At 39.4% G+C, this 130532-nt stretch overlaps 3 protein-coding genes and 1 pseudogene across 3 annotated transcripts in view; all 4 read left to right on the forward strand.

Annotated features, from left to right (window-relative positions):
- Positions 1-27391: 27391 nt before the first annotated feature.
- Positions 27392-28502, forward strand: LOC125922387 (voltage-dependent anion-selective channel protein 1-like; annotated as a pseudogene).
- A 30165-nt stretch (positions 28503-58667) lies between these two features.
- LOC125922921 (60S ribosomal protein L27a-like) lies at positions 58668-59160 on the forward strand. Its single transcript, XM_049630867.1, has one exon. The coding sequence runs from the start codon at positions 58677-58679 to the stop codon at positions 58989-58991; it is 315 nt and encodes a 104-aa protein (XP_049486824.1). The 5' UTR covers positions 58668-58676; the 3' UTR covers positions 58992-59160.
- Positions 59161-59982: 822 nt separating this feature from the next.
- HERC6 (HECT and RLD domain containing E3 ubiquitin protein ligase family member 6) lies at positions 59983-121696 on the forward strand. Its single transcript, XM_049630863.1, has 23 exons — positions 59983-60371; positions 63030-63189; positions 64975-65051; positions 68136-68363; positions 69703-69797; positions 71513-71640; positions 78969-79105; positions 79769-79836; positions 88393-88514; positions 89320-89379; positions 92524-92617; positions 97732-97921; positions 100300-100460; positions 105333-105446; positions 105752-105859; positions 107167-107328; positions 110697-110840; positions 112146-112312; positions 113577-113643; positions 114497-114567; positions 116890-117073; positions 117164-117266; positions 120640-121696. Exons 1-23 carry the CDS (start codon positions 60173-60175, stop codon positions 120861-120863), a joined length of 3063 nt encoding a protein of 1020 aa, XP_049486820.1. The 5' UTR covers positions 59983-60172; the 3' UTR covers positions 120864-121696.
- Positions 121697-125689: 3993 nt separating this feature from the next.
- HERC5 (HECT and RLD domain containing E3 ubiquitin protein ligase 5) overlaps positions 125690-130532 on the forward strand; it is a 46744-nt gene continuing 41901 nt past the window's right edge. The window contains exons 1-3 of the mRNA XM_049630862.1: positions 125690-126076; positions 128048-128168; positions 128852-128928. Coding sequence (XP_049486819.1) covers positions 125794-126076; positions 128048-128168; positions 128852-128928 — 481 coding nt within the window. The 5' untranslated portion in view covers positions 125690-125793. The remainder of the gene's footprint in view (positions 126077-128047; positions 128169-128851; positions 128929-130532) is intronic.

Consider the following 130532-nt stretch of genomic DNA (forward strand, 5'->3'; position numbering starts at 1 on the left):
AATTAGACCCAAGATGGGTCATGAGGCTTTGGGTAAGTGGGTGGCAAGGGGGCTTATAAAATATCAAGTGAGGACAGATGAGTCTTGAGTAAGCCTTTTGAGATTTGGGCTAATGAACCACCAACGTGGAACTGTTAAAAGGTAAACTGATACATATTAAGCATTTTAAGAGTTTATTTGAGCAAAAATCAATTGGAATTGTGGAGCTCCGGACAAGAAGTGGTTAGGAGTGTTCCAACAATAAGAGCTAGAGACAAGATTTTATAGATAAGAGAGGAAAGCAAAGCAAGAAAATTATTTGGCTCTAGCTTAAGCAACTACTTTACTTGGGGGAGTTTAATTTGCTCTTTGTGATTGGTTGTCCTTAGGTTTTTATTTCTTAACCTTCAGGCAGTACAGACTTAAGTTTTGATTTGCTAGAGTTGCTAAGGAATTAAAACCACCTCAATCAGAAAAACAAAACAAAACAACTTTTTTTTCCTTGTAATTTATCTTTTGCCAGTTTAATTTTTAGGTCCCCAGCCAGAGAACCTAGGACAGTAAAGGGAAAACACTATTCTTCTCCTACTTCAGAATCAGCAATTTTTCAGGTAAGTATCTGTATGCTACTTTTGGCCTCATGCCTAAAAGGGGCCAGGAGTACTGGGATGTATTTTTCCACAGTGCAGCCTGTTCAATCCAGAATTGCTAGCCCAGATGTCCCTTCTCTGTATCACCGGAATGATATCCAAAACACTGACATAAAGAATTTTTAAGTTTTGTCTTTGGACCCAACTAAAACTTGCAGCAATGATTTTATTTTGGAATAAAATATAACTGTTGCTTTTTTTTCCCCATGTGTAATTTATCTCCACAGATATGGAATAAGTAAGCTTCATCTAGTACCAGTTGTATCGAGGGGTGCCTGGGTGGCTCAGTCAGTTAAGCGTCCAACTTTGGCTCAGGTCATGATCTTGTGTTTCATGACTGATCTTGTGTTTCGTGAGTTCGAGCCCCAGGTCCAGCTCTGTGCTAACAGCTCAGAGCCTGGAGCCTGCTTTGAATTCTGGGTCTCCCTCCCTCTCTGCCCCTTCCCTGCTCACACTCTTTCTCTCTCTCTCAAAAATAAATAAACATTTAAAAATTTTTAAATAAAATTAAAATTAAAAATAGTACCAGTGGTATAGAGATTTGAATTATCTTTCTATTTCCACCCCTGACTTTTCTATTGACCTTATTTAAGTATTTAATTTCACTATGCATCTTTCTTATAAAGGGCTGTTATGAGGAAAAGTATATTTTATAAATGTAGGAAAGCTTATAAACAAAATTGTACTTTATTATTTCAATCACAAAAGCTCAGAATCAAGGAAATGAAATCTGGTAGTCATTAGCACCATTTGCCAAGTATTTCCTGCTCTCCACCACCTAGGCAGCTTCTGGCCCCTAAGTAGGTGATGCTATGGGAAGCTGGGGTACCTGTGACTAGTCCAGGTCAATGAATATTTAAGTGGAGGTGATCTTAGTGGATTTAAGTGGAGTGTTCTTAGTTGGAACATTTGATATGCTTCTGCAAGACCCTCCAGGGCCACTTCTGTCTGTCTTTGCCACCAACACTGTTCTAGATCATGTCTGCTCCTTCAAGCTGGATCCCTGAGTGACTATGAAGAGCATAATTCTGCTCCATGATGGCCAAAGAGCATGAGCGTGAAACAAACCTTCATCATTTTAAGCCACTGATATTATTGTTACTGCATCTGGAGCTAATTGAACGTATCAGCCTATCCCAACTGATACAGATAGCAGCTCTGATTTAAAATCATTTGGTTCTGTTTTTCTTGGGCAATTTTTAGTGTTAAGCTTTTCAATAACTATTTGTGAAATTCCTGCTGTACATCAAGTACTATGTATGTTAGGTTTATACCAAGGACTGAACAATGTGAACATGATCTCTCCTCTTATGAAAATTGGGAGGAAGGAGAGTAGACAGTACACATGCACCTAAGTATAATGAATGCTACAATTAGAAAGTATGTCGTTTTCTAAATATTATCCTAGGACTCTTGTGGCTCACATTCTCCTTTCTGTCTCTGTCTCTCTTTTAAGTTAGGAATTATTCAGTTGCTGAATGTTATACAAGTCTACCTAGAAAGAATAAGAAAGAAAAAACAAATTTCTGACTCCTGAGAGGTGTTTTGGAATCAAAGAAAATGTACCTTGCTTAGGTCTGGAGCCTGGACTCCAACATTGCTTTTGACTAGTGTGTGGCCTCAGATAAGTAGCTAACTTCACTGTGCCTCTGTTTAATCAGATATAAAATAACACTAAATATAACCTTTCCTGGCCAATTTACATAATTGCTGCACGAATTAAATTAGGTAGACAATGTAAGTGTCCCATAAAAATAAACACTGTTATTACTCTGAAGATTTTACAGTGCATTGGAGGAGTCTATAAACAGCTAGGCTAAATAATAATAATAATAATAATAATAATGAAAACACTTGGTCCACCTATTAAGCAACATATAAACAAAGTAATATGACACCCTTCTAGCTGTGGGAAATGGTACAGAATAACACAGTGAAAATTATAACTTCAAGAATCTAAAACTCAGTGTTTACTGGTAAGTAACATCTGCTAATGTACTGTTATTCAGATATGTCTGAAACAGGCCAAAAATCCCCTTGTAATCTTCATAAAGAATATTCAATACATTTCTTGTCAGTGGCATGGACTGAATGTGAAAATAACCAGCTTTATACAAGTGGATAAACAGAAAAATGCACGCAGTATTAAGAAAAACTGCCATTGTCTTCAAAATCTGTAATCAGAAGTGTGTATGCCTATAACCTATAGAAATGGTATCTAATTTTCTAAGCTCATTCCTCTTTTCTGAGTCTCATTTAGATTAAAGTTCAGAATCTCAAGGTAACATTGTAATAGATGATGAAAGGCACACTTGTCACTGGTTGTCAGGCAACCAAAAGCATGAGTTATTGGCATGAACAAACACACCTCCTTACTTGCTACAGAGTGGGTGTAGGTGCTGACCTGCTCTTCTATTGGTCAGTTTCTCTACCAATAGCAGAAAGGAAAGTATTCTTTTTTCAGCTCATTAGCATACCCTGGGAAAGTACCCAACTGTGTTTCTTTCTCTGGCAGTGTTAAATATAGACTTTAAAACCAGGGTTAGCATTACCACTTAAAAAGTTACTTTGGCTTTGGGTGATCTAGATTTTATATACAAAGACCCTCCAGAAGAAGTTTTTAAAACTCAAATAAACTAAGAGCATATAATGGTTATGCTATAGAAAGAAAGCAAAAGACATTTGTTTTCTTGAAGATGCTTTAATATAAAGAAAATAGGAATTGACACTCCAGCTCCCAGATTGAAACCAGGAAAGCTCTCCCCAGGTCACAAAGAAAAACAAAAATGGGGTTCCCTATCCCTACCTTTGCATAGACTAGGGAACAGTCAGGAAGATGGGACCTGGGAAGAGAGCAGAGTTACAGCACAGGAATAAAAGGAAGGGGATCAAGAGAGGGACATCAGCCTGCTCACATGAGGGACTACCATATGACTGAAAATGTGACTCAATGAAAACAGTAAGGAAACAGATGCTTAATGCTCTTTGGTGATAAACTGTAGATAACAGCATAATGCAAGGTTACATAATATTTTCTACCTGTTCTCTCTTTCCCTGACTGCTCCCTCCTCCTAACTAATCCTACACCATTGATATGTATTTTTATCTAATTGCCGTTTTCACAAAGCTTCAGTAGCTCCCCATTGCCAGTAGGGGGAAAAATCCTGAGCTTCTAAGGCTGGTATTTAGGCTTTCCTTCCTCAAACGTATGACCCACTAATTCCCTAAGTGGACCCTTAGTCCACCCAAACACATCATTTTCTAAACCTGCCATGAACAATCTTGCCTCCTTGCTTCCTTGCCTTTTTTATTTAAAGGGCAAACCTTTTCTCCTCCTAGTTTTCTTAAATCTTCAGAACTGGGAGGATTAAAGTGAAGATTTGCCATGTGATTATTGATTGCTGTGCTCTTATTGAAGGACCAGTATAGAGTATCACTTCCTGCTACAAACAAAAATAATAACTGCTAACTGTATTAGGGCTCTCCAAAGAAACAGAACCAATAAGGTGCATGTGTGTGCTATGTATGTGTGTGTATGTGGTGTGTGTGGGGAGGGAGAGAGAGAGAGAGAGAGAGAGAGAGAGAGAGAGAGAGAGATTGAGATTTAAGAAACTGGCTCACCATATGAGGGCTGGCAAGTCCAAATCTGAAGGGAGGGAGCAGACCATGGATATATTTGAAGGAAAAGTATTCAAGGCAGAAGAAAAGGCAAGTACAGAGGTCCTGCAGCAGAGTGCAGAGACCCAGGGAAGAAATAATCTTGTAGCACAAGTCCCAGGGCAGTCTGGAGGCAGAATTCCTGCTTCCTTAGGTGATGTCAGTCTTTTTTTTCTTAAGACCTTTAACTGATTGGATGAGGCCCACCCACCTTATGGAGAAGAATCTGCTTTACTCAGTCTACCAATTAAATGTTAATCCCATCTATAAGTACCTCTGCAGAGACATCTAGACAGATGTTTGGTCAAATATCTGGGTACCCTGGCCAAGCCAAACTGACATAAAATTAACCATCACACTAATACGTATAAATGTTTATTCTGTCCAGGCACTGTTTTAAATATTTTACATGTATTAACTCACTTAATCTTAACAACCCCATGAGGTAGGGTTACTATTATCATCCCCATTTTACAGATGAGGCACAGAGAGATTAAATAACTTGCCTGAGATCATATAGCTTATAAATGACAGTGCTGGAACTTGAATCCTGGCAACATAGTTCCAAAGTGTGTTCGGGGTTTTTTTTGTTTTTTTTTTTTTAAATCTTTATTTATTTTTGAGAGAGAAAGAAACAGAGTGCGAGCAGGGGAGGGACAGAAAGACAGGGAGACACAGAATCCAAAGCAGGCTCCAGGCTCTGAGTGATCAGCATAGAGCCAGTGTGGGGCTCAAACCCAGAAATGTGAGTTCGTGACCTGAACCAAAGTCAGACACTTAACCCACTGAGCCACCCAGGCACCGGAACAGCTTGTTCTTAACTACTGTGGGATTTTCCTGTCAAGGAAAAGAAAGTGAAAGCTGAACTCATTGATGCCTTATCTGTTCTTCCCACTTCCCACTCCCCATAGACATCTTTGTTTCTCTACCATTAACATCTATCTGTTAGATGTCAACTTTTTCCAGGACACTTAGGTATGTCCACACAACAGCCCTTTGATGTAAGTAATATTGTCCCTACTTTACAGATAAGTAAAATTTGAGGCACTGAGAGGCAAGTGGCTTGCCCTAGGTCACACAATATTGAGTGGAATAGCTGGGATTTGAACCCTCAGTCTTCAAATCATATCACCTTCCCACACTGTCTGTTTATAGTTCATCGATATGTTAAATATGTTCCTACTCATCTCTGTTTTGAAATCTTTAAATTATTTTATCAAAAATTGGCTTTGCAGATTACTCAACACAAATTAGTTTTCTGTTTTGACATGCTCCACAAGTGAAATACACTGTACCTATGAACATAAATTTCTGACTACTTCATGCACTAGGAAAGAACATAGATTACAGCTAAAGTAAATGGAAAGAAAAGGGAATAAAAGCATTTTCTGTTCACCAGGTACAGATTATATAGTATCATCCACTGGGGGCCTTCTGTGTTTAGAGAAAGTACAAGGGGAGAACACATCACTTTGAGGGACCAAAGTGGGAGAAAATGAGCAGTTAAAGCAGAATATAAATTGAATCTGAGGGAGGAATTTACCTAAGACTAGCCAGCTGGCACGGGCTTTGACTGGGAAGGAAAACAGAAAACAGAAATCATCCATTTTGCAGTGTTGGCTTGCTTCCCTGGAATTAGGTAAATTTACTTTCCATCTGCTTTTAAGCAACTGATGTAGAAAGTTCTATTCCAAAAGGAGGTTGATTTCCTAACAGGGCCCATGAGAAGGCAGAGCAACCTGCAGGTTTACTGTAGATAAGGATCATCATAGAGTGGTGTTGCCAACCGAGGACCTTTCGCCTTTGTGTTTTTTTATTTGTTTGTTTGTTTTTTTAAAGTAGGCTTCCCTGGGAGCCTGGGTGGCTCAGTCGGTAAAGCAAGCATAAAGTGTCCGACTTGGGCTCAAGTCATGATCTCATGGTTTCTGAGTTCAAGCCCTGCATCTGGCTCTGTGCTGACAGCTTGGAGCCCGGAGCCTGCTTCAGATTTTGTGTCTCCCTCTCTCTTTGCCTCTCCCCCGCTCATGCTCTGTCTCTGTCTCTGTCTCTCTGTCTCTCTCTCTCTCTCTTACTCAAAAATAAATAAACATTAAACTTAAACATTAAAAAAACCTTATAAAGTAGGCTTCATGCCCAGCATGGAGCCCATCGTGGGGCTCAAGAGTTCAAGACTTGGGGGCACCCAGGTGGCTCAATTAGTTAAGCATCTGACTCTTGATTTCAGCTCAGATCATGATCTTATGGTTCATGGGATCAAGCCCTGTATGGGAGATGTGTCTTGGGGTTCTCTACCTGTCTCTCTGCCCCTCCCCTGCTTGTTTTCTCTCTCTGTCTCTCTTTCTCTCTCTCTCATCTCCAAATAAATAAATAAACTTAAAAGAGAGAGAGAGAGATCAAGACCTGAATGCTTAACCAACTGAGCCACCTCAGTTGGATAGCTTTGGAAGGAAAAGGCCCAGAAATCTTTTTGCCTGACTGGAAGTCAATGTGATCAGGATTTTAGAGCTGAGAGGTATCATTGAATTTATTTCCTCCTCGTCCTCTCCCCTTCATTTTTCAGAGAATTAAATGCAAACTCTGAGAGGTGATAGGAGTATTCTCAAACTCACAGAGCTACTATAACTACAGACTGGAAGTAATTATAGGCCAAATTTCCAGCATCCCTGTCAAGTACTAATTGAATCTCTTCATATCATATGCAATCATAACTCCTATGAACAGGCAACAAAGTCAGAGATTCTAGCAAGGACATGCCAATCGGCAGAAAAGTTTTGCAAAATTAGATGTGTTTCTTCTGCAATACCTGTAGGAAAGACACCAAGACTATACGTAGGATTAACTCTGGGCAATTTTGTGAAGGAAGCGAAATGTAAATTCAGTGACCTCATACTTGCCTCTTCTGAGAGGCTGTGTAATATAGTGGTGGAGAGTAAGACTCTGGAGATACCCAGCCTGTTTGAATTCTGGTTCTACCATTTATGAACTGTGACTTTAGGCTAGTTTCTTAACCTTCCTACGCTTAGTTTCCTCATGTGTAAATGGAGATGGTAGTATTTCTCAAATCATTCTTTCTGGGGGAATTAAATAAACTAACATGTGCAAAGTCTCTAGAGTCATTCTTGACTTAAAATTTTTTTTTAATGCTTATTTATTTTCGAGTGAAAGAGAGAGACAGAGCATGAGCAAGAGGGCAGAGAGAGAGGGAGACAGAATCTGAACCAGGCTCCAGGCTCTGAGCTGTCAAAACAGAGCCTGACACAGGGCTCAAACTCATAAACCATAGATCATAACCTGAGCCAAATTTGGACGCTTAACCGACTGAGCCACCCAGGCATCCCCATTCTTGGCTTTAGATAACCTAGTAAATGTCAGGAATTTGTATTATTCCCTGCCATTGCCTAAAACACCTTATCTCATTCTGGGCTTGCTTGTCTCTGGCATTGTCCCCTGCTCACAGAATGTCTCTGTTCTTCCTCCTCTTCTCCTTTAAAACTCTCTCTCCTTATTTGTTCAATAAATGGCTGTTCACTCACTCAAATAATACTTATGTAGTGCATCCCCCTACGTACCAGAAACTTCGGAGAGCTGAAGATACAGCAGTGAATGAAACAGACAAAATTTCTGTCCTCATGGAACATACACTCTAGAAAAAGGAACAGAAGAGAAAAGTAATATATTCTTTGCTTTCTGTAACAATGAATGGTCTGTAGAAAAAATAATAATGAATAATGGGATAGAGCAGGGAAAATGTGCTATTTCAGATGCAAAAGCCAGGGAAAACCCTCTTAGAGCCAGAGGTACTTGGGAGCAGAAACCACAATAGAAGGGAGGGAACAGACCCTGCATGTATTTGAAGAAAAAGTATTCCAGGTAGAGGAATGGACAAGAACAAAGACCTTGCAGCAGAGTGACAGGGAAGCCAACATGACAGGCACATAGTTAATGAATGAAATTAAGCAGGAATGAGGCTGGAGAAAGGCTGGAATCTGTAAGGCATTATACCCCAAGATAAGAAATTTGGATGTTATTCTCATAAATGAGAAGACCCAAGGAGAGAGAGCAGAGGAGTGTCAGGAATGTGTTTGTGATTGAAAGGGATACTCATGTTGCTGTGCAGAGAATAAACTGAAGGGGCATCAGGAGTAGCAACAAAGAAACTAGGTAGAAAATTCTTGAGGTGGAGCTGAAGAAGAATCAAGAGTTTCACCTTGGGGATGTTAAATTTCTGACACCCAGTAAACATACAATGAAGATTTTGCTTAGGCACTTAAATGTATTACCTGTTGTTCTAGGGAGCTGTCGAGTTGAGAGACACAAATTTTGGAGTCATCGGTCTGTGCATGGAACTGAAAGCCGTCAGGATGAGATCACCTAAGGAGTAAGTAAAGATGGAGAAGAGAGGAGCTGGAGGCCAAAGCATGTGATTTTGCAGAATGTAGAAGTTGGAAAAAGAAAGATGATTGAGCAAGGAGACTAAGAAGGAATAGCAATGAGAGGCACCTGGGTGGCTCAGTCAGTTAAGAGTCGGTCTCTTGATCTTTTCTGAGGTCATGATCTCACAGTTTGGGAGCCCAACACCCATGTTGGGCTCTGCGCTGGCAGTACAGAGCCTGCTTGAGATTCTCTCTCTCTCTTTCTTTCTCTTTCTGCCCCTCTCCCACTTGCACATGTGCGCTCTCTCTCTCTCAAAAAAATAAATAAATAAAATAAAATAAAATAAACAATAAATAAACTCAAAAAAAAATTTTTTAAAAAAGGAGTAGCAGTGAAGTTGGAGGGAAACCAATAGAAAGCAAGAGAAAGGCAATAAAGAAAATTTCAAGAAGGGAGATGTAAGCAACTCTTTCAAATGTAGTTAGTGATTAAATGAGATGAGGCCTTTGGTATGCAACAATAGATAAATAATAGATATGCCTAAGCCCAAAGTCAAGAGACAGAAGTACACTCTGCATCACATAAGTATGTGCATGACTGTAGTGTATATTACCTGAATTTAACTGTAGGTTAACTTTAAACTATTAAATGTAAGTTGCTCTTTCGTTGTTGGTGGCTTCAGACATTTTACATCTGTTTCCTAGTTGCCAACCAATTCTATCTTTATGATAGCTTATCTCCAATTCTTCTCTTCCTGGACTCACATGCTGTTGCACTACCAAGGGCAGAGCCTATTTCTTGACCCTTGAATCTGGGCTGGCCTGTGACTGCTTTGACCAATAAAATACAGGGAAGCAACAGTCTCAATTCCCAGGCCTTTAGAAGACTGGCAGCTTGTACGTCCTGCCTCTTGGAAGTCTGCCATCAGGTAAAGAAGTACATTAATCAGAGACTACTCTGCTGCCAGAAAACAGGTTTTTGGTATATCTTGCAGATAACAGATCACTTTCATATGTTTTCTAGAGTTCATATGTCTGCATTTTCAATTTTTTTAAGATAGTAGATGCAAGATTTTGTTTATCCTTTCATCAGTTGATGGACGTTTAGGTTGTTTCCACTTTGGGGCTATTATAAAGAATGCCGCTACGAACGTTCGTGTGCAAGTTTTTATGTGGATTCGTGTTTTCATTATTTTGAATATACACCTACAAGTAAAAGTGCCAGGCTATATTGTATGGTAGCTACTGCACATCTTTGAGTCTCTTTCCCTAAGATAATTTTTTTTTTTTTTTTTTTGACATCTGAATCTGTGACACAAAATTTAGAGGACCAGACTTCCCTGGAAAATACAAGTCATCCATCTATTCAGAACACTGCATGTTGGGGGACCGCAAACATAGAATTCCACGATTGGAAAGCTCATACCTATCATAGAAAGCATAAAAACAAAAAACAAAACAAAACAAAAACCAGAAAGGAAGCTAGGAATAGAAAATGTGGGTCCAGGGGAGCCTGGGTGGCTCAGTCGATTAAGCCTCCAACTTCGACTCAGGTCATGATCTCAGTGTTCGTGAGTTAGAGCCCTGCATCGGGCTCTGGGCTGACAGCTCAGAGCCTGGAGCCTGCTTCAGATTCTGTCTCCCTCTGTCTCTGCCCCTCCCCCACCTCTTAAAAATAAAGTAAAACATAAAAAAAATTAAAAAAAAAAGAAAATGTGGGTCCACCTCTCTGGAAGCAGAAAAGAAAATAGAAGTGAAAATTACCTAAATACTTCGGTTCTCACTTTGCGGCATGGTTTCTGTTGCTTTCCTCAGCAGCTCTTCTGGCCTGTTACACCCCTCGGTGTTCGCTATTCTTGACTCTCTTGACTCTGCTTCACACATCGTGTGGCACAGAACAGTGGGGCTGATGTAAAAATCTCAGATCTACTGAAGCCTTTTAAGTGTTGGTGCAGAAAGAGCTCAACCTGATTAGCTCTAGGGGAATGCTTTTAATAATTCTAAATTCCTAGGGCAGGTAACCACAGGCTTTCCCCTCCAGGGTTTCTTTATCTTACCACTGGTCTCCTTGATCTTTTCTTAAAGCCTTTTTTCTCAACTCCCTTCATTTCCTTCACATTTATCTTCACTTGTTCCATCTTCTGCCCCAATAGAAACTGAAGGAAGGACTAATGCTGACAGCTGTAGCAGGAGACGTCTGGACTTTTGTGTCACTTTCTATCTTCTGACGTATCTTTTAGATATGAACTTACCTCAGTTCAGTTATATTGAGCAAATGTTTGTGGAGCAACTCCTGTGCCGGACACTTGCTACAGTGGAGCCTGAAGACACTGAAATGAATAGTTTCTGCTTCTAGTATTTCACAATTTTGGCAGTCTCCATTCCATTCATTTATGTTGTGACTCTAGCTGCTTAAAGTTTCTCTATACGCTTAGAATAGCTTGCACAGAGATAGTAGTTACAGGTGTGGGAAGTAAACTGAATTGATAATCAACCTGGAATCTGTTTTCTTCCTTCCACCCCTCTTCCATCCAATCTGTGTCTGATACAATAAGAATTATATATTTGGTCTTTGCCCCCAGCTCCTGACACAGAGTTCCTAAATCCCTTGGAGCTTCCTGAGTGGTAAGAGTCACTTCCTTTGTCTAGTGGAATGACTCTTGGTGGGCCTCTAGATAGATAGCGTCAGGCCAAGACTTGATTTGAGGATTGGAACTTTCAATGAAACTCCCAACCTCCAAGAGGGGGAGAGAGGCTGGGGATTGAGGTAATCACCAATAGCCAATTATCTAATCAATCATGCCTAGATAATGAAGACTCCATAAAAACCCAAAATGTTGGAGTTTGGAGAGTTTCCAGGTTTTGAACACATGGAGATTCAAGAAGAGTGATATACTCCATTAGGGATTGGAAGCCCTATGCTCTTTCTTCATACTTTGCCCGGTGGATCTCTCTTCCATCTGGCTGTTCCTAAGTTATATCCTATTATAATAAACCAGTGATCTAGTAAGTAAAATGTTTCTCTGAGTTCTGTGAGCTGCCCTAGCAAATTAACTGAGCTTGAGGAACGGGTCACTGGAACCTCCCATCTATAGCTGATTAGTCAGAAGTACAGGTGACAAGCTAAAGTAGGGGCAGACTTGTTGGACTGAGTCCTTAACCTGTGGGGTCTGTGCTAACTCTGGGTGGCTTGTGTCAGAATTGAACTGACTGGTAGGACACCTACTTGGTGTCCAGAGAGTTGGAGAATTAGTTGGAATGGGGGAAAAAAACCCACACATTTGGTGTCAGAGTGTTGTGAGAAAAGACTCACAGATTACCTCAGAAATGTGTGACTAGTGATAGCAGCTATTACATTTGTAACATTGAGACTAAGCTAATAGGAAATTAGCCCCCCCAAAATATCTTAAATCACATATCTCATAAGAAACTTGTAGTCAATGTATATAAAGAATTCTTGTAATTCAATTATTTTATTATTAAAATTACTATTACTTACTAATTATTAATAATTTTTAAATAATTCTTGTTATGAAATATTATAAACATTATAGACATTCCCCCAAAGAAAATATACAAACCACCCATGAAAATCTATCATGAAAAGATGCCCATCAGCATTAGTCATGAGGAAAACTCAAATCAAAACCACCATAAGATACCACTTCACACCCATGAGGATGACTGTAACAAACAAAATGGACAATAACAAGTGTAGACAAGAATGTGGAGAAATTGGAACCTTAGTACATTGCTGGCAAGAATATAAAATTGTGCAGCCACTGTGGAAAACAGTTTGACAGTTGCTCAAAATATTAAACATAGAGTTACCCTCCTTAGCAGTTCTTAGGTATATACCCAAGGGAAATTAAAATAGATCCATACAAAAACATGTACATGAATGTACATAGTAGCATTCTTTATAACAGTCAAAAAGTGGGAACAACCCCAAATCCGTCAACTGGTGAATAGGTAAAGAAAATGTGGTACAGTCATACAATGAAGTATTATTCAGCAAAAAAAAAAAAAAAAAAAAAAGGAATGAAGTACTGAAGGGCTACTACATGGATGAACCTCAAAAACAATTCTTAGTAAAGAATCCAGTCTCAAAAGACCACATGTTGTGTGATTCCATTTATATGAAATATCCAGAATAGGCAAATCTGCAGAGACAGAAGGTAGATTCATGGTTTCCTAGGGCTGTGGGGAAATTTGGGGGGTAAAGGGGAATACATGCAAGTGGGTGCAGTGTTTCTTTCTGAGGTGATAAAAATGTTCTACAATTGATTGTGGTGATGGTTGCACAACCATGTGAATATGCTAAAAACCATTGAATTGTGGACTTTATATGGGTGAATTATATGGTATGTAAATTATATTTCCATAAAGCTGCTTAGAAAATTATATTTGGGGTGCCTGGGTGGGTCAGTTGGTTGAGATCAGTTGGTTGACTCTTGATTTCAGCTTAGGTTACAATCCCAGGGTCATGGGATCGAGACCCAAGTCAGGCTTTGCACTGACAGCACGGAGCCTACATGGAATTCTCTCTCTCTCTTTCTCTCTTTCTCTCTCTCCTTTTGCTCTCCCCCTCTTGCTCTCTCTCTCTCTCTCTCTCTCTCTCTCTCTCTCTAAGCAAATAAACAAACAAAAAAGATATTGGCCTAACCCAGGGAACAGAACAAGGTGTGCAAGAGGAACCTGAAACAAGGTCAACCTGACCCTTCTCAGCATATCAATTTCACTATGGGCTAGTCAGTTATATAAACATGAATCAGTAGTAATCGGAGAGATGCAAGCTAAAACATTCACAAAGGTATCAGTTTACACCTCTCAGACTCACAAAAAAATCAGAAATTTGGATCTTGCCAAGGTTGGAGAGGTGGGGGAAAGGGAACATACTGTTCTCCACTGTTGGTGGGCATCTACCTGGTGCAGTCATTCTGGGGAGTGATCTGGCATAATTTAGTCTAATGAAAATGTATTCTGTGACACAGCAATTCTGCTCCTAGTAAATATCCCAAAGAAATTTTCACATGGGTCCATATGGGATCATGGACAGGCTGTTTCCTCTGTCATAGCCAAAGATGGAAGGGAATTAAGTCTACATCTTAGGTGCATCTCACAGGTGCTCATCCCTGTGAGAGCAGACAGGTAAAATGTGATCCACACACTGGAGTCTAAAGCCTCTGTGAGTAGCATCAGGTTAGATGTAGGCACAGCTTCATTGACAATTCTTAAATACACAGAGCTGAGTGGAAAAATATAAACACCAGAAGGAGATATATGATGCAATACTGTTTCCATAAATTAAAAAATTTGCACACGGGGCACCTGGGTGGCTCAGTCAGTTAAGTAACTGACTCTTAATTTTGGCTCAGGTCATGATCTCACAGTTGGTGAGATTGTGCCTCTGTGCTGACAGGGCAGAGCCTACTTGGGATTCTCTCTATCCCTCCATCTCTCTCTCTCCCTCTCCCTCTCTCTCTCTCTCTCTCTCCCTCTCCCCACCGCTTTGCACCCTCTCTCTCTGCCCTCCCACACTCCCACACTTGCGTGCTCTCTCTCTCAAAATAAATAAATAAACAAAAAAGTGCACACAGAAAACAATATATTTTGCAATAGTACATTTAAAAAGATAGCCCACTCAAATAAAAGTAGCAATTAGTTCTGTGCCTGCAGTCTCTTCCTCCTAGAAGTTCTAAAAGGTTACAATTTATTGAGCTAGAAATGATTTTTAAATATCCAGAGTAAGACTGTAGGAGAGATTCCTGCCTTGTATACATTTTATCAGATGACCTAAAGCTACATAGGCCCAAACAACTCTTTCCATAGGATAACAGAGGTTGCAACATTATGGCCACATCCTGAGATGATCTAGTTCCTTTACTATTTTAAGGATCAGTAGTCAGGGGAGATTTCTCCAAGACAGGATTCATACTTTGGTTCTCTGAAATTGAAAATGTTTGGTTTTGCTCTGAACTGAGGTTGAACCATCGATTCCACAAGTGCAGCAATGTACCATAGCTCAGTTTCCTTAAAACGAATGTTTTAAGGAACATTCACCTTGCTCACCCCACACCCCCAGTTTTTGCATCTTTCTGCCAGTGGCTCCTAGCATTCCCTCACAGACCTTGTCTGCCTAATGTTAAAGTGGACTAAGCCAGGTTTCATGCCAGACAAATTTGGTTTCATCTCCTGGCTATTCATCATTTATAGCCGATTGTTCTTGACTAAGTCATTTAACTTCTCAGAGCTGTTTTCCCACATGAATTAGGGAAATAATAAAACAAGTCAGCGATCTTTTCTAAGTATTTTCTATGCAACTACAAACATCCATGTTACAGCTCAAATCGTATCCTAGTTATTATGTATATTCTTCTGTTAATTTTCTTTTTACCCAAATTATATTATGCATAGCTTTCAATGTCAATATAGATAAATAATAGATGTCAGGCATGTGTGGGGGCAGGAAATCTCTACTTCATACTCAATTTTGTGGTACACAGAAATCTGCTCCAAAAATAATCTATCTTTTAAAAAAAGTGAAAGTTAGGGGCACCTGGGTGGCTCAGTCGGTTGAGCAGCTGACTTCAGCTGGGGTCATGACCTCGCAGTCTGTGAGTTTGAGCCCCGCATTGGGCTCTGTGCTGACAGCTCAGAGCCTGGAGCCTGCTTCGGATTCTGTATCTTCCCCTCTCTCTGCCCCTCCCCTGTTCACACTGTCTCTCTCTCTCAAAAATAAATAAACATTAAAAAAATATGTTTTAAATAAATAAATAAATAAACAAATAAAAGTTGATTCAACAATATGATGAATAAAATACATGTTTTTTTTCGGGGCGCCTGGGTGGCTCAGTCAGTTACGCGTCTGACTTCAGCTCAGGTCATGATCCCACAATTTGTGAGTTCGAGCCCCATGTCATAGGGCTCTGTGCTGACAGCTTGGAGCCTGGGGCCTGCTTCAGATTCTGTCTCTCCCTCTCTCTGCTCCTTCCCCACTCATGCGTGCTCTCTCTCTCTCTCTCTCTCTTTCTCTCTCAAATAAATAAAATGTTTTTTAAGAATTAAAATACATTTTTTTTTAAAGTTTATTTATTGGGGCGCCTGGGTGGCTCAGTCGGTTAAGCGGCCGACTTCGGCTCAGGTCATGATCTCGCGGTCCGTGAGTTTGAGCCCCACGTCGGGCTCTCCGCTCACAGCTCAGAGCCTGGAACCTGTTTCAGATTCTGTGTCTCCCTCTCTCTGCCCCTCCCCCGTTCATGCTCTGTCTCTCTGTCTCAAAAATAAATAAACGTTAAAAAAAAAATTTAAAAAATAAAGTTTATTTATTGATTTTGAGAGAGAGAAAGAGAGAGCAAGTGGAGAAGGGGCAGAGAGAGGGAAAGACAGAATCCCAAGCAGACTCTGCAAGGGACAGCCTGATGTGGGGCTCAAACTCACAAAAGGTAAGATCATGACCTGAGCCAAAGTCAGATCCTTAATCCACTGAGTCACCCAGGTGCCTCTGAAATACGTGTTAAAGAGTTTCACAATATAATCATTGTTATTGACTCTAAGATTGTACTATGTTACAACATATTGTTTTCGTATTTAAATAGTACACTCAGTGAGAGAAATTATCTTAATATGAACATTTAATAAATAATTTAAAAAATCCATTTTATTTTATTGATTCTTTTTTAGTAATCTGCACACACAACATGGGGCTTGAACTCATGACGCCATTGAGAGTTGCATGCTCTTCTGATTGTGCCAGCCAGGTGCCCCTAATAAATAATTTTAAATTAATAAACAATAGCTACCCATGTCCGTATGTCCTTTAAAAAATAGACATTAGGGGCACCTGGGTGGCTCAGTCGGTTAAGCATCCGACTTCGGCTCAGGTCATGATCTCACAGTCCGTGAGTTCGAGCCCCGCGTTGGGCTCTGTGCTGACAGCTCAGAGCCTGGAGCCTGTTTCAGATTCTGTGTCTCCCTCTCTCTGACCCTCCCCCGTTCATGCTCTTTCTCTATCTCAAAAATAAATAAAAATTAAAAAAAAAAATTAAAAAAAATAGACATTACTTTTGAGAGTACTTTTAGGTTCACAACAAAATTGCATGTAATATACAAAGAGTTCTAGCGTATATCATGCCCACCTCACACCTCACACATGAACGAGTCTTCCCCACTACCAACATCTCCCATTAAAGTGGCATGTTTGTGGGGCGCCTGGGTGGCTCACTCAGTTAAGTGTCTGACTTCAGCTCAGGTCATGATCTCACAGCTTGTGAGTTCGAGTACCGCATCGGGCTCTGTACAAATACATATTTCTTTTTTTTAGTATATTTGACACACAATGTTACATTCATTTCAGGCATACAACAGAGTGACTTTTCAAGTTTATACATTATGCTATGCTCACAGCACTATTACAACATCATTGACTATATTCCTTATGCTGTGCCTTTGATTACCATGACTTACTCATTCCATAAATGGAAGCCTGTACCTCCAACTGCCCTTCACCCATTCTGCCCATCTCCCCACCCCCTCCCCTCTGGCAACCATCAGCTTCTTCTCTGTATTTATAGGTCTGGTTCTGCTTTCTGTTTTTGTTTATTCATTTGTTTTTTTAAAATTCCACACAAGTGAAGTCATATGGTATTTTTCTTTTCTAACTTATTTCGCATAGTATAATACCCTCTAGGTTCATCCATGTTGTCTCAAATGACACAATCTCATTCTTTTTTATAGCTATGTCACATTCCATTATATATATGTGTATATATATATATATATATATATATGCATCATACACACACACACACACACACACACACACACACACCATATCTTCCTTACACATTTGTCTATTGATGGATACTTTGGTTGTTTCCATATCTTGGCTATTGTAAATAGTTCTGCAATAAACATGGGGGTGCATATATCTATTTGTTTTCTTTGGGTACATGCCCAGTAGTAGAATTGTAGAATTACTGGATCATTTACAAAAATGTCTATTCAAGTCCTCTGCTCATTTTTAACTGGTTTGGGTTTTTTGGTATTGACTTGTGTAACTATATATATATATATATGTATATATATATATATACACACACACACACACATATGTGTATATATATATATGTATATATATACACATATATATATATATAATTTATTGTGAAATTGGCTAACATACAGTGTGTAAAGTGTGCTATTGGTTTTTGGGGTAGATTCCCATGGTTCATCGCTTATACAGCACCCAGTACTCATCCCAATAAGTGCCCTCCTCAATGCCTATCACCCATTTTCTCTTCTACCCGTCCCCCACCCAGTTTGTTCTCTGTATTTAAGAGTCTTTTATGGTTTGCCTCCCTCCTTCTTTGTTTGTAACTATTTTTCCCCCTTCTCTTCCCCTGGTCTTCTGTTAAATTTCTCAAGATCCACATAAGTGAAAACATATGATATCTGTTTTTCTCTGACTGACTTATTTCACTTAGCATAATATCTTCTAGTTCCATCCACGTTGCTGCAGTTTTTATATATTTGGGGTATAACTCCTTATCAGATATATCATTTACAAATATCTTTTCGCATTTAGTAGGTTGTCTTTTTGCTTTTTGAGAGTTTCCTTCGCTGTGCAAAAGTTTTTTATTTTGATGTAATCCCAATAGTTTATTTTTGCTTTTGTTTCCCTTGACTTACTTAGGAGACATCTAGAAAAATGTTATAACTGATGTCAAAGAAATTACTGCCTGTGTTCTCTTCTAGGATTTTTATGGTTTCAGGTCTCACATTCAGGATTTAATCCACTTTGAGTTTATTTTTGTGTATGGTGTTAGAAAATAGTCCAGTTTAATTCTTCTGCATGTAGCTATTCAGTTTTCCCAGCACCATTTATTGAAACGACTATCTTCTCTCCCATTCTATATTCTTGCCTCCTTTTCCATAGATTAATTGACATATAAGCATGGGTTTATATCTGGGCTCTTTATTCTGTTCCATTGATCTATGTGTTTAATTTGCTTTGATACTGCTTTGATTACTACTTTGTATTTTATTTTGTAGTATATACTTTGTAGTATATGTTGCAATCTAGAATTATGATACCTCCAGCTTTTTCTTTCTCAAGATTGTGTTGGCTATTCTGGATCTTTTGTGGTTCCATGCATATTTTAGTATTCTTTGTTCTAGTTTTGTAAAAAATGATGTTGGTATTTTGATAAGGTTTGCACTGAATCTGTAGATTTCTTTGGGTAGTAATAAATATATACTTTTTCATAGCTGCATGGAGTACCATGTTATGGATTTTCCATGAATACTTTAAACAACTGTTTGAAAATAAAGTTCATTTTCAGTTTTTTCCCATTGTATACCATACAGATGATACAATATTTGTTAAAACTCTTGCTATTTTAACTTACCCATCAACATGAAAATAAGACCAACATGAAAATAAGACTGATGCATAGAAAAATCAACAGAGGAATGAAGAGGCAAATTATCGAAGATGAAACATAAATGGCCAGTATGAAATGAGAATTGCTCAACCTCATTAATAATCAAAGAAATGGGAATTAGAACAAGACACAAGAGACACAAATTGGTGAAGATGAAAAAGATTGATAATATCAGGACTGTAAACTGGGGGTGGGAGGGTTAATTATTACATCCTTGTAGGAGAGCAATTTAGCAATATGTTGCAACAGTCAAAATGAACAAGTCTTTTTGATTATTTTGAATTTTTAAAATCTGTGATAATAATATTGTTACATTAAGTGGTCCTTATCTTTTAGAGATAAATATCAAAATATTATGAATGAAATTTTCTGATTACTTGGATTACTTCAAAATAGTCTCGTTAGGGGATGGGGCAGCCTTGTGAGACTGAACTCTTAACCTGTGAGGTCTGTGCTAACTCCAAGTGGTTAGTGTCAAAATTGAGTTAAATTGTAGGGCACTCATTTGGTGTCAGAAGTGTTATGAGAGGGGTGCTTGGCTGGCCCAGTTTGTGGAGCATAGGACTCTGGATTTCAGGGTGGTAAGTTTGAGCCCCATGTGGGGTGTAGAGATTACTTAAAAAAAAGAAGAAATGTCTGAAAACAGTTCAGGCTGGATGATGGGTACATTGAAATTCATTTTACTATTTTCTTTCCTTCTATGTTTTAAAAAACTTTTCCAAAAGGAAAAAGTTTAGAAAAAAGAAAAAAAGGTGTGCTTAAATCTTTTTTTAAGATTTTTTAAAAAATGTTTATTTATCTGATTGAGAGGGGAACAGGGGATCTGTGCTGACAGAACAGAGCCTGATGCAGGGCTTGGACTCACAAACCACAGGATCATGACCTGAGCTGAAATCGGACCCTTAACCGACTGAACCACCCAGACACCCCTGGTGTGGTTAAATCTTAACATAGCATTTATTTTTGAGAAAATTTATGCTAAGGAAATGATAAAAACTAGTGGGAAAAGGATGTAGCTTCAAAAATATTCAATATAACTTTCTAATGGAAACCTCAGTCTGGGTATTGAACTTTTTTTTTTTTTTTTTTTTTTTTTTTTATCTGAGCCAAGAACTACTTTGACAGTATCCTGAAAGATGAGCAAACTAGTAACTCTAGCTCAGGAGAAGAAATGCATTTCACCCAATCACTTTCTGGTAAATGATATCTAGCAAATGACATTGAGCTTAGCTGTCTAATAAGCTAAAACTCAAGTGGTTGCTAAAGAAAGATAGCGTTCAGAGTGAAAACCATAAACAAACAATTTCATACAACAAAATTATGGACGTAAGTACAGAAAAGTGGCTCAGTTTTGCTGTGTGAGTATACTCAGTGGTCTTCATGTCCACTGTGACTGCTACTCAGTCCTGAATCTTCTCTTTATGATGCACAGTTGAAGTTCTTAGTGAATTGGTTGCAAATAGCTCCCAAAGCTATTGCTCCTGTAGGCCTTTAATGGGTCAGGAAAATATTCAGATTTTTAGACAATGTGTAATGTACATATATGCTTTAGGAAAGCTTGCAATAAGGGCACATGTCTTAGTGATTTGGGGACAGAACATAAATAAATAGCTTTTATCTGTAAGATTTCAATGAAGATATAATGAATAATGCATAGAAGTTAGTGAGGGTTAACTGTGCTGATATATTACTTACTGTCTTGGTCAGAGTTCTCTAGAGAAACCCTTTATATATGTATAAAGAGATTTATTATGAGGCATTGGCTCATGTAATTGGAGTCTGAGAAGTCCCACAAATCTGCCTTCTTCAAGCTAGACACTTTGGAAAGCCAGGGATATAGTTCGAAGGCCTGAGAGCCGCAAGACGCAATGGTATAGATTCCAGCCCTATGGTATAGGCTCTCAGGTCTGAGAGCCTGAGAACCAGGAGTGCTGAGGGCAGGAGAGGATTGTTGTCTCAGCTCAAGTAGGAAAGCCTTCCTCTGCCTTTTGGTTCTATTCAGGCCTCAACAGATTGGATGATGCCCACCCACACCGGCAAGAGTCACCAATTCAAAAGCTAATCTCTTCAAGAAACACTATCACACAAACACCCAGAAGTAATGTTTCACCAGCTATCTGAGTATCCCACAACCCAATCAAATTGACATCTAAATTAACAATCACAATTAGTTATCTATTGCTACACAGAAAATTACTCCAAAACTCTGTTGTGAAGAACAGTAAACATTTATTGGTGCACATAATTCTGAGAGTCAGGAATTTGGGAGCAGCTTTGCTGGGCAGTTCTGTTTGGGGTCTCTCATGAGGTTGCAGTCAAGATGTCGGCCAGAGTTGCAGTCATATGATGACTTGACTGGGGCGAGAGGTCCTCTTCTGAGAAGCTTGTCTCTCGTGGCTGGTAAGTGGTTGCTATAGGAGGCTTCAGCTCCACAACACATGTACTGTGTAAGAATCCTCATGACCTGAGAGCTAGTATCCTCCAGAATAAGTGATCCAAGGCAGAAGGCAGAAGCCTCGATGTGAACCAGCTTTAGAAGTCACCCTCCATCATTTCTGCAGCCGGAATATCAAGAGCTATCAATAGCAAGAACTATTGGAGGCTACTTTGGAGGCTGGCTACCACAGATAATGACAGAATGAATGTAAAAAGAGTGCCAATGGGGGTGACTTGGTGGCTCAGTTGGTTAAACATCCAGCTCTTGATCTCAGCTCAGGTCTTGCTCTCAGGGTCATGAGTTCAAGCCCTGCATTGGGCTCCACTCCCAGAGTGGAGCCAACAACAACAACAAAAAAGGGGGCCACTGAAAGGCATTTTATTCTACTCCTCTATTTGCAGTTTAATTTCAATATTCTTGCCTTTATATCTTCTGTTTGTCCCTCCAAATCTACTCTTCACCATTCCCTGTCCCAGGAGGCTCACCTGTATGAACCACACCAAAGGTTGTGGTCCTCTGGCTTCATAGGAAGGAAGAGAACAGGACCATTAACTATCTTTGTTCCTTTCCTCAGACTCTGTCTCTTGCCCAAATGTGAGAGTTCATTTGGCGACCCTTGCATTCCTTTCAATAATCACTCCCTCCTCTCATCCCTTCAGGCCTAGGGGTCTTAACTGCCCTGCTGCTACTGACCCCAGGTTAAGTCATTGTCTTGGGGTTATGCTACACCCTACAACTTTGTGGACAGTTCACTTGCAAAAAAAAAAAAAAAATTCTTTCCTCAGATGATCTAACTTGAGTGAAACCCAGTTTTCTGTTGAGATTCTGACTGATACAGTACGAAAGAAGCAAATGGCAAATTTATGTACAGCTCTTACACCCAGATAGCCTCCAAAAACAGTGTCTCTGATATTTGGGGTTATTTCTGCTGCTTCTTAGAATTTTGCTTCCTTTCTTCCTCCTTCCTTCTCCAGCTCACATCCAATATTCACTTGACCTTTCATTTGCCTGGTGGCTCAGATTGGTCTTCAATAGTCAGTCTCAGAGGGTTTAAAGAAAAAAGAAGGTAAGATTCCTATCTAGAGTAGGATGCCCCTAGCCCTACTGCTGTTTACTTACTACCTTCCACGCTTTGGGTAAGCCCAGGAAAATCTGTGATTGGGTATTCTCTACGACTTGGACACCTCGGTGATTTTAAGGTTGGTATTCATGTGCTGGGATGGTGGGGCAGAAAAAATAGAAAGAGCCTGGCTCTCTGATGACTGTGGAGCCTCAACACAAGCACTGCCTACCTCCAGACTTCTTTGATGCACAAGAGAAATGAACTTCTCTCCTGAATAAGCCACTATCATTTCAGGTTTTTTGTTACAGGCAGGTGAACTTAATGCAAATCAATAGGATGTCCTTCAGATGAGATATCTTGGGTAGAAAATATCTGGCTACTCCAGTCACTGCAGCAAATCCACAGAACGGTTACACTCAATCTGCACATGCACCTTTTTAAAAGTCCTCCATAGGGGGGCGCCTGGGTGGCGCAGTCGGTTAAGCGTCCGACTTCAGCCAGGTCACGATCTCGCGGTCCGTGAGTTCGAGCCCCGCGTCAGGCTCTGGGCTGATGGCTCGGAGCCTGGAGCCTGTTTCCGATTCTGTGTCTCCCTCTCTCTCTGCCCCTGCCCCGTTCATGCTCTGTCTCTCTCTGTCCCAAAAATAACGTTGAAAAAAAAAAAATTAAAAAAAAGTCCTCCATAGGACTGTATGTGTCAGGGACAGGCAAAGCTGTAAGACTTCATTCTGTCCTCCAGTGGCTTATAGAGGAGAGAGACTCTAGTCAGAACACAAGATGGTGGTAATAAAAGAAAAGTAGGCAAGTCCATTTTGGAATTTATAGAAGAAAAGTAAAGTGGTAAAACCTCAGACTGAGAGCAATCCTGGGGGTTATACCACCAGAGTTTCAGAGCCCAGAGCACCTCATCTCCAACCTAAGACCATCAAGTCCCTGCTTCTTCTTTTCTTTAACTACAGCCTGCTCCAGGCTGTACTCAAAGCACCCAGTACTGCTTCTGGGAATTCCTGATACCACTGCCCAGCAATAGAGACCTTGAGAGAGAACAAGTCCTGAGGTGGGGACCAGTAAATGGAATCAAAGGGATGTAAGTGTGGAGATGGAGAGAAGATGTGGCCCTGGTTCTGTATTTTAAATAGATGGATGCATTTCTCATAAAAAACATTCCTGCCCTTGTTTGCCAGGCTTTCTTGGTTACACTGCAGGTTGGAAAGATATGTCTGACCAAAGAACTACCTACCATAATTTCTAACATCACTTTGAAGAGAAATGCATTCCAGTTATAAACAACCAATTAACAAAATCTTTCTTAAAACATAACCATTCATTCATTCAGTAACTATTCCTTAAGAGCCTACTAGTTGCAAGTACTGTTCTAGGTGCCAGTAGTAATGCAGCAGTGAAGAAAATAAAGTGAAATCCTTCCTGTTAAGAAACATTCTTGTGGCGCCTAGCTGACTCAGTCAGTAAAGCATGCAATTCTCAATCTCAGGGTTATAAGTTCAGGCCCCATGTTGGGCATGAAGCCTACTTAAAAAAAAATTCTTTAAAACTTGTAAATAAAGCAAAAACAAGGGTGGCAGTTCCTTTTAATATCATGGGAGGGCATTGTTTATCAGGATCACCCAAGGATGATTTAATATCCTAGGGGGAATACACTTTGTTCAAATCACTGTTCTGATTAAAGGTCTCAGTCTTAGTGAAGTTACATGTTCCCCCCACCCCCCCCGCCCATAAAGATGCAAATAGTTTCTGTCCAGTATAAAAGACAAACACAAAGGTTACAATTAATTGCCTTGAAGAACATTAACCAGTTTTGTATCTAACCTAGCAATTTTACTCTAACATTTCTTTATTAAATTGGAGCCAACGTTACCAATTTTCTGGGTCCCTACTAATTACTTATTTGAACAAAATCTTTGGTATGTGTTCATTATATATTTGTATGACAACCATTTTTTTTAACTTTTTGAAAAATTATACTTCAATAATCTTTTCATGGAGTTTATAATGCAGTTACATAGCTTCTCTCTTTGCTCTTTTCCCTCTCGTTTGGAGTTCAAACTAGTGGGCTACCATGTCATAATGCTTCCTATTCAATTTTTTCTTTCCTTAGGCTTTTTTGGATAGCAAATGGAGGAGACTAGAATATGTCACCCTCAAATATTCCTCTTTGACATAAAAATTGTTTCAAGCTTAAGGCAATGAAGAAGCAGCAAACTCTTCTCTCTACTTGCCCTCTTTCTGCCTATAGGAAATTCTCCTGTAGGAAATTCTCCTTTTTCTGCAAACAGGTGTATCAGCTCAAGAGCAATAAAAAAGAAATCTGCAAACAAACCTTACTCCATTAGCTTCCTCCCACATATTTACCTTCCCTCAGTTTGCCACCTTGGAAGCCTGGAATGACTTTCCTCTGTCCTGTTGTTTCTCTATAAATTTACTGTTCTTTGTCGAAGATACTACACAAGCAAGAGTTCTAAGCCACTACTTTGAGTTACTCTTCAAGTTTCTCCTGTGTGATGTGCACTGCACACATTAAATTGTTTGCTTTTCTCTCATTAATTTGTCTTTTTGTAAAAAGCCCAGCTAAAAACCTAAGATGGGAAGACATAAAATTTTGCCTCCCCTACATAAAGAAACAGATCACTTTCTGAATGTTTGTGACTCCAGGGCACCTGGGTGGCTCAGTTGAGCATCCAACTCTGGTTTCCACCTCAGATCATGATCCCAAGGTCGTGGGATTAAGCCCTGCCTCAAGCTCTGCACTGAGGGTGGAGCTGCTTGGGATTCTCTCTCTCTCTCCCTCTGCTCCTCTCCCCTGCTTATACTATCTCTCTCTCTCTCTCTCTCTCTCTCTCTCTCTCTCTCTCTCTGTCAAAAATAAATAAATAATTAATTTAAAAAATAATGTTTGTGTCTCCACTCCCCTAATTCATATGCTGAAACTCTAATCATAATGTGATGGTATCTGGAGTTGGGGCCTTTGGGAGGTAATTAAGTCATGAGGGTGGAACCTTCATGATAAGATTAATGCCCACATAAGAAGAGGCCAGAAGAGCTGGCTCTCTTCTTCTACCATGTAAGGATACAAAAAGTCAGGAATCTGCAGCCTGGAAGAGGACCTTCACCAGAGCCCAAACCTGCTGGCACCCTGATCTCATATTTCCAGCCTCCAAAACTGTGAGAAATGTATCTCTATTGTTGATACATCACCCAGTCTATGGTAATTTGTTATAGCAGCCTGAACTAAAACATCCCCCTTACAAGTTTCATTTTGACTCTGTCTTTGCAAAGCAGATGGCAAACAATTATTGAAGCCACCATCATCTAGTCTGGTTGCAAGTAAGCATGCAAGTGTTTAAGGTTTGATTTTTATAGATCAAGCAGAGGACCAAAAAAGGTGGTTTCAGCAGCAGGTAATGAATCCATTGGCTACAAAAGAAAAAACAGCCTTTCCTGGCTCTCAGTGTATTATTAAATCACTCCTTTTATATGACATCCCTTTCCCCCCCTCACTGTCTTTAGAGAGAACACTGTAACTGAGGTGGGCAAAGTCAAAGTTCTTATGAGGGTGAAATGAAAGATTCAGAAACTCCAGGTGCACTTTGTCATGCAGCCCAGTAGTGAGGACCTGAGATGACTTAGCAATATCTTTGTACTTTGTGCCAAATGCACCCATATTTACCTTTTGTGGGTTTTTTTTTTTTTTAACTCTCTTCTCTTTTGTTCTCTTTTTTATCATCATTTTTTTTAAGTTTATTAATTTTTTCTGAGAGAGACAGAGATAGTGACAGTGGGAGAGAGGCAGAGAGAGAAAGAGACAGAGAATCCCAAGCAGGCTCTGGACTGTCAGTACAGAGCCTGGAGCCCAATGTTTAAGACACTGTGAGATCATGACCTGAGCCAAAACCAGGAGTTGGGTGCTCAAGCGACTGAGCCACCCAGGTGGCCCTTATCATTATATTTTAAATGTTTATTTATTTTTGTGAGGGTGGGAGGGGCAGAGAGAGGGAGACAGATGATCTGAAGCAGGCTCTGTGAGCCTGATTCTCTTCTTTATTATTTTGATATTTATTTAAGAAATCTTTATTGAGTGCTTATTCTATATGAACCATTGTGGCAGTTAGGAATTAAATGGTAAGTCAAACCATAATCCCTACTTCTCACAGAGTTTACAGTGATTCTCCATGAATAATATGACAACAATAACTAATACACATAAAATGATTATTATATGCTAGGCATTCTTCTAAGAACTTTAAATTTATTGTTTAATTCACACAACTAGAAAGGTATTGTCATCACCATTTTATAGATGAGGAAACCAAGGCACAGAAAGTAAGAAATTTGCCCAAAGTCACATGGCTACAGTGGTTGAGCTTGTATCCTTCTTGCCACCCTTTTATTGTCTTTACTAATGCAGATGTCACCTGAGGTGTTATACTAATTCATTTATCTATTAATTCATCCACTCTTCACCCTGTTATTAAGCATCTTTGATGATTTAGGAATGTGGCCATGGTTTCCAGCAAACAAGGAGTTAGGAAGTCCTTGTCATGGAGTCAATCACAGTTTCCTGAGAGGGAAAGGCCCATAAACACATAATTCCAGCACAACCTGTTAGGTACAAAGCAGGGCTATGTACCAAGTGAAACGTAAACAAAGAAGCAGGAGTGACTAACTTTTGTCCGGGGTTGTTGAGAAAGACTTCACAGAGCAGAGAAATTTTTATTAGTGTCTTAAAGGCTAAATAGCAACTCATTAAAGACTAATAGGGAGATCAATCCAGAGAAAGGAAAGAACACAAGGAGAAGCCTGGAGTCATGCCAGGGCCAGGTGTGTGGGTGATGATGGTGCAGGTGGGTGAGGAGCAAGACTTAAGGATCAGAAGTCGAGTTAGGGTTGGCACTGCAGTCCCAGAGACAGCCACCACCCATCCTGACGCCACTGACCCTGAGCCAGAGATGGCTGTGCCTCCCACGTGTGCTCATTTTGGCAAATCTGCGAGAGATGTCTTCACCAAGGGCTAGGAATTTGGCTTAATAAAACCTGATTTGAAAACAAAACCTGAAAAAGGACTGCAATGTGCCAGCTTAGGTTCAGCCAACACTGAGACCAACCACTAAAGTCAGCATCAGCCTAGAAACCCAGTATAGATGTATCAAGCACGGTCTGACGACCTTGGAGAAATACAACACAGACAACACTCTAGGCATGGAGATATTTGTGGAAGACCAGCTTGCATGTGTACTGAAGCTGACCTTTGATTCATCCTCTCACCAAGCACAGGGTGGGAAGGTGGGAGGAGGATGCTAAAATCAAGACAGGGTGTAAGCAGGAGGCATCAACCTGGATGTGGATTTCCCCATGGCGGGGCCTTCAGACCGGGTCACTCAGGTGCCACATCAAAACGACTGGCTCGCTGGCTCCCAGATGAATTCTGAGACCACAAAGTCTGGAGGGACCCTCTTGCTGGAGGGACCACAGCAACTCTGTGGTTGGCTACAAGACTGATGAATTGCAGCTTTACACTAATGTAAATGACAGGATGGAGGCTAGTGACTCCTTTTATCAGAAGGTGAACAAGAAATTGGAGACCAATGTTAATCTGGCCTGGACAGCAGGAACTAGTAACGCTGACTTCGCAATAGCAGCCAAGTATCAGATGGACCCTGATGCCTATTTCTCCACCACAGTGAACAGCTCCAGCCTGATAGGTTTAGAACACATTCAGACCGTAAAGCTAGCTGTCAGACTGACTGTGTCAGAGTGATGCTGTCAGCTCTGCTGGATGGCAAGAATGTCACTGCTGGTGGCCACAAGCTTGGTCTATGACTGGAAGGCAAGCATAATCAAAGGCTATACAATCATTTCATTTTAAACTATTTTACAGCATAGCTACCCTCAGAATTTAGTGTACCTTTTAATGTTTGTCTGGAATGCAATAATGCTAAACATCATGTTGAACCTCCATATTAAATGATTCCACTTTAAGGTGTTACTCTTTCAGAGGTACAGAAGAAACCCAATTCCAAACAAGATCCTTTCAGCTGTGGACTTGGGGGGAACTTGGTGGCCTCTAGAAATGTCAGGGCTTTTTTTTTTTTTTTTTTTATCTAGAAACAGCTGCTAGTGGAAGTTGATAATTACAAACTGTCATTAAGTAAATGAATGAAATTGTGACTTCCTGAGAAGTGAACCTTAGTTTCCTACCCCATGAAGGAGAGGCTTGTTGTTTGATGGTGTGTACAAACTCATCTGAAAGAGACTTTTTTAGGCAGATTTTCATGACCTGTTTCCACCCCAGTCCATCACCTCTTTTACACCAAAAATAGTCTGCAATGCATGGTAGCTGAGTTTTTTGTTTTGTGAGTGTGTGTGTGTGTGTGTGTGTGTGCACTCGAACGCCGTTTTGAGATAGAGGTGGATGAAGCCAGTAATTCAGGACTTTATCTCCTTTCATGTTGTGTTTTTTTGCCCTTGCACCAGATGAAACAGCTTCTAAGAGTTCTAGCTGCAAGCAGAGAAGAGTCTCTGTGACTGTAATCACATGGTGACATCATTCAGAATCTAAATTGGACTTCTGTTATATTCTTGCCACTCGGTTTATTTTTTAGCAGTTTAACCGGTGATTTTAGAGTCTTCCATTTTGGGTAGAATAAGATCCTCCTTTAAAATGCTATAATTAACATAACTTACAGTGAAACTTGAACAAAATATTAGAACCTCAAAAAAAAAAAGAAATTGAGTTGGAAACAAAGAGTGATTATTGACGATACTCAAAGGGGTTTAAACTGGGGATTAATACATACAGATCTGTATTGTAGAGATTCTTTGGCACCATTTTGAAGAAGATTAATGCTAGAAGATCCCAAGGAAAGTTAGAACAAATTGGTAGCTATTGCAGCCATCTAAACATTATTTCAGTTATGGAAGAGTATTAATTCAGAATTAATTCAATTTCTTCACACAACCCCCATAAAGTAGGTGTGACCATATGCCATTTTACAGATGAAGAACTCAGTGAATAGAGAGTTGCCAAATGGTATACAGCCAGTAAGTGGAGTCATGTTTCACACCCAGGCAATCTGTGTCTGCATTTTTAGAGCCTTCGGGAATAGGGGTGGAGTGCTGTACTGGAGGTGGGGTTAGGGGATACAGCCCATTACCAGGGCAAACTTTCTTACAAATCCCCTTTAAATATCTTTCTCTCTTCCTAGAGTTTACACTCACTCTGGCTGCTAATCTCTCTGCTCTAAGGGCTATTGCTGTCACACTGCTTTTCTTGAGAACTTCTTCCTTCTCCTGCCTGGCTGTTTATATTCCACTTAGCTCTGAGAATGTGACCCCCCTACCCCCCTTGGCCTAAGCACCCTCCTAGGCTAAGTGAAATCTCCAGATTTGACCTTTTTTTTCTGAAGAGAATCAAACCCTGCTTTCAATTCTGGAGAAAGTGGATAGGAGGAGAAGTCTAGGAACTTGAAGGCATTAAGATGTTGGATTTGATTTCAGGTTTGTTTATTTTTGTGGTATCTCAGAGATATTCAAGTAGAGATGAGAAAAGAAGAGAGAAGCCAGAGGTTTGAATTTTTTCTTTTGAAAATACTTATTAATTATTTGTTTGCAGACACTTAACAGGAGTTTTCAAATACCATCTCCCTGGCCATTACCTCTAGTATTTTGGAAGGCAGCCTTTGTACACAGCTAGATATTTTTTCTAAATAACTTCGAAAAGGAAACTAAACCAGTGAGTCAGTGGCCAAGTTCTAACAGTCTATTATTTTTAATATAGGATTTTTTCTGAAGATAGTTTATAATACATGTTCTGAAATTTGCAATTTCCTCAAGTTTAAAGACCCACATAGGGACAGATGTCATAATATTTGTACAAAAAATTTGATAAATACATGTAGGTAAAGGTTGTATTTTTTTATTTTTAATGTTCCCAATAAAGAAAAGTTGCATGTTTACTAAAGAGAATATAGAATACAGAAGTTAAAAAATGTATCATACTGTCATATATAGCTTTATGAACATTTGTGCATATTCTCTTCCATATTACTTCCTTCTTTTTCTTTCTTTTTGATTACTGCATTTCTTTTATTTTATAATTTCAGTGTTTCTAGTGTTCCACTTCAAACATAGCCATTTCTTCCTCATAGTATATAAATTGCTACTTAAAAAATATGTATCTGTCGGAGCACCTGGCTGGCTCAGTCAGGGGAACATGTGACTCTTGATGTCAGGATGGTAGGTTCAAGCCCCATGTTGGGTGTAGAGATCACTTAAAAGTAAAATCTTGGGGGGGCCTAGGTGGCTCACTCAGTTGGGTGTTTGACTCGGTTTCAGTTCAGGTCATGATTTCATGGTATGTGGGTTTCGAGCACCTGCATTGGGCTCTGTGCTGATAGTGTGGAGCCTGCTTGGGATTCTCTTTCTCCCCTTTATCTCTTTACCCCTCCCCTGCTCCCGCACATGCATGTGCTCTCTCTTTCTCAAAATAAATAAACATAAATAAATAAATAAATTATTTTAATATATATATATATATGGGTACCTGGATGGCTCAGTCAGTTAAGTGTCCAACTCTTGGTTTCGGCCCAGGTCATGATCTCATGCTTCATTGGTTCAAACCCCTGTGTTGGGCTCTGCACTGACAGCCTGCCTGGGATACTCTCTCTCTCCCTCTCTCTTTTCCCTTCCCACGCCCATGCTCTCTTTCTCTCTTTAAAAATAAATAAATACACTTTTAAAAATTAAATAAAAAATATATATGCTTTAAAAATTGTAAAGGTAATACATTCTCATTACTTTTTAGGAAGTCATGCGATACAAAAGTATATAAAGTCAAAAACATAAGTCACCCTGCCTTTTCCCAGACCTATTTCCTGAGGAGGTACCTCAAATGATGTTTTGATTAAATACTCAAGCTTTTACAAAAGTAATTCTTGGGGTTAATTTTTCCCCTCATATCTGTAATCTAAGTTAGTAAAAATATATTTTCTCTAAAGTGTTGTTATTGATTTCTTTTCTAACTTTTTTCAGATTACTTTTTTGTGCTATGTTTTAAATAATTATGTATGATGAAATGTTGCTAAAACACTGGAATGTCAGTTCACCTTGCTGTGAATGAGTTGGAGGAAGATTTTATACCAAGGATATTGTTGGATTATAGTCATTCTTTGAATAGAGGCTAATTATGGCTTAGATTCTCTTCTTTCTTCACCTTTCTGAAAAATAAATGTTTTATTATGGGATAATTTTAGATCTACAGAAAGATACAAAGATAGTACAGATGATTCCTATATACACTTCACCCAGTTTTCCCTAATGTTACTATCTTTTATAACCATGTTACATTTGCCAAAACTAAGAAATTAACACTGGAACAACACTATTAACTACAGACTCCATTTGGATTTTATTAGTTTTTCCATTAATATCCTTTTTCTATTCCAGGAACCAATTCAGGATACCTCACTGCATTTAATTACTTCATCTTTTTAATCCCATTGTTTCATTGTTCTCCAAGAAAGCTTGTGGGAAGAGAAAAAGGGGTTAGAGATAGCACATAGTGACACATTTGAGATCATCTTAGCAAAATGAAGCTATAATCATTGGGGTTTTGAGATTCTTGGTGGATGTTATTTTACTTAGTTATCCTGCCTTCTTCAGGCAGAAGTATTTGAGCTGTACCAAATGTCATGCATGAGCGGAAATCTTCATGGCATAATTTGAGAGATGATGTCAGACATGACTCCATTCTCAAAAATATCTCCTACCCCACCAACCTTCGCATGGAAATTACAGCAACAGGGATTTGATTACCACTCTGGACCACAGATACCTCTATATCTTTATTAAAAGTGCAAATCCTCTGGGGCGCCTGGTTGGCTCAATCAGTGGAGCGTGTGACTCTTGATCTCAGGGTTGTGAGTTCCAGCCCCCCACTGGATATAGAGATTACTTAAAGAAAAAAAAATCTTTTAAAAAAAGTGTATATCATCTTCACATTAATTTATCAGGTCAGTTTCTTTGGTGGGTTGTCGGGTAAACTGATATAAGTGAACAAGCTTGGGTAGGTATGTAAAGGAGATGCTCGAAGACTGGTTTGGCCACATAGGGAACAACGCAGAACACATTCGAGTTATGGTGTCAAAGGAAATCAGAGTATACTTGTGGGCACTGAGAGCCTAGCGGTGTGTATATAGGGGTAGTTGGAAGGCAGGAAACTTGGAGAGAAGGAAAAGTGAAACTTTAGAGGAGAAAATAAATTTCCTCCTGATGTGTGAGATGTGATAGGAAAAGACAAATCCAGCCTTCTTCATACCTTTCCTGCAGCTGAATCGGTACTATGCAGAACGTAATACAGGGAACACCTGTATTAGAAATCACCTGCTTTAAAACAATGGTGATTCTCAGACCCCAGTACCAAAAATTCATTTAGTAAGTCTGGAAGAGGGCCCAGAATCTGCATTTTAAACAAGTTCGCCCAGGGATCTTATGCATACTAAAGCTTGAGAGCTAAGTTCTAGGCAATTTCTCTTAAAGGGTAAGGACTATATCCGGCTTATTTTATTAGAATCTTTTTTAGCACCTAGTGCTCAATACTCAGTAAACCTTGAATTGAACAGCTCAAGTGACTGCATACCAGAAATGTGAATGTGTTTTCTCTTAATCTCCATGGATTTGGACAACTGGTTTTTTGAGTCTTTGCTTTTGTATGGCCAGTGTCTAGTCCTACTTCAGCTAAAAAGCATCTTAATCCTTTTCTTTGTTTCCCTGAAGAAACTACTTCCCTCCAAGCATTACATTATGTAGTTTAGATAGAGTTAAATCTAATCCCCAGTTCCAGAAGTGGGAATGTTATCCAGGCCAGCCTTCAAAGTATAAGGAATTCTCCTGGCCACAATGATTTGCTCAGAGGTGTGCATACAACTGAAGCTGAGACGGGGAGTCAATCCTAGCACTATAGTAAACTCTTTCTTCTGGGATTGTTAAACTGTAATCATATAGCTTGAAGTCAACACAGAGCTAGCTGCCTGAGAATGAAGCCACCAAAGAAGAAAATAGAGCCAGGGATGCCTGGGTGGCTCATTCGGTTAAGCCTCTCTTGATTTTGACTCAGGTCATGATCTCACAATTAGTGAGATTGAGCCCTGCATGGGGCTCCCTTGCTGACAGCATGGAGCCTGCTTGGGATTCTCTCTCTCTCCTCTCTCTTTGCCCCTCCACCACTCATGCTCACTCTCTCTCTCTCTCCCAAAATAAATACACTTTTAAAAAGAAAAAAAGAAAAAAAGAAAAAAAGAAAAGAAAATGGAACCTAAAGATTGATGAGAAAGACAGTATGCTGAAGACATCATTTGAGTGCCTTGATCAAGCCTTGCCTGAAGTTTACAACTTGAACTTCCAGGTACTGGGTCAATTAATCCTCTTTCTAATTTAAACTAAATTGAATTGGCTTTCTCTTGCTTACAGCAGGAGTCCTGACACATAGCTTTTATATTGCCCTCCACCACTTGACATCGTGAATGAACAACTTTGAGTCTTGGGCTTTCCCTAACACTCTGCCAATGCTAAATATAATAAATATAATTTCACAACATGGCTCAGGCCTGTCAGACTTCTGTATTTCATTTGCATGGGTGTGATTTATTTATTTACCTTTTGCATTGGTGTGATTTAAATCCCATCAGAGCAGCCTTTATATAGTTCTGAGCATGAAATGAGTGCTCTATCAAGTTAGATGGGGATATTCTAGATGTCATCTTTCCCGGAAAATTTCCCTGACTCCCACACTTCTGTATATTCTAGGTTAAGAAGATCTCTTTTAGTTTCTATGCTTACCCTTATTCCAGCCCCCTTTTTTCTGTTGTAATTGTTTCTTACCTGCTTTCCCAAGTGGAGTTCCTCTTGTCTTTTTTTTTTTTTTTTTTTTTTTTTTTTTGTAATCTCCAACACCCAGCCCAGTGCTTTTGCACAGAGTAGGTACTTGACATACAAGTATTGAATGAATGGATGAATAATGAATGATGACAATTACACAAATCAGGGGAAACTTATTCCTTTCCCCATACTTTCACTAAGAAAGCTGCAGCAAATCAGTAACTACATTTAAGGCTTCTGCTTATCGATCTTTTTGCCTTATCTTCCATTCTATGACACATGCGGAGAAGGACATTGATCAATTATTCAAAAGCTGGCCACCAGGTGTGAAGGGTTGAAAATATAGAAAATAAAGAACAATTGAAGAGGCCTGAAGTTATCTCGGGAAAGGAAGATTTGGAGTAGAAAACAAAACTGTCTTCAAATACTTGAAGTGGGTGGGAACCAGGGCAATAATCAGGCCAATAAATTCTGAATGAAGTTCTTCTACAGTAAAGAATTCTAACGATCAGGCTTCAGGACTTCCTTGAGCTTCCCATTCCTGAGGGTAATCCTGTAGAGCCTAAATATCATTTGGTGGAGAATCTATAGAACAGTAGACAGTGGGGGGGGGGGGGTGTCAGGAATTCAAATACCTGCCTTTACAAAGGTCTCCTGCCACCCAGAGAACATTACGTTTTAGAATCTTTTTTAAGAATTCTAAGAATATTAAGGGCACCAGCATGGCTCACTCAGTTGAGCGTCTGAATTCAGCTCAGGTCATGATCTCACGATTTGTGAGTTAGAGCCCCACATCTGGCTGGCTGCTGTCAGCACAGAGGTAGCTTGGGATTCTCTGTCCCCCTCTCTCTCTGTCCCTCCGCAATACATGCACTCCCTCCCCAAAATAAATAAAAACTTAAAAAATAAATGAACTCTAAGAATCTTGGAATCTCTTAAGACTCTTTTTTAATGTATATATAATTCCACTAAACTTTTGCTTCTTGTATAATGAAACATTTGCAGATGAAGAATTGTATCTTCCTTCTGTTCCAGTGCTACACTGATGGACAAAGCGTTTTTTGTAGCCCAAATGCATGGCTTTGCATTTGGTTAGAAATGGGCTCAGAAGCATGGGATTATCCTACATATGTCCTGCATTCTAGTCAACCCCAATCTTAGGACTTTATCAGTGTAAACTTTGGTCAAGTATGTGTGCATGTTTGTGTGTGTTTTTGGATAATTTTTGCTAATCATCCTAGGTGGTGACTGATTAATTAAGGATGCAAGCTCTCCTGTAAGAACCAAAGGCTTGGAAAAGGGTAGTTATAGACCACCAGCATCAGGATCTCTCAGGATGTTTCAAGAATGCATATTCCTAGGTTCTACCCAGGCTTACTAAATGAGATTCTTTGGGGGTTAGGCCCAGGAATCTGCATTATAACAAGTATAGGGGAGGAAAATGAATTTCCCCCTACCCTTCTGAGTTCTTAGCTGAGATCACTGTAATAAAAGATGGATTGACAAGAGAAGACCAAACAGGAGGTTGTTAACATGCATATTTCACATATACCCTGGGGAGATTCTAGGGAAAAAGGAATAACTCACAGAGGTAGCTTTAGAATTTAGACTTACATACCATTTTAATAGGGAAAGGGAGAGGGAGATGCAGACCTTAGAGGAGAGAGCAAATTATTTTTAGCAAAGATGAGTGGGCCTTTAGAAGATGGAAAGTAGGATACTTTATGACCAAGTATGTCTGGGTGTGCTATCAAATTTAATCTATCCTCTCCTGTGAGCAGAGTCAATTCTTCCTGGGTGATGAAACTTCCAGGAAGTAGATTTATAACAACTGAACCCCTTTTGGAGGTGCTGTCTTTAGACAGATAAGGGGAGTGGAGAAAAAGTCTTTCCATACATCTCCCTGCATTTGCTGTTTTCAAGTGCTTACAGCCCAAAAGAATCAACATGCCAAAGTGGCATAATTTGTGGTGACCTGTCCCAAATTCCTACAGACATATTTTGGGGTGGCATATTGTTACCCTTCACAAGCAACCCCAGGTACTAACTGTGAATGCTGAAGTTTGAGGCGCATGACTTTAGGAGGTAGCGGGACAGTGAGAGGAACTTCTTTCTCCTGAAGACGAAAGTTCTCTTTTTGGGTAAAACTACTCTGTTCTCAAATGTCAAATGACAGACTGTCCATTAGGGAATAGGTCAATTGAATTTTTTCATTGCTAATTCTCAGAAAATATATGACTTTAATTAAAATTATAGATACCCAATTATATTTTAACTATTCATGGGGTTAAAAGATATTTAAAATTATATAATCATACAGTTTCATACATGTTAAATAATGCCTTTGGTTTAAAAAGAAATCAGGGACCACACATCATACAAAAGGTAATTATGTAAAGGTGTGGAAGTATTATCTGACCTTATTTTGCTATATATGTATATATATATATATATATATATAGTATATATATCAAAGCATATTGCATATATTTTGCAATATATATAATATATATATATTATATATATATATATCAAAGCATCATATTGTACACCTTAAACTTACATAGGTTATATGTCAATAATATCTCAATAAAGCTGGGGGAAAAATCAGAAGAAAAAATCAGCCTTGACCTATTTAGAGTCTTCAAATAATATTATTAATTAATATTTTCTTTTTTTAATGTTTATTTATTTTTGAGAGAGAGAGTACATGCTTGGGGTCGGAGGGGGAGGGGCAAAGGGAGAGGGAGACAGAGAATCTGAAGCGGGCTCTGCATAGGACAGCAGAGAGTCCTATGCAGGTCTTGAACTCACAGTCCACAAGATCATGACCTGAGCCAAAGTTGGACGCTTAACCAACTGAGCCACCCAGGCTCCCCACATTAATTAATATTTTCAAACATTTGTATGATAATCATGAAGAATGAGAAGTATGGGAAAGTAAATGATTTGCTTTATAAGCTCATGATAAAAAAAAGTCTTATACCTACACTGGAAACCAGGCCAAAGGTACAGTGGAAAAGATATATTACTTCTCATTTTATGCAGACACATTGCATCTCCAAATGGGCTCTATTCCAGGTCATAGAAAATAAGTTATGCTAGGAGCATCTGGCTTGTTCTGGCTTCAGTGGAGCATGAGACTCTTGATCTCTGGATTGTGAGTTTGAGCCCCATGTTGGGTGTAGAGATTTCTTAAAAATCATTTAAAAATCTTTCAAAAAAATAAAAGAAAAGAAGTTATGCTGTACTCAAAAACAATTCCTGAAATTTACATTTTGTTTGATTTGAGACATACCTATTCACCTGGAAATATCTCCAGGTAAGTAGCCTTTGGAAAAGATTGCTACCCATAAACTGAGACATCAGATATACACTCTCTAGTAATGAATACAAAATTTAAAATGAACACCAAAAGCCTTCTGGAACTTTAAATGAAAAGACAACTTTTATTAACCACAGTGACATTCTTGAGACCTAGCATTTTAAAGAAGCTCAGAATAGCTAATCCACCTGAATCTCAGGATTATGTTTCAAAAACTCTCATGTTCTGAGGCGCCTGGATGGCTTAGTTGGTTAAATGTCCAACTCTTGATTTTGGCTCAGGTCATGATCTCACAGTTCCTGGGATCGAGTCTTGCACTGGGCTTCATGCTGACAACATGGAGCCTGCTTGGGATTCTCTCTCCCTCTCTCTCTGCCCCTCCCCCACAGGTTCTCTCTCTCTCTCTCTCTCTGTCACTCAAAATAAATAAATAAACTTTTTTTTAAAAAAGAAGATTTGATAAATAGGAATGCTATAAAACCTTCTGTCTTTAGAATTAAAAATCAGGAATGTCATGCTGTATTGTGTTGATAAAATATAAGAGGTAAATATAGAATTACATTCAACTTCATTTCTCCAGTGTACTTTAGATAATGTGTTGTGATTTACAATTTTAAAAATTCTTTTACTGAGGTATAATGTTTGTGTGTATATGTATATACACACTTACATATGTATATATGTATATATACATATATAAGTGAGCATATATTACATTAATCATAAATATGCAATTCAATGATTTTTTTATTAAATATACACTCAGGTAACCTCCATCCAGATCAAGATATAAAAAAGTTTCAGCTCTCCAAAAAGTATAACTTTTATTGCATTTTAAAATGATATATATAAATTATAATTCAAATAAATGAAATATATTTAACTATTTGACATGTGTTAAAAAGAAAACATAGTCCCCAGTGGCATGACTTAGGTTAAGGTCCCAAGTCAGTAAACCAAAACTTAATACCTAACCTAACTACAGTTTCAACCCCCTAGAAATGTAACCTTCAGCCAGTCAACATGGGAATTTCCGGGTCAGCGCTAGGACATTTACTGACAAACCCCACTCCTTTCCCCTTAGGAGGGCGACCTTGCCTAAAACAATGGATTTTTTTCTGTAGCCCTTTATAGCTCCCTTCTACTTGGTAGATGGGATGCTACCTGATTCATGAATCTACTAATAAAGTCAATTAGATCTTTATAACTTACTAGGTTGATTTTTTGTTATTTAACACGTTAAAATATATAAATGAATGTATCATACATTACTAAAAACTTGAAAAATTAAAAGAAGAAAATAACCATCCATCGTTTTACTACCTTAATGAAACTACTTTGATTTCTGATCATTTCATTTGTTAGAAAGAAAACTGGAGGCCCAAAATGGCACCACTTAGGTTAAAGTCCCGAGTCAGTGAACCAGGATTTAATACCTAACCTAACTGCAGTCTCAACCCGCTAGGAATGTAACCTTTATTAACCAGTCAGCATAGAATTTCCTGGTCAATACTAAGACATGTGCTGATATACCCTTTATCCTCCCCTTAGAGGGCAACCTTGCCTAAACAATGCGTTACTTGCTAATAAATTGCTTTCTGTGTGTGTGTGTGTGTGTGTGTGTGCCCTCTCTCTGCCTTTAAAAACATTTCTCTTGTTTAGCTCAGCGGAGCTCCCCTCTACTTGCCCGATGAAATGCTGCCCAACTCATGAATTATTTAATAAACCTGGTAGATCTACAAATTTACTCAGTGGAATTTCGTTTTTTAATAGATTCAAGTCTTTTTTCACATATTTTCAAAACATTATGACCGGAATGTATATAAAATTTCAAATCCCACTTTTTTTTTTAACCTGACATCATGTCATATGCATTTTCCATGGTGCTTCATAATTCTTTGTAATTATTTGCTTCCACATAATATTGCATTGAACATACTATAATTTTCTTAACCATTCCCCCAGCTGTTAGGAATAAAGTTTGTTCCAGCGTTTGCTCTTTGCTGTGATAAATATTTTTGTGTATACAGGTTTTTCAGTTTCCTAAAGGCTTTTCAATTATCCATTCTACTAAAAAGAAAGAAAACACATGTCTTTCTATTAGTACCTGTGCCAAGACATTAACTTTACTTGACTTTCTATTATTCAAAAATGTAGGCTTATAGTACACAAGTCTGAAAGGAACCTTGGAAGTAACTCAGTTCTGCCTAATTTCCAAAAAAGTTCTATAAGATAGTAACTTTAGTATGATCTTTAGTATGATCACTTCCACTGGTTTTAGAATTGCTATCACCATAGTTCATATAGGGTCATAAAAGTAATGTGTAACTTTTTTTTAAGTAGGCTCCACAACCAACGTGGGGCTTGAACTTGACGAGGTTTTGGGGTAATGGTGGGGGTCTGGAGCTGATAAACAACAAAGAACAACAAAGACAAACAAAGAATTCTTGAAGACGTCTTTTGTGCAAAACCGTGATTTTATTAAAGCATGGGGACAGGACCCGTGGGCAGAAAGAGCAGCACTGGGGTTGTGAGGAGTGACTGGTTATATACTGTGGAGTTGGGGGAAATAAAGGCGAAAGGGAGGCCTCCAGAAGGACTTTGATATGCTAAAGAGGACTCCTAAAATACCTGAGGCCTTGCTATTGTCAAGCTAAGGTTGTTTTCGCTCTAGTAAGGGATTAATTAACATTATGACCATAAAGCATTCCTAAAGAAATGTTATACTGTGTATTTGACTCAAGTATTTGTCAGTTGGGCTGCAGGTTATAAGGAAATTTCATTTTACCTGCCGTTTCCCTCTTGCCTTTGTTACCCATATCACTATGGAGGGGTGATGTTGGGGCTCCAGGAAACTGAATCTACAGGTTTCTGGAGATTAGGCTATTGATAGGATTGCCTTTTTCTTGTAATTTACGAAGATGTTTGTAAACTGATGGAGACCCATGTCCTGTATGACTGTGATTTGTATCAGTTAACCATTTGTTTTCTTTCCTTTCCTTCGTCTTCGGGCATCCAGGAGTGCCTGAGGAATATCACACACATTCTACCTGGTGTGTGTGTGCGTGTGTGTGTGTGTGTGTGTGTGCGCGCGCGCGCGTGTGCATGCGTGCGTGCATGCGCTGGCTTGCACTTCATCCTCAGGCCGCCCCTTACTACCTCAACAAACTCAAGACCCGGAGATCAAGAGTCACATGTTCTACAGATTGAGCCAGCCAGGCACCCCATTATGTATAACTTTTTGAGCCAGCCTCTCCAGCGTCCTTATATGAAACCATTGCCATCACCCTACCCCCACTCTAGAACCTTCTATCTACTGATTTGAGTTCATTTGCCACTCTTCCTGTTTGTGCTCACTCTCTTCTGTTTCTCCCATCAGATCCTCCCCACCCTCTCCACTCTGCTGCCTGCCCACCTGAATGGACTAGTCAGTGCTTAGGTGAGGGGCGCCAACAAGGAGGAAGGAGAGGTAAGGGAGAATATTTACTCCCTTGTTTGCCTCCCTGCAGGGTCACTTAAAGTTGGTTGCACCTTTCCCTTGGAAGATCACAGTTCCTCTCAAAGTGATCCTCTCCACAAAACTTTTTTGAATTACTCTTTCTGGGTTTTGTGACCAATACTTCCCTGTGTCCCTTTGGGCCTAGGGATCATTGCCCCAGGAACCTACCCTGTCCTGGTTGCTTTCCTCTACACTTCTTCCCACACTTTTGAAAATGGTCCATTTGATCAACCTACTTGGCCTTTTTTAATGTCATTGTGCCACCTGTTTCCTGCTGGATGTCTGACTCACTCTGTATACATTCAACAAATGCAACCCAGACAGTCACAAAACTGAAGTTGTAACTACTTGCTTTCTTGATTCTGATAGTTAAATGGTTCAGAAAATACTGGCACGGCTCACCCTGCTTGCCTCTAGTATTCAACACTGCGTTGCTCAGATACTTCACAATCCCCATCAGAATGAGAAAGAAACTTCACTATTAAACTTCAGTGAAAAAGTTCATCTTCAATGGCTTATGAACTGAAGGAGTTATGTACTGCTTTCTTTTAAGGTTCAGATTTTTATCTCATGAAAACTCTCATGTTAGATATATCTGTGCCAGAGCAATTAAAAAAATTTTTTTGAATGTTCATGTATTTTTCAGAGAGAGACAGAGCGTGAGCCAGGGAGGGGCAGAGAGAGAGGGAGACACAGAATCTGAAGCAGGCTCCAGGCTCTGAGCTGTCAGCACAGACCCTGACACAGGGCTCAAAGCCACGAACCATGAGGTCATGACCTGAGCTGAAGTCCTCAAGTAACCAACTGAACCACCCAGGCAGCCCTGTGCCAGAGCTATTTTAATAATAGGATGGGGGTGCCTGGCTGGCTCAGTTGGTAGAGTGTGTAACTCTTGATCTCGGGGTTGTGAGTTCAAGTCCCGTGTTGGGTGTAGAGATTATTTAAAAATAAAGCCTTTTTAAAAAATTCTCTATTAAAAAATAACAATAGCATGAATAAACGGTATAAGAGCTTAGATATGTATTTTCCCTTGGTGGATGCTCAATACCTAGCAGTCTATGGATGAAATAAGAGCTCTGGGAATTAAAACTTTTTTAAAATAAAGAGTCAACCTCTCAGAGTGCTCACATTATTCCATATCTATAAGACAAACTCATGTAGAAACTGAAATAATTCTTCCAAGCCTTTGGGAGCATTATTTGGCAAGTTACTGTCTGGCGTGTTTAGTCTGACTTTTCATAGAGAAAATGCTTTTTGAATATTAAGGAGGTCCTGAAGGGATTAAGGCAGAATTGTTAGGTTAATTATTTCCTTGTAGAAGGAATGTTTCAAACTTAATAAATGGAAAAAGCGAAGATGGCTCAAGGGTTAACTCAAGCCATTATATCATTTTCTTGATAAGCTTCTTCTTCTGACTTTCAGTTGGACTTATTTTGCTTTTACAGAGGAGAGGGTGTGGATCAGGAAGTTTAAAAAAAAAAAAAAAAAAAGACATGAAGGGCTGCACCAAGGCCAAGAAAAGCTTGGGCTTCCTCACCACATATTGAGCAATCGTCTCTCTCTTCTCATTCTTCAGTCCCTTACTGGTCTCATCCATTCTGTGTCTGCAGTTACCACTATCACAGATGAGTCCCTAATTCAGTCTCTAGCACAGACCTATCTGAGCTCCAGACCCACACATACAACTATCTTCTTGACTTTGCCAAGTGGAGTATCTCAAAATACCTGGAATTTGTGATCTTCTTTCCTATGCCCAGGTTTGCTCCCCTTCCTGTGCTCTCTGCATCTTAAAACGACACCATCCTCCATTCAGTTACACCAGCCAGACACCTAGGGGTTCACCCTGGACACGTCCCCTCCTAACTCCTCATCCACTTTTTCTCCAAAATATACCTCAAACACATCCACTCTGTCCTTCTCCGGGGCCAACTCCCCAGTCCTGGGGCCATCACCTCTTGCTCTTGTCCAGAGAACAGCGGTCACCTCCTAACTGGTTTGTCTGTCTACTCTTCCAGTCCTTTCAACTAGTTCTCATGCTACACCTCAAATGACTGTTTTGAAATGCAAATATGTTTGTTAATACACACACACACACACACACACACACACACAGTGCTTTCCTTCTTCAATAACACTTCAGTAAATTCCTTTTTCCTTTAGTATAAAAATCAACAATTTTAACATGGCTTATGAATTTCTGCATGTTTTGGTCCTGTCCTACTTCTTCAAACCAATCTTATTTCCACTCTACCATCTACTAACTGAATAACCTTGAATAATAATTACTTAATTTCTGTGTGTTCCAGTTTCTTCATCTGTACAAAATAGGAATAAAGATAGTATCTACCTCCTAGGATTGTTGTGAGAATCAGTGTAAAGTGCTTAGAACTTAATAGGTACTCAACAAATGTTAGTTCTGAATAGCATGTCTTAGCTTCTTCCATCTCACTGATGGTCTTTCCTCAAAGGTGTCATACTTCCTTCTACCACAGTACCTTTGCACAATGTGTTCACTGTTTGGAGCACTGATCTTTCCCATTGTCACCTGGCATCATTTCCTCTAGGAAGCTTTATGATCTCATTAACCTGATAAGTCTTTCTATTACATGGTATTACAGCAACATATACCTTTCCTTAATAGCACTTACTATATTTTTACATTTATTTCAGTGATCATATGACTAATGCCTCCTTCTCCCCCTCTCTCTCTCCTGAAGTCCATGAAGGCAGGGTGGGGCTGGTAGGATCGGTTTTTCCCTCTTAATGCTGTATCCTCAGGCCTCTAGCATCTTACCTGACACTGGACAGGCATTCGATAAACATAAGTTGAATGAATGAAAATGAATTTCATTGTACACTGACAAGAGCTCCAAGGCCATGGGGCTTTAACATGGTCTGCAGCTTCCTTTCCCCTTGAATAGACAGCAGCACTTGTGTCAATGAGTTAGAATGGGTGTTTCTCGGGGAAGCTCTACTTGACCATGGACTCCCTATTTTCTCCAGGACAATGACAGTTATCCCTTTCTCTGTGCATAGGTCATCCCTAAGAGGACTACTCTCTACTAGACATATGGTTCCAAAACCACGCCTCTTAATGAGGCCAAGCCTAAAAGTACAAAACAGTAACATCCCCTTAAAGAATTTTCACAGGAGAGTTTAGCTATTAAAGTTCACTCTTAACCAGGACATGTCAGACGAATTGTTTCCTGGCATCTTTGATTTTCTTCTTCTCAGGCCCGGTTCTGGTTTGGTGTATGTTAACTTGCTTCTTTCTAGTGCTACACAAGGGTGAAATAATAATAATAGCTCATATCTACTGGGTGCTGTTGTTTGCTATTGCAGGCATCACACCAGGCATTCCCTATACAGCTGACCCTTGAACATCACAGGTTTGAACTGTGCAGGTCCACTTATATATTGTGTATATATATATATATATATATATATGAATACAGTACAGTACTGTAAATGTATCTTCCTTATGATTTTCTTAATATTTTCTTTTCTCTAGCTTATGCTATTTTAAGACTACGATATATAATACATGTAACATACAAATATGTGTTAATCAACTACGTCATCGGTAAGGCTTCCAGTCAACCGTTGGCTATTAGGAGTTAAGTTTTAGGAGAGTCAAAAGTTTTACGTGGATCTCCGACTATGACGGGGATCAGTGTATGGTTTGTGCGCAGGCGTGCAAGCGTACCTGGCTGTGGGGGGCCCAAACAGACCAGGTTCAGCCACTCACTGGGGACAAAATTCAAAGGCAGAGAGAACTGGGTGGTGAAACAAGAAAGGAATTTACTTCAGTGAGGCCAACACTGGGAAGACAGCAGACCAGCATCTCAAAGACTGTCTCCAAAGTGCCGAAAATACTTCCAGGTTTATATAAGGAAAATGTGGGGCAAAGGTGGGTGGGTTTGTACAGGTGGGCAGTGAAGGCCAAATCAATCATCGTCTTGGAGTCAATCACAGGTGGGGGCTTGCTGGCTCAGGGCAATTTTTATTGCTCGAGGGAGTTATTTTGGTTCTCATCAGGGGATGCTTTGCCCTCAGGGTCTTCCGCCTGGGCCAAGAGACAAGCTGGAAAGAAGAACCCAACTAGCAAGTCTGAGTTCAAATGGAGCAGCTGAAGTCTTCTTTCAAGTGCCCCTAACCCCTGCATTGTTCAAGGGTCACCCATATATTTTATTTCACTAATTCTTAATTAGAGGGAAAAAAATCCTCTCAGGTAAATGCTATTATCTTCATTTTACAGTTGAGAACATGGAGGTTCAAACAGATGAAGAAACTTACCTAGTATTATAGGGCCAGTGGAACCAGAATTTGAATCCTGGTAGTCTTATGCCACAGCCCTTTATGTGTTGAACCACATTGCCTTAGGCACAGCTAGTAATCCTAACTCATTAGTTCCTCATCCAGTTGGGTAAGCTACAAAGACTACTCACATTGTCCCATTGTCCTCATAAACCTCCAAACATGTTGTGAACATGGACATCATTCATCTTGGGATCAGACAGCAAAGTTACTCAGATTCAAAACAAAGCACATCTTGATCTGTGATTGGTATATCATGAGTGCTCACACAATGTAGGTGCTCAATAAATATTTATTGAGTGACTAAATGGATTACAGCAGTTACACCTTCATATACCCTTTAATTGGGTTATGAATATTTTCCCACACAATTTCTCCATAATTCAGGGTTCTCTTCAAATACAGAGTGAAGGATTTCCTTCTTAGTTCATTCTTTGTGGTCCAGACAACCTGATCCTAAATGCACGACCCTGAAAACCATCCATTTATCCATTGTAACTACTTGTCAACCAAGTTACAGGGTGTCTTGCCTTCACCTTAATGGAGAATGGACTTATTTTTCTCTGATGACCATGCAGCCTGGCATCTCTTCTGTCTTCTCTCCTTTCATAGTCAGGCCTGTTCAATATTTCTTTCTATGATGCTCCACACAGGCAGGCGAGTTTCACTTGTTACTCTTCCTGTAATTGTTACCTGTCACTCTTACACCCAGCAAGCCTTTCTCTCCCAAGCCCAACCTACATTGTACTATAACAGGTACCTTGCCTTCAATTCCAAACTGACTGATTTTTAGAAACCATTTCATTCTGAAGTAAACTCTGTCATTGTAATCAAAAGTAGTCCTTTTCTCTTTTATGAAAAAAAAAAAAACCCATTTGGAGTGCCTAGGTGCCTCAGTTGGTTAAGTGTCCGACTTTGGCTCAGGTTATGATCTCACAACTTGTGGGTTCAAGCCCTGCATGGGGCTCTGTGTTGACAGCTGGGAGCCTGGAGCCTGCTTCGGATTTTGTGTCTCCTTCTCTCTCTGCACCACCCCCATGCCCACCCCACGCTCTGTCTCTCTCTGTCTCTCAAAAAAATAAATAAATGTTAAAAATTTTAAGACATATTCATTGCATACAATTTTTAAATTCCACATAAACCCCCCAAAATAACTACTACACTCACTAGATGACATTTAAAGAGCCTGTACTAAAAAAATTTTAAAAAAATGAGTCTGTACTATATGTTAATTGCTAAAATAACAAAATTACATTGCTATTCCAATTTTACAGATGAGGAAATTTCACCAGGGTCTGAAAAGACTTCCTTAAGATGCTTAACTGGTATTTGTGAGTCTGGATTTACACCCAGATCTATCCACTTGTAAAGCCAGCAATCTCTACCACTGACAACATCTTTTTAAAGGCCAATTCTGTTGTATAAGCTGTACCAAAAGACTTAGCAGTGTCGTCCCTACTATTGGATTTTTTGTTAGTTTCCAACCTTTTAATAATATTTAGAAATGGCAGTTTGGTAACATCTGACTGGCTCAGTCAGTAGAGCATGACTCTTGATCTCAGGATTGTAAATTTGAGCACCATGTTGGGTATAGAGATTACTTAAAAAAAATAAACTCAAAAAAAAAAGAGATGGCAGTTTGATAAACATTATAGTTAAATCTTTTCTTTGAAGTAAAAATAGCATTATCTTTCCTCTAGAATACATAAGTAATTTATTCTTATTATAAACAATCAAAGAACACATGAAATCATAAGGGAAAAGAAAACACCATCTGAAATTCTACCATCCTGTAATAACCACCATTAACATTTTGCTGATCACAATTTTGTATCTTTTTTATGTGCACCATGTATAATTTTACATAAGTGGGATCTTATGTCTTTCCCTCTTTTCTTTACTCCCTAACTCCTACTCTCACAAATCCTTTTTTTAAATTTTTTTTAAACATTTATTTATTTTTTAGAGAGAGAGAGAGAGAAAAAAAACACCAGTGGGGGAGGGACAGAGAGGGAGACACAAAATCCCAAGCAGGCTCCAGGCTCTGAACTGTCAGCACAGAGCCTGCCATGGGGCTCAAACCCATGAACCCTGAAGATCATGACCTGAGGCTAAGTCGGACACTTAACTGACTGAGCCACCCAGGCACACACACCACCACCCCAATCCTTTGTAGGGATCAAACTCACAAACTGTGAGATCATGACCTGATCCAAGTTCAAGAGTCAGACACTTAACCAACCGTGCTACCCAGGCACTCCTGCACTCTCACAAATCCTATTCATAGAAATAGATGGGATGTTCATTATTTATTTTATGAAAATGAGATTGTTTATTATACTAAAAGAAGGAAAAGAGAAATCACTTATTTCCAATGTGCTCTCTTAGCTTAAAAGTAAATCATGAGGGGTGCCTGGGTGGCTTAGTCAGTTAATTGTCTGACTCTTGATTTTGGTTCAGGCCATGATCTCATGGTTCCTTGAGTCTGAGCCCCTCATCAGGCTCTGTGCTGACTGCGTGGAACCTGCTTGGGATTCTCTCTCTCCCTCTCTCTCTGCCCCTCCCCAGCTCATGCTGGCTCTCTCTCTCTCTCTCTCTCTGTCGTTCAAAATACATATAAATAAATAAATCATGAAAATTCTTCCAAGACTACTAGTATAGATCTAACTCACTCTTTTTGATGACTCCCTAATATTCCATTGGCTATGCTACAGTTTATTCAATCACTCTCCTATTAAAGGAAATTTCATTTAGTTTTCTTTCTTTCTCCTGCCAATCCAAGAAAGTTTTTAAAAAAATCCATATATAAATATCCTTACTTACAAATATGCCCTTACTTCTATGGAATAGATGCCCTGAGGTTACTTGTGTGACTGCTAAACCTAGGCCAGGGACTGGCAAACAAACTATGACCCATGAGTCAAATCTGGTCTGCCCCTTCCCCTCCATTTTTGCATGGCCTGTGAACTCAGAATGGATTATATATTTTTTAATAGCTGAAAAAAATAAAGAATAATATTTTGTGACACACAAAAATTATCTGAAATTCCAGTTTAAATGTATAAACAAGGTTTTACTGGACCTCAGTCATACTCATTTATTTATACATCGCTTGTGCTACTTTCGTGATACCATGTCAGAGTTGAATAATCGTGACAAGAACATATGGACTGCATGGTTAAGCGTCCAACTCTTGATCTCGGCTCAGGCAGTAATCTCATGGTTCGTGGGACTGAGCCCTGCGTCAGGCTCTGCACTATCAGCGCAAGGCCTGCTTGAGATGCTCTCTCTCCATCTCTCTCTGTTCTTGCTTTGCGTGCACGCTCTCTCTCAAAATAAATACATAAAAATTCAAAAAAAGAATATATGGACTGCAAATCCCAAAATATTTATGTTATCTGGCTCTATATCTGGCCCTTCGGTATACAAAAGCTTACTGACCCCTGACCTAAGCAATTGATATACTTCTCTTATTGTTATTAGGTGGACAGGGTAATTATTTTAAAATACATTTATTTTATGGTATGAGATAGAAAAATCAATCGCTAAGGAATTTGGGGGAGGATCTAAAGCCATATTTGAATTGTACATATAGTGATTATTCCCTCCATATAAAAACTATTTTGATATTCAGATTTCAGTAATTACCAGCATAGGTATAATATCTGGGGTGATGGGAAGATACATTCTCTGGACAGGTTGCAGTTAGGATATAGGACCTCTCTTTCTTTAACTGTCAAGTTCAGCTTATTCCTTCCTTCTTCGTGACTGTCCTACCCACAGTACCTTTTAGCTGTCTAGGCATGGCCAGGCAACCAGCTGTTACTTTATACACCTGCTAAAATAAGCAGGGACTCACTGTGAGAAGCAGCAATTGAAAAGTATAAGTGAGGAAGCCAAATGACTTATGACTAATTCTTGGCAGAAACAGCAAGAGGGTAACAGATTACAGATAGATCACCTCGGCCTGAAACAGAAAAGTGTGCGTGATAATGGAGTCAAGGAAAGTGCCAACAGAAAACAAAAAAACAAAAAACAACAATAAAAAACCCTACCCTATCTTTATAGATAAACACAGAGAAATAACTGATTTCCCTTTTCTGTAGAAGTGTTCCTAGAATTGGCTGTTGTGATTAAAGCTGCCCTTGAAAAGGGGAAGCAATTAATTTAGGATTTTACAGGGAGTTAGGAATTCCAAGAGGCAGGAAAATGAGCATATAGGAAGACCAGTCAACAGGTCACAGGGGGCAATGTGAAAATTTTCACACTTCAGACTGTCATTTTTGCTGAAGTAGGAAGCGTATTTGTTCACTGTTAGAACTAATGCCCGAGACCTTAAAAGAGAATAATTCCTCCTTTTCCCTTTGTCACCATGCATTCTATTGGATCTGCTGTTAGTCCTCAAGTATTGATGGGGGGCTGGTTCTCTAGATGAAAACTAGAGATGAGGATGCTGGGCATTCCATGGTGGCAAAGCAGATAGAAATCCTGCCTTCACAGAACATGCAATTGGGCAATAAAAGACAAACCATAAACTCAGTAAATCAGTACATTCTAGACTAGAGGTTGATAGATACAATGGAAAAAATAAAACAGGGAGGGAGTGGGATGGAGAACTAGGTCTAATCTTAAAAATCGTGGTCAGGAGAGGCCTCTGGGAGGTGAGACATGAGCCCTGTGCATGTGGGGGATAAGGACTCCAGGGAGGAGAAACCGAGAGAGCAAGTGTTCTGAGGTGAAGCATTCCTGGCTTTGCGAAGGCACTGTAAGGAATCCAGCTGGTTAATGGGAAGGAAACCAGGAGGAGAGTACTTAGGAATGAGGTTGTAGAGCTGAGGGACTTGTGGCTGAATTGCACAGCCTACATGCTCTTTGGCTTTTACTTTGGGTGAAATGAGTGAAAATTTCCCCGTAAAAATGGAGACCTCAGATCTAAGATCTGAAATCCACTCCTAAGTCTCCATATCTTCTGCCACCTTGTTTTGTCCCTCATCATCCATCCTCACTGCCTCCAGATTACCTCTGTAACACCGGGGCCACCACCAGGGGGCAGTGAGTGAGGCACTTGCCTTCCATGCAAAAGTTAAAGGCAGCGCCAAAAATCTCCATAGTTACTGATTTTCCTTATGTTTCAGTCTCTGAAATGGCACAGTAAAACACTGGTATTGATCCTTGCTTCTTTTAAATTTTGATATTTTGTTCATCATGGCTTTTGGGCGTTAGTGTTGATTTTTAGAAATACTGAATTAAATGTTAGTTGATTAGATTTTTGGCATTCTTTCTCTTAAATATTGTGTCCAAGGTGTGTGCCTCACTCACCTCACCCTAGTCCCTGCTCCTATGCTGTCTCTTCTCCCTGTTTCTCCAGCGTCAGTCTAAACCAAGCGTCTGTAAACAGCTTCTGTAAAGGCCAGATAGCAAATATTTTAGGCTTTTCAGGCAATATAGTTGCTGTGACACTCTGCCATTGGAGCAGAAAAGCAGCCACAGGTAATGAGCAAACAAGTGTGTTCCAGTATGTTGGAGGTTATGGAGAAGACATGTTGCTACCTAATATCGTCTCCTTCTTCCTTGGTGACAGGAAGGTAACAACCCCTTTGGGGTTGTAAGGTGCTGCTAAAAATTACATTTTACAGCATCTCATGCTACTACTACAGCCAGGTGAAGTTTTGGTAAATCAGATGCATGCAGAAATGTGGTATGGGACTTGGGGAAGCAACCTCATTCCTCCTTTTAAGTTGCTTAGAATACAGCTGTGACAGCTACAACCCCGGCAGTCATCTTGGAACGTGAAGTGTAAATTCGGTTCTCTAATGAAGCAGATAGAAGGTGCATGAGTTTCTGGAAAATAATGGAGCTGTCAGATGAGCTCCTGACTGCATACCTATGGGGCGGGGAGGAGAGCCAGAGGAAGAGAGAGCTAATCCCAAGCAGGCTCCATGCCCATTGGGGAGCCCAAGGCAGGGCTTGATCCCACAACACTGGGATCATGACCTGAGCCAAAATCAAGAGTCAGTCGCTCAACTGACTGAGCCACCCAAGCACCCCTTACCTCAGCGCTTTTTATGTGTGAGAGAAATAAACTTGTATTTAAACCATTACTCTGTATTTAAACTATTATTATTTGACAGCTTTTTTATATTCAGATGAAAATAATCCTAATTTACAGGTAAAGCTGCACTAGTTCACACAGGTTAACAAATTAAGTGAAACAGTGTTTCATATACAAATTTCAGGCAGCCCTCAATTTATTATTGGCTAACATGTTTTGAAGCCCCTGGCTTGAGTGGTAACCATTTCTAGGATTCAGAGGCACTTTTCCTCTTTCTTCCCAGTTCAGGACTATATTCTGGTGTTCTGAGATTGTTAACATTACAATGCAATGTGTTATGACAATTACAGTAATAATATAACATGTGAGTACAGCATTTTGTTTTTTTTTTTCTAAGTAATTTAAATACTAATATCTTCCAATGAGCATGGGAAAGAAAATCATTAAAATCCTTGTAAATAATTGTAAGACTACCTATAGAGAAGAGATGTCAACCATAAGTCAGCCAGCCATGAAAAATGGTTGCTACCATTAAAAAATAAAGAGGGGCGCCTGGGTAGCTCAGAGGGTTAAGTGGCCGACTTCAGCTCAGGTCATGATCTCAACAGTCTATGAGTTTGAGCCCCGCGTTGGGCTCTGTGCTGACAGCTTGGAGACTGGAGCCTGCTTCAGATTCTGTGTCTCCCTCTCTCTCTGCCCCTCTCCCATTCGCGCTCTCTCTGTCTTTCAAAAATGAATAAATGTTAAAAAAATTTTGTTTTAAGAAAAAATAAAGAGATCAAGTTGACTAATACTGCCATCTAGAGTTAGAAGTCAAAACTACCATTTCTTATCTATAAGCAGACAGGGTTGCCTGGGTGGCTCAGTCAGTTAAGCCTCTGACTCTTGACTTCAGCCCAGGTAATGATCTCATGGTTCAGTTCGTGAGTTCAAGCCCTGCATCAGGCTCCATGCTGGCAGTACAGAGCCTGCTTGGAATTCTCTCTCTTTGCCCCTCTCCACTCATGCACAAGCTCTCTCTCTCAAAATAAATAAATAAACTTAAAAAAAAAAAAACTGTGTAAGGTTGAAACATCAGGGTTTGTGGAGGTCGGTTTTTTTATTTTGGGTTTTTTTTTTTTAAGTTTTTATTTAAATTCCAGTTAGTTAACATAGTGTAATACTATTTTCACGTGTATAATATAATGATTCAACAATTCTATACAACACCCAGTGCTCATCACAAGTGGACATCTTTAACCCTCATCACCTATTTCACCCATTCCTCATGCCCACCTCCCCTTTGGTAACCATCAATTTGTTGTCTATAGTTAAGAGCCTATTTCTTGGTTTGCCTCTCTCTTTATCTCTCATTTTCCCTTTATTTTGTTTCTTAAATTCCATACATAAGTGAAATCATATGGTATTTGTCTTTCTCTTATTTCACTTAGCGTAATACTCTCTAGCTCCATCCATGTCATTGCAAATGGCAAGATTTCATTCTTTTTTATGGCTGAGAAATATTCCCTTGCATATATATACACATCTTCCTTATTCATTTCATCAGGCAATGGACACTTAGGCTGTTTCCATACTTTGGCTACTGTAGATAATGCTGTGAACATAGGGGTGCGTGTGTCCCTTTGAATTAGTATTTTTGTATTCTTTGGGGAAATACCTAGCAGGGAAATTGCTGGGTTATAAGGTAGTTCTATTTTTAACTTTTTGAGGAAACTCCATAGTGTTGTGCACGGTGCCTGCACCAGTTTGCATTCCCACCAAGAGTGTAAGAGGGTTTCCCTTTCTCCACCTCTTCACCAACACCTGTTATTTCTTGTCTTGTTCATGTGAGCCATTCTGATAGGTAAGTCAGTTTTTTCTCCCACTGACTTGTACCAGCTGTCCTAATTGTCTTGTCCACTTGACATCTGCCAGGGAGCTACCTGTCAGTAACTGGGGTGGCAGCTGGAGTGTAATCACAAACGGAGCTGATGTATAGAATGGGTTAGATTTTCCATTTGTCCAGTCTAAGGGCTGTCCTAGCTAAGCAGCACAGAGGATGGACACTGGACTCAGAAGCATCAAGGTTAAAGCAGAAATGAGCCTAGGAAGAGGATGGCAGAGGAAAGCAATGGAATTGCAGTGACCCTTCTCAGGTGTCCTTCTTTCTGATCCTCAGGGATTGACGTCAGGGCTGTTTTCACCCCTCCTGACTGGTTTATTGTCTTTCCTCAGTCCCGTTTGCTTGTAAGGACCTTTTGAAGGTTCATTCTCTCATTCTCTTTGTAACATCCTTCTCACCTCACTTTGAGTAAGTGCTGTTTGGTAGAAAGGCAGTGGAGAAAGGAAGTATGATTTGAATCTGGGGTCTCCCATTTTTCTTACTATTTATCTTGGGCAAATCACTAAAATTTCCTGAGGCTTGGGTTATTATCTGTATGCAAGGACATATATGGACCTTATGGGGCGGTTGCAAAACTTACATGGGTATATCTACTGTGAGGGAAACTGGCATGTGGTAGGTAGTTAGGGAATGCTATTTTCTTTTGCTTCTCTCAATTCTCCTGTCTTCCAGAAATCGCTGTTAGGAAAAAAGAAAAATAGGTTATTGGTAGGAAAGGTTAGGTATAAATTATCTTCAAAGATTGATTTTAAACATATGATGACAGTCAATTTATATTGTTTTTCTGTTTTTTCACCTGGGTGTTCTCTCAGAAAGGGAAGCTCATTAGACACAATGATATGGTGGAAAGAAAAATCTTGGGCTATTCCACTCACTTATCTGTAATTTGAAACAAATCACTTTCACATCTCTGAGCCTAAATTCTTCATCTGTGACATAGGAACAGTGTTCCTTCCCATGCCTACCCACTCTGTGCTTCTGAGGACACATGAGGTAAAACAGCTGGAAGGATTTTGCAAAATGTAAATACTAATGTGAGTGACAATTATTATGTTTTGTGTACTCAGTAAAGATGAAATCTATTAACCACGGATTTTACTTAATTCAGCTGATAGTCACTGAGTGCCTTTTAAGTGCCAGGCACTATATTTCACATATATTATATAACAGACACTTTGCTAGGCTTTGGTGAGGCTACAAAGATGTTAAGGTCTTTCACAGAGTTGGTTGGGCAAAGATGGAATAATATAACCATATGGAGCGAAATTAATTTCAAGTTGGGGAGTGTGTGTATACTAAGGGCATCATTTGTTGTAGGAGCCTAGAAAGAGGAGTAACTGATATTATGGAGTCCAAGAAAGACTCCATAGAAAAGGCCTATCAGATGCACATATTTTCAAAAATTTTCCCCATAAGGGGGGAAAAGGAAATTCTAGACAGAAGATATATTATGAACAAAGGCATGGAATTGGAAAAAAGAAAGTAGGCAATTGGAAAAGGCAGGCTGTTCATTGTGAAAATAGTCCCTGTGTATGGGTGGGTATATGAGGGTGTGATGCCTGTAACTGTTGGTGAGATGCAGCTGGAAAGGTCAGTCACAAGCAGATTACACAGGGCCGTAAATTATACACAAAGGATTTTGTACTTATTTTTCTGTAGCAATAGGCCTATTTAAAAAGCTAAGTAATATGATCAGACCTGTGTTTTCTGCATATAACTCTTAGGAGAATATATAAGATCAATTAGAGATGCCAGATATTAGAGATACAGACATGTGAGAGATCATTGCAAAAGAGCTGAGGAAGGGTAGGAGTGGTGGAGGTAGAAAATGGGTAGAAAATGAAATGTTGCTGATCTGAGCCCACATCCATCCTTCAGCAACTAATTGGTTCAGGAAGGATTTTGCAGTGGGGAGGGAATATGAGATGAATCGGGAGTTGTCTAGGTGGAATGGTTGTGAGGATGTGCCATCAACCTGAGGGGGGCACAAGAGGCGAGATCAGAGACCTTGAAGAGTGTGTTATAGTGGAAATTAAATAGGCTTTCTAGCCAAATTGACCAATGTTAATATCCTGTCACTCACATGCCAAAGTTACCAAAACATTGAGCCTGATTCCTTACCCACAAATGAGAATAATAATATCTATTTTACATGATTGATACACAATACGGAAAATACTTGTTGCTTATCTCCTTAGCGTCCATTCCCCACTTCTTCCAGCAACATGCCCAGCTTTCATTTTGGAATCTGCCTACTCCTCACTCTCAGACCAACTGCTTGGGTGAGGTTCCACCCCCATGTGGCCAACAAATCTGCCAAGTGACTGACTGACTCGATCTCCTGGCAGCCTTGATTGGCTCAGGGGGAGACATGTGAGAGCATCACACCTAAACACCACATTCTCCAAGGCTGTGAAGCAGAGAGTTGGATATAAAGATTAGAGTTGTCGGGAGGGAGAGAACTATAGTTACCATGTCTGGTCTGCTGTTAGTGTCTGATCAAGGATGTAGAAGTGGCTGCTTTTCAGTACAAAACCGAAACATGGAAATAAGAGAAGGCAGAGAATGGAGAGTAGATCCTGGGAGGCTCTAGGTGTCATTGAAATTAAAAGGCTGTTTGTCACCCAAGTATCTCATGATCTATTTCAGGGCATAAGAATATCTTTTATTACACACAAGGCAATTCAGCTAGGGTTTGATGCCTACTAAGATGACAATTTAACCTCAAAAATTACTCCTACCTCTATATTATTAATGTTTTTGTTTGTTATTTTGTAGCAAGGAGGGAGTTTGGAAGTTCTTTGGAAAAATAAATGTGGTGTATGGTTAAAAATAAATAAATAAATAAAGATTAGAGTTGTCAAAACTCTCTTGCTATCTCAAAGGAGCCGGAAGACAAAGTCCTCATAGCAGGAGATAGGGTGAAGAGGTACAGAGAAATGGAATCATTAGGACATTAAGCACTTGTTTTCTTTTTAGGATCTTATTTTTAAGTAATCTTACACCCAGTGTGGGGCTTGAACTCACAACCCCGAGATCAAAAGTCACATGCCAGCCAGTTTCCCTGACATTAAGTCCTTGTTGACAGTCTTTCCTGAAATCAGCCATGCTGATTGGACTTTTCAGTATGTGAATGTCAGAAAACTCTAAGTTAGGCAATCTGTGCAATAACAAGTACCTTCCAAAAACTCAGGGACTTACAACAATGAACACTGATTTTTCACTTATGCTACAAAGATTACCTGTAACTCTGCTAGGTTATGGTTTCTAATCTGGGACCCAGGATGATGAAGCTAATCTCGATCTGGAAAATCAACAGTTGTAATAGAGGGAAAAGAGAGTAGGTAAATAATTGTTGGCCCTTAAACCATCTGCCCAGAAGACACTCCATGCTTGCATGTCATTGGCCAGAACACATTCACATGCTCAAGCTTGATGCCATAGGGCAGAGAGGCAAATCAAATATTTTTGAATAAGCATAATGCAATCTACAGTAAATTTCTTTTGCTTCAATGAGCTTAGGTCATATTTTCTGTCACTTGCAACCAAAAGATTCTTAACTGAGAAAAACTGATGAAAGAACTAAAGTAGGTATTTTACATAAAATAGCCAACACATAGAGCGCCTGAGTGGCTCAGTCAGTTAAGCGTTTGACTCTTGATTTGGGCTCAGGACATGATCTCACCATTGGTGAATTTGTGCCCTGTGTCGGGCTCTGCGCTGACAGTGTGGAGCCTGCTTGGGATTCTCTCTTCCTTTCTCTGTGCCCTTCCCCTGCTCACTCTATCTCTCAAAATAAATAAATAAACTTTAAAAATAAATAAACAAATAAAATAGCCAACACATGGTAAATATTCAATAAATGGAGCTACCATTTTCAAGTGCATGAGCACAGATGAACTGAGAGTTATCTAGTTATCTCTTTCTCAAGCAATAGTATGATCGGTTTAAGTTGCATTGTATTTACTTATCTCACTAACTTTTATTGAGTTCTTTTTATGTGGCAGACACTGTGCTAGGTGATGGGGACACAATACATTTACATGTTAGCTCTCCAGATGATTGTTTTTTTAAGAAATACATTCAGGGTAGGTGCCTGGGTGGCTCAATAACTTCAGCTCAGGTGATAATCTCACGGTTCATGCATTCAAGTCCCAAGTCAGGTTCCTCACTGACAGCTTGGAGCCTGCCTGGGATTCTCTCTCCCTCACTCTCTAACTCCTCCACCGCCACCACCGCCCCCCTTCCCTGCTTGTACATGTATTATGCACTCCCTCTCTCTCACTGTCAAAATAAATACATAAACTTAAAAAAGTAAAAATAAAAATAAAACAGTAATGCCAATGATGGCTAACATTGTCAGAGTCACCAACGACCTCTATTTTGCCAAACCTAAAGATCAATACTCAATCCATATCTTGCTCAACAAGCAATTGTCAAAGATGATCATTCCCTTGTTCGTCACCTGCTTGGTACATGCCACCCTTCCTGGTCTTCCTTCTAGGATCCGTCCTCTGTTATAGGCTAGCCACATTCACCTCCCACTGAGTGATCTCAATCCCCCATCTGGCTTTAAGTATCCTTTCTACACTGAGACTCTCAATTTTATGACTCCACCCTGACTCCTCTGCACAACTCCAAAACAGTTAATCCTATTGCCTCCTTATATATCAAGCATCCCACAGTTAATACCAGACTGGACTCCTGACCCACCAGCCCCAAAGTGAAGCCTCACTCAGGCTTCCCCATGCCAAGAAAGGGAACTACCATTCACCCAGCTGTTCAGGCCAACCTTGGAATAATCCTCATCCCTTTCTTTTTTTCTCTCCTCCTTCTTCCAACCCATCAGCAAATCTGTGGACTCTTTCAAAACATCTTGAATGTGTTCATTTCTTCTCTCCTTCCTTCTAGGGTACTGCCTTAGTCCCAAGGGCATCCTTCCAACCTGGCCTCCTACAGCAGCCTCTCCTAACTGGCTTTTCTGCTTCCATTTTTGTTCTATTATATTCTACATGGCAGTCAGAAGGAATCTTTTAAAACTAAAGTCAGATCATGTCACTTCTCTCTTCAAGACCTTCCAACTGTGCTCTTTCTTCTAGGCTGCTGACATGCCATCCAGACTGAGAAAGACCCGGAAACTTTGGGGCCACGTGAGCCATGGCCACGGCCGCATCGGCAAGCACTGGAAGCACCCAGGAGGCCGGGATAATGCTGGCAGCATGCATCACCACAGGATCAACTTTGACAAATATCATCCAAGTCACTTTGGAAAAGTTGGTGTGAGGCATTACCACTTAAAAAGGAACCAGAGCTTCTATCCAACTGTTAACCTTGATAAACTGTGGACCTTGGTCAGTGAGCAGACACGGGTAAATGCTGCCAAAAACAAGACTGGAGCTGCTCCTATCATTGATGTGGTGTGATCGGGCTACTACAAAGTATTGGGAAAGGGAAAGCTCCCTAAACAGCCTGTCATCGTGAAGGCCAAATTCTTCAGTAGAAGAGCTGAGGAGATTAAAGGCGTGGGGGGAGCCTGTGTCCTGGTAGCCTGAAGTCACATGGAGAGAGGTTCATTAAATACTAACAACTGCTTTTCTTAAAAAAAAAAACCAAAAAACAAAAAAACCTTCCAACTGCTCTCCTTCACCCTCTGCCATTAGATATGAACATGATTCATTCCCTCATGTCCCATGTCCCCTAAGCTCCCTACTCAAATGTCACTTCATCAGAGAAGTGTTCTCTGAAATCTTATCAAAAAATACAAGTTCCCGGGACGCCTGGGTGGCTCAGCTGGTTAAGCTTCTGACTCTTGATTTCGGCTCAGGTCACGATCTCATGGTTGTCACTTCAGGCCCTCCGAATCCCTAGTCAGGCTCCATACTGGCAGTGCAGAACCTGCCTGGGATTCTCTCTCCCCGCCGCCCCTCCCCCACTCATGCAGTCTCTCTCTTTCAAAATAAATAGACCTTAATAAAGAAATAAGTATTTAAAAAATACAACTTCCTTCTGACCCCACTATTACTTTACTGTTATATTTCTTCATGTTGTCACTTGACATTATACTATTTACCTGTTTATAAACAGAATGTTAGTACCATGAGGATTTTGCATTACCAGTGCCAAAAACAGCTTAGGAAATGCTTCAGATGCTTTTATTAAGCATCCTAGGCATTATTCTAACATTATGTATTATCTGTTAAATTACCCTAACATTAGATTTGCTGTATTACTCTCCACATTCTCATTGCCGTGGTAGCTGAGGCACGGATTCCTTAGGCAACTTGCCCAAAATCACACAGCTCATAAATGACTTAGCTAGTATGTAAGTAAATCCAGAAGCTCTTCCTCTGGAGTCCCTCTCTGCTCCTCAGCACTCGAGGGTCACGTTTGATCCACAAAAGCCATTGGCCAGGGTGCTCGATGACTAAGGGTGCCAGGGCGGTGCTGCTCTGGGGTGGGGAGTCGGACTCCCTGATGTTATCAGACTCGGGCTGTTCCTCCTAGCCTCCAGGTGTCCGGCAAATCAGCACACAGCCTGTCACTAACCTTGGCAAGCCGGTCCAGGCTTAACGCACAGCCACTGGAGGCCGGGCGCGGGAGCGGGATGTACCTGTGCTGGGGCGCCAGCTCCAAAGGACCTCTGCGCCGGAGGCCTGCGGCCCGGGGCAGTCCCGAGCTTCGGCAGGCCGCCAGCGGGGAGCGCCACTCGCTGCTGCTGCTGAGCGACGGCGCTGTGCACTCATGCGGGGACAACAGCCGGGGCCAGCTGGGGCGGAGAGGCTTGCAGCGCGAGGAGCAGCCAAGTAAGTGCCCGGGGCAAAGGTGCGGGGCGCGGGGCCAGGCAGGGGATGCTGCTGGGAGTCCCGGGTCCCCTGGGCCTCCAGAGGCGGGGAAACGTTGCTCCACACCTTCGCGCGCAACTTCGTCAGTTTCGTTTTCCAGATGCGCGGTTGTTTTCGGTTTCCAGTTCATCTTCAAAGCGAAACTGACAGCGAAACTAACGGGACCGCGTTCCTTTAAAAAGAGACGTGGTACTTCCCACTAAGCCTTTCCATACTAGTCCTTGCCTGAGCGAATCTATCTGGGCTGATCAGAACGACTTTCCAAACTGGTTTATGGGCGGAACACCTCTAACTCTCAGAACTAGCCCACGGCGTCTTTTTTTTTTTTTTTTTAAATAAAATACATAATAGCATTTTTACCATTACTGATCATTATAACACAGGAAAAGAAATTGCCTATAATTCCTATACCCAAAGACAACTACTAATATTTTGATGCATTTCTTTTTTCACTTTTTTCTATCATACATTTAATTTTATAAAAGCATGTCATTATATAGTTTTGTATACACAGTATTATGCAGCTCTGTAAATTGCGCTCTTATGAAACATATCATGAACATTGCCCTTTTATTATGATTTTTTTTTAATGTTTATTTATTTTGAGAGAGACAGCTCGAGTGGGGGAGGGGAAGAGAGAGAGAGAGAGAGAGGAGAGAGAATCCCAAGCAGAGTCATCAGCACAGAGCCCCACGCGGGGCTCCATCTCACCAACCCTGAGATCATGGGCTGAGCTGAAATCCAGAGTTGGTGGCTCAACTGAGCCACCCAGGTCCCCCTTATTGTGTACTTTTGGAAAATACATTTTAAATTATTGCATAACATTCTAGGCTTTAACAGTGCAATTTAATTATTTTTCTTTGTTAGAAATTAGGTTTTTGTTTTTTTTTTCTCATTAGGGGTTTTTATAAATAATACTATGATTGCCATTATTTGACCATATTTCTGATTACTTACCTAGAATAATCCCAAGTGTTGTGTCTGGGAGGAAAAACTTCTCTACCCTATTAGTTCTTGTTCTGAAGGCCTACGAACTAAGCTGATAAAGACAGATTAACATGAGAAAAAGCATACAATTTTATTAATATTTTATGTGCACAGGAGTTCACAGAAAAGAAGGGAAACTCAAGAAGTGATTAGATTCAGGGACTTATATGCCATTTTAGCAAAGAAAAGGGGTTTTGGACTTTGAAGGATGATCAGTTGTGGGGAAGTGACTAGGAAATGTATGAGAGAGATTAATGAAAGAAAAGGGTTATTTTGGTAAGAGCTGTCTATACAGACTCATCTTAGTGCCAACTCTAATGATAAGAGTTACTCTTCTCTTCCTAGTATGGAAGAGGGGGTACATCTTTACAAGGAAATTTTATGCTCTGCTTTTAGGTGGATGAGGGGAGGGCAGAGAATTCTTCCTGCTTCTCTTGATTTTCAGTTGCCTTCAACTCCAAAAATTGCTCAAGTGGAATATTTTGGGATGGCATATCCCAATCCCTTTTAGGTGGAAATGAGGGGCAACATAATACTTGATGCCAAATTGTTGTCTAGGAATGTGGTACCAGTTTCAGCCTTCATGAGTGTATGAATCTTTGGGACATTTTTTTTATTGCCCCATGGTTTGAAACTAAATAATTGAAAAGGATAAGATCACACAGGTTTAAAAAAAGAAAACTAAAGGCTCCTGGGTGGCTCAGTTAGTTAAGTATCCAACTCTTGATTTCGACACACATCATGATATCACAGTTCGTAAGATCAAGCCCCAAATCAGGACTCTGTGCTGGCATCATGGAGCCTTCTTGGGATTCTCTCTCTCTCCCTGTCTCTCTTCCCCTCCCCTTCTCTCTCTTTCTCTCTTTACCTCAAAATAAATGTGATATATTTAACTCAAAACCTCTAATAATTCAGAAACAAACACTTTGGAAAAAGCTTAGATTGACTGGGGCTTGATGTGGGGCTCCAACCTACAACCCTGAGATCGAGAGTCACAAGCTCTACAGACTGAGCCAGCCAGGTGCTCCTACTGCATTCTTTGTGAGAGGATCTGGCTTCTGCCTCTCACATTCATGAGGCAGGCTCCCTGCCCATTTCCTCCTGAGCAAGGAATTCACTATTCTCACTGTTCAGGGCTAGGAAAGTCAGAAGAGGAGAGTGGAGGCAATCCCATCTTCCCTCTGTCTCCTTTTGTTTTGCTACTATCCTTATAGAGAAATGTTAAGTCAAGCATCGTAGTTCCTACAAGTTCCCTTTCTCCATGAAGCTCATCCTATTCTAGTCTATGCTATGCTATTCTATACTGAAAGCGAGAGAAGGGGTCAGAGGGAGAGAGAATCCCAAGCAGGCTCCATGCTCAGCGCAAAGCCTGACATGGGGCTCAATCTCATGACACTGGGATCATGATCTGAGCCAAAATCAAAAGTCAACTGACTTGAGTCACCGGGGTGCCCCTGAAGCTCATCCTTTTAAATAGTAACCATATTCCCATACAGACAGCGTAATACACATTGAGCTTTTTTCCTTCAAACTTTAGTGTGGATGTCAGGGCATGATTTAAAAGTCCATTGGAAAAGATGAGAAATCTGAGTGATCTTTCTGAGAAGTTTTATTTTGTTTTTGTTCCTGAAGAACCAATTCAGGCATTGGAAACTCTACGTGTTGAACTGGTGAGCTGTGGAAAGGAACACTCCCTTGCTGTCTGTTACAAAGGAAGGGTCTTCGCATGGGGAGCTGGTTCTGAAGGGCAGCTGGGAATTGGAGAATTTAAGGAAATAAATCTTATACCTCAGTAAGTATTTCCATTCATTCATTCATTCATTCATTCAGTATTTTTGAGTTTCATGTGCTAGGCACCATGCAAGATGTCAGGGTACAAAGATACTATGGCAAAGTCCCTAACCTCAATGATTATAGTGTAGTGAGAGAAAAAACTCCTAACCCCAATTATTATTTAATTAGAGTCCTATGAAGAAGGGCAGGGTAAAATGAGAACATGTGACTCCTTGATCTTAATCTCATATATTGGAAATAACCGAGGGGACCCACTTGGTAAATAAATAAATATAAAATAAACATAACCTATAAATAAAAATAAAATATAAAGATTACTTTAAAGTAAAAACATTGAACAGAAGATGCAGAAAGAAATCTTATTGGAAATTCCCTTCTGACTAAAGCAAAGACTCCTTGAAAAAAACAGCTGCCATTCACAGCTTGGAGGGAGTTTCTTATGAATTCAGATGCTGTGAAGACAGACTGCCCAAACAACACAAAAAAAACCCTATGAAACCTTCCATACTCTCCTGCTGAAGCCTTGAAAACCTCCTTTTTGCTATACTGATATATATATATATATATATATATATATATATATATATGGTGATTCCACAAATTTTCCATTACTGGCAGCTCCCATCTGTACATATAAATAAATTTTGTCTTTTCTCCTTTCAGTTATTGTCAGTTGTCAGTTAATTTGCATGCCCCCTATCACTGGATCCAAACCAGAAGAGGAAACTTTTACTTATGGAAAAGTAGTAAGATGATGGGATAAGGGGGAGGAATCATATCCTCATAAACAGCTTCCTAGGACAAATGATATGACAAGCAGTCTGAATTGTACATTCATGAATTACATGTGTAAGAATTTTAAAAAGCATGATTTTTAATACTAGGAGGTTACTTTTCGTTACCTCTTCTGGTTTTGAATTGTATGAGTGCTGTGGCTTTGGAGAACAAGCATTGAACTTTGAATGAAAAGACGAAGGTTTGAGTCTAGTTCTACAACATGATACCTATAACATGATTCCCTAGAGCAAACTAGAACTCTGACCACTACTAGATGCAACCATATGAAATTGCTGGTAGTTACCTTTTTGATCCACAAAAATGGCAATGTAATAGGATTCAACCTAGTGATTTATTTATCAAATAGGGCTTAAATCAGGTGATGTAAATAACAGTGTTCTATAAATTTTAAAGCCCTGTGTCATATGTGCATGAAGAAATTTATTTTTCTTTTAAGGCAATAAATATAGAATAAAAGTTAGTACATTATATACTGCATTAAAAGTCCAATAAAAATCACTTGTGTATTATAACTGTTTAGATTCTGCTCTGTACCTTTATGCTTGTTGATGTCATGTTAAAAACACTTAGAGGGCTTTGGCTTAAAGGTACTACAGAAATGTAAGAAAATAAATTATTTCTAGGGAAAATATGCCCAGGTTGCCAACAATCCTGAAAATGATGAACGCATGAATGTTGAATGTTGGTTTGACAGCAGTTTTAAGCAAGTAATTCTTTATAATTTCTAAAGATTATACACCAATCAGGAAAACCACCATTACTGTGGTGTTTCTGATTATTACCAAACAGCCCTATATATCTGCAGTCATCAAGAGAACTATTCTATTGTAAAAAAACATTAAAGTAGCCCAACTCATAAAAAAAGAAAAGAAAGCTATTTCCCTAAACCAAATGTATTACCTGGGATCATTTTACATATCTGTAGTTCACTTGTTGAGCCACTCTAAAGAAGGATTAATAGATTTTTGTATCATTTTTACTACAGGAAGATAAAAACTCTGACTGGTATAAAAATTATACAAGTTTCCTGTGGAAACTACCACTCTCTGGCATTATCAGAAGGTAAAAATGGCTTTTTGGATCTTCTAAGTATCATTACAAAGTAATTTGTTTTTAATATGAATGATACCTGTTGATTTTTAATGCAGTGGGACTAATTTTAATGCATTTAGAAGTTTTTAACTTTTTAGATTTCATAAGCTCTATTGTTCTTCATTGTTTTTTCAATTGTCTTTGTTCTTATTATACTCTAAATAGTGACTCATTCATATCGATGCTATAAAGGGTCATCTCTGTTCTCATGACCTGATCTGACTCTCTCAGAATTTAGTAGTGGTTTTATTTCCAGAACTTTGCCCTTTGTGCTGAATGGCTGTATACACCGGCAGACTCAAATACACTAAGGCCTATTTGTTTTTTTGACTTAGATCAAAGAAAGAAAAGTCAAAATGTCAATGTGGTGGCTGGGTGGCTCAGTCAGTTAAGAATCTGACTCGACCTCAGCACAGGTCTTGATCTCAGGGTTGTGAGCTCAAGCCCCACGTTGGGCTCTGTGCTGGATTTTACCTACCTAAAAAGAAAAGAAAGAAAAGTTAAGTATCAAAATCATGACTATATTTTTTCTACTAACATCCCCCATCCTTTGCCCATCATCATTCAAAATTTTTCAATGGAGAGTGTTGCAGAGGAAAAACTTTTCTTCCAGCCTCTTAAGTTTAGCACCTGGTAGCCTGCAAATTTATGTGACAAAAGACAGATTAACAAGACAAAAGGCACGAGTTTTATTAATATTTTCATGCATGGAAGTTCACAAAAAAGAAGTGAAACTCAAGAAGTCATTAGACTTGGGGACTTATATACCATTTTAACAAAGGAAAGATTTGGGCTTTGCAGGATGATTAATTGTAGGGAAGTGACTTGGAAATATGTGGAAATAATGGAAGATAAGAGTTATTTTATTAAGGGTTATTTATGAAGACTCATGTTGATGCAGACTTTCCATCTCTGGTGATGAGTCACTGCCCATCCCTGGTGCAGGAAAGGACACCTTCACAAAGGGAAATATATACATTGCTTTTGGGTGGATAAGAGGAGGGGCAGAGAACTTTTCCTGCATAGATTGATTCTCAATTGCCTTCAGCTCAAGATAACCCTTATGCCAAAATGACATATTTTGGGGTGGCATATTCTGATTGCCTTCAAGAGACATTTAACATTTGTATGTCCTTCAGGTGATAACTTATGCATAATTGCAGCTGTGCCACAAGGGCTATGAACAGCCAACGTTTATTTCCTGGTTGCCTTCTGTCGCACCAGCTATTTTGTGAAATGCTTTACATGTATAATCTCATTCAGTCACTTAACAAACACTGAATCTGGGCATTATTTGTATTCTCATTTTAGAAATGAAGAAATTTGGACTCAGACTTTCAGCAATTTGCCTAAGGTCACACACTAACAGATAGTGAGATTTGAACTTAACCATTGGACCACACAGGCCATGAGACCGTACTATAATCCTGTGGCTATTGTATAATTCCTTCCTGCCATTTCCAGCTATTTGATCTAGGGCAAGTTATTTAACTTGACTCTCGATTTTCTCATCTGTAGGAGTGCTGATGTCTACCTTACAGGCTGTTCAGAAGATTCAGTGAAACAAGACATACAATATATCCTGCACAGTCCAAAGCAGATAGTAGGGGTACAATAAATATTAGTCTCTTTTCCTTCCATACTTTTCTTCTTCTTAATTATTTAAATAGTTTGAATTATTTCCTCAGGGTATTGATTTGTCTTTACATTGGTCTGGATTGTGAAGGTTGTGTGAAGCCTGGGTACCCAGTACATTTGCTATGGTGAACTGTGAGTTCTCATAGACCTTAAATGTGGGTTTGACATTCTGCATTGTGCCCTCAGAAATACTTTTCAGTGGTAGAACTAGCTTTAGAAGAGTTTAAAAAAGAAAAAATTAGATGTAATAACATAAACATCTGAGACACCTTGGCAGTTTCCTGGGTAGACAATGAAACATTAGAAGATCTTGACTTTTGACCTCATGTAAATTATCCACCTCTGGTCAAATTCAACATAAAATGTTGTTGGTTGTTTTCTCCCATCCAGTCATTCCACAAATGTTTGTTAAGTGCCTATAATGTTTCCAGCAAAGAGGATATAGCAGTGAACAAACCTAAGACTGTGCTTTCATGGAGTTTATATTATGGGGGTATGTAGGGGAAGTGAGCCTTAAACACATAGACAAATAATTATGTCATATAACAGAGACAAGGGTGTGGGGGAAAAAAATGAGGCCAGGTAAGGGAATGGGAGCAAGTACTCAAGTGGAGGAAAGGGGTCTTTCTCTTTTATAAAGGATGTCACGGAAGCTATTTCTTACAAGGTGAGCAGACACCAAAAGAAGGGGAGGAGGGAGACAAGATGCTAAGGCCATGATCCAAAGGAATGATCCAGATGTAAAGGCCATGAGGTTGTGGCATACTCAACAGGGAACAGCAGGGGCTCTGGAAAGGTATGAGCAAGGGGGAAATGAAGTCTGAGATGTGTCATGGGGAATCCTGGTGACCTGGCGCTTGTGAGCTGTGGTGAGAATTGTCCTTTTATTGAGTGAGACAGAAAATCCCTAAAGGGTTCAGTCTGACTTATTTTTTTAAAAGACCACTCTGGCTACCCTTTGGAGAAAAGACAAACATGGATTCTGGGAGCCCAGTGAGGTGTTATTGTAATCTTCCAGGAGAAAAGTGATGGTGGCTTGGTGGCTAAGGTGGTAACAGTGGGGAGGTGAGAAGTGGTCAGATTCCAGATACATTTTAAAGATAGAGACTTTAGGATTTGCTAGGTAGAAGGGTGTAAAAGAAAGAAAGGAGATGAGCAGGACTCCCAAGATTTCTAGTCTGAGCAACTGAAAGAACACAGTTGCCCTTGACTGGGAGGGAGAAGAGGAGTGGATGTTGTTGGAAGGGACTTTTGAAGGTGTTCTTGACCATCTTCCTTGCCTTTAGTAAGAATACTCTAACCTCTTTTGTCCCTATTTAAGTATTAAAGATCTTTAGAATTAGGGTGGTAGTTTCTACTCGAATTTGGTATTCCAATATTTTTACAATTTTGAATTTCTCTTCTTTATTTTTGTAGATGGCCAAGTGTTTTCATGGGGAAGTAACAGCCATGGGCAGCTGGGCCTGGGGAAAAAGCTCCCCTCCCAAGCCAGCCCACAGAGGGTGAGGTCCCTGGATGGCATCCCCCTGGCTCAGGTGGCTGCAGGCGGGGCCCACAGCTTTGCCCTGTCTCTCTCTGGGACTTCATTTGGCTGGGGAAGCAACAATGCAGGGCAGCTGGCCTTCTTCGGGAGTAATGTTCCAGGTAACAAGATAATCTTGTTCTTGCAGTAAATCATTCTTTCTTTCCAGTTGGAAGACCAGCTCTGCAAAGGGTACTCTCAATGATTAGAGCAGTGATTCCCAGGCTCTGGAGTATATTAGAATCACCTGGGATGCCATCTTAACTTTTGATTGCCACTATAATATATTACCAGAAACTTGTGGCTTGAAACAACATAGATTTCTTATCTTATAGTTCTGGTAGTCAGAAGTCTTATGCAGGTCTCAGTGGGCTAAAAAAAAGTGTCAGCGGCTTTGGGACAACCAGGTGTGGGGTGGGGATGGACCTTGCATTATTTTCTTGCTTTTTTCCCCCTCTAGAGTTCATTTACATTCCTTGACTCATAGCCCCCTTCTTCAAAGCCAGCAATGGCTGGTTAAGTCTTCCTCAAGTCACTCTGACAGTGACTCTCCTACCTCCCTCTTCCTCAGTCAAAGGAGGAATTTGTAATTACATTGGGCCCACACAGATAATCCAGGCTAACCTCCCTATTTTAAGGTCAACAGTTTAGCAACTTTAATTCCATCTGCTTCCTTAACTCCTCTTTGCAGTATAACCTAACATATTCACAGCCTCTGGGGAAAGGACACGGACATCTTCCAAAGCCCCTTATTTTTTCTACTGCAAGAGCATTGAAAAATCCCAGTGCCCACCCCCTCCAAACAAGTTGCAGTGTCCAAGTTAGACCCTATACCAAGTAAATCAGAATGTCTGGGGATGGAAACCAGGCATCGGTCATTGTTAAAGATTCCACAGGTTATTCCAATGTGCAGTCAAGTTTTAGAATCACTGGATTAGAAGATGCTAGCTGGAGAAAAACCAGTTCCTGGCAACCCTTAAACTCACTGTGAAGTCTTCCCCATGAACCCTTTCCTCCTCTGTTCAGTTCTTTACATTCAGCTAACATAGTTGGTGCCTGTTAAGTTCCAGTACTTACATCTCGTTTCATTTAACTCTGCCAACATGAAATAAGTCTTATTTTCTCAATTATTATTGCATATTTGCAGAACACCTACCATGTGACAGAAATGAATATAACATAATGGCAATATTACTGGGAATAAAGGTCTTAAAACTTAGCTTTGTAGGAGAATAGTGTTAGGTGTTATAGAAGATCAAATTTTCCAGAAATAAATGCTAAAGGACTGCTTTTCTTTCTTTTCCAAAGCAGGGCTTTCCCTCTATTTTATAATACTTCTGAGTGTTCATTTTAAAAATTATGTTAACTAATTACAAGATGATAAAAATATTAAAAGATGTAAAAACTCATGGATTCTGAGGCTGTTTCTTAGACTCTAGACATTGTACTTTCTTTCAACAGTGCAAAGCTACAAGCCTCGTTCAGTTAGTGCGCTGAAAACTCTCGGTGTGGTTTATATCAGCTGTGGTCATGAGCACACTGCAGTGCTTACCCAGGTAATCTAAAATGTTTTGCTATTTTTGGCAAATGAGAAATGTTACCACAAGGTATAGGTATTGGCTGTTGTTAAAAGCCATATGCGTATCAGTATCTCAACTATATCCATTCAATGTACAAATATCTAAAGAGGAGAAATTAGCCAAATATAAACCATGAAAGTTTCAAGATCCTCTAACAAAAGCTAACTTCAGCTTTAGGAAATATTTTTAGATACCCGCTGAGTTGGATTAATATAGGAGAGAATCCTTTTAGCAATGATTCATTCATAATGTAGTTCTACAGGTGAAAATTATTATAGAAGAGATGAAGTAATTTTTACAGATTTCAATAACCCAAATTATAGACTAGAACCTACTTTGTTCCATTTCTTGCTTGGCAAAATTATGAGCCTGCTTTGTAAATGTTTGCTTCCTCTTGTTATACTGGCCAAATAGTATATTCCAAGGGGGTGGATTCTCTCCATAGCCATAAGGAATAGACTTGAAAACTATTTGTGTGGTTGAAATGATTATTTAAAAACTAAATACCTAAAATAATTTGTATTACTTGTTTTAACTTTAAAAAAAATTTTTTTAACATTTATTTATTTTTGAGACAGAGAGAGAGAGAGAGCATGAACAGGGGAGGGTCAGAGAAAGAGGGAGACACAGAATCTGAAACAGGCTCCAGGCTCTGAGCTGTCAACACAGAGCCCGATGCAGGGCTCGAACCCACAGACCGCGAGATCATGGCCTGAGCCAAAGTCGGACGCTCAACCAACTGAGCCACCCAGGCTCCCTGTTTTAACTTTTTTAATGTTTATTTTTGAGAGAGAGAGGGAGAGCGTGAGCGAGGGAGGAGCAGAGAGAGACGGGGACAGAGGATCCGAAGCAGGCTCTGTGCTGACAGCAGAGAGCCCGATGTGGGGCTCTAACTCACAAACCATGGGATCACGACCTGAGCCGAAGTCAGACGCTTAACCAACTGAGCCACCCAGGTGCCCCGGTATTATTTGTTTAAAAGCGTGTTTGGATTATATTATTCTTAGTGGACAGGAGAAAGCTAGAGTTGTTTTAATCAAGAGCCATCTTTGGTTGCACCTGTGTGGCTCAGTTGGTTGAGCCTCCAGACTCTTGGTTTCAGCTCAGGTCCCCATCTCTTAGTTTGTGGGATAGAGCCCTACGTCAGGCTCCACGCTGATAGCACGGAGCCTGCTTGGGATTCTCTCTCTCCCCATCTGTCTCTCTGCCCGTCCCCGACTCACACTCATTTTCTCTCTCTCTCTTTCTCAAAATAAATAAACAAAACTTTAAAAAAAAAATCATTTTTTGAGGGGCCCCTGGCTGGCTCAGTCAGAAGAGCATACAACTCTTGATAGTGGGGTTGTGAGTTCGACCCCAAGGTTGGGTGTAGAGATTACTAAAAAAAATAAATACACTTTAAAAAAATCATCTTTTGAGAAAAGATTATTTTCAGAGAAATGTTCAAATAAATAAAGCAACCCTCTATTTTAAATGTGTTATTCTTGAGCCATCCATTGATTCTACAATGAAAGCCAACAGTTTTTCATGTTTAATGAGTTAACTTACATACACTCTTAGAAATAATAAATATAAAACCCTTCATATAGTACTCTCATATAATTCTCTGATGATACTTATCTTTAAGTTTCTAGTTACTTTTTTAAATATGAAATTAGTTTGATTCCTTCTATTCCTTCTTTTTTAAACAGAATGGGAAAGTGTTCACATTTGGAGACAATAGCTGTGGACAGCTGGGACACAGCCCCACTGCTGAGAAGACAGGTCCACAACTCATGGAAGGAATTGAAGGCCTAGTTTCACAGATAGACTGCGGAAGGTAATAGGCTAGTTTTTTGTTTGTTTGTTTTTAGTGTGAGTACAATGTGTTATATTTTATGATTTATAAATGACTCCTCAGCAATGTTTCAAAACTTAAAACACAAAATATGTAACTACTATTTTTCTAGATCATTTTCCTTTCTGAAAATTTACTTCTTTTAAATATAGTTTAAGTTTTCTATTTTTTCTTCTTTATTCCAGACATTTCATTTATTTAATAAGAATTTATTGGAAGTCTACTGTGTATAGACCACCTTATTAGGTGCTGAAGGTTGGCAAGAGGGTTTAAAATAAAAACAGTGGTACTTGCCTACTTGAGTTGATAAAGCAAAATTAAAGTATTCTCACACAAATAGAAGATAATACATATTTACATATGCATTCAGAGTTTTGCATAACCTAATTATGAGGACACTGAATATTATCTACCCAATTTATAAATAACAAAGCTTACATTTATTTAAAAAAATTTTTTTTTAACGTTTTTATTTATTTTTGAGACAGAGAGACAGAGCATGAGCAGGGGAGGGGCAGAGAGAGAGGGAGACACAGAATCCGAAGCAGGTTCCAGGCTCTGATCTGTCAGCACAGAGCCCGACGTGGGGCTTGTACTCACAGACCAAGAGATCATGGCCTGAGCTGAAGTCGGAGGCTCAACCGACTGAGCCACCCAGGAGCCCTACAAAGCTTACATTTAAAACACAAATGACGGAGAACCTGGGTGGCTCAGTTAAGCATCTGACTGGCTCAGGTCATGATCTCTTGGTCCATGTGCTCAACCCCCACATCAAGCTCTGTGCTTGACAGCTCAGGGCCTGGAGCCTGCTTTGGATTCTGTGTCTCCCTCTCGATCTCCCCCTCCTCAACTCACACTCTATCTTTCTCTCTCTCTTAAAAGTAAATAAACATTTAAAAAAATAATAAAACAAATGATAGGGGCATCTGGGTGGCTCAGGTCAAGATCTCACAGTTTGTGAGTTCCAGCCCTGCATCAGGCTCTTGGACTCTCAGCTGTCAGCAAGGTGCCTGCTTCAGATTCTCTGTCCTCTCTCTCTCTCTCCCTCCCCCGCTGGTGTGCATGCACCAACAAGGCTCTCTCTCTCTCAAAAGTAAACCTTAAAAAATAATAAAAATAAAAAAATAAAACACAAATGACAAACCATAGTAAAGACTTATCAATAATATTCTATCTTTAAGGTTACTAAAAAGTTAATATTCGGGGAGGGCTTCTGGGAAGATGGCAGCGTAGGAGGACACTGGGCTCACCACGTCCTGCTGATCAGATTCCACCCACACCTGCCTAAATAACCCAGAAAATCGCCAGAAGACTAGCAGAATGGATTCTCTGGAGCCAAGCCTAGACAAGAGGCCTATGGAAGAGGGTAGGAAGGGCAGAGAGGCCGTGCGCACAACCCAGACAGGCGGGAGGGAGCTGGGGCAGAGGCGCAGCCCATCTGCCAAGTAGAGGCCCTGAGTCTGGCTGGCAAAAGCAGAGGGGCCGGCTGGAGTGTGTTCTGACAGCAAGCGTGACTTAACATCTGGAGGGTTATAAGTTAACAGATCTTCTCGGTGAGCGGGAGGGCTGGAGGACAACGGGAAGGAGAGTTGCTGAGCCCCGGACAACAGAGCGCAGCTTGGCGGGGAACAAAGGTGCTCGCCAGCGCCATCTCCGTTGCCCATCCCCCAGCCGAAACCACAAAGGGAACCAGTTCCTGTCAGGGAACTTGCTTGCACCTCGCAAACACCCAACGCTGTGCTTCTGCGGATCCATCCGACCCATCCCGGCGGGTCTGACTCCCTCCCGGTGCCACAGGGCCCCTCCCGAAGCGGATCTCCGAAGGAAAAGAGAGCTGAGCCTGCCCCTCCCGCCCCTGTGCACCTTGCCGATCCACCCCAGCTAATATGCCAGATCCCCAGCACCACAAGCCTGGCAGTGTGCAAGTAGCCCAGATGGGCCATGCCACCCCACAGTGAATCCTGCCCCTAGGAGAGGGGAAGAGAAGGTACACACCAGTCTGTGGTCCCAGCGGTGGGCTGGGGGCAGACATCAGGTCTGACTGCGGCCCTGCCCACCAAAGCAAGTTATTCCAGACAGCACAGGGGAAGTGCCCTGCAGTTCCCCACCACTCCAGGTACTATCCAAGATGATGAAACGGAAGAATTCCCCTCAAAAAAACGTCCAGGAAATAATGACAGCTAACGAACTGATCAAAAATGATTTAAACAATATAACAGTAAATGAATTTAGAATAATAGTCATAAAATTAATCGCTGGGCTTGAAAACAGTATAAAGGATAGCAGAGAATCTATTGCTACAGAGATCAAGGGACTAAGGAACAGCCAGGAGGAGCTAAAAAATGCTATTAATGAGCTGCAAAATAAAATGGAGATGACCACAGCTCGGATTGAAGAGGCAGATGAGAGAATAGGTGAACTAGAAGATAAAATTATGGAAAAAGAGGAAGCTGAGAAGAAGAGAGATAAAAAAAATCCAGGAGTATGAGGGGAAAATTAGAGAACTAAGTGATGCACTAAAGAGAAATAATCTATGCATAATTGGTATTCCAGAGGAGGAAGAGAGAGGGAAAGGTGCTGAAGGTGTACTTGAAGAAATAATAGCTGAGAACTTCCCGGATCTGGGGAAGGAAAAAGGCATTGAAATCCAAGAGGCACAGAGAACTCCCTTCAGACGTAACTTGAATTGATCTTCTGCATGACATATCATAGTGAAACTGGCAAAATACAAGGATAAAAAGAAAATTCTGAAAGCAGCTAGGTTTAAACGTGCTCTAACATATAAAGGGAGATCGATAAGACTAGTGATGGATCTCTCTACTGAAACTTGGCAGGCCAGAAAGGAATGGCAGGAAATCTTCAATGTGATGAACAGAAAAAAATATGCAGCCGAGAATCCTCTACCCAGCAAATATGTCATTTAGAATAGAAGGAGAGATAAACGTCTTCCCAAACAAAAACTGAAGGAATTTGTCACCACTAAACCAGCCCTACAAGAGATCCTAAGGGGGATCCTGTGAGACAAAGTACCAGAGACATCGCTACAAGCATGAAACCTACAGACATCACAATGACTCAAACCCATATCTTTCTATAATAACACTGAATGTAAATGGACTAAATGCACCAACCAAAAGACATAGGTATCAGAATGGATAAAAAAACAAGACCCATCTATTTGCTGTCTACAAGAGACTCATTTTAGACCTGAGGACACCTTCAGATTGAAAGTGAGGGGATGGAGAACTATTTATCATGCTATTCGAAGTCAAAAGAAAGCTGGAGTAGCCATACTTATATCAGACAAACTAGACTTTAAATTAAAGGCTGTAACAAGAGATAAAGAAGGGCATTATATAATAATTGCAGGGTCTATCCATCAAGAAGAACTAACAATTATAAATGTCTGTGCATCGAATACGGGAGCCCCCAAATATATAAAACAATTACAAACAAAAGCAACCTTATTGACAAGAATGTGGTAACTGCAGGGGACTTTAATACCCCACTTACAACAATGGATAGATCATCTAGACACATGGTCAATAAAGAAACAAAGGCCCTGAATAATACATTGGATCAGATGGACTTGACAGATATATTTAGAACTCTGCATCCCAAAGCAACAGAATATACTTTCTTCTCGAGTGCACATGGAACATTCTCCAAGATAGATCACATACTGGGTCACAAAATAGCCCTTCATAAGTATACAAGAATTGAGATCATACCATGCATACTTTTGGACCACAATGCTATGAAGCTTGAAATCAACCACAGGAAAAAGTCTGGAAAACCTCCAAAAGCATGGAGGTTAAAGACCACCCTACTAAAGAATGAATGGGTCAACCAGGCAATTAGAGCAGAAATTAAAAAATATATGGAAACAAACGAAAATGAAAATACAACAATCCAAATGCTTTGGGATGCAACGAAGGCAGTCCTGAGAGGAAAATACATTGCAGTCCAGGTCTATCTCAAGAAACAAGAAAAATCCCAAATACAAAATCTAACAGCACACCTAAAGGAAATAGAAGCAGAGCAGCAAAGACACCCCCAAACCCAGCAGAAGAAGGGAAATAATAAAGATCAGAGCAGAAATAAACAATATAGAATCTAAAAAAACTATAGAGCAGATCAATGAAACCAAGAGTTGGTTTTTTGAAAAAATAAACAAAATTGATAAACCTCTAGCCAGGCTTCTCAAAAAGAAAAGGAAGATGACCCAAATAGATAAAATCATGAATGAAAATGGAATTACAACCAATCCCTCAGAAATACAAACAATTATCAGGGAATACTATGAAAAATTATATGCCAACAAATTGGACAACTTGGAAGAAATGGACAAATTCCTAAACACCCACACTTTCAAAACTCAAACAGGAGGACATAGAAAGCTTGAACAGACCCATAATCAGCGAAGAAATTGAATCAGTTATCAAAAATCTCCCGACAAATAAGAGTCCTTTACCAGATGGCTTCCCTGGGGAATTCTACCAGACGTTTAAAGCAGAGATAATACCTATCCTTCTCAAGCTATTCCAAAAAATAGCAAGGGAAGGAAAACTTCCAGACTCATTCTATGAAGCCAGTATTACTTTGATTCCTAAACCAGACAGAGACCCAGTAAAAAAAGAGAACTATAGGCCAATATCCATGATGAATATGGATGCAAAAATTCTCAATAAGATACTAGCAAATCGAATTCAACAGCTTATAAAAAAAATTATTCCCATGATCAAGTGGGATTCATTCCTGGGCTGCAGGGCTGGTTCAACATCTGCAAATCAATCAACGTGATACATCACATTAATAAAAGAAAAGATAAGAACTATATGATCCTGTCAATCGATGCAGAAAGGCATTTGACAAAATTCAGCAACCTTTCTTAATAAAAACCCTCGAGAAAGTCGGGATAGAAGGAACATACTTAAAGATCATAAAAGCCATTTATGAAAAGCCCACAGCTAACATCATCCTCAATGAGGAAGAACTGAGAGCTTTTTCCCTGAGATCAGGAACACGACAGGGATGTCCACTCTCACTGCTGTTGTTTAACATAGTGTTGGAAGTTCTAGCATCAGCAATCATACAACAAAAGGAAATGAAAGGCATCAAAATTGGCAAAGATGAAGTCAAGCTTTCACTTTTTGCAGATGACATGATATTATACATGGAAAATCTGATAGACTCCACCAAAAGTCTGCTAGAACTGATACATGAATTCAGCAAAGTTGCAGGATACAAAATCAATGTACAGAAATCAGTTGCATTCTTATACACTAATAATGAAGCAACAGAAAGACAAATAAAGAAACTGATCCCATTCACAATTGCACCAAGAAGCATAAAATACCTAGGAATAAATCTAACCAAAGATGTACAAGATCTGTATGCTGAAAACTATAGAAAGCTTATGAAGGAAATTGAAGAAGATATAAGGAAATGAAAAAACATTCCGTGCTCATGGATTGGAAGAATAAATATTGTTAAAATGTAAATACTACCCAAAGCTATCTACACATTCAATGCAATCCCAATCAAAATTGCACCAGCATTCTTCTCAAAGCTAGAACAAGCAATCCTAAAATTCATATGGAACCACCAAAGGTCCCGAATAGCGAAAGTAATTTTGAAGAAGACCAAAGCAGGAGGCATCACAATCCCAGACTTTAGCCTCTACTACAAAGCTGTCATCATCAAGACAGCATGGTATTGGCACAAAACAGACACATAGACCAATGGAATACAATAAAAACCCCAGAACTAGACCCACAACGTATGGCCAACTCATCTTTGACAAAGCAGGAAAGAATATCCAATGGAAAAAAGACAGTCTCTTTAACAAAGGGTGCTGGGAGAACTGGACAGCAGCATGCAGAAGAATGAAACTAGACCACTTTCTTACACCATTCACAAAAATAAACTCAAAATGGATAAAGGACCTGAATGTGAGACAGGAAACCATCAAAACCCTAGAGGAGAAAGCAGGAAAAGACCTCTCTGACCTCAGCCGTAGCAATCTCTTACTCAACACATCCCCAAAGGCAAGGGAATTAAAAGCAAAATGAACTATTGGGACCTCATGAAGATAAAAAGCTTCTGCACAGCAAAGGAAACAATCAACAAAACTAAAAGGCAACCAACGGAATGGGAAAAGATATTTGCAAATGACATATCGGAAAGGGCTAGTGTCCAAAATTTATAAAGAGCTCACCAAACTCCACACCCAAAAAACAAATAATCCAGTGAAGAAATGGGCAGAAAACATGAATAGACACTTCTCTAAAGAAGACATCCAGATGGTCAAGAGGCACATGAAAAGATGCTCAATGTCGCTCCTCATCAGGGAAATACAAATCAAAACCACACTCAGGTATCACCTCATGCCAGTCAGAGTGGCCAAAATGAACAAATCAGGAGACTATAGATGCTGGCGAGGATGTGGAGAAACAGGAACCCTCTTGCACTGTTGGTGGGAATGCAAATTGGTGCAGCCGCTCTGGAAAACAGTGTGGGGAGGTTCCTCAAAAAGTTAAAAATATACCTACCCTATGACCCAGCAGTAGCACTGCTAGGAATTTACCCAAGGGATACAGGAGTACTGATGCATAGGGGCACTTGTACCCCAATCTTTACAGCAGCACTCTCAACAATAGCCAAATTGTGGAAAAAGCCTAAATGTCCATCAACTGATGAATGGATAAAGAAATTGTGGTTTATATACACAATGGAGTACTACGTGGCAATGAGAAAGAATGAAATATGGCCCTTTGTAGCAACGTGGATGGAACTGGAGAGTGTGATGCTAAGTGAAATAAACCATACAGAGAAAGACAGACACCATATGGTTTCACTCTTATGTGGATCCTGAGAAACTTAACAGAAACCATGGGGGAGGGGAAGGAAAAAAAGAAAAAAGAGGTTAGAGTGGGAGACAGCCAAAGCATAAGAAACTCTTAAAAACTGAGAACAAACTGAAGGTTGATGGGGGGTGGGAGGGAGGAGAGGGGAGGTGATGGGCATTGAAGAGGGCATCTTTTGGGATGAGCACTGGGTGTTGTATGGAAACCAATTTGACAATAAATTTCATATGTTAAAAAAAATAAATGCGTTACTATGCAAAAAAAAAAAAAGTTAATATTCACCTACCATTTGTTTAACCACATCATTTGGTACCCTCTCACCCTAACATTATAATAAGGTATCTGAGTACTTAGTAGATAAACCTGTTATTTTGTGTTAGGAGACATCATCTTTCTCAAAAAGTGAGTACCTTGGTCTTCATTATATTCTCTCTCTTGCAGTTACCATACCCTTGCGTATGTCTACACCACAGGCCAGGTGGTATCTTTTGGTCGCGGACCAAGTTGCAAAAGCTGCTCAAATCATCCGGAGCCTCTGACAGAGAACACTGACGTTACCTGCCTGATTTCTGCTGAGAGTAAAAGTGGTTCCACTAAGTCATGATTTTGTTTTAATTGATGCCACTGGAGGAGAAATATTATTTATCTTCCTTTCACAGGAGTACATAGACCTCTGGTTCTTTTAGTACTGTTACTTTTAATTAAGACAATATGCAGTTTTTGTTATGTAATGATTCTTGGAGTATTTAGTAATTTTTTTCTGAAGATTAAGGTAATACAAAAAAGATCCCAAGTTGATGAATTATCAGAAAGATATACTTTTATATATTTAATCAAACCTCTTCTAGGGGCGCTGGGTTGGCTCAGAGGAGCATGTGACTCTTGATCTCGGTGTTGTGAGTTCAGGCCCACCTTTGGTGTAGAGATTACTTTAAAAAATAAAATCTTAAAAAAAGTACATCTAAAGCACATCACCTTGGTTTCATTAAGCAAGTGCATGAAAAATTAAATTTTAAGCTAAGTGTGTATGCAACATGTAGGCTGATCAAAATAAATCGTTTATGGTGCTTGTTAAAATTCATTTAGAAGAATACTAATTGCCAATAAATAAGTAAATTTAGCTTGGTAACATATCAGGTTTTTTTTTAAGGCTATTTTTTCAAAGTAGTTTTAGGTTTATAACAAAAGATTTATTTTTTACTTCTAAAAACAATAAACATGGATTTATGACTTTCTTTTAGGACTTGTGGATGTTCAAGTCAAGCACATTTTTGCTGGAACACATGCCAATTTTGTGACAACTTACAAGGTATCTATTACGCTTTCTGTTTCTTTTAAAAATCATTGTTTTCCTCTAGATTTCAAACCAGTATTTGAAACATTGTATCATTTGTGTATATTCATATTTTTTACTAAAATAATAAGATCCTCTGTTAGAATGCTTCTTAAAAAATCTGTAATTTTCACTTCCTCATTTGGCTTCCTGAGAGATGAGACCCCAAATCTAAATTCATTGTTTTTACACTGTTTATTATTAAGTAATATTAATGATAATATTAAGAGCAGTGATTAATATTAATTGATTAGTGTTAATTGTAGCCCTCATGCATGAAGGACCAATCAAAATACTCCAAGTCAATCAACACATTTAATCCTCATGTCAATTCCAATTGGTATTATTTCCCCCATTTTATATATGAAAGAACTGAGTCTCAGAGAAGTGGACTCACCCAAAGTTGCACTGCTAAGTGGCAGAGCTGAATCCAGGCAATCCAGCTCCAAAGCTTAAACCACTACCCACCGTACCATAGTACCCTCCCAGTTGGTGACAGAGAGGATTTTATCATATTTCCGGGTGAAATGCTTGTATGGAGGTGGAAGTATACAGATGTACCTCATTATATTGGCACTTTGCTTTAGTGCGTTTTTTTACAAACTGAAGGTTTGTGGCAATGTTATATTGAAGAAGTTTATGGGCACCATTTTTCCAACAGCATTTGCTCACTTCTTGTCTCTATGTCACATTTTGGTAATTCTTGCAATATTTCAAACTTTTCCATTATTACTATATATGTTATGGTGATCTGTGATCAGTGATTTTTGATGTTACTGTTGACATTGTTTGGGGATGCCATGAACCATGCCCCTCTAGGGTGGCAAACTGAAAGGTGTGTGTTCTGGCTGTTTCACCAACTGGCTGTTCCCCTGTCTCTCTCCCTCTCTTTGGGCCTTCCTGTTTATTCTCTGAGACAAAACAATATTGAAATTTGGCCAGTTAATAACCCTACAATAGCTTCTAAATGTTCTGGTGAAAGGAAGAGTCACATGTCATTTTAAATAAATAAGAAGCTAGAAATTATAAACTTAGTGAGGAAGACCCATCGAAAGCTGAGACAGGCTGAAAACCACATCAAACCTAGCTAAGCTGTGAATGCAAAGGAAAAGTTCTTGAAGGAAATAAAAAGTGCTACATCAGTGAAACACAAATGATAAGAAAGTGAAACAGCCTTACTTCTAATATGGAGAAAGTTTTAGTGGTCTGGATAGAAGATCAAACATTCCCTTAATACCAAAGCCTGATCCAAGGCAAGGCCCTAACTCTCCTCAATTTTATGAAGGCTGAGAGAGGTGAGGAAGCTGCAGTACAGAAGTTTGAAACTAGCGGAGTTTGGTTTGTGAGGTTCAAGTAAAGAAGCCATCTCCATAACATCAGAGTGCAAGGTGAAGCAGCAAGTGCTGCAGCAAGTTACCCAGAAGATCTAGTTAAGATGATTAATGAAGGTGGCTACACTAACCAACAGGTTTTCAATGAAGATGAGACAGCTTTCCACTGGAAGAAGATGCCATGTAGGACTTTCATAGCTAGAGAGAAGTCACTGCCTACCTTCAAAGCTTCAAAGGATGCCTGACTATCTTGTTAGGGGCTAATGCAGCTGCTGACTTTAAGTAGAAGCCAGTGTTCATTTACCATCCTGAAAATCCTAGGGCCCTTAAGAATTGTGCTTTATCTAATCTGCTTGTTCTCTATGAATGGAACAACAAAGCCTAGGTGACAGCACCTCTTTATAACATGGTTTATAGAATATTTTAAGGCCATTGCTGAGATCTGCCAAAAAAATAAGTTTTCTTTCAAAATATTATTGCTCATAGATAGTACACCTGGTCATCCAGGAGTTCTGATGGAGATGTACAACCAGAATGATATTGTTTTAATCCCTGTTAACATAACATCCATTCTGTAGTCCATGAATCAAGGAGTCATTTTGACTTTCAAGTCATATTATTTAAGAAATACACTTCATAAGGCTACAGCTGACGGTGCCTGGGTGGCTCAGTCAGTTAAGCATCTGACTTTAGCTCAGGTCATGATCTCACAGTTTGTGAGCTCGAGCCCTGCATCGGGTGAACCTGAGCCCTGCTTTGGGTGAGCCCTGCTTCTCTCTCTCCCTCTCTGCCCCTTGCTCACTTGCGCCCTCTCTCTTAAAGAAAAAAAAAAGGCTACAGCTGTCATTGATAGTAATTCCTCTAATGGATCTGGGCGAAGTCAATTGAAAACCTTCTGGAAAAGATTCACCGTCCTAGATTCTATTAAGAACATTCATGATTCATGGGAAGAGTTTAAGATGTCAACATTAACAGCAGTTTGGAAGAAACTGGTTCCAGCCCTCATGGAGGACTTTGAGGGGTTCAAGACTTCAGTAGTGGAAACAGCAAGAGAACTAGAATCAGAAGTGGAGCCTGAAGATGTGAATGAATTGCTACAATCTCATGATAAAACTATGAATCGATGAGAAGTTGCTTTTTATGGATGAGTAAAGAAAATTGTTTCTTGAGATGGCATCTACTCCTGGTGAAGATGCTGTGAAGATTGTTGAAATGATGACAAAGGATCTATATTTTTACATAAACTGAGTTGATAAAGCAGCAGCAAGGTTTGAGAGGATTGACTTCAATTTTGAAAGAAGCTCTGTAAAATGCTGCCAAACAGCATCATGTGGTACAGAGAAATCGTAAAAGGAAGCACCCATTGATATGGCAAACTTCAGTGTTGTCTTATTTGAGGAAATTGCCACAGCTATCCCCAACCCTGACCACCAACATCAAGGCAAGATTACAACCTTCATCAGAAGAAATATTATGACTCACTGAGAGCTCAAATGATGACTAGCAGTTCTTAGCAATGAAGTATTTTTTAACTTAAGATATATACATTGCTGGGGTGCCTGGGGTGGCTCAATTGGTTAAGTGTCCAACTCTTGGTTTGGGCTCAGGTCATGATCTCACAGTTCATGGGATCGAGCCCTGCACTGGTCTTCGCACTGACAAGCAGAGCCTGCATGGGATTTTCTCTCTCTCCTCTCTCTCTGTCCCTCCCCTGCTTGCAATCTCTCTCTCAAAATAAACTTAAAAAAAAAAGATATATACATTATTTTTTTTTTAGACATGATGCTTTTTCACACTTCATAGACTACAGTATTGTGTAAACATAATTGAAGCCAAAAAATTCATTTGACTCACTTTATTGCAATATTCACTTTATTGTGGTAGAATTGAACCGAACCCTCAGTATCTTTAAGGTATGCTGTATGTAGTTATTTTCCCAATTTGTACTTTTTTTTTTAATTATCAGGAATGTTTTAACCATGACATCCATACAGATTCTTACTATATTCTCTGGGACAGAAAATGGTCAGAGGCAAAGGTTTCTGTGCTGCTGGGTTGGTTGGGTTGTACTTGTCTGTTCTGTTACAGCCATTCAGCCAACCAGCAGCTGCCTGCTGTGTCTCAGGCTCTGGTTTCGGTGCTTGGGATAAAAGTGAATAATACAGGCAAGGTTGCTCTCATTCATGGCATTTGGATTCTACAGGGAAGGGCAGACAATAAATATGTAAATACAAAATAAGTAACATTGTGTTAGAGAGTCATAAGTGCTCTGAAGCAAACAAAGCAGGTCGTGGGAGACTGATGAAGTGGGCTTCTTTAGAAATGTCAGTTAGGGGGGCGCCTGGGTGGCTCAGTCGGTTAAGCATCCGACTTCTGCTCAGGTCATGATCTCACGGTCTGTGAGTTCGAGCCCTGCGTCGGGCTCTGTGCTGACTGCTCAGAGACTGGAGCCTGTTTCAGATTCTGTGTCTCCCTCTTTCTCTGACCCTCCCCCGTTCATTCTGTCTCTCTCTCTCTCAAAAATAAATAAACTTTAGGGGCGCCTGGGTGGCGCAGTCGGTTAAGCGTCCGACTTCAGCCAGGTCACGATCTCGCGGTCCGTGAGTTCGAGCCCCGCGTCGGGCTCTGGGCTGATGGCTCAGAGCCTGGAGCCTGCATCTCCCTCTCTCTCTGCCCTCCCCCGTTCATGCTCTGTCTCTCTCTGTCCCAAAAATAAATAAACGTTGAAAAAAAAAATAAATAAAATAAAATAAATAAAATAAAATAAATAAACTTTAAAAAAAAAAAAGAAAGAAATATCAGTTAGGGAAGACCTCTCAGTGGCTGGGACATTAATTGGATACCTTAGCCATGCTTAGATCCAAAGAAAGAGTGTTCCAGCTAGTGGGAACCACACATAGAGAGACCCTGTGGCAAGTATTTGTTTAACATGTGAGGACAGAGAGAGGGCCCGAAGGGCAGAGCACATAGGAAAGGGTGAAGAGTTATATGGGATGGAGGCAGGTAGGTGAGATGTGGTCAGTGTGAAATGTCCTTGAAGACGAGATCTGGAGCCTTAGTTGGATGTCCTAATCTGGAGCTCAGGGAGCATGTCAGCACTGGAATATAGACATGGTAGTTGTCCAAGTATAGACAGTACTTGAAGCTGAGGCCTGGAGGAAAGCTTATCTTATTAAGAGAGTAAAAATGAGAAGAGAAAGGGGACAGAATCCAGCCATGAGGGAATTCTCCATTTAGAGGTCTGACAATGAGGAGGTGCCAGAAGACAAAGTGAAAAGGGCCAGTTTCTGAGATGGGGGAAAACCAGGAGAGGGTGTGTTATCAAGGCAAGAGAAGGTATTTCCAGAAAGAAGAAGTGGCTAATCCTGTCACATACTGCTGAGAGGTCAAGTAAGATGAGCACAGAGATTATTTTGGAGAATGATCCCATTCAAATGGAGAAAATGATGGTGCATGAGAAAGAATGGATAATTGCAGAAGCAATGTCCCTCAGTAGGAGAGAAGAGGCAGGATTCTGTCCACATAGAATGTAGGGGTATTTATAGAATTAGGGGTATTATAGAATGTAGAAATATTTATTTTATTCTAATAAGGAACAGTGGAGGTGGGGCGGGGGGGGGGGGGAGAGGTAATGATGGAAAGGTGCCTGATGGCTTTAATTTCTTCAGTGACACACAAGGCACGGTCCTCATCTGGGAGTGAGTGGAAGAGAAGAGGAGTGTTAGAGGTTTGGGAATAAAAGGAAGGTGTGCAGTAGTTGTCTCAGAGAGTGAGAAAGCAAATGTTGTGGGAAATTACTAAACAGTATTGGGTGCCCATTTGACATTTGTGGTAGTAGACTTCAAGCGAAATCAGTCAGCACGGTTGTGCAATTTTCCCCAGTGAATGGATTGGATTCGGTTTTGTTTGGATTCAATTTTGGAGTAATCCAGACTTGATTTTAACCACAGATGGAGTTTTACTAGGTAAGTACAATAGGAAAGTGACAGAGTAGGAAGTATTTGCAAGGGACTTATTATAGTGCTGACCATGGGCTCTAAGCTGGGTGAGGATGAGGCGGAGGATGAATAATGACCAAACAATAGGGTCAGTGGATTGGAGATCCTAATGGCCTCAAAGAATGTTCGAGTGGGTTCCACTCTAAAGCAAGTGGAAGTAAGTCTGCTCTGTCTGCTAACAAAACACCATAGACGAGGTGCCTTATGAACAGCAGAAACTTACTTCTCGTAGTTCTGGAGTCTGGGAAGTCCAGGATCAAGGGGCTAGCATACTTGGTGTCTGGTGAGGACCTGCTTCCTTGTTTGTGGAAGGCTATCTTCTTGCTGTGTCCTCACATAGCAGAAGGGGCAAGAGAGCTCTCTGGAGTCTCTTATAAGGGTGCTAGTCCCATTCATGAGAGCTCCATCCTCATGACCCATGCACCTCCCAAAGGCCCCACCTCTTTTTTTTTTTTTTTTTTTTTTTTTTTGAGAGAGAGAGAGAGGGAGCAAGGGAGGGGTAGAGAGAGCCGGAGAGAGAGGATCCTGAGCAGGCTCTGCACTATCAGCACAGAGCCCAACGTGTGGCTTCCTCCCACGAACTGTGAGATAATGACCTGAGCTGAAATCAAGAGTCAGATGCTTGACTGAGCCACCCAGGTGCCCCAAGCCTCCACCTGTTAATGCTGTCACACTGAGGGTTAAAATTTCAACATATGAATTTGGGGGGAACACATTCAGTCCATAACATTCTGTCCTCCCCCCCACCAAAAAAAATTTATGTCCTCTTGCATACAAAATACATGTATTCTGTTCCAGCGGTCCCCAATGTCTTAACTCATTCCAGCATCAAAGAATGTTGGATTGAGAGTTTCACTCTAAAGTAAGAGAATCAGAAAAATGGTGCATGGTAACCAGAAGAGAATGTTTCTAATAGAAATTTTAGAAGGTGAAACAATTATTGATGATTACAAAGCATAGAGTATCACCTGTACCTAGGGCAGTGGTTTTCAACTAGGAATGATTTTGCCCCTGGAAACATCTGGCAATGTTTGGAGACATTTTAGGTTGTAGAAAGGATGCTGGGGTGGCTGCCACCAGCACCTTGTGGGTAGAGGCCAGGGCTGCTGCTAAACATCCTTCAATGCACAAGACCTTCACAACAAAGAATTATCTGACCAAAAATGTCAAAAGCATCCATATGAAACCCTAATCCAGGGTATGGGTGGTTGAAGTTGAGCAGAGGAAAGTGTGGAGATGAGATCAAGAATTGGGAGATCAGGGGTGCCTGGGTGTATCAGTCAGTTGAGCGTCCAACTCTTGATTTCAGCTCAGGTTGTGATTCCAGGATTGTGGGATGGAGCCCTGTGTTAGGCTCCTCACTGAGCATGGAGCCTGCTTGGGAGTCTCTCTCTCTCTCTCTCTCTCTCTCTCTCTCTCTCTCTCATATGAAAAAAGAAAAAATGAAAACATCCAGGTGGGACATAAATCATGTTTATTAGTTCTTCAGTTGCCAAGAACAACAACAGGCACCTCAGTGCCGAGGGAGACAGCAAGGTACTATTGTTCTCAGTGTTGAAAGGGAGTGACAAGGACACTGGGAGATGATTACAGTAGAAGATGTCATGCACTTCAGAGGAGCTGGGATTCTGAAAGAGAGTATGTGTAAGTGCCAATAGGGAGGGAGCACTTCATTGTCCTAAGTTGCCAGTGATGTGGGCAGAAAAAAAGCTTTCTCATGATTGAACTAGAGGGGACACCTAGGACTCAGATCAGGAGGCTGAAGGGAACTTTAGAAGTCATTGTTATACATCTTGTTCAAGAGGTCTTTATTTAAGCATTAAACAAAAATGAAGAGTTTCCTGACTCATGGGGTCCCTGGTTGGCTCAGTCAGTAGAGCATGTGACTCTTGGTCTCGGGGTCTTGAGATCAAGCCCCATGTTGGGCATAGAGCTTACCTAAAAAATAATTAATTAATTAGTTAATTAATTTCCTGACTCATTACAAGTTCAGTGGAGGCAGAGGTATAACATGGAGCAGAGCACTAATGTCTTTGGAAGACTACATTAAAAAGACAGATTTTTCTTTCCAGACAAGTAATTTCTGACGGCTCTGGTTGAGCCATTTGGTTTCAGGTATTGAACTGAACCATAGTTCTCAAAGTGTGGTCCCTATACCACCACGAGCAGCAGCAGCACCTGGGAGTTTGCTAGATACAAATTCTTGAGTTCCACTCCTGAATCAGAAACTGTGGGGATGGGCTCCACAATCTATGCTTTAGCAAGATCACCAGGTAATTCTATTGCATGCTAAAGTTTGAAAACCACTGATCTAAATGGAAAAATCTATGGTTGACTGAACGGGAGAAAGAAACTAGTATTTATTGAATACAATTATAATCCACAGGTTTTGTATACCTAATATTTAATCTTAACAAGAGCAAAGAGAGAGAGAGAGAGAGGATATTATCTCATCCATTTTATTGTGGTAATATATATATATATATATATATATACTTTTCTATTTTAATGATTTTTAAGTATACAATTCAGTGATATTAATTGCATTCACAATATTGTACAAACATCACTACTATGATCTCCAAAACTTTTTTTATCACCCCAAACAGAAACTCTGTAACCATTAAACAATAATAAGTCTCTGTTCTGTGACCCCTCAGCCCTGGGTAATCTCTAATCTACTTTCTCCGAAGTTGCCGATTTCCTATAAGTGGAATCATACAATATTTGTCCTTTTGTATCTGGCTTATTTCACCTAGTATAATGTTTTCAAAGTTTGTCCATGTTTCAGCATGTGTCAGAATCTCCTTCCTTTTTATGGCTGCATATTCTCCTGCATGAATACACGATGTTCATCTGTTGATGCTATTGATGGACACTGGTTGTTTCTATCTTTTTGGTTATTGTGAATATTGCTGCAGTGAACATTGGTGTACAAGTACCTGGTTGAGTCCCTGTTTTCAATTATTTTGTGTTATCCCATTTTTAAATTACAAAACTAAGGCGCAGGCCAAGCAAAGTGGCCACGGCTAGGCACCGGAACAACCAGGCCAGTCTGAAGACCTAACTCCTGTCACCACACCCCACTGTCTGAGAGGGCGGGCCTCCCTACCACCTGTGTCACAGGCTTTACTGTGGTATGTATTACTCAGCATGTGCACATGCTCTGTGTTTTCCTAATCATTTTTCTTTCTTCCTTGAAGGATACTAGTTCCACAAATGTTTCCAGGAAAATCCTGCCAGAAATAAGCCAAATTAACCAGTCCCTGACAGAGAAATGGATGGCAGTGACAAGAGGAAGCAGTGAACATGAAATGGCTACAAGGTAGCTCTGTTTGATAAATTATAAGTCACTTGTAATTGGTTTTGAAGCCATGGTCATTTTATGCTAAATATAAGACAGAGAGGGTTTGGCTTTGCTGTGAAGGCATTTGCATTTTAACCATGATTCTCTTCCACCACCTCATAGTTTGAAGAAGTCATTGATTCATTCATCATTTATTTAACAGAACTATCTTGAGGACATATGGTTTCTCAGGCACCTTGATAGGTGAGAGATGCAGGATGAATCAAAAACACTTTGTGTCTTGCAAAGCCTTCACTAAAGTGGACTCTTTTTTATATCTTCATAGTTTATACTCTGGGACTCCATAAATTTCTGTTTTCAGAAGGGAGGATTTTATTTAAATATATGTGACTTGGTAGAATCAACTATGAAGGGTTTTGGTGAGATTTATCAGCACAAATTATATCCAGAATTTGGAAGACTTGTAAGGGAGCAGTTGTCTACTTATTTATTTTTAAAAAATGTATTTATTTTTGAGAGAGAGAGCAGAAGCAGAGGAGGGGCAGAGAGAGAGAGAGAGAGAGGGAGAGACAAAGAATCTGAAACAGGCTCTGGGCTCTGAGCTGTAAGCACAGAGCCTGACATAGCACTCGAACTCTCGAACTGAGAGATCATAACCTGAGCCAAACTCAGACACTTAACCGACTGAGCCACCCAGGCACCCCGAGGAGTTGTTTTTATTAATAATGATTCCATGTCTTCGGTTAAATAATTGGGCATAAGATAAAAGGAGGCCTGCTTTATAATACGCTATGACTTAACACTTGTGTTATGACTTTTACAGCGAAGTTAGGATGATATTTTCATCTCCTGCTTGTCTGACTGCAAGTTTTTTAAAGAAAAGGTAATTTTTAAATGAGATTTACCTTCATTTGAAACACTGGGGAATCTTTAGCATGAAATGTTTCAAGTCAGTCATTTTAATTTGTAAATTATGTTATCTTTGAACAAAAAGTCCAACATAGAAAACACCATAGGCTGGTATAAAATTCTTCCATTTTGTAAGGTAATTTTCTGCAAGACCACTATAAGTTGTGATTCCTAATTCACATTGTTCACTTCCTCTGCCCTGCCCTCCTCTGTTACCTGATTGGAAGGAATGATGTGCTTTTTTTTCAAGATCTTTGTATCTGTGAGTGATCATTCTAACATTGCTTCAGTACTTAGAGGCCAAGGCAGCACTTGGCAGTTCTTTTTGTGGTGGCATCAGTAGGGAAAATAGATTCTATTTATCTTTAACTAGATTCACTACTACAGAGGAAAATCTAATTTCTCTATTTGGTTTGACACTTGGTCTGATCCAATAGTATAAACAGTTCCTTTGTGAAATGCTCTATATTTGGTCTTATATTTCTTCCCTTCGCTTTATGCTTTCCAACACTGTGCCTGGGAACTGTTAAGAGATGAACTGAGGCATATTAAAATTTTTAAGAGTTTATTTAAGCAAATACTGATTCAAACTGGGAAGCACCAAATTGGAAGTGATTAGAGCACTCCATCAACAGGAGCTAGTGGAAAGACTTATGTAGAGAAGATGCAGAAGCAAAGAAAGGAAATTAATTGATTGGCTATAGCTTAAAACATTTTTTTTTAAGTTTTATTTATTAATTTTTGAGAAAGAGAGAGAGAATGTGCAGGAGAGGCAGAGAGACAGGGAGACTGAGAATCCCAAGCAGGCTCCGTACCAGGAACGCAGAGCCTGATGGGGAGCTCGAAATCACAAACCATGAGATCATGACCTGAGCCAAAATTAAGAGCTGGTTGCTTAACCAACTGAGCCACCCGGGCCCCCTGATTGGCTATAGCTTAAAATGTAGTTGGCTGTTTGTGACTAGTTGTACTTTGGTTTCGATTTTATAACAAGTATTTACAGGCTTAGATTTTGGTTTGCATACGTAGGCCATCATGGTGATAGAGCTACCCCCAGTGTAATGGCCTCCTTGTTTAATTAATTTAACAGTGTTTAAGAGAGAAGGAGGATAAGAGCATGAAGGCTCTTAGGCTGCCCTCTGCCTTCTCTGGAGGCCAGTGCCCTACTGGTGTGTCCGTAGTGGATATAACTCAGTCCAACCCTCCCCCACTAGGTCAGGTCTCATCTCTCCCTGATGAGTAGGCCCCAAGCTGCCTGACTGATTCTGAAAAGTTCTACACATCTTGTACCCCCACCTGGCCAGTAGGTGGCACTCATTTAACTCATGTTGCATGTATTCCTTGCCTCTGTGCAACCCCCCAGTTGTCCCATTGGTTTGTTTTTTGTTTTGTTTTGTTTTGTTTTGTTTTGTTTTGTTTTAGTGACTCATCACTTGCATGTAACACCCAGTGTTCATAATAAATGCCCTCCTTAATACCCATCACCTGTTTAGCCCAATCCCCACCCACCTCCCTCCATCAACCCTGTTTGTCCTCTAACGTTAAGAGTGTCTTATGGTTTGTTTCTGTCTCTCTTTTTTTTTTTCCTTCCCATATGTTCATCTGTTTTATTTTTTAAATTCCAAGTATGAGTGAAATCATATATTTGTTTTTCTCTGACCTCTTATTTCGCTTAGCATAACATACTCTAGCTCTATACACACTTGCACATGGCAAGATTTCATTCCTGTCCCACTGATTCTTAATCCAGCTGCACTCTCAGTCACTCCTCAAGGGGACAGGAGGAACTGTTGAGTCCAACAACTTCTTGTGAGAACCAGAGAAACCCAGGGAAACTGAATGCCGTGGCTTCCCACTTGCAGCCGCAACACACTATCTTTCTAGAGTCCAAAAAAAGCATCTCTGTTCATCCCCACATATCCCAGTCAAAGGTGGAAGAAGACAAATCAGACACTGCTTCCCTCTGCCTTCTCCCTCTCCCATTTGCGTTCTTCTTCTTGCCATCCATCCAGGCAAGAAGTGAGGACAGGGACTCTGCCAAACAGTGTTTTCTCTTTCTCCCCTGCTCTAGCCTCAGGCTAATCCTTACTGCATATAGAATATTTTCTACACTTAGAATATTATCTTACTAAAGTGGAAAAGTATCCTCCCAGGAATGATGAGCCTCGAGGTTTGGTCTTAAGATGCCAAAGACTGCAAAGGACAAAATATTTTAAGGGGAGATTTAAAATACTTTGTTTGAATATTTGCATAAATATTTTAGCCCTGGCATTACTCTTGACCAGTTATTCAGCAAGCATAAAGTATTTCTTGATAGAACATTACAAAAAATTATTTGACAGAATTCAAGTCTCTTCAAATATCACCAACAGAACCCAGGAAAACACCATACCTAAACAAAGATTTGATAGTGTTTCTGAGAGGGAAGGCTAGTTTGGAATTTATCAAGAATTGGCAGTTTGGTTTAGGCCAGGTCTTTCAACATGGGAGGGGAAAGCTGGAGGCTTGATTAGGATTGGGAGAAGATACAGTGATCCAGGGTGGGTGGAAACAGCAAGGCAACAACTTTAGGCAAGAGATTCAGACAATCTTAGAGCATAAACTATCTGTTAATGCTTTCCACTGAAGAGTTAATGGGTCTTTTCAGGAAGTTCCTATAATGAACAATCAAGCCATTTGCCTGGGCTAGTGTCTTTTGAAATAGTGAAGTCATGCTAATGAAACAGTGGAATCCTAAAGTAATGTAAATGTAGATGATGGTAAGGTGTGTTGTGTGTGTTGGGGGCGGGGGTAGTTTCAGATTTTAGTGTACAGGCTGAGTGTGGGGGTAAACGTTTTTGGTTCTCAGATGTAGCCTATGAAATTTTGCCATTATTGCAACCCAAACTTGTAGCTACTCTAGCAATAATAGTAACCTACTCTCTTTTAGGAGAATATAAATTTTATAATTATTTTTGTGTGCCAAAAAAATTCATAATTTTGAAAGGAGACAAATTGTAAGAAAAATGTTTATATATGCTATTTAATAAAATAAAGCAATAAATATGTATGAAGTTTAGAAATATTCTTTTCTATCTGTTTATGTGTTTTGTTTTGTTTACATTTCTTGTATCCAAAGAGAATCTGTAGAAACGATTTCCATTGATGTGGACTTACAAATGGCAAGAGATACCTTCGAGAAGTTGACAAAAACAGAATGGATTTCTTCCATGGTAATAGCCAATATTTACTTGAGAAATAGAACAATAGAATTTCTTTATAGGAACCAATATGAATGCAGTTGAATTTTGTTCGGAGCTGAGTCAGAGAGAATCTGTGATAAGGGAGACGGCTAGTGTTCACAATAAGGTTACTATATTCCAGACACTATATTCCAAGCTGGCATTTACTTTCTTACTGAATGTTTAAATGTCCTGTAAATACAGTACTTTTGTTTTCAACATGAAAAACCAATGCTTGAGAGGTAAATAACCATTAGCAGACATATGAATATAGCACTAGTTTGGGAAGTAAGATAATTTTTACCTGGACTAGGAGAATAGAAATCCTGTTCTTTCTTTTGAGATGAATGTCAAATCCAGTTAAGATGAATCTGCTACCAATTCATCCCTTATCCTATTTGGGTTACATTTTCTTTACCTTTTTGAGGGGTTCCTTATTTATGGAGTTCCTTTTTAAGCTCTATTCTAGTTAGATATTTTATGATTCTGGGTTGTGTTGGAAAATTTTCCCTCTACAAACTCAGGTTCATGTGAGTTCATGACTGAGTAACAAGAGTAATAGACTGATGGGGTGCCTGGGTGGCTCAGTAGGTTGAACGTCTGACTTCAGCTCAAGTCATGATCTCAACGGCTTGTGGGTTTGGGCCCCATGTCGGCCTCTGTGCTGACAGCTCAGAGCCTGGAGCCTGCTTCAGATTCTGTGTCTCCCTCTCTCTCTGCCCCTCCCCCACTTGTGGTCTGTCTCTCTCTTAAAGATAAACATTAAAAATTTAAACAAAAAAAAGAGTAATAGACTGAGTAACAAACAGGATTAATAGACTGAGTAAATATTCCCTGTGTTTGCAGGGAGCATTTAGATGAAGAGGCTCCCTGAACAGCTAGGGATGAGGGCTTATATACCAATTAATAGGGAATAGGGAAAAGGGATTGGGGGAGAAGAGGTTTCTTTGAGAAAACTGGACTTTTCAGGGAGACAAATGGGCTTTAAGAGGGACAAATGGAAGATATGACAGCTTGTGATAATGTTTGTGTGATTTCTCATCCAAGTGCAAGTGGCTGGTCTTTACCTGGCAGTGAAACCTGCCCTCCAAGTTTCTTGGAAGGCCCTGACTTTAGTCAGATAAGGGAAGATCTGAAGTCTTCCTTCTACATCAGCTGTATCCACATGCCTTTGGTTTCAAGTCATCTTGTATATATACCATTTTGGGTCCCCACATTTGGAAGGGAAAGTAGTGTTCTTTAATATATAGTAGATACTTTTTTTTTTTAATATATGAAATTTATTGTCAAATTGGTTTCCATACAACACCCAGTGCTCATCCCAAAAGGTGCCCTCCTCAATACCCATCACCCACCCTCCCCTCCCTCCCACCCCCCATCAACCCTCAGTTTGTTCTCAGTTTTTAACAGTCTCTTATGCTTTGGCTGTCTCCCACTCTAACCTCTTTTTTCTTTTTTTCCTTCCCCTCCCCCATGGGTTTCTGTTAAGTTTCTCAGGATCCACATAAGAGTGAAACCATATGGTATCTGTCTTTCTCTGTATGGCTTATTTCACTTAGCATCACACTCTCCAGTTCCATCCACGTTGCTACAAAAGGCCATATTTCATTTTTTCTCATTGCCACGTAGTATTCCATTGTGTATATAAACCACAATTTCTTTATCCATTCATCAGTTGATGGACATTTAGGCTCTTTCCATAATTTGGCTATTGTTGAGAGTGCTGCTATAAACATTGGGGTACAAGTGCCCCTATGCATCAGTACTCCTGTATCCCTTGGATACATTCCTAGCAGTGCTATTGCTGGGTCATAGGGTAGGTCTATTTTTAATTTTCTGAGGAACCTCCACACTGCTTTCCAGAGCGGCTGCACCAGTTTGCATTCCCACCAACAGTGCAAGAGGGTTCCCGTTTCTCCACATCCTCGCCAGCATCTATAGTCTCCTGATTTGTTCATTTTGGCCACTCTGACTGGCGTGAGGTGATATCTGAGTGTGGTTTTGATTTGTATTTCCCTGATAAGGAGTGACGTTGAACATCTTTTCATGTGCCTGTTGGCCATCCGGATGTCTTCTTTAGAGAAGTGTCTATTCATGTTTTCTGCCCATTTCTTCACTGGATTATTTGTTTTTCGGGTGTGGAGTTTGGTGAGCTCTTTATAGATTTTGGATACTAGCCCTTTGTCCGATATGTCATTTGCAAATATCTTTTCCCATTCTGTTGGTTGCCTTTTAGTTTTGTTGGTTGTTTCCTTTGCTGTGCAGAAGCTTTTTATCTTCATAAGGTCCCAGTAATTCACTTTTGCTTTTAATTCCCTTGCCTTTGGGGATGTGTCGAGTAAGAGATTGCTACGGCTGAGGTCAGAGAGGTCTTTTCCTGCTTTCTCCTCTAGGGTTTTGATGGTTTCCTGTCTCACATTCAGGTCCTTTATCCATTTTGAGTTTATTTTTGTGAATGGTGTGAGAAAGTGGTCTAGTTTCAACCTTCTGCATGTTGCTGTCCAGTTCTCCCAGCACCCTTTGTTAAAGAGACTGTCTTTTTTCCATTGGATGTTCTCTCCTGCTTTGTCAAAGATGAGTTGGCCATACGTTTATGGGTCTAGTTCTAGGATTTCTATTCTATTCCATTGGTCTATGTGTCTGTTTTTGTGCCATATAGTAGATACTTTTATTGTCAAGATGAAGAATAGATGTTATCAAATATATTTTATTATTTTTTAAATGTTTATTTATTTTTGAGAGAGAGACAAGACAGAACACAAGCAGGGGAGGAACAGAGAGAGAGGGAGACAGAATCTGAAGCAGGCTCCAGGTTCTGAGCTGTCAGCACAGGATCCATTGTGGGGTTCGAACTCATGAGCCGTGAGATCATGACCTGAGCCAACGTCGGACACCTAACCAACTGAGCCACCCAGGTGCCCCTAGAATGCATTTAAAAAATAAATTTATTTAGGTTATATGGGAGATAACTTGGGGTGCTATTCCCAGTGTGAGTTCCAAGGAACATTAGTTTCACAGAATGCTCCCTGAAAACAGTAAATCAAAGATTCTATGATGTCATACACCAAAAGAAATCTAGCTGTTTTGGCCCTATTTTTCTCAAAGTTATTTGACTTTGTGTGACATTATTTTCCTATATATGCCTACTAGCATTCCATATAAATCATGTTCTTCTGGACATCTGGAAAAAATAAATTGTAAGAACATTAATGTAATAATATGTAGTACTTTTATTGTTGCAAATATCATCTTAATCCTTCTGACATGTGGAGATAGACACTGTTGTTAAAAGCATCTAAGATCTATTAAATAGAATAAATGATGCTAGCTGTTGTTAACAAACAACTTCCAAATCTCAGTGGCTTAACACAATGAAGACTTCTTTTCACATCGTAGTCCAATGAGGGTTGGAGACAGGAAACACATGCAGAGGAGGAAGAGGAAATGTTTCCCCTCCACCCATCTTAGTTTCATTGGCTGGGACCCTGCAAATTAGACTGAGAAAAGACAGATTAATGGGAGAGAAATAAACAGAAGTTTATTAATATGTGTGTGCATGCTGCATATACACTCAGTGATGAGTAACTAAAGCGTGGTTAGAACTTGGTTATATAGCATCTTAGCAAAAGAACAATAAGCTTCTAAGGGCGCCAAACCTTGAGCTTCTAAGGGCGCCAAAATGCAGGAAGGCAAAGATCTGGGGAAGCTCATGTTAGATAAGGTCTAGATCATAAGGTTTATTTGTGTAGACTCTTTTTCTCTTTTATTTTTAAAAATTTACACCCAAGTTAGCATATAGTGCAATAATGATTTCAGGAGTAGAATTTAGTAATTCATCCCCTGTATATAGCACCCAGTGCTCATCCCCACAAGTGTCCTCCTTACTGCCCCTTGCCCATTTAGCCCATTCCCCACCCAAAACCCCTCTAGCAACCCTCCATTTGTTCCCTGTATTTAAGAGTCTCTTATGTTTTGTCCCTCTGTAGACTCTTTCTCAATGCCTGTTCATCTCTGCTGATAAGGTTCTTGCCCTTCTCCTGGTACAGAAGTTAGCGGCAGGAGGACACCTTTACAGGGGGAATTTATATTGTTTTCAAGTAGATAGAGGGAAGCCAGAGAGCTTGTCCTGTGCCTGCTTTTTCTCACCTGCCTTCAGCTCAAAATAATCCTCATGCCAGAGTGGCATATATTTTTTTTAAGTTTATTCATTTTGAGAGAGAGAGCACAAGTGAAGGATGGGCAGAGAGAGAGAGAGAGAGAGAGAGAGAGAGAATCCCAAGCAGGCTCCGCACCATTAGCACAGAGACTGACATAGGGCTCGATCCCATGAACCATGAAATCATGACCTAAGCCTAGATCAGGAGTCGGACGCTTAACTGACTGAGCCACCCAGGTGCCCCCAGAGTGGCATATCTTTGAGTGTATATTCTGCTACCTTTCCCACCTCTGCATAATTTCACTGAGGAGTGATTTGGGTTCCTTTTTTCTGGAGTTCTAGGCACTGGAGCCATGAAATCCTCCAGTATATCTTTTGTATTCAGTTGGCAGATAAGGAAAGCGAGTATAGAAGGTTACATGAGAGGTTGCAGGGGTCATGCCTAGAAGTGATATACATATTTCATATACACATTTCATTCATATCTCATTAGCCAGAACTCAATCATATGGCCCCATATAACTGCAGGGGAGGCTGGGAAATGCCATCTTCCTGGGAGCCTAGAAGAAAAATGAAACAGTATTGGTGAGGTGAACGTATGCCATTATCTCTGCCATGTTGGATTTTAAGTCATAGATTTGGGTATGGATCTTTGATGTGTCAGTCTCTAATTGAGTCCATGATTCACACAGCATGTACATGCACATGTGACTTCACTTTATTTCTTTCATGCATCCCAGTATAAAATAGGGAGGATGGCTCTCACATAATACATTAGAGGCATTTGGTATGCAAGGAGTTTTGGAGTTTGAACAGAAGGTCTGAGGAAAACTAAATGATTACACCATTGGAAAATAGTGGAATGAAACCCCTAGTCCCATAGCTTGTTTTTCACTATAATCTGTATCTAATATATTCTGGGCCCTTTCCCTGATCCTTTCAACCACAGATAACTACAGGTTTTAGGGATAATCTGCTCAGAGCTCTTCCATGTCATTCTCCACACCAAGAAGCATTATCAGTTTTCCTTCTGCTCCCAGAATGTCCTGTGATGCATGATTCTAAGAACTGGAGGAGTCTGGTGGTTCCATATGCAGAAGCTGTTTGTAAAATGAGTGACCGATCTTTACGAGTCCTGAGTAAGTTTGATTAATTTTTCACTTTATCTGTACTCTCAACAATCACTGAAGTAAAAGATGGAGCAAATTTTGGATAGAAGATTTAAAAATACACAAATGTTTGGGTATGTGGTATGTGAATGTTTGAAAAGATTAACCTAACATTATTATAATCATTACTCTTATACAAAGCATGTGTAACTCTTAGACTTGGACATGGCTTTGACTTCAGAGTTTAATAACCATAGAGGATCCAGTCAAAATAAATCTATACTTGAAAACTTTTTGTTTATGTTTTAAAACTTGAGAAATTTTGGGGCACCTGGATGGCTCAGTGAAGTGTCTGACTTCGGCTCAGGTCATGATCTCGTGGTTCGCGAGTTTGAGCCCCATGTTGGGCTCTGTGCTGACAGCTCAGAGTCTGGAGCCCACTTTGGATTCTATGTCTCACTCTCTCTCTGCCCTTCCCCTGCTCATGCTATGTCTCTCAAAAAAAACAAACGTTAACTTTTTTTTTTTTTTTTTAAGTTTTGAGAGACCCTCCACAGAACTTTAAGTGGCCACCGTTCACATTGTAATCTAAATAAACTGCAGGTCAGAGCAACATGGCAACCCTGACAGAGGATATACCAGTTTACATTTCATCAACAAATATGAGAGCATCAGCCCACACATTTTTTTACAGTATTATTAGACTTTGATATTTGCCATTCTGAAGAAAATAGTCTCTTAATTTGAATTTTAGTTTTCTCATTATGAATGAGATTGTGCTGGTTTTCCTATATCTCAGTTCCATTTGTATATTATAGTCTGGAAACTATCAGTTCTTCCCTCTTAACCCATTTTCCCATGTGTTGTTGTTAGTGTTTTTCTTTTTTATTTAGCTTTTTAGTTTTTACTTTATTTGTTTAATGTTTATTTTTGAGAGAGAAAAAGAGAGTTGTGAACAGGGGAGGGACAGAGAGAGAGAGGGACAGTATCTGAAGCGGGCTCTGTGCTGACAGCAGCGAGTCCAATGTGGGACTTTAATCCACTAACTGTGAGATCACGACCTTGGCTGAAGTCAGATGTTCAACTGACTGAGCCAGCCAGGCACCCCTATTTTATTTTATTTTTTAAAGTTTAGCAGGCTCTGTGCTGTCAGCATGGAGCCCGGCATGGAGCTTGATCCCACAACTGTGACATCATGACCTGAGCTGAAATCAAGCTTAACTGATTAGGCCAACGAGGCGCTCCTATTTAGAAGCTTTAAAATGATTAAGGCAACTAATTCTTTATCAATAATATGAATTACAAGTCTTTTTTCTCTGGGTTATTAATTTTTTTTATTTTGTGGAATTTTCACATGCATAATTATTTGAAAATATTTTAATGAAGCCTACTATGTAAACATTTTCTTATATGGTCGCTGAGTTTGGATCGTATTTCAAAAAGCCTACTCCCTCTGAAATTTAAAAAAATTTCCCATACTCCTACTAGAATTTTTTTTTTTTTTTTAAAGTAGGCTCCATGCCCAGTGTGGGGCTTGAACTCATGACCCTGAGTTCAAGAGTCACATACTCTGACTGAGTCAGCCAGGTGCCCCACTTCTACTAGAATTTTTATTGGTTCATTTTTATGTGTAACTCTTTGATCCATTCAGAGTTTATCTTGATTAAGCTTTATCTTTTTCTGGAAAAGTTTTCAGTTGTTCCCATACATTCACTGAATGATCTGTTTCATTCCCACTAATATGTAATGCCACATTTATCATATACTCAAGTATCCTATGTATTTGTGTCCATTTATGGAATCTCTACTATGTAAGTCTGCATTTCATACATCTGGGTCATATTATTTTAATTAAATTAGCTATTTTAATATTTGATAGGTTTGCTTTCTGAGAATTATGTTTTAAAGATACAAATATCTAGGTTGGAACAAAGTAATATTAAAATATTGTTATTGAGTTAATTTAAAAAATATATCCATATATACCAGGTGTTCATAAAGTCTGAAAAGATATTTTATTTTCCTCAAATCAAAAATGTCCTTGATGACATTATATGTGTGCATGTGTGTGTATTCTTATGCAAGTTTTCAGATTTTATAGATACTCTATGGAATTTTGTTTGAAAATCATGAAATCAATCAAGTAGTCAAGTATTAATATGATCAACACATTTCTTCAGAATCCTACATCTGAACTTTCAATTCCAATGATATTTGATGAGGGAAAAACATTTTTTCACATCTGTGAGTAATAAATGTCCAGGATGGTACCCCGAGACAAGATATTTTATATGTTTTGCCATCAGAAATGGAAACTGTTATCTATTTCATATGTTAAAGAACCTGGAAGAAACTGAGGATTTTTTTGGAGGGTGCATATTTATCATGGCTGATTTTATACCCCCCAGAGAAGTGCTGGGGATCTTTGCAAGAATCTTCTCTCAATACACTGGTCCAGATGCTCAAAAATGCCATCGTCTCTCAGCTGCGTTCCTGGCCTAAAATTGAAACCAATGAGAATCACTGCAATCTTAAAGCTCTTCTAGGAATGGTGAAACAAGTGTATAAGGTAAGGGTTCATCTGAATATATATATATATATATATACACACATACATATACATATATATATATATATATATATATATGATTTTACTCAATTAAAAACTTTTAGGTCTCAGCCAATTGGAGTCTTATTTTATTTCTAAAACAAAATATTTTATTCAGTTCTTAGTAATTCAGAATTTTGCTTGTTTTGCTAATTGGCTAGACTCTAGTCATATATATTACATATATGTTACATATTTTATATACAGGTTATATGTAATATATATCACATATATCATATGCACAAATACTAAAAAATGAGAATGATTATTATTTTCAGTACAGTACACAACATAATCCAGAAGTAATTTAAAATTAGCCTACTAATAAACCTAATGATTGTTGGGGGATAGGGAGGAGCCAGAGCATTTTAAGTAAAGAGCAGAATTAAATTAGTATTGTTCAATTAAAAATAATTGGCTAAAGTAAGATGATTTTATAAATATAAATTTAAATGGCAATCAAAACCAATTTCACCATAAAATATCAATCCCAACAGGAGAAAACATTAGGTACAAAAATTAGTTCATTTCAGAAGTACTAATGCACCGGTATTTCTAAAGTAGTATATTTCTTTTTTTTACCTAGCTTTATTGAGACATAATTGACATATTGTGTGACTTCAAAGTGTGCAGTATATTGCTTTGATACATCTATACTTATTCATTTTACAACTGGAAGTTTGAACCCTTTGACCAATATCTTCCCATTTCCCCCACTCCCTGACAACCACCATTCTACTTTCTGTTTCTGAGTTCAGCTTCATAGATAAGTGGTATCATACATATTTTTCTTTCTCTGAGTTATTTGACTTATCCTAAGTCCCATCCCTGTTGTCGCAAAAGGCAGGATCTCCTTCTCCCTCATGGCTGAATTGTATTCCAGTGTTTATATACATCTTCTTTATCTATTCATCCATCCAGGATGCTTAAGTTGTTTTCTTGTCTTGGCTTTTGTAAATAATGCTGCATTAAACATGGGGGTGCAGACATCTCTTTGAGATAGTGATTTAATTTCCTTTGAAGTGAATATATTTATTCAGATGAATATATTTTTTAATATAGCAAGAAGTGGGATTGCTAAATCATATGGTAGTTCTGTTTTTAATTTTTTGAGGAACCTCCATACTGTTTCCCGTGGTGGCTGCACCAATTAACATTCCCACCTGCAGTGTACAAAGGTTCCCTTTTCTCTGTATCCATGCCAACACTTATCTTTTGTTTTTTTTGATGACAGCCATTCTAACAAGTATGAGGTGATATTTCACTGTGTAGCTTTGAGCTGCATTTCCCTGATGATTATGGATGTTGACCATCTTTTCATGTACCCATTGGCCATCTGTATGTCTTCTTTGGAAAAACATCTATTCAGTTCCTCTGCCCATTTTTAAAATTAGACTGTTTTGTTTGATCAGTGGCATGTGTTCTGTATATATTTTAGACATTAATTTCTTATGAAATATACAATTTGCAAGTATTTTCTCCCATTTCATAGGTTGCCTTTTTATTTTATTGTTGTTTCTTTTGCTGTGTAGAAACTTTGTAGTTTAGTTTTTGGTAGTCCCACTTACTTATTTTTGGTTTTGTTGCTTGTGCTTTTGTTGTCATATCCAAAAAAATCATTGCCAAGACCAATGTCAAGGAGCTTTCCCCTTAGGTTTTATTCTAGGAGTTTTATGGCCTATGTTTAAGTCTTTAATCCATTTCAAGTAAATTTTTCTGAGTGGTATACGATAGGGGTCCAATTTCATTCTTCTGAATATGGTCATCCAGTTGCCCCAATATTTATTGAAAAGACTATCCTTTCCCCATTGAGTTTTCTTGGCTCCTTTGTCAAATGTTAGTTGACCATTTTTGTGAGGTTTTATTTCTGGTCTCTTGATTCTGTTCCATTGGTTTATGAGTCTATTTTTATGCCAGTACCATTACTATAGCTTTATAGTATAGTTGTAAATCTGGAGTTGTGAGGCCTCCAGTTTTGTTCTTCTTTCTCAGGACTGCTTTGACTGTTCAATCTTTTGTGGTTTCATATGAATTTTAAGACTGTTTTTCTTAACTCTGTGAAAAATGCCTTTGGAATTTGGAGAGGGATTACATCTTATCTATAGATAACTTTAGCTGCTATAGACATTTTAACAATATTAATTCTTCTTTATTTTAAATTTATTTATTTTGAGAGAGACAGAGAGGGCACAAGTTGGAGAGAGGCAGGGAGAGAGGGAGACAGACAATCCCAAGCAGCTTCCATACTGCCAGTGAGGAACCCGATGTGGGGCTTGAACTCATGAAACTGTGAGATCGTGACTTGAGCTGAAACCCAAGCATTGGACACTTAATTGACTGAGTCACCCAGGTTCCCCCGATATTAATTCTTCTAATCCATAAAGAAAGGCTATATTTCCATTTATTTGTGTTTTCTTCAATTTCTTTCATCAAAGTCTTACAGTTTTTGGTGTACAGGTCTTTCACCTCCTTGATTAAATTGATTCGTAAGCATTTCATTGTTTTTGATGCTATGGTGAATTGCTAATTGGAGTCTTAAGAAGACAAATAAGAATCATGAGGAGTCAGGTATTTTTTAATTTACATTTTATTTTTTAAAATTTACTTTTATTAAAAAAAATTTTTAATGTTTATATGTTTTTGAGAGAGAGAACGTGAGCATGAGTTGGGGAGGGGCAGAGAGAGAGGGAGACAGAGAATTCTAAGCAGGCTCTGCACTGTCAGCACAAAGCCCAATGTGGGGCTTGAACCCACAAACCATGACATCATGACCAGAGCTGAAGTTGGACACTTAACCAACTGAACCACCCAGGTGACCCATGCACATATTTTTAAAGTAATGCATATAAGGAAAATGTTTGGCAGAAAATAATTGGGAATTTTTTTTTATTTTATTTTTAATTTTTTAAAATTTACATCCAAATTAGTTAGCATATAGTGAAACAATGATTTCAGGGTAGATTCCTTAATACCCCTTACCCATTTAGCCTATCCCCCCTCCCACAACCCCTCCAGTAACCCTCAGTTTGTTCTCCACATTTATGAATCTATTCTGTTTTGTCCCCCTCCCTGTTTTTATATTATTTTTGTTTCCCTTCCCTTATGTTCATCTGTTTTGTCTCTTAAAGTCTTCATATAAGTGAAGTCATATGATTTTTGTCTTTCTCTGACTAATTTCACTTAGCATAATACCCTCCAGTTCCATCCACGTAGTTGCAATATAATTGGGAATTTTGATAAGGGAGAAACTTTATGAGACTGAAGATGTTTTGTAATGTACTTCTTTAAGAAAAAGTACACATCAAAATCTGTAGGCTTATCCCATTTTTCATTCTTGATAATGGTTGTGTGTTTTTTTTCCTTTTACAAAGTCTTACCAGAAAGTTTTTTAAAGAACCAATCTTTTTACTTGTTGATCCTCTCCCCTGTACGTGTTATTTACTTCCTTAATTTATATTCTTAGATTCTTTATTTCCTGTCTTCTATCTTTTGGATTAATTTGATATGATAGAGGCTTATTTAGAGCATTGATTTTCCAGAATTGCTTCCTCTGGAAAGCCTTCTTAAACCCCTTAAGTCCTTCTCCAATCAGAAATTGTATCCTCCTTGCCTGACTACTTGTTTTTATCTACTAGACTATGGGTTGGTAATCTATACCCATGGGTAGCCTCATATTTTTGTAAATAAAGTTTTATTGGAACATACCCACACTTGTTTTCATATTGTCTAAGGTGGTTTTGTGCTACAAAATGGAAGAGTTGAATAGCACCAGATATTGTATGGTCCCAAGTTCAAATATTTACTGTTTGGATTTAAGAAAGAGTTTGCTGACTACCGTACTAGACTGTAAGCTATGTGTCAGCAAGGACACTTTTTAGCTATGTTTTGTCTCACACCTGACAAGTAGTATGTGAAAAATTAATATTAATCAATGGAGAAAGGGCTGAATTTATCAAAAGTTCCTTGGATTTTTATGGTGCCTTTTTTAAATGTTTATTTATTATTATTTTTTTATTTAAACAAAATTTTTTTTAACGTTTATTTATTTTTGAGACAGAGAGAGACAGAGCATGAATGGGGGAGGGTCAGAGAGAGAGGGAGACACAGAATCTGAAACAGGCTCCAGGCTCTGAGCTGTCAGCACAGAGCCCAATGCGGGGCTTGCACTCATGGACCGCGAGATCATGACCTGAGCCGAAGTCGGACACTTAGCCAACTGAGCCACGCAGGCACCTCTAAATGTTTATTTTTGAGAGAGAGAGAGAGAATGAGTGGGTAAGGGGCAGAGAGAAAGGGAGACAGAGGTTATGAAGTGGGCCCTGGGCTGACAGCAGAGAGCCCAATATGAGGCTCAAACTCATGAACTGTGAGATCATGGCCTGAGCCAAAGTTGGATGTTCAACCAACCGAGCCACCCAGGCACCCCTTTATGGTGATTTATTCTCAAGATCTAGAAATTGTTTCTAGTAAACCTGTACCCTAAGAATTGTTTTACTAATCTCCACTGCCAACATGTTATCTTTTACAGTATTTATGAAAATTAGGTAAATTATATATCAAAAAATGGAAGTTTTATAGAACTCTGTTTCATCATTGACAAATGCATTGGGTTTATAGAGCTCTAATCATATAATAGCCATATTATATTTATATATATTATATATATTACATATATGTAATATATATGATATATTATATATGTATATATATGTATATAATATAATGATATATATTACATATATGTAATATATATCATATATATGATATATATGTAATATATATATAATCACTTATTGATAGAAAATAAAACTAACAAGTCATGTTTTCTTTAAGGTAAATAAAGCTAGGTGTCGACTACCAGAAGATACTTTCAACATAAACGAACTCTCCTATTTGCTGAACTTTCATGAAGACAGAAGAAGACTGTTCCTTAGGGATAACAACCTAGTAAGAGTAATATTTTTCCTTCTGAAAATGTTCATTCTTTTATAGGAGGACATATTAATAGCTATGTAGGTATCTCTTTGATAACTCAAGATTTGAAAATTTCTTCACTGCAATGCTAAATTGCTAAATTAGATGATCATTTTTTTAGAAATACATTTTCTTAGAAATTTTTCTAGATAATTTGAATTCTTAAAAACAGATTCCAAAAAGTATAGAGCAAAACAATTTACAGTGATGAGGTAAAGGGAAAAAGTTTTTCCCCCTTTTAATTATTAAAACTATTATTATCTCTTTCTATTTTTTAGATACCTGCGGAAAACCTCAGTCCCATTATTTTCAGTGATTTTCCATTTATTTTTAATTTGCCATCCAAAATTAAATTATTACAAGCTGAGTCCTATTTAAAAATAATGGTATGTATGCTCTACTTTTTTTTATTATGTAAAATTACTAACATATACAAAATAGAGATAATGGTGTAGTGAGCCCTATCACAAAATTTCAGAAGTCATCAACATTTTGCTGCACTTCCCCATTTCTGACTTGTTTTTTAGTTGTCACTATTTTAGCTGAAGTATTTTAAAGCAAATCCCAGGCCCAATTTTCTTTCACCTCTCCATACTTCAGTGCATCCTTTCTGGTTGTTTCACTCTTATTCATGCTGAGATTCTTCAGTGGGTTCAGGTGGTGACCACATGATTCTTCCATTTTAATGCTTCCCATTAATGCTTTACTTATTCATTTATTTATTTATCATATTTATTTATTTATTTATTTATTTATTTATTTATTTTTTTTTTGAGAGAGAGAGAGCACAAAAGCAGGTGAGAGAGGCAGAGGGGAAGAGAGAGAGAGAGAGAGAGAGAGAATATATTAAGCAGCCTGATACTCAATGTGGAGCCTGACATGGGGCTTGATCCATGACCCGGGGATCATGACCCGAGCCAAAATCATGAGTTGGACATTTAACTGACTGAGCCACCCAGGCACCCCACCCCCGTGTCAACATTTTATTTAATAATTCTATCCATTGTTTTGGTTGAAGTTTGCACAATGGCATTATTTCTAATCTTATCATTACTTCCAAAGTTACTGACTAAATTCTGTAAAGAACTTTTCCTCATCAACCAGGGTCACTTGGCTACATTCACACAGGAAAGTGGAATGATGCTTAATCCTTTTTCTTTAATTATTAAATGTTGCCAGGGGCGCCTGGGTGGCTCAGTGGGTTCAGCGTCCGACTTTGGCTCAGATCATGATCTCACAGTTTGTGGGTTCAAGCCCCACATCGGGCTCTGTGTTGACAGGTTGGAGCCTGGAGCCTGCTTCAGATTCTGTGTCTCCCTCTCTCCGCCCCTCCCCCACTTGCATTTTCTCTCTCTCTCTCTCAAAAATAAACATTAAAAAACTTTTTAAAAATGTTTTTTAAAAAAGGATCATGTTTACTACAAATGAGATAGCTTGTAATTATTTAGCTGTACCTCCATGGTGACTAATTCCTTGTATATAATTCCTAGATGCCATGGTTTCACAGATCCTGTGATCTCTTTGTTTTTCACAATGTAGTGTAGATTATTATGCCCTTTTTTCTTAAATAATTACAGTATGAGTATATACAGCAGTAGCAGGCATAAGTATATGCTATGCAGACTATGTTTATTTGAAATATTAAACACTTCCTAGTGTTCCTATGAGATTCCTAAAATATTTCTTTTTTTAGGGCTTAAAACAGAAAGAATACCTGGATTGGGGGCAAGTGAATCTGCCAACAAAGGATGGACAACCTACATTTACACTTAGAGTCAGACGAAGTCATCTAGTTGAAGATGCTCTGCTTCAGTTAAGCCAAGTTGAAGACACTGACCTCTGTAAATTATTAGTGGTACAGTAAAAGTCTCATTGGACATTTTTATTAATGTGAAAGGGGAACATTTATATAATGTAGTAAAGGAGGAGCCTGCCTTTGCAACTATAGTTATCAGCTGTATGGTTTTCCACAATCTGGGGTGCCTGGCTGGCTCAGTCCGTACAGCATGAAACTCTTCATCTTGGAGTTGTAAGACTGAGCACCACACCAGGCACAGAGATCCCTTAATTAAAAATTAGAAAAAAAATTGCTTACCCTTTAGAGAAAAGCTATGGGATGTTTAATTGAATATTGGGATTAGGTGTTAACTATTCATTACCTATGACTACAAAATTGCTGCATAGTGAACCATCCCAAAGCTTAATTACTTAAAATAACAATAACTTATTATAGAGATCTGAAATTCAACTAAGGATCTGCTGATTTAGATCGAATTCATTTGGGCGGCTTTACTGATTTTTGTCTGCACTTGTTTACATATTTGGGAGTTGGCTAGGTATTGGATGATCTAGGCTAGATTAAGCTTGGCTGGGACAGTTTGGATCTGCTTCCTGTGCTTTTCATCTTCCTGGGACCAGCAAGCATAGTATTCTTCTCACTTCAGTGCCAGAGGTACAAGTTAGCAAGCCTAATAACACAACTGAAGTTGCTTTAGTCAAAGCAAGTTACATGGCTCAACCCAAGTCAAGGGCGATGAAATATACTCAGCTTCTTTAATGGGAGAAACTGCAGAGTTACATGCAACAGATATGGATCGAGGAGGGGTACAGAATTTGGGCTATTAATGCCATCGACAAGCAGCTGGTAGAATAGATACTTTTCCTACTTTTTGGCTCTAGTTTTATTTTATTTTTAAGGTTTATTTATTTATTTAAAAATTTTTTTAAAATATTTATTCAATTTTGAACGGCAAAGAGACAGAGCATGAGCAGGGAAGGGGCAGAGACAGAGGGAGACATAGGATCTGAAGCAGCTCCACACTCTGAGCTGTCAGCACAGAGCCCGACGTGGGGCTTGAACTCACAGACCGAGAGATCATGACCTGAGCTGAAGTCGGAAGTTTAACCAACTGAGCCACCCAGGTGCCTCAAGGTTTATTTATTTATTTTGAGGGGGGGGGGGACAGAGAGAGAGGGAGAAAAAGAGAATCCCAAGCAGGCTCTGCACTGACAGTTTGAACCTGACACGGGGCTCAAACTCATAAACCGTGAGATCACGACTTGAGCTGAAATCAAGAGTTGGAGGCTTAACTGAGTGGGCCACCCAGGTGGCCCCGGCTCTGGTTTTAGTCACAGAGTTTCTACTGTATTGGTTCTAATTCTAATCATCTTTCACTTCATCCTTTTGGGTACCTGTAGGGTTTTTACTGTGTTGGAGCTCAGATCATTTGCCCTGTTGAGGACATAGAATGAGTAACTTTTTAAATAAAAGCTGGACTCTGTACAGAAGAGAGATTTTCCTGGTATGAGAGGATAACTTAGGCTCTCAGAGGGAAAGCCAGAACCTGGAGGGTAGCACTCAGACAGGAGAGGGATATTTTCCACCGTGGGACTAAATGGAAAACAAAGAAGCTATTTTATAGGCCAGACTTTCTAGTTGTGTATCTCCCTCTGTATCTACTTTCTTTTAAATTTTGATTATGAGGAAGTCAATAGAAAATTATTCTGCCCACAGGAGATGACAAAGAGGTAGGAAGCTGAGCTTCAAGACAGAGCCAATCAAAATACAGACTCCTAACAAGGCAAGGTTGTTGAGGCCACTTGTGAGTGGGTCCTGACCACAGTGAAGGCAGACTTGCCAGTGTTCAGTGAGTAGAAATTAGCAAATTGGAAGTAAGCTTAATTTATTATTGGGATATCCAGATGGAACACAATGTGGGCCGTTGGAGATGAGATGATGGTCTGTGGCCAAGGAGTCGGTTCATCAAAGTGGCAGAGATAAGATCTTCCAGGCAAAGGAAGGAGAAAGTGAATGCTTAGTGAAGCTTATATTATAACGATAAAAAGAAATTAGCCAGGGAAGAAGTGGAAAAGTAGTTAGAAAGGTAGGTAGGAGGAAAACTGGGATAGTACTTAGCCACAGAGCCCCAACTTTAGAAAAGGACAATTTCTGCAGCACAACTTTTCTTTTAATAAAGCTAGAACAGTTTTGGCTTCTTACATCTCATACTTGGGTAGGTTAAGCTACCATACGTGTTCAGTGTCAAAGTGTTTAACTTGAAAATATCTTAAAAAATAGGGGCGCTTGAGTGGCTCAGTTGGTTAAGCGTCTGACTCTTGATTTCGGCTCAGGTCATGATTTCGTGGTGTGTGCGTTTGAGCCCCACATCAGGCTCTGCACTGACAGTGAGAGGCCTGCTTGGGATTTTCTCTCTCTCTGCTCCTCCTCCACTTGCTCTCTCTCAAAATAAATAAATAAACTTAAAAAGAGAGAAAACATCTTAAAAAATAAATAAGGGGTGCCTAGCTGGCTTAGTTGGTAGAGCATGTGACTCTTGATCTCAGGGTTGTAAGTTTGAGTTCCACGTTGGGTGTACAGATTACTTAAAAATAAAATAAAATAAATAATAGAACTGGGGAAAAAAAAAGAAAGAAAAAGAAAAGGACAGTTCATAGTGACTTCCTACAGGAGGGCTATGGACAGTTAGGTCTGATGGTTCTTTCAAAGCTGCTAAACCCAGAAGGACTGGGAGGGCAATTTATCAGAAGTTTTTGTTTTGTTTTCTTTTCTTTTAAGTTTATTTATTTATTTTGAGAGAGAGAGAGAGAGAGAGAGAGAGAGAAATGGAGGAGCAGAGAAAGAGGGAGAGAGAGAATCCTAAGCAGTTTCTATGCTGTCAGTGCTGAGCCCAGCATGGGGCTTGATTTCACAAATGTGAGATCATGACCTGAGCTGAGATCAAGAGTCAGACGCTTAATGGACTGATCCATTCAGGCACCCCAATTTATCAGAGTTTCTAATGAGGGGAGAGGCAGGAGAAACCAAATAGCTGTTGACTAGAGCCAGAGCTATAAAGTCTGAATGATGAGATGAAGGTAGACATTAAGGGAGAAGAATCAGGGAATTTAGTGTTCCAGGGACCTGAAGCATATCAAAATCTTGTTCAAGAATCTGGTCAACATAATTGGTGAATACTAAGTCTGGCTAGAATCCTCATTTACTTAGTTCATATGACAGTGTAAAGGATTCACACACATACAATAATCTGACAATAAATAGGTTTGCGGCATCTGCTTGCTCAGCAGGAAATTGAGTGAGGTGTGGGATCAAAGGGGTGTGGGTTTCTAGGAATTCTGATGGCTGCAGGAGGTTTGAAACTTTTCCAGAAAGATCAAGGCATTGTATTTTAAAACTGAGCCCGGGAGTGTGTTCTCTTTCCTCAGATTGAATTTATTAAAGAAATTTGTTCTGTGGGAGAAGGGGTAAAATCTGAGTTCTTCCACTGTGTATTTGAAGAGATGACCAAGACAGAATATGGAATGTTCATATATCCTGAAGAGGGTTCCTACATGTGGTTTCCTGTCAGCGTGAGTCTCTTATTTATTTTCTTACAGTTTTACAGAACAGAAAAAGTATACCATATACCGCAACACGAAACCATACATGATAATGTAAAATTCGATCATATAAACAGCCTTGTTACTCATGATCCAGAGCAGCAGCTCTAGCATCTCTTGGAGCTATTAGAACTTCAGGCCCCACCCCAGATCAGAGCATGTATTTTATAAGATCCCCAGGTGATTTTATGCACGTTAAATTTTTAAACAGCTTTTATGAAGTATAGTTGAGATTCAATGGACTATGATACATCCAGTGTCTGATTTGATAAGTTTTGATATATGTATGCATATGCCATGAAACTATTACCACAGTCAAAATAATGAACATATTCATCATCCCCCCAAATTTCTTAATACCCCTTTCCAATGCCATTCTTCCCCCGCTTCGTTCTCCCCATTCCCCTGCCTCATGCCCATGCAACCCCAACTACTCATCTGATTTCCGTCACTGTGGGGTAGTTTGAATTCCTAGAATTTTATATAAATTCTAAGATTTCTATTCCAGTGCCAGCCTTGATGTTAGCAGGTGAATGGCTTTGGGCCACTTACCTCATAGCCTCAATCTACATGCCCTATTTACTTACAGTAATTGTGAGGCTAAATGTTACAAATGTATTTAGAGTGTTCAGGCTAGTGGTCTCTCGGCTGTATGGTAGTGATGGCCTACCAAGATGTGGCCAGTGTTTTCCCTCATCTCCGACTACCAAGTGTGGAGAGAAGAGTGAATCCAGTTTCATCAGGACTCTTCTTTCCACCCACCTTCACGGTCGACAGAATCAGTCACCTTCCCTGACCCATATGCTTGTCCTTGTCAGCACGCCTAGGCTGAGGGCAGTATCGTCCAAGGGGACACGCTTATATGACATGCCTAATGCACGATGAAAGTGCAGAGAAAGTGTGCTCTTCCTTCTGCAGAGTTGTTTTTCTACATGAATTTGAAGGCAAAGACTATGAAAGTAAATAATGAAAACCTTGGTTTATAAGGCTATCTGAGCAAATTTTTTTTATACCCCCATATGCTTTCAGTAACAGTAAGTGAATTCGTTTATTTACCTGAACTATCAATTTGTATGTTAACTTATGGAAGAAATTTAAATTGTATTAAAGCCTGTGTAAAACTTCAAACTTTATTTTCCTGAAGCCCATTTTGTTCTTAATTTGGGACTTTTAGAAAAGGGAACTGAAACCATTTTTTACTCATCTAATTATCCTTTTGGATTATTGATTATTTCTAATATATTATGGTTGCTTTTTTTTCTTTTCCTTTTCCAGCCTAAATTTGAGAAGAAGAGATATTTTCTCTTTGGGATGCTGTGTGGACTCTCCCTGTACAATTTAAATGTTGCCAACCTTCCTTTCCCACTGGCTCTCTTTAAGAAACTTCTGGACCAAAAGGCATCATTGCAAGATTTAATAGAACTCAGTCCTCTTCTCGGAAAGTAAGTAAATGTTTTTCCAGGACTGTAATTAGTAAGTCTCAGTTGTTCAGGAATAAATGATGCTAATCACACACATACACACAGAGAAAAGGTCTTTAATTGCAATAAATGTATGCTCTTTTGATGAATTTGAATTTGAGCATGACTTATAATAAAGTACATGTTCAAAAATAAAGAAAAGCCAAATGTTCTAATTATCAACCTAGAGCTCTGGCCTAGTCTCTTGATTTTATCTAGATGGAAACAGAACACAATATTCTTAATAAGAATAATGCATGCTATATGTATTTTAATAAATCATAGTCATATTTATTTAAATAAATCAGTGTGTCATCAACTTTATTTTTTGAGAATTGAAAAATACTTGTTCTAAGTTAAAAAGCAAACTAAATCCTGTAAGGAAAATACTGGCAACATATATGACAAAGGAGTAGTATCGCTGATATATAAATATATATGTGTATATGTGTGTCATCATACATAAATATGTATGGCTGAGTGTATGTATGTGTGTGTGTATGCATGTGTGTGTGTGTGTGTGTGTGTGTGTATATATGGCTAATAAAAAATGAAAATATGTTCAACCTTATTAGTAATTGAAGAACTATAAATGAAAATGAGATCTTTTTTCTGCTTCTAGATTGACAAATGTTAAAAAGTTTTTCATAAAATATTGAGTTGGCAACAGATTGGGGAAAAGGATTCTCTTCTCATGTACTATTAGTGGAAAAAGAAACTGCCCAGATTTACACTGCCCTGGCCATCCAGAACAGAGTTTCTCAACCTTGGTAACACTGACATTTTGGGCTAGATAAATCTTTATTGTGGAGGCTGATCTGAGCATTAAAGATGTTTAACAGCTTATAGGGTTGCTACCCATTAGGTGCCAGTGGCAACCCGTTTGCTAACTGTAACAGCCAAAGAGGTTTCCAGATTTTGCCAAATGTCCTCTATGTCCAAAATCACCCCAGATTGAGAAACACTGGTCTACAGGAAGGGGCTCCTTTCTATAATTTCCATCAAGACACAGCAGTGTCTATGTGTTAGCAGTGACCCAACCAATCAAACTGTAAAAAGAGGTTAAATCTAGGAAGAGGAAGTGGGAAGATAAAGAGAGGACATTTACCTGGCATTTTATACACTTCTATATTGTCAAAGATTTTTTCCATTAAACATTACTTTTGAAATTTTATAAGATTAGTAAATGTAACTTTAAAAACAAAATAAAATTAAAAATAACTTTTTAAATGAAAATTTTCATTAGGAATTTGCAAGAAATTCTAAATAATGAAGCTGATGACATTGGAGAAGAGCTTTACATATATTTTTCTGTGAGTACCAATGCAAACCAGATTATAGTTTAGCTTGAATCTGTTTTTTAGAAGAATTTTTACTATATTACCTTAAATAGGAGAATCCTTTGTTTTTGTTTTTATTTTCTGCCCTGCCCCTCTGGGCAGAAGGGTATTTTACTTCTGTACTGTAAGACGTTCCTCCCACCTGTTCCTCCTTTGATACCTTAGGTTTATATCCTCTCAAATAAGTGAAAATACAGCAATTACGCAATCGATGAGAACAATGTAAATAATTAAATGCGTAAGACAATATACAACATATACTAGGGTAGGTTTTTTTAATTTTTATATGTATTTAAAAGGCTACTACACAAATAATTATTTAGCTCCCAGTTATTTAACATTTTATAGGGAAGAAGGTACTGGTATAATGGTATTGTGGTTGTATTTGGGAGAAAGAATTTATTCTGCCTTTAGAAGTCCTTCTACTTGGACTAAGAATCAAATTGACATGAGACAGATTAACAGGAGAATGTCAAATTTAATCTTGTACATACAGGGAAGCCATACAAACATGGAAATTCCAAAGGCAGGTAAAATGAGGTATATATGTCATTCTGACCTAAGGAAAAGGGTGCAGGTCCTCTATCTAAATTATTTTTAGACAGTTGAGGGGGAGGTAAAGAGCTTTTCCTGAATCTGCTGGGGGGGTTTAAATTTTTGGTTTTGTGTCTGTGTGTGTGCGCTTCTGTAGGTTTTTTATTGCTTTTAACTCAGAAATAACCTTCATGCCAATGTGGCCCATCATGGGGCAACCTGCCCATGGCCCCTGCAGTTGATTATTCAGACTTTTTTTCATGTTTGGTACCTGAGTACATTTTGCTTACAGATACACTGGGACAAAAATGATGTGGATTTAATTCCAAATGGGATCTCTGTACCTGTGGACCAAACCAACAAGTAAGTTTTGAGACACAGAATACATATAAAATGTTTGTATCACTATAATTTAAAAAATAAAAATAAATTATTATTTATTTTTGAGAGAGGGAGAGAGACAGAGCGTGAATGGGGAGGGGCAGAGAGAAAGGGAAACAGAGAATTGGAAGCAGGTTCCAGGCTCTGAGGTGTCAGCACAGAGCCCGACGACATAGGGCCTGAACTCACAGAGACGCAAGATCATGACCTGAGCTGGAGTCGGATGCTTAATTGAGTGAACCACCCAGGCGGGCCAATTTAAAATTTTTTTAAATATTTATTTTTGAGGGGCGCCTGGGTGGCTCAGTCGGTTGAGCATCTGATTCTGGCTCAGGTTGTGATCTCGCGGTCTGAGTTCGAGCCCCACATCGGGCTCTGTGCCGACAGCTCAGAGCCTGGAGCCTGTTTCGGATTCTGTGTCTCCCTCTCTCTCTGGCCCTCCCCCGTTCATGCTCTGTATCTCTCTGTCTCAAAAAAAATAATAAGTAAACGTTAAAAAAAATTTTTTTAATAAAAAAAAATATTTATTTTTGAGGGGGGCCTGGGGGGAGGGCAGAAAAAGGGAGATGCAGAATCCAAAGCAGGCTCCAGGCTCTGAGCTGTCAGCACAGAGCCTGACATGGGGCTGAACTCACAGGCCATGAGATTATGACCTGTGTCGAAGTCAGACGCCCAACCGAGCTACCCAGGCACTCCTCACTATAATGTATAAATGTATTTTAGCTTTTCAGATGATCATTTTAGCTCCTATTCTCTGAGAAAAATTGGTGGACTCTGCTGGGTGTGAAGTCTACTTAAAAAAAAAAAAAAAAGTTACAGGGTAAGAGAAGGGGAAAAAGGAGTCAGGATTAAATATTTCCTTTGCAGCACTTTCACTAGTTATCAACTTAACAATTATTTTTGAGTCCTTACTCTGTACCAGATTCTATTCTAGGTACCAGAGATACAGCTGTGAAAAAGACAAAACCTGGAACTTAAGTTTCAGTGGGACAGAGACAATATACAAATAAATTATTATGTAATATAATGTCAGATAAGGATGAGCACTGTGATGAAAGTTAGTTAAGAGATTTACAGTAGTTTTATGCTGGAGCCAGCTGGTATCTGCTTGTGAGAGCCGACTGTTCAATTTTCAAAAATGTTGAGAGTTTATTATTAAAATATCAGTAGCATGAAATCAGCCATGGTGGGAATATTACACCAGAACTGGCAAATGCTGCAAATGAGGATTCCCTTTCATTTTCTTCTCTTTAGGGAGCTGGTTGTTAACCACTTACCAGCACTGGTTTCAGGGGAGAGCTGATGGGGATTGGTTTAGACAGGACAGTCCACTTAGGACAGTTCACAACACTGCTCAAAGGGTGGGAGACTGTCATGTTTCCGGTGGATATCTGGTGGAAATACCTCCAAGTAGCAACCCTGCCATCAGGAAATTCATCATGGTGTGAGAAAGCCAGACTTCGCAGAAATAATTTACACACAGTAACGTGTTGTGACAGAGGAGGGAGAAGGGAACAGAGGACCAATCCTGAGAAAGTCATGTTTATATGTAACTCTGGATGGAGCAGTTACATGGAGAAGTTACCATGTAAAGAGGGAGCACTGCATGCTGTGGCCTAACTACAAGAGAGACAGGGAGACCACAGAACTGAAGGTCAGTTTGGCCAAAGCTTCTAATGCAAATGGGAAGAGGCCAGCGGTGTCAGCCAAGAGTGAGATCAGGGAAGTTTGGAATTTGTCCTAAGGGCAATGGAAAGAAAGCCTTTGAAAGATTTTAAGCAGGAGAATTACATATTCATTTTTTTTAATGTTTTTATTTTTTGAGAGAGAGAGAGAGAGAGAGAGAGAGAGAGAGACAGAGACAGAGCATGAGCAGGGGAGGGGCAGAGAGAGGGTGACACAGAATCCGAAGCAAGCTCCAGGCTCTGAGCTGTCAGCACAGAGCCCAATGCTAGGCTGGAACCAATGGACGACCTGAGCTGAAGTCTCAGGTGTCCCTGAGAATACCAGGCATCCCAGAGCCACCCAGGCATCCCAGAGAATTACATATTCAGATTAGAGTTTTTAAAGGATTTTGGAAGAAAATGAAAGCAAAACAAAGTCTTAGTCCTTTTGCTACATTCTCTGAGGTTCCTTCCTCCAGCTGACCAGATGTTTTTACTTCTCTCTGTCTACAGGGTTGTATGCTATGTAGAAACAATTTATTTTTTCTTTCTCAGTAGAAATGGTAAAAAGGGCAAAGTAGAGAATATTTAGTCAATGGTAAAGTATGTTATCAGCTTTTTCTTTTCTGCTTCCCTCAAGGAAAGAATATGTTTCCGTATGTGTTGATTACATTTTCAACACCTCTGTAAAGGCAGTTTATGAGGAATTTCAGAGAGGATTTTATAAAGTCTGTGACAAGGAGATGCTTACAATTTTCCAGCCCGAAGAACTAATGACAGCAGTGGTTGGAAATACTGATTATGACTGGAAACAGTTTGAAAAGGTTGGTGATAACGAAAAGTGCCCCCAGTTCTTCCAAACAACTTGTGTATATTCCTTCTAAAAACCACTTTTCTCCCTCTTTTTTCTCAAGAATTCACAATATGGTCAAGGATACCACAAATCACACCCTACTATACTGATGTTTTGGAAAGCTTTCCACAAATTAACTTTGGAGGAAAAGAGAAAATTCCTCTGTAAGTATTACTAATAGGTGGATTTATACTTAAATATCTTTTTAAAAGATAAATACTTTATTTGCCATGAAGTCATTATGCATAGTGTGGGTCACACATGTTAATGGCAAAGCCAGGCTTCCTAAACCAATGTTTTTATTTATAAAAGCCTAGTTTCCCATTAAAAAAAAATAATAATAATACACATATCACTAGTTGGTTCCTAATCAAACCTTTAATCTCACATTCCTATCTTTATTTATCTAAGACCTATGGAATTAGGACAATGTATATTTCTCTAATACCATTTTAGAAATAATACCAATAGCAATGACCGCTGATGATAATACTAACAGCATTTATTGTATGCTTATTCTATCCCAGGCATTGTACTGACCACTTCATATCTGTAACTTCCCTTTATCCTAATAGCAATGTTTTGAGGTAGGTACTTATTTTTCCACATTTCAAAACTGAGGAAAAAGAGGCTTGATGCATTTAGTAGCTGACCTATATTCAGACAGTTGGTGAGTGTGAGAACCCAACAGGTTGGTCCAAAGCCAAGGCTCTGAACCACTAAGCTCTGTGGCCTTGTGGTGTAAGAATGTCTCTTGGTGGGAACCCTAAGGTTTCCCTAGCACAGACTTAATGACTTATTCTCTCACCTCCCCATCCCTTTGTTCAGTTATTCCTGAGATGTACTTCTTCTTGCTATTTTTGTTGCTACTGAGGCCACTGGAGGACAATTCCAACTTCTCCACAAACTACTTATTCACAGGCCCAAACTACCTGTCTGATTTTCTCTTTGAATGGTAAACTTCTGCTTCTGCCCACTGGTTCCACTGTCTGTGCATTCAGTGAGTTCACTAACATCTTCCCACCTTTGACTTTTTCTTGGGCTTTCCCCTCTGCCTTGAAAGTTTATGTAACATCTTTCCTTGAGAACTAACTAGCCAGGTGTGACCCCTGACTGAAGTCTCCCTGCTACCCCCGCCTGGTGCCCCCCTCAGTCTCAGGGCCTTCATTAGACTCTTCATCTCATATTTCCTAGTTGAGCTAAATTACACTTCCCTGTATCTTGCTATTCTCTTTCCTTTTATGTGATTTTCCCCAACTAGACCATGAACTCACTGAGGACAAAGACCAAAAGTCATGATTTTTCTATGCTCCACATGGCCCTATGTGGTTCTTGCTGCACAAGGGTACTCAGTATTGTTTACTGAATGAAATGATTGATTTCTCCCTTTTTATTTTATGTTTTGTTCTTTCTGTGAAACATCTTAACTGCACCAAAACCCATAAAATACTTAGGACTAAAGGTAACCAAAGAGGTGAAAAATCTATACACTGAAAACTATAGAAAGCTCATGAAAGAAACTGAAGAAGACACACACACACACAAATGGAAAAATATTCCATGCTCATGGATAGGAAGAACAAATAATGTTAAAATGTCGATATTACCCAAAGCAATCTACATATTCAATGCAATTTCTATCAAAATAACACCAGCATTCTTTACAAAGCCAGAAAAAAAAAAATCCTAAAATTTGTACGGAACCAGAAAAGACCCCAATAGCCAAAGCAATCCTGAAAAGAAAACCAGAACTGGAGGCATCACAATTCCAGACTTCAAGATGTATTACAAAGCTGTAATCATCAAGACAGTATGGAACTGGCACAAAAAACAGACACTTAGATCAATGGAACAGGAGAAGCCAGAAATGGACCCACAAACATATGGCCAACTAATCTTTGACAAAGCAGAACAGAATATTCAACGGAAAGAAGACAGTCTTTTCAGCAAATGGTGTTTGGAAAACTGGACAACAACATACAGAAAAATGAACCTGGACCACTTTTTTTTTTTAATGTTTATATTGAGAGACAGAGACAGACAGAGCATGAGCATGGGAGGGGCAGAGAGAGGAACAGACACAGAATCTGAAGCAGGCTTCAGACACTGAGCTCTTAGCACAGAGCCTGAAGTGGGGCTCGAACTCACAAACTGCGAGACCATGACCTGAGCCGAAGTCGGACACTTAACCAGGCGTCCCAGAACGTAGACCACTTTCTTACGCCATCCACAAAAATAAACTCAAAATGGATGAAAGACCTAAACGTAAGACGGGAGGCCATCAAAATCCTAGAGGAGAAAGTAGGCAAAAACCTCTTTGACCTCAGCCGCAGCAACTTCTTACTCAACACTTCTCTAGAGGCAAGGGAAACAAAAGCAAAAATGAACTGTTGGGACCTCATCAAAATAAAAAGCTTCTGCACAGCAAAGGAAACAATCAGCAAAACTAAAAGGCAACTGATGGAATGGGAGAAGATATTTGCAAATGACATATCAAGTAAAGGGTTAGTATCCAAAATCTGTAAAGAACTTATCAAACTCAACACCCATAAAACAAATAATCCAGTGAAGAAATGGGCAAAAGATGTGAATAAACACTTTTCCAAAGAAGACATCCAGATGGCTAACAGAAGCATGAAAAAATGCTCAACATCACTCATCATCAGGGAAATACAAATCCAAGCCACATTGAGAGACCACCTCACACCTGTAAGAATGGCTAATATTAACAACGCAGGCAACAACAGATGGTGGCAAGGATACGGAGAAAGAGGATCTCTTTTGCACTGCTGGTGGGAATGCAAACTGGTGCAGCCACTCTGGAAAAGAGTACAGAGGTTCCTCAAAAAATGAAAAACAGAACTACCCTAGGACCCAGAAATTGCATTACTAGGTATTAATCCAAAGGATACAGGTGTGCTGTTTTGAAATGGCACATGCACCCTAGTGTTTATAGCAGTGCTATTGATAATAGCCAAAGTATGGTAAAAGCCCAGATGTCCATCGACAGATGAATGGATAAAGATGTTGTGTGTGTACACACACACACACACACACACACACACACACACACTGGAGTATTACTCAGCAATCAAAAAGAATGAAATCTTGCCATTTGCAACAATGTGAATGGAACTACAGTGTATTATGCTAAATGAAATTAGTCCATCAGAGGAAGACAAATATCATATGACTTCACTCATTTGTGGAATTTAAGATACAAAACATGAACACAAGGGAAGGGAAGCAAAAATAATGTAAAACCAGGGAGGGGGACAAAACATAAGAGACACTGAAATATAGAGAACAAACTGAGGGTTGCTGGAGGGGTTGTGGGTGGGAGGACGGGCCAAATGGGTGAGGGGCATTAAGGAGGTTACTTGTTGGGATGAGCACTGGGTGTTATATATAGGGGATGAATCACTGGATTCTACTCCTGAAATCATTATGGCACTATATGCTAACTAACTTGGATATAAAACAAAACAAAACAAAACAAAAAACAACACATCTTAACCAAAGTCTATTTCTTTCTAGTTTTTCTTAAAGGAAATGACAGGCTGCATGCAAGAGGCAAACAGGAAATGGGAATCCTCTTTCGCTGTCCCAAAACTTTCAGTGAAAGAGATAACCCAAGAGCATTGACATGTCATAATATTCTGGACCTCCCTAAATATTCTACGATGCAAAGAGTGGAGGAGGCCCTTCAAGTAGCCATCAACAGCAACAAAGGATTTGCTTCCCTCCAAATCACAGACTGACTCCTGATAGTTTTGGTGATGCCTTGTATTCTCAGGCCCTCTCATCTTCAACTCGTTTGTTCTTCCTTAGGTCTAAGTGACACAAAGGGTTGAATAGATTTTAGAATTAGTTGACAAATGTTGGGGTAAACAATAATATGATGAATCAAGAATAATTTTTTAAGAATAATTTTTTAATAAATTAACATTTCTTGATCCCTAAATTTGTTATTTGAATGTTTGCTTTTTACTGAATTATTCCTGAACAATAATTTTCATGTAAAAATAAACTGAATATTAAAAGCCAACAGATATTTTTAAAAATGTTGTTCATCTAGGGGCACCTGGGTGGCTCAGCTGGTTAAGAGTTCAACTCTTGATTTCAGCTCAGGTCATGATCTCATTGCCTGTGAGTTCAAGCCCCATGTCCTGCTTTGCGCTGACAGTGCAGAGCCTGCTTGGGATTCTCCCTCTCCTTGTCTCTCTGCTTCTCTCTCTCTTTCTCTAATTAAATAAATAAACTTTGGAAAGAAACAATAAAATAAAATGTTGTTCATCTAATAAACACTGTCTGCAAATATTAAAGATATTATGCTGGTTTGAAAAAATAAAGTAATTCAACAGGGTTTTGAGGCATGTAAATATATATTTTATATTCTAAAATGTCTTGAATTTAGCCAGCTGCTGAGTAATTTTATTGAAAAATCTATATGTTAAAGGATTCATTAGTTCATTGAATAAATACTTATCCTCAATCCTGTTCCAAGAGTCAGTCTAAATGCATATATCATTATTTTGGTTAAACACTGAGCCCAACCAGGAGCTCCCATCCGATGGTAGTTGGAGAAAATGAAGACATGAAATATGTCTTAGCAATATGGCTATAGAATGAATTAAAGGAGAAGTTAAGTATGGCTATAAATGGCCAATGGATTTTTTTAGATCAGTTCTGTCTTGTATTAAATTATAAACTGTAAACTGTTCTATAAGTTCCTGTTGTATGGCAACCATACAGAGAAGCCTTGTATCAGTGGCACTTTGGAAAAGGAAAGACCATGGGGTAAAGTCAAAATTGGGGTGCTGATGTGGAAAGAGAGAATCACCTGAAGATAGAACAGAGAGAATTCACTAAGGATACTAGAATGTGAGGTGGTCTGTAGGAACATAAGCCCCAGTCAATTCTCAGATTTCTTTTGGATATGTCTGGTTTATATAATAAATGGAATGAAGGCCCAGATGTATTCTATTTGAATTTTAAGGGAAAAGGTAACCTCTAAATCTCAGGGAACCCTAGGCACTCGACTGTTCAGTTGTATTTTTCAGGCCATTCAGTTCCAATGTAAATCTTCTAATGCAAACAGATGAACTATACTAAACATTTATGGAAGAGAGCATTGCAATTCTTTACATATTCGTTCAGAAAACAGAGGAAGAGGGGTGCCCTGCCTTGCTGGCTCAGTGGGAAGAGAATCCAACTCTTGATCTTGGGGTTGTGAGTTAGAGCCATACATTGGGTGCAGAGATTACTTAAAAATAAAATCTTAATAAAAAAGGGGGGGCACCTGGTTGGCTCAGTCGGCTGAGCATCCAACTCTTGATTTCGGCTCAGGCCATGATCTCATAGTTTGGGAGTTCCAGCCCCACATCAGGCTTGTAGCTGACAGTGCAGAGCCTGCTTGGGATTCTCTCTGTCTCCCTCTCTCTGACCCTCCCTCGCGTTCATAAGTTCTCTCTCAAAATAAATTAAAAAAAAAAAAAGGGAAGGAAGAAAGGAAGAAAGAAAGAAAAAAAGAAAGAAAGAAAAAAAGAAAGAAAGAAAAAAAGAAAGAAAAAGGAAGAAGAAAACAGAGGAAGAGGGAACACTTTCCAATTAAGTACAATATCAGCATTACCCTAATATCAAAACCAGACAAAGACATTATAGGGGGAAAAAAAAAAATAACCCTGCAAGTATTTCTCATGAACAGAGATACAAAAAAATTTTTCCAGGATTCTGGATATCAGACATATCCAACAAAATATAAGGATAATATCTGTAATCAAGTGGGGTTTAGTCCAGAAATACACCTAAAAATCTATTACATTTCACAGTAAGACCAAAAAAATCATGTAATTACCTCAATAGACACACACAAAAAAACTGACCAAATGCAATAGCCACTCACACATGATATTTTTAGCAAACTAGGACCAGAAGGGAACTTCCTCAATCTGATAGAACCTACGAAGTGCTAAACTTACACTTAATGGTAAAAGGCTAAATGTTTTCCTTCTAAAACTAGTGACAGGCTGGCTCAATCGCTTAAGCAGCTCAATCGCTTAAGCGTCAGACTCAGACTCTTCGTCTCAGCTCAGGTCACAATCTCAAGGTTTGTGAGATCAAGCCCCAAGTTGGGCTCTGCGCTGACAGTGCAGAGCCTGCTTGGGATTCTCTCCCTTTCCCTGTCTCTCTGCCCTCCCCTCACTTGTGTGAGCGTATGCACACACTCAAAATAAATACACTTTAAAAATAAAAAATAAAAATAAAACTAGTAACAAGGCAAGGATGCCTCTCATCACTTCTATTCAACATTGTACTAGAGGCACTAGTCTATACAAGAGGGCAAAGTGAAAAAAAAGGCATAATGATCTGAAAGGAAGGAATAAAACTATCTTATTTATAGACTACATGATCATCTGCAGAAGATCCTAAGGGATCTAAAAAAACAAACCACCCACCAATAGTATTAAGTAAATATAGAAAAGTCTCAGGATTCCAGGTCAAATATAAAAATTAACTACTTCTATATACTCACAACAACCATAAATTAAATTTTAAAAAGTATCATTTGCAATATCATCAAAAAATAAAAAATATTTAAGGATAAATATAACAATATATGTTCAACTATACAGTGAAAACTAGACAATATTGCTTAAAGACATTAAAGAAGCTTTAAATTATTGGGGAGAGATATCAATTATGTCAATTCTTCCCAAACTGATTTAATTTAGTGCAATTTCAAAATCCCTCCAGTTTGTTTTGTAGATAATGATAAATATATATGGAAATACATATGGAAATGTGGAAGACCTAAAATAGCCAAAACAAACAAAAATAAAATATAGCCAAAAGAACACCAAAGAAAGGCCAATGCTGGAGCATTTCAATGAACTGATTTTGAAACTTAATTATAATCTACAGTAATCAAAGCAGTGTGGTCTCAGAGTAAAAATAGATATATAGATCAAGGGAACACAGTAAAAAGTCCAGAAATAAATCCAATTACACATGGCCAACAGAGGTTTGCCAAAGACACTAAGGCAATCCAACCGGCAAAGGCTAGCTAGAACAACTGGAAATATGTAAAGACAGAAATTAACCTCTATCCTTACCTCGCACCATAAAGAATACTTCATTTGAAATGTAACAAAGACCTAAAACTACAAAATTTCTAGAAGATAACATGTAAAAAAAATCTTCGAAATCTTGGGTTAAGCAAAGTTTTTCTAAGACCCTCCCCCAAAAGGCATTAACTATGTAAAAGAAAAAAAATGGATAAATTGCATTGAAATTAAAATTTTTTGCTCTTCAAAAGACACTAAATAAAATTAAAAGGCAAGCCACAGACTGGTAGAAAACATTTCAAAGCAAATCTAATAAAGGACTTGATATATAACATAAAGTACTGCAATATATATAAAGAACTTTGAGATAATGACCATTCAAATTAATAAACAGCAAAAGATGTGAAGAGATACTTCACCAAAGAGACAGAGATTAGCACTAATAAGCATATGAAAAGATGCTTCAACATCATTAATCATTAGGGAAATGTTAATTAAAACCACAGTAAAGATACACCTATAGACTGCAACGGCTATAGTTTAAAAGACTGACAATACCAAATGTCGTCAAGGATATGTATAGAGGGACCGGCACTCCCATAAATTGCTGGAGGATATGCAAAACGGTAAGCACTTTGGAAAGGTTTCGGAGTGTCTTTCACCACAGTCATGTATTTATCATACGATATGGCAATTCCATTTTTAGGTATTTACTCACAAGAAAACATTTATCCAAAGACTTGCTCATTGTCATAGTACCTCTATTCATTGTAGCCCCAAACTGGAAAAGAACTGAAGTGCCTGTTAATCGGCTAATGGACAACTAATTGTTGTATACCCATATATCGGAATACCATTCAACAATCACTACTGACTGACCAACTACTGATGAAACACAACAGGATTGATCTCAAAAGCATTATTTATGCTAAGTGGAGAAAAAGGCAGACACAAAGACTGCACAGTAGTTTGACTCCATTTGTAAGGAATTCTCGAAAAGGCAAACCGTACTGACAGAAAGCACATCACTGGTTGCCAGGCACCGCGACGTGGGCGGAGGGAGTGACCGCGCAGTTCTTTCAGTTTCATCGCGATCGTGTGGCGGAGCCTGAGACAGAATGCTTAACAAGCTGACTTTCCTTACCATAGTTTCTGGAAATTATGCAAGTCTGCCCGTGTTCAGTGCTCCTCCTAGTGGAACTGCAGTGTTTCTTCCAAAGCCACTTAGTACAGGAGTTCAGGTGGCCAAAGCTCGCCCGGGGACAGCTCCTCAGCCTTGCCCACCCATCTCGTGACCTGCCAGCACCCTGTTTACTGTGGCTGCCTTCCAACCCATTTCTGACGCTTTCGAGTTTCCCTTTCCTTTTCCACTTCTCTTCCGCCCCCTTACAAGAGCGTCGGTTTCGTTTCCTACTGAACTGCCGGCTCCGCCCCCCAAACAGCACGTGGCTAGTCCGGCAACTGAGCGGCGGCGGAGCAGAGGAGGCTACAGTTCCTCGACGCCGCGGCGAGGTCCGCTAGCTGTGGCTGCGCACCGCGACGCGGGGAACCGATTTCTTGGGAGCTCCATTTCCAACGAGGTCTGGAAAGCCGAGGCGCGGCTGTGGAGCCCGGGAAAGGGGCGATGGAGCGGGGGCCACGAAGGGGGGCGCGGGGCGGCGCGCGCTCGGCTCCCGGGCCGGCCCCGGCGCCTCGAACCACAGCGCCCGGGCGCTCCGCGGAACCGCAGGGCACGCAGCTCTGGCTCTTCCCCAGCGCCGCCGGCCTCCGCGGGGCGCTGCACCAGAGGACCGAGGCGACGCGCCAGATGTGCTGTACGCGCGGGCGCCTGGTGGTGTTGGAGCGCGGCGGGGCCGGCGTCGAGGTCCACCAGCTGCCGGCGGGGAGCGACGGCACCAGGAAGCCGAGTGAGTAGGAGGGAAATGCCCGCTCGGCCGTCCTACCTCGGGCTGGGGGTGTGAGGGTGGGCGGCCGGGGGACCCCGGTGTAGTGCCTGCGGGGCCGGGGCGGCACGGACGCTTCTCTCCGGAGCTCCCCGATTGTGGGTGTGCCGTCCTCTAAACGGGAAGGAGAGCTTAGAAAGCTCTACGCCGCAGCGGTCCGCGGTGGCCGCAGAAATGCGCCGGGCCCGGTGGCTTTTGCGTTTGGTGCGTTCGATTCCCTGTGCTCTCCCTTCTCCACGTCCCTAGTTGGCGCTGAGTTTGCGGGAGGGCGGGGGAGGAGGGTATTGAGAACTGGGTCTCGCCCTCCACACGTTGGCCGCGCGGACCGAGCGCGCTTGCCGGCAGCATCTTCTTAGCTAGTCCGCTTTTAGCACTGGTATCTGTTCAGTTTGGTTGTCACTTCTTTTTAGAGCGCACCGGCTCTGATTTTGTGTGCCTTTGGAGAATACAGTTCTCTTGTTCCCAACGATACTATCTTATATATGCAAGCAATTTAAAGAGTGCTTTCAGTTGCATTTATCCGAGGTGGTAATCTCTATAGATTAGGTGTCAGGAACTGTGGTTTCGATTTTTTAGGTGGAGGAAAGCAAATGGCCACATAGAAACTTTTGCCCATCTGAATAGTGAAGAAAATGGTATTTTACCAGTCGTTTTGCTTTTACCTTGAGTGAAGTCAAGCATCTTTTTTTTCTATTGGCCATTTGCATTCTTTTTGAATTGCCTTTTCATACCTTTGACTAGCTTTTAAAAATTTGAGTTCTTAATTTTTTTCTTATTTATTTGAGTTATTTGAATATTAAGAATAGCCCTTTGTCCATTTTATACGTTGTGATGTTTTTCCCAACTTTTGTTGGTGTTATTTTACAGTCTCCTTCTACAGTCTTCTTTTAAGAAGGGTTATGGATTTTGTGTTACAACGCTATCCACAGTCTCAAGGTTTTTTTTTTTTGTTTTGTTTTCTTAATGTACTCATCCTTATAGGAATTTTAAGCTTTTATTTTTAAAGTCAAAATTTTTGATGCACTTGAAAATTATTTTGATTTAAGATAATAGGGGAATCTAGATTTATTTGTTTCTCCAAATAGCTAGTCTGATGTCCCAGTACCTTTTTTGAGTAACCTTTTTTTCAACTGATTTGAAGTGCTGATCTCTAAAAAACGTTAGTCTGTTTAACCATTTCTCCTTTATTACCAAACTGTTTTGCTGCTCATATCATTTGTAATATGAAGTGGTTTGTGCGTTGAGATTCTTACATGAGTAAATTGTGTTTGATTAGAACCGAAAAGTAAAACAAGTTCCCACATTTAATTTTTGTAAACAAATGAAATAAGAGTAAATGGTAACTGTGGATAATTTTAAATCTCTTAACTTTTAGAAAGAGTTAAATATTCAATAATGCCAATAAAAATTCTTTTAACAGTATCCTTCCTTAAAAATAATGCCCCAAGACCTTGGCTTTTATATTGAGCAGTGAGGAGGGTTTTATTATTGTTATTTCTTTGTATTTGGAAAGAGTATATCTCAAAATACACCATGTATTTTCTCCTGAAGAGTTATGTCTTCCAGATACTGTTATATTTTCTTATAGACTTTTTCATTTCTGTCACTTTAAATTTAATTTTTCTGTCTCAATTTATTAAACAGGAATCTAAAAGCAAATATTTAATTGGTTATATTAAGTCTATATTCAATTTAAAACAAAGTATGAATCCGTGCTTTCCCAAATTGAAAAAATCCATCATCAAAACAGTAGTTTTGGCTAATTTGTCTGCTTTTCTTTCTTGAATTTTTCTTTAAAGAGAAGTTCATGTTAAGTCTAAGGTTGTTCAGCTGAAATGTTTTTCCAGGTGTTTTAAGTGTGTTATAATGAAATCAGTAATAATAGTGAGTTAATAACCAGACTGATGATAGTTCCTGGTTGCATTTGCTCTGCAGAGTGCATTAAGTTAGGAAAAAAAACGAAGATACATTCCGTGGACCAAGGAGCAGAGCACATGCTGATTCTATCCTCAGATGGAAAACCATTTGAGTACAACTATAGCATAGAACATGCAAGGTAGGGAACTTTTTTCTTTTATTAAGAAATATTAAGAATATTTTTCTTTTATTAAAAGGCAATCATAATTTTTGTAGGAAAATGTTACTTTATATGAACCTTGTCCCCTGCTTTTCATAGTGGCTCTTAGTAAGCAATTCTGAAATGACCAGTGAATTCCATCAGTAAATTACTATGCCAGGTTGTGTCCCATAGGCAACATGTCTTGCTTTGGCATTTGAAAGACATGATTGTTAGTCTGCCTCACCCCAAATTGGACTTTCACATTCATTAGATTATTTAACCCTCATAATAATCCTATAAATTAGATTACCAGAAATAAAAGTTTTCAACCTAGGAGAAAAATGTTATTATCAAGGAATGATTTATGAGAGTTTTTCCTAGTAGATTGTGTGAATTAGAACTTATTTTTATCTTGTATTATTCCTGTATCATACAATTAACTGTTTGCAAAAGAGGCTTAAAATCATTTGAATGTAATAATACAATTCATGTTATTTTACTTTTTAAACCACCACTTAAAACATATAGTATTTTTTATAATTTTTGATGTACTGAATGTGAAGCAGTAAATTTAAATATTTCCTTGACTTTCATCCCAATTAAATACAATTAGTAATTTTAACATTGATATTGTGACTTTTATTACAGTGATTGACACAAAATATATTTTCTTTCATCAGGTTTCAATGCATTTTACAAGAAAAAAGTATAATTCAGATCACATGTGGGGATTATCATTCTCTTGCACTCTCAAAAGGTACTTTTCTAGAATATTGGTTTTTAGAGGAAATAAATGCATATATATGTAGAACTAGTAGAATGTGTATGCGTCACCTTGCAACAGACAGAAATATGGTTTTGAATTTGATATAATTCAGGGCACTTAACTCTTTTTTTTTTTTTTAAGTAAACTTCAGGCCCAACTTGGGGCTTGAACTCACAACCCTGAGATAGAGTCCATAAAGAGTCACATGCTCTACTGACTGAGCTAGCCACATTCCCCAAGGCACTTGTTCTTAAAGGAGATACAAAATAAGAGAATTTTTGGACATATAAAATCTTCAGGTTTCCATAATTATTATTCCTACATTTTATTCTGTCAAATGACAAAACAAAAACAGTTTAGTAAAGAATTTGATACCCTTTGTTCAAGGACAGGCAATCGATGGATTGGGAGTATAGTGCATCACAAGCAGTGGAGCACTGTTTTGGAGGGATTTTGTGCAAGAGTGAGTTTTATAGAGTGTTAGAAGCAGTACACTACTGCTTGTGTAGAAATAGGGCATGATTGGTTGGGAAGGGTTGCATATTTAACCCTCCTCAGAAAGATCAGGGAACAAGGAAATAAGCATATATCCCAGAGCTGGTTTGGTGTTTGGGGATTGGCTGACTGGATATGTGGCGGTTCTGGTCAAGCAGAGCATCTAAAGGAACATATAAGTTCAGTTTGCTGACATGGCACCTTGGGCAGGAATGGCTCCATCTTGACCCTAGAGATTTTTCCAACACTTTTGTGTTTTTATTTTTTAAGTATGAAACAGTGAAAATATTCTGAATAATCAAAATCATCGTGGACTCAGGACCAGGCATGGGCCACCGTTTTCGAGAACGTTCTTCCCTCCTTCTAGTGCTCTTTTAGCTCCTGTGGCAGGAGCTTAGAATCCCTTGGATCTGCTCTTGTGGCCAGTTTGAAAACCTCTGATGTGTTTTCACATTACCATTTGAATTCAGGGATTCTCCCCAGCCCTTATTATTTTTTTGTTTCTTATCAGAAATAAGGAATGGAAGGCAGTAATAGTGGGAAATGGAAGCAATGAATATAGATTATTTCCTAAAGAAACTTGACCATGGAGGAATAATTATGACAGGAAGGTAATAGATGGGAATTCAGGGCCAAGGAAAAAAAATTTAATAATTTTTTAAATGTTTTTTATTTACTTTGGAGAGAGAGAGCGAGCACAAGGAGAAAGGAGGAGAGAGGGAGGGAGAATCCAAAGCAGGCTCCAGACTCTGAGCTGTCAGCACAGAGCCTGACGCAGGGCCTAACTTGTGAACCTGGAGATCATGACCTGAGCCAAAGTCGGACGCTTAATTTACTGAGCCACCCAGGCACCCCTTAAATAATTTAAAAAAAATTTTTTAATGTTTATTTATTATTGGGAGACAGAGAGACAGAGCGTGAGCAGGGGAGAGAGAGGGAGACACAGAATCTAAAGCAGGTTCCAGGCTCTGAGCTGTCAGCACAGAGCCCGATGCGGGGCTTGAACTCACAAACCATGAGATCATGACCTGAGCCGAAGTTGGACACTTAACCGACTGAGCCACCCAGGCGCCCCAACTTTAAATAATTTATAAAATGTT

Source organism: Panthera uncia, chromosome B1, assembly GCF_023721935.1.
Source record: "Panthera uncia isolate 11264 chromosome B1, Puncia_PCG_1.0, whole genome shotgun sequence".
In the NCBI taxonomy this organism is placed as follows: domain Eukaryota; kingdom Metazoa; phylum Chordata; class Mammalia; order Carnivora; family Felidae; genus Panthera; species Panthera uncia.

Bases quoted from the DNA above. Each gene is read 5' to 3' on its own strand.
- LOC125922921 (XM_049630867.1), top strand. From the start codon at position 58,677: ATGCCATCCAGACTGAGAAAGACCCGGAAACTTTGGGGCCACGTGAGC.
- HERC6 (XM_049630863.1), top strand. From the start codon at position 60,173: ATGTACCTGTGCTGGGGCGCCAGCTCCAAAGGACCTCTGCGCCGGAGG. The intron at 105,860-107,166 runs GTATGTATGCTC...TTCTTTTTTTAG, and splicing joins AGTCCTATTTAAAAATAATG to GGCTTAAAACAGAAAGAATA. The intron at 107,329-110,696 runs GTACAGTAAAAG...CTCTTTCCTCAG, and splicing joins ACCTCTGTAAATTATTAGTG to ATTGAATTTATTAAAGAAAT.